The sequence below is a fragment of the Camellia sinensis genome, chromosome 5, assembly GCF_055761805.1.
Source record: "Camellia sinensis isolate YWXY chromosome 5, ASM5576180v1, whole genome shotgun sequence".
NCBI lineage: Eukaryota > Viridiplantae > Streptophyta > Magnoliopsida > Ericales > Theaceae > Camellia > Camellia sinensis.
In genome coordinates, this window is record NC_138965.1 from 203,402,645 (window position 1) to 203,546,823 (window position 144,179).

Consider the following 144,179-nt stretch of genomic DNA (forward strand, 5'->3'; position numbering starts at 1 on the left):
CTGCCCAAAACCCAACAACGGCCCGTGGGCGGGCCCGGCCCGGCCTGTTGACAATGTGAATGTTCACATTGACATGTTAACATTCACATTGATAAGAGTATAAAACTAGACAGCAGCCTAGGGCGGGCCCGGCCCGGCCCGACCCGTTGACAATGTGAATATTCACATTGACATATTAACATTCACATTAATTATAGCGATCCCGGTTGTCCATTTACTGTTCTGTTATACTCCGGACTCGGTTCCGTAAAGTTGGTAGTGGTATCTATCTTGTTGTCGTCCTTTAATTCCACTTGATTGAGTTTTAGGATGTTTTGAGCAGGGTTGTTACAGGTTGGTTAGGCCTTAGTTTCAATTCCTTGTTGTCTAGTTTTTAGGCGATCCGCTCGAGCGGGTCTTCTTGCGCTCGAGCAGGGATTACATACCTCCAGTATTTCGTGTTCCTGCAAAACTTCTGCAAATGTGATTTTTACGCTCGAGCGGTAGCGCTCGAGCGGGTTTGTTGGCGCTCGAGCGGGTAGTACTTTCTGGGTATAAGTTCTGGGAGGTGGAAATCTATACTCGAGCGGACTGGTTTTCGCGCTCGAGCGGAAGTGCTTTATTCTTGTGTCTTGGCGCTCGAGCGGGCCTTATTGCGCTCGAGCGTGTTCAGATTTTTGTTCTTGGCGCTCGAGCGTTGTGTTCTTCGCTCGAGCGGGTCATACGTATATGAGTTATCCGCTGGGTGATTTTAAATCATTTTTTGCTTTTCTTTCTCTCTCCTACTTTTTCTAAAAACCATTTTTGAGAGCCTTTCTCTCTAGAAACTCCCTTCTCTCTAGGGTTTGATCTAGTTAGAGTGTCCTCCTTCTCTTCGGCCTTTGTAAAGGTTGTGTTGATCATCGAGGGCGTCGTTTTGATTCGAAAATTTTGGTCTTTGGAGCACTTTGGTTTTGGTCTCTTCTCCATCCGAGCTCTAACTTCGAGGTAGGGATAACCTACTCCTTACTATGAGCTTTGTCTTTAAATTTTTGCATTTTGATATGTTGGGGGTTGTTGGGTAATTTCGAGAGAGTTTGGGCCTTTGTGTAATTTTACAAAAGTTGGGGTTTTTATTTATACAAAACCTAGATGCATATTTGGCATGGAAAAGTGAAATTCATGTTAAAACATTAATGAAAATGGAACCTAAGGGTTGTAATGTTAATTATGGAAAATGCCCTAATTACATTGGTTAATTAATTTGCATAATTAATTATGAGAAATTAGGAATTGATTTGGAAAGATACGGGATTAAAGGGTGTAGTTGGATTATTTATCACTCACCTAGTTGGAATATTGATTATATATCCATTGTTGCTGTAACGCCCTCAAAATAATAACAATAAACCCATCAGATAAGACATGCATTTACATTAAAACTAACTGCATTCCTTTCATTCATTAGAATTCCAAGACATAAGTATTACATGTTAACCTCATAACAAAATGCCCTATGGGCTTACAGCTTTCCAAGTTAACACTTGGTTACAACAAAGAGTTCTAACTCGTTTACACATTAAGCCCTTGGCTTGAAATCACATGTAATACATCAAAAGTAAAACGACAAAACTATGCCCGCCACTAGCCTCCCAGCTATGTCCTTGGAGGTGGCATGCTTCCTGTACCTGAAAATGATATTCCCATATAGGGTGAGCCACAGCCCAGCAGAAATACACTAAACCAACCATGGACAATGACTAAAACATTAGCAATTGATAGTTGGTCAACACTGTTACAATCACATAAATTATATATTTATGTCAACGACTGACAAGTCCCAATTACTTTTCATTTTCCCTTTTTCAACAGATAAGCATGCTAGCTCTATCATCATTTTCACAGATATGTATAAAAACTATATCTCACATTCAGATAAGCGTAAAAGCTATATCCACATTCTCAACAGATATGTATAACAACAATATCCACAGATAAGCATACAAGCTGTATCCACACTTCACAACAGATATGTATATCAACAATATCCACAGATAAGCATACAAGCTGTATCCACACTTCATACTTCACAAAGATAAGCATATGAGCTCTATCTTCACTTCTCTAGACAAGCATATGAGCTCTGTCTACGGAGTACATCCCCTATCTCCTCCAAATACCTATCCGGTTTAGAGGTCCATCCCCTATCTTCCCCTAAACCGCGGAGTACATCCCCTATCTCCTCCTCTACACATAACGTATATAAACACACTGGTTCTATATACAATCACACAATACAAACAATTAATGTATTCTAGCAACTGTCAAGTTCCATAACACATTCCATTGATTAGTTTCAGTTTGCCTAATCAACATACATTGTCTACAACAATCTCGACTATCCTCCACCGATAGCCCCAAGCAGTTATTTCTAAAACAGAAATTAAACGCGCAAATGGATATTCAATCAACATTTCATTTCCTCATTTCTCACCAATTAATTATCCCAATTAATTAAACAATGTAATTAGGCCATTTTCCATAACTACCATTTCAACCCTTAGGTCCCATTTTCATCAATGATTCAATAATCATTCCATTTTTCTATGCCAAACATGCATCTAGGTTTATTATGAATGAAACCCCAACTATTGTAAAATTACACAAAAGCCCCAAACCATTACAAGATTACCAAACCAAACCCAACATCTCAAAATACCAAAATTTAAAGACAAAACCCATAGAGAGGAGTAGGTTATCCCTACCTCAAATTCGGAGCCCCAAAGGAGATGAAGACCAAAACCAAAATGCTCCAAACCTCAAAATTTTCAGATCAAAAGGAAGCTCTCGACGATCAACACAACTTTTGTGAAGGCCAAAGGTGAGTAAATCACTCCTACTAGATCAAAACCTAGAGAGAAGGTAGAGTCTAGAGTGAGAGACTCAACAATGGTGTTTTTGGAAAAGTAAGAGAGAGAAGAGAAAGTAAAAAGTGATTTGAAAAGTCACAATTTCGGGACTTAAACCCAGTCTTCCGCTCGAGCGTAAAACACCCCGCTCGAGCGGCCACTCACAGACGTACGCTCGAGCGGCCAACCTCCCGCTCGAGCGCAGAATGCACTCGCTCAGCACTTTTGCAGAACCAGGCCTCCGCTCGAGCTCCCAACCTTACGCTCGAGCTCACAACACTGCACAACAAGATACTGGATGGATGTAATCTACGCTCGAGCGCCAACACCTCCGCTCGAGCGTACAGGCCAAAAATCTGGGCAACTAGTTTTGGTTTCTAAACTCAACCAACCTGTAACAAACCCGCTCAACACATCCTATAACTCAAATACAAAGTAGGAAAGGATGTAAACAAGATAATAAACAACTACCAACATCTACGGACACATGTCCGGATCACTATACAACAAGGGTAAACCCGGGATCGCTATAGTTGCATTTATTTTCTGTATAGAAATAACTACTTTGGGCTATCGGTGGATGATAGTCTTGATTGTTGTAGACAATGCATGATAATTAGGCAAACTGAAACTAATCACTGGAATGTGTCATTGAGTATGACGATTGAAAGAATACATTAAATTTATGTGTTGTGTGATGATGTGTATAATTATTGTTTATATGCATTGTGTTGTGTTGGAGGAGATAGGGGATGTACTCCACGGTTTAGGGGAAGATAGGGGATGGACCTCTAAACCTGATGTTATTGGGAAGAGATAGGGATGGACTCCATAGATAGAGCTCATATGCTTATCTAGTAATGTGTTGACAGAGCTCATATGCTTGTCTTTGGAAGTGTGATAGTGGTCTTATGCATATCTATGGAAGTGATGATATAGCTTGTATGCTTATCTGTTGGTGTGTGATATAGCTAGTATGCTTATCTATTATAAAATGAGAAAGTGCTTAATATGAGTTATTGCCTCATATGGGTTGTTTGGCCAGGTTCTGAGCCATGGTTATAAATTGAGAATTGAACAGAATTGAAAAATGGATTGTAACATGGACTTGTATGTCATGGAACTGTAAAGTGTGATAAGGGAAAATATCAGCGTTGGCCATCTATCAATTGCTAATCTTTTCGTCATCGTTCATATTTGGTTTAGTATATGTCTACTGGGCTGTGGCTCACCCTATATGGGAATATCATTTTCAGGAACAGGTAGCATGCCACCTCCAAGAACGTAGCTTGGGAGGCTAGAGGCGGGCGGACTTTTGTTGTTTTATTTCTTTGATGAATTACATGTATATTCAAGCCAAGGGCTTAATGTGTAAATGTGTTAGCACTCTTTTGTTGTAACCAAGTGTTAACTTGGAAAGCTGTAAGGCTCTAGGGCATTTGCTTTTGGTTGTTAACATGTAATACTTTTGGTAATGGAACTCTGATGAATAGAAGAAAGTGGAACTTTTATATATCAAAGCATGTCTATATTGATGGATTTAATGTTATTATTTTGAGGGCGTTACATTAATAGGAGTGTAAAATTGGCCCCCGTCCCGTGGCGGCGCGAAACCCGCCCGCGGTCCATGGGCGGCCCGGGGCGGGCCCGGTCCGGCCCGTTGACAATGTGAATATTCACATTGACATGTTAACATTCACATTGATAAGAGTATAAAATTGGCCCGCGGCCCATGGACGGCCAAAAGCCCGCCCGCTGCCCGGGACGGGCCCGGCCCGGCCCGTTGACAATGTGAATATTCACATTGACATGTTAACATTCACATTGATAAGAGTGTAAAATTGGCCCGCAACCCGTGGGCGGCCCGAAGCTCGACCGCAGCCCGAGGCGGGGCTTGGCCCGACCCGTGACAATGTGAATATTCACATTGACATGTTAACATGCACATTGATAGGAGTGTAAAATTAGCCCATGCCCCGTGGCTGCCCGAAACCCATCCACGACCCGTGGGCGGCCCGGGGCGGGCCCGGCCAGGCCTGTTGACAATGTGAATATTCACATTGACATGTTAACATTCACATTGATAAGAGTGTACAATTGGCCCGTGACCCGTGGGCAGCCCGAAGTCCGACCTTGGCCCAGGACGGGCCCGGCCCGTTGGCAATGTGAATATTCACATTGACATGTTAACATTCACATTAATAGGAGTGTAAAATTGGGCCGCAACATGTGGGCGGCCCGAAGCCCGATCGCAGCCCGATGCGGGCTTGGCCCGACCCGTAACAATGTGAATATTCACATTGACATGTTAACATTAACATTGATAGGAGTGTAAAACTTGTCCGCTGCCCGAAACTCGCCCGCGGCCCGGGGTAGGCCCAGACCCAAACCCGGGCCGCCCATGGGACGCGAGTCAATTTTACACTCTTATCAATGTGAATGTTAACATGTCAATATGAATATTCACATTGTCAACAGGCCGGGCCGGGCCCGCCTCGGGCCGCCCATGGGTCGTTGGCGTGTTTTGGGCAGCCACGGGGCATGGGCTAATGTTACACTCTTATCAATGTGAATATTAACATGTCAATGTGAATATTCACGTTGTCAACGGGCCGGGCCCGCGTCGGCCTGGGGCCGGGCTTCGGGCTGCCTACGGGTCACGGGCTAATTTTACACTCTTATCAATGTTAATGTTAATATGTCAATGTGAATATTCACATTGTCAACGAGCCGGGCCGGGCTCGCCTTGGGTAGCGGGCTGGCTTTGGGCCGCCCACGGGCCACGGGCCAATTTTACACTCCTATCAATGTGAATGTTAATATGTCAATGTGAATATTCACATTGTCAACGGGCCGGACCGGGCTCGTCCCGAGCCGCCCATGGGACGCGAGTCAATTTTACACTCTTATCAATGTGAATGTTAATATGTCAATGTGAATATTCACATTGTCAACAGGCTGGGTCGGGCCCACCCCGGGCCGCCCACGGGCCGTGGGCTAGTTTCAGGCAGCCACGGGGCGCGGGCTAATTTTATACTCTTATCAATGTGAATGTTAACATGTCAATGTGAATATTTGCATTATCAACGGGTCGGGCCGGGCCCGCCCAGGGCAGCCCACGAGCCGCAGGCGGGTTTCGGGCCGGCCACAGGTCGCGGACTAATTTTACACTCCTATCAATGTGAATGTTAACATGTCAATGTGAATATTCACATTGTCAACGGGCCGGGCCGGGCCCGCCCGGGCCCGGGCTTCGGGCTGCCCACGGGTCATGGGCCAATTTTACACTCTTGTCAATGTTAATGTTAATATGTCAATGTGAATATTCATATTGTGAACGGGCCGGCCCGGGCCCGCCCCGGGCGACGTGCTGGTTTCGGGCCGCCCACAGGCCGCAGGCCAATTTTACACTCCTATCAATGTGAATGTTAACTTGTCAATGTGAATATTCATATTATCAACGGGCCGGGTCGGGCCTATTTTTTTGGCTTGTGGGCCGGCCCGGCCCGACTCGAATTTTTCCAGGCACCCACGAGGATCGACATGAACCGGGCCCCTACACATTGACAATATAAACATTTATATTGATGATGTGAGCATTCACATTAAGGGTATTTTGGTAATTTTGTCACCCATAGAACTTATTGAAACATAAGAAAATAATGTGAACTAAATGGAACATAAGTAGATGAAAAGGGTATTTTGGTCTTCTTATCTCAAATTGGACCTAATGGAATAATCAAAAAGAATATGGATTTGATGGAATAAAGTTCTTAGAAAATGGATTTATCAAAAAAGCTCCCTAAATTATACTTTACCTCCTTTATATTTGTACACTTTTTCACTTTGGTCTTTAAAGTTTTTTTTTTTTTTTTTCATTTTAACCCTTCATGTTTCAATTTTTTCTTAATTTATTCATAAAATTAATTTTTGTTCGAAATTAGACAGAATAACGGTCACATAACATAGAAAAAGAAATTATTATATTGAGATTTAAGTTTATATCAGAAATGTGAGTTGTATATAATATAATATTTTTATGTCACATGATAGTTAATGTAATTTTGTTACATAAAAAAAGTTTGTAAGTTTATTTTATTATTATTTTTTAAATAAACTGCACTGTCATCCTTTGAAATTAAATAAATTCTATTGTTTTGACAAAGGTGTCGTTTGGGAAGAGCTCATTTGGGCTCTTTTGGCTCTTTGAGCCACAAAAGACAAAATAGGCTATTTGAGTCACAACAGACAAAACATCACATCCAACCAATAATCATTACACTCTTCTCTCACAAAAAAAGTCAAAAAAGCCAAAAAATCAAAAAGTTCTTCTCAAATCAAGCTTTTGAGCCCAAACTCAAATAGCCAAAAAAGTCAAAAAGTCAAAAAGCCAACCCACTTCCCAAACGGAGGCATAATTATACTGACTTAAAATTAAATAGACTAAAACTAATATAGGTAATGTGAAAATAGAAAGATAAATAACATAAAATACACATTTTCATGTAAAAAGATATAATAATATTATTTTTTAATTATTATGTAAATTAAAATTTTATGAACTATAGACTTGCAGTATTTTTAAAAAAATTTAAAAAATGTCAGGATAATCTATTTATTTATTTTTTAATTTATATATTTATTCCTTCAAACTTCTTTGCAGAATCCAATAGAAATGTTTAACAATAAGTACTCGATTGTCCAATCAATGTAAAGAGGCTGTGCCAAAAAAAACATCGAATACCCTGGCCATGTTTGAGAACTTTTTCTGATTCGTCGTGGTAGTTGTTGTTGTTGTTGTTGTTTTTTTCCTTCTATAAAAAAAATTCAGAATTTTCGATGTCCTATAAGAAATGTCTCATGCCTCGTTTTAATTAAAAAATTCATTTTTTTATTATTTTTGTTTTTATTGATTTTTTTAAAAAATTGTGTCAATTTTTTTTATTTTTATCTATCTAGTGTAGAAAAATCTAAAAAATAAAAAAATAACTGTTTTTTTTTTGTGTCTTTAATAGATTTTTTTTTTATTCGTCTAGTCAAGTAAAATTCAAAAATCATAAGTTTTTTGAAATTCTTTTAAAAAAGTGAAGTAAAAATAAATAAATAGAAAAAATCACTTAGTTGGCATAATGCTATTGTATTGGGATGGTATTATTTGAATTGTTTATCTTGTAAAATCCGTCAAATTGATTATTTAGGAAAAAAATTAAATTAATAATCAAGAATTGATAATAAACCATTTATTGACCTAATCATATGACTGCTGATATTAATCATACTTATCTACTTACATGACAAAATTGTTTATCTCGTAAAATCCGTATTTTTTTATTTTATTTTATTTTGTATAAGAGATCTATTTGATGAATTTCACCAAATAAACAATTTAAATCATTTATACTTATCTGGAAATCTAAAAATAATATATGCTTTAATACCTCCCACCCTGACCTGTTCAATCACAATTCAATAATTGCCAAAGCTTTAGAATGGCAACCTGTTTATTTATGATTATTATAGGTACCTTACGAACTACCTGGGACACCTACCGATTAACCATAGAAAAGCAAGTAAACGTGTTAATATTCTGGCCGACAAAAAGAACAACATAAAAGAAGGCCCCCCAAAATTTGACTCATGTTTTCTTATTTTTTTATTTTGTGTATTAACAATCTAACTTTTAAAATATGCTAGCCTTGACTGATATATACTACCTTTTTAATTTTTAATCAAGTTCCCCTAACAGGCAAAAGAAAAAAGAAAAAAGAAAAAAAAAACTCAAATAATCAAAATTATTTTATAGGGTCAAACTATATTTAACATAAATATTCACAATCAAGTCTTAAAGAGCACGCTTGTTTGATGAGATTCACCCAAGGAATAGAACCCCATGTCTGGAGTATAGAATAATCTATTATGGTTCATAAATTTTACACCGGACTATAGTCTATCCGGACTATCAATCCCAAATTTGTTGCATTATTTTGTCCCAAAAGGAAAGTGTGAGACACAAAACTTAAGATAACTCTTCTCATGAAATTAGAGAGTAAAAATACATTTTTGACCCTCTATGTTCCCTTTTTTTTTTTGGATAGTGGTGGCTGATTGTTTTAAGGTTTCTGTATGTATAAGTTAGTTTTGTATAACTTTTATATGTACTGTTTTTTGGTCTTGTTATATAATTACGTTTTTTCTATTCCTCAAAAAACAAAAAACACAAAACAGAAAAAGAAGTTAACTTCTTGTATTTTAAATTGTGTTGTGCCATTTTAAATTAGAAGATATTAGTGTTAGGTTTGCTTTGACATAATATTAGGGAGCTAATTTTTTTTATTTATTTATAAATTTGGTGCATTCATGGTATAATTATACTAAGGTCAAGTTTGGCTATCCTAAATAAGTACACACTTTTTATCTTTTTATCTTTTTCCCATCACATCATCTCTCTACTTTTCTGCACATATTTTCGTAAAAAGACAAAAAGTGCACTTATTTAGGTCATCCTAAACAATAACGTTTAAAAATCTCAACTAAGAATTTTTTTTAAAAAAAATGTAATTTTTATTGATATTCTATTTATTTAATTTTTTTTAAAGTTGTAGTTAAAAAATCAAATAAAATTTGTAACTCAAATTAGTATTCCTGTTATTTAGCAAAACAATTCAGAAGGATAAAGTAGTCTTTAAACATTTATCATTCTTCATAATAATTCAACCAAACATATGATTCATATGATTCAATAGAATAGTCATTTCTTGACATATAATCTCATGTCTAAATAAATATAAAATACATATTTTTTTTAATCAAACAGTTCGAAAAATATGTATTTCAAAATTAACCAATAGAGTACAATGTTAGTAAAGTAAATATAATAATAATATTAGAAATATCAAATAAACCACTGTATGAACTGTTGTCTCTTTGGATTTGAAACATCAGTAGATCTTACACTTTCTTGTGATCCGAGCCACTATTATAATGCTACGTGAAAAAAAAAATTACAAAAAAATTAATGTTATGATCTAAAATAACAAAAATATATATATAGAAAATCAATATACAATATATAATGATTTGTTGTGAAACACATATTAATAATTGGAAAATACTATAGATTTCAAATTATCTACCAAATTTTTTACTAAACTCTCACATGGGTGTATGACCCACACAAATGCACATGTGTGTGATTCTACACCTATATAAGAGTTTTGATAGAAAATTTAATAGATCTTTTGGAATCCTTAACGTAACTCTTAATAATTTTTTTATACCCCTAATAGCGTTTTATATTAATTGACCCACTAGTAATGTGAAAGCGGCAATAGCTTAGGTAGTATTGCTAGAGCCAGGACCGGCCTTGACCTAAGGTCACTTAGACTTGTGTCTTAGGCCTTAAAAATTTAGCTCAAAATAGGGTTCCAAACTTTAATAAAGTGCTATAGATTCAAATTATTTTTATTGTTTTAGAGTTAATTTAAAAGGCTCCAATATATTTTGTTAAGCCTATATTTATTTATAAGTATGATTTGACCCAATTAAAATTAAAATTAAAAAATATATATAAAGTATTGGTGAGGCATGGAGGAGGAATCCATCCAAAAAAAAAAAGAAAAATGATGCAGACCACTAATTAGTGGTTGCTCTAACCCACTGCCACATGTATTTTGTGTCTTAATTTTTTTTTTTTACTTTTCACATCATTAATAATGATGTTAATGAATAATGATGTTAATAATAGAAATTTAGTGCTATGTAGTATTGTTAAAAAAAAAAATCCAAGGTGAGAAAAACAATACATATTGAGTTGCTGTTGGTGGCCCACGGAGTAACGACTCTCTCTCTCTCTCTCTAACGAATTAACGAAAGCATACCATTGGCCTAAGCTAAGCTGCGGCGACTCAGCGAGCAGAGCATTCCGGGTGCGGCAACTCATTCTCTCTCTCTCAGACACTTCGGCGACTCACTTTCTCTCTCTCATTGTAAGTTCTAGTGGTGAGCAACGGATACACCGATTCGTCAAAACCGATCGAACCGAACCGATCCGTCGCATTTTGGACGGATGCGTGATGACGAGTGGACGGTTGCGGATTGATTTTCTCCAATCCGCCAATTTGGCGGACGGATGGCGGATTTGAGATTCCTTTGGCCGCAACCGAACCGCCTAACCGCGAGCACCCCTAATAATTTATAAGACTTTATGTTTTCAATTTATTTAAATATTTTGTTTGTATTTTCAATTGAAAAAGAGTTTAAATATTCTGTTGAAAAAAAGTTTTCAACTTGAATATATTTTTTGAATTGAAAAAAATAAACGTATTATTTATCTATATTTTTTTATTTTTAAATTTAACTCTAAAAATAATAAATAGAAAATATGATATATGCTAGTTGGTTTTTGTTTTCAAAACATATATATATATATATATATATAACAATACAGAGACATACAATCTCTACTACTGCCCTGTTCATGGTTTTGGTGGTTTGAATTGTTATTATATTTTAAGAACCAAAGATTGTAATACTTTATGTGGATGAATCATGCTGTGATTATAATATGTGGATGAGCTATGCAGTGATTGTGATATTCTAAAGTTTCAAACTTTATTTTTTTAGATGAGACATACAGTAATTGTAATAGTTTTTTAAGTCATTGACTGTATTACTTTCTCTTTTTCTTTTTTTTCTTTTTTTTGAGGAAGTGCACAAGTTGAATTATGTTAAAAATTTATAAAATCTTAAACCGCCAAACCGATTCGCATCCATCCGCCAAACCGCCAAACCGCTCAATCCACATCCGCCGGATTGGCGGACGGATGCGGATTGATTTTCTCCAATTCGCCAATTTGGCAGACAGATGGCGGATTGGAGGTTCCGTGGCCGCAACCGACCCGCGCCCACCCCTAGTAAGTTCCCTCTATATTTCTCTCTCCCTCAGATCAAATTTTATTAAATAAATTTGCCATAACTTTTTTCTATCTTCTTTCTTTATCAGATTTTAGTAGAATAATAAATTTGGCTTAATTTATTTTAACCTTCTCTATCTATCAAATTTTAGTGGAATAAATAATTTTATCCTAATTTTTTTTACCTAGGACTTTATCAATTTTAATTGAATAATTTTTCTCTAATTTTTTTATCCTAATTTTGTTTCATGAAATTGGTTTTTATAATTTCTTTGCTATTAGATATAAGATAATTAGTGGATTGTGATTTGTGGATTGAATTGTAATTATAGTCATGTTTCCTAGGAAGTATAGTTCTGAAAATAAAAAAAGAGAGAAGAAGTTGAAAATAAAATAATTAATTCAATCTCAATCGGGAGCACTTGATAAATATTTTGGTACAAAGAAACAAGTAGATATTTTGGATTCGGTTGATGAAAATTTGGTGATTGAAGAAACTAATTAATGTACAAATGACATTGATGATGAAGATTTGGTAATTGAAGAACCTGCTCAATGTGTGAATAATAATGAGGATGATGATTTGGTGATTGGAGAACCTAGTAAACATATGAATAAGAATGAGAATAAAGATTTGGGAAATATAAAATCTAATGAAAGTGAAGATGTCAATGTTGAATGTGGATCTCTAAACATTTATGACCCTAATAATTAGGACAAGATTGATCAAATTTAAGAAATTTATTAGTTGAAAGAGGTCCTATAAGAGGTAATGGTGTGAATTTTCCCCTAGATGACAAAGATAAACATTTTTCTTCTACATTTTACATATGACAATTACTAAATGGAGAGAAGCAGGATAGGAAGTGGCTAATACATTCAGATGCCTCAGACAAAGTTTTTTGCTTTTGTTGTGAGTTGTTTAAGGAGGATGGGAACAATATTCATTTGGCTACTGATGGATTGAAAGATTGAAAGAATCTGGAGAACAGGCTTAAAAGTCATAAAACTAGCAATGAGCACTTTATTTGCATGAGCAAATGAATTGAATTGGAAAGTAGATAAAAACATAATGAAACAATTGATAGAAGTGTTCAAGAACAAATCAACCAAAAGAGAGAACATTGGAGACAAGTGTTACTAAGGATAATTGCTATTGTCATCACTCTTACTAAAAATAATTTAGTTTTTTGTGAAGACAATGAGAAGATTTATCGAAAAAGAAATGGAGTATTTTAAGCTTAATTGAAATGCTTGCCCAATTTGATCTAGTAATGCAAGAGCACATTAAACGTATTAAAGACATGAAATTCATTACTATTATCTTGGTCACAAAATCCAAAATGAATTGATACAAATGTTAGCAAATGAGATCAAGAGTAAAATTGTGGCAAGAATCAAAGAAGCAAAATCTTTTTCAATTATTCTTGATTGTACTCCATATGTTAGTCATGAAGAACAAATGTTTCTTGTGATAAGATGTGTAGATGTTTCAACTAATTTGGTAAAGGTAAAAGAATTATTTTTAGAAGTTTTGAAAGTGGATGATTTATTGGGATTGAGACTTTTTAATGTACTTAATGTGGTATTGCACACATTCCAACTTGATATTGGTGATATAAGAGGGCAATGATATAATAATGGCTCTAATATGAAAGGGAGACACAAATGTGTACAAAAAAGAGTGCTTAAAATAAATCCAAGAACATTCTACAGGCTATGTGGGTGTCATAGTCTTAATCTTGCCCTTTGTGATATGACTACCTCTTGTTCCAAAGTTATCTATTTTCTTTAGAGTGGTACAATGCATATATGTGTTGTTTTCATCTTCTACAAAGAAGTGGAAAATTGTCAAAGACAATGTAAAAGGTCTGACACTTAAGCCATATTGTTTATTGAAAAGTATTTGGTAGATAAATCCTACCTTCGATCAACAATGTCAGAAGAAAGATTGAATGGATTAGCTATATTGTCTATTGAAAATGATTTGGTAGATAAATCAGATTATACAAACTTAATTAGTGATTTTGCAGCTGAAAATGCAAGAAGGGTAGTATTTAAGTGATAGTTGGTTCAATTGTAAACTGAATATTGCTAACTATAAAGCAACAAAACCAATTTTTAATATTTTTTAGTCATTGTACTGATTTCTTCATATCTTAATCTGTGAAAGTAAATTTTAGTTTATATTCAGGCAAGCCCGTACTCCCTTCTTCCAAGCTCCGCTTCTATTCGATCACCTGCGTACACAAAGGCGGTGAGCTACCCGGCGGTGTGTGGCCGGAAAACCCCTCCGACGGTTAAGTTAAAACACACACCAGGGGATAGATAGAGAGAAGGGAGAGAATTGTGTTTAGTGTTTATCTCACCAAAAATGTCCTGTGTCCAGCATGGGAGCGCAGACTTGCTTATATACCTTCTGCGCCCCAAATCTACTCCCAGTGATCTCTCGACACGTGATTTTGCTATCCCATCTGTCAGCACAAATCTTGCTGAGCATCACCTAACCCAATTGCCAGCCCACTCTACTAGGAGCTCGGCAGCCGGGCAACATTATCTCGGCTACCAATAGCCATACTCCACTTCAAGCCCAAGCGCACTTGACGGCTTAATGCTCCTCCAACCGGGCTCATTTCTAGCCGTGCTCGACTGCATTCCAACGAAGCCGAGATGGAGGTTGATCAACTTGGTCGTGCCGGGCTGAGGGCGCGTGTATTACAACCGAGCAACGCGCGAGCTGTGGAACCCTTACCTGACTAAACCTTAACCTGCCCGGTCTCCGTGCCAACGAAATCAGGTAGCTCAGTTCCACAAGGCCTTTGCCATTAACGAGCAAGATCACGGCCCAATCTCGGAGCCAAATACCTCGACCCAACCTCGTTCGGCCCAATCTGTCCGGCTAATTCCACATTCCCAAATTCAGATCATTAATCTCCCTCTCAATTGCCCCTTAATTCCGTCCGCTGAAGCGTGACTGGGATTACCTATTCCGACCGGGGTATCACCTCCTCGGTCCTCAATTTACTAATAAGCAACCGGGCTAGTCGACATGTATGAATTCAAACTTGTCCGATCTGACCTTCCTGGCTCTTCGGCTTGCTCGGTCGACGCCTCACCTGACCTTCTTGTCTCTTTGGCTTGCTCGGTCGACGCCTCACCTGACCTTCCTGTCTCTTCAATTCTGACGTTACCATCAATGGGACACGTGGTATTCTCCCGTTGGTCCTCGAGCAGCCAACCAGCCGTCGCATGAAATTCGAATTTGGGCGGCAATTGGGGCTATATACGTGCCCTGTCTCTCTCTGTTTCATTCTCATTGACCATCTTCCGTCTCAAGCGTCCTAGAGCTACTGCCCTTCTTCTCTCGCCATTCTTGAGCTCGTGCTCGAAGGAAAAGTCACTGCCCTTCATTAGTAAGTCCTTTAACTCCTCTTTTGTTGCTATCTTCTTTAATATTTCACACATTAGGGCACTAAAACATAGTTTCTAGGGCATTAGTCTTAAGAACCATCCCAAACCTCCCACTGTGAATGGTGTTCTTCATTTTTCCTGAAGAACACTGAAAATCTGGGGCGGACCGGGCTCCAGATCTCCATTTGATCCAAAAGGCCAATCTGACCGAGCAAATAACCTGTTTGTCCCAACCTTAGTGAAAACCGGGGTAGGCAAAGGGTTTGGTCGATCGACCGGGCTAATATCTGGTCCGCTTGAACGACCGGGCTCCTTGGCTAACCTTCACAACTGAGGTGGTTTGGCATAATCAATGACCGAGCTAAAGTCAAGCTTGTTTAGCGCGACCGCACTTCTTCTTACACTTGACAACCTTTTCCTGCAGAGTCCAAGGGGGCCCTTGACCATTTCTTAGGCTCTCAAAGACCAAGCAGCCAACAATCACCTGTCAGTGCCGAACCTCCTCAGTTAAGCTAATTTAGCCGATCGTTCATGGGGAAATTTCGATTTCTCATAGATACTTCGGCTGCCCTAGCTGCGTTCAGGGAGAAGTACGGCATCCCGGCCGATGTCCACTTTGGGCTTGCAGAAATTGAGACAACGCCTTAGGGCAGAGAGGAATGCCCCTTCACCGTGCTATCAATTGTCGAAGGAGGCTTTCGTTTCCCACTCAACCCATTAATCACTGAGTTCTTGCGCCGCACCGGGCTTGCACCCACTCAAGTGTCCACCAACACCTACCGAATAATAAACGGTGTGCACGAACTTAACAACCGGCTAGGCACAAACTTAGGCGTAGCCGAGATATTACGGCAGTACACTCTTGGACACACCGGCGATGGTCTCGCCTATTACCTTAAGATTGGGCCGGGCAAAGAAAAAATAGTGACCGGTACACCGGACAAGGACCTGCACAATGACGATTTCTTCTGGGTGACTGGTAATTATGAAACAGCCGAGGTACCGGTCTGGTTTATAAGCAAGAACTTCGGTTCCACATGTAAGCCGGTCTGCTTCTGCTCGGTCAATTATTCCTTTACATTATTTTGTACTTAACCATTTTTCTTGTTTCTCCTACAGCTATTCAAGCCTTGCAAGCCAACTACCAATACTCCAACGTTGAAGCCATCCGCACCGTGCTCCGTTACAACCACTGGGATTGCAACGAGTTGCTCGGCTACACGCCAACCTACAGATACTCGGCACCACGCCGGAGTAAAGTAACAGACTTTCTCCGCGCTCCATCACCTCCTCCAGACCCAACTTTGCCTGACGTCCCACTAATTCGGTTGATAGAAGCCGAGGAGATGGCAAAAAAAAACCGCATCAAAAATTTGCTCACAGCCACCTCAGCCGAGAGACGGAAGATGGTCAGTGGCCCCGTGGTCACCAGCCAATCAAGCGGCCCCGTGGTTGCCCTGGCATCTCCAGCCGCCGGGCAAACCAGACAGGAAGCCCGCCGGGCTGGCAAAAGGCCTCCCATAAACCCATCTGTCGAGCTGGTTGCCGAGCTGACAACCGAGCAACCTGCCGACACGGTCGACCCTGTTCTAGCGTGGCGGCCGCAACTGAAACACCGAGGCAAAGAGATCCCAGCAAATGCTTTGGTCAAAGGTGACAGTGAGCACTTGCTTGCCTTCGACCTCTCAAAGGCGCTGCTGCTGCCGAGCGACGTGGTTGGCAGCGACCACGTTCTTGACACCCGGCTGGTGAAATTAGCCGTGAAGTCTATGACCAGGGTAAGAATCTCAATCTTCTACTCCAATTTTTACATGTGTTTGCACAATTTCTTCTCTGATCGAATTCTGTTTTTGCAGGCCATCCAGAAGCAGCACTTGGTCATGGAACGCATCCATCGATTTTGGCAGAAGGCCAGTGATACCGCCAGCCAAGTCATGAGCCTCCAGACCGAGCTAGGCCGAGCAAAATCGTCACTCCAAGTCGCCAGTGCTGACAACAACAAGTTGCTCGGCCAGCTTAGCGAAGCCGAGCAAAAGAGAGACGCGCTCCAGGTCGAGCTAGACGGGATCAAAAAGTCTAGGGAGAAAGAACGTGAAGACGCCAATAACGCCGGTTTCAAAGAGGCAGAAGACAACTATAAAAAACAAGTCTTTGCCACCCAGGACATCTATTTCAAAGCTGGATGAAAGGTTGCCTGTCAACAGCTTGGTCAAGGTCCTGACACCGACGTGTTTGCCTCTCCACCGGCTGTCTTCTTATCGACCTATCTCATACCATACGCCAACGACGTCTTCAGCACGTTGCAGGCTAAGGCCGAGGAAGGACTTGAGGGAGAAGTCGAGACAGATACTGAAGGAGAGGACCAAACCGAGCAGGAGCAGACCGGCCAGACTGTTACCGGTGTCCAAGACCAGACAACACCGGTCAACTTGGAAGCTGATGAGGAATTCCCAGACCTTTCCCCCTTAGACTAGTTTTGCGTTTTCTCTCTTTTTTGTCTGCAAATGTAACCGGACTAAGTTCCCCATCTCTTGTATTTACTTTTTATCAATGAAAAGCTCCGATTTCATCAACTGTCTGCACGGGTTTTTTTTTTTTTTTCAACTCTACCTTTAGCAAAACATCTCGGTTTAAATTACAAAGTTGAACAAATCACCAACTTCATCAACCGGAATCACCATCACGGTTGGAAATCCCAAGCTGAACAAGTCATCAACTCTTCCAACCGGAATAACTCATGTCGGCTGGGATCTTCAAAGTTGCACAATTCTTCAACTCTTTCAACCGGAGTAAATCATCTAGGTTGGGAATCCTAAGTTGAACAAGTCATCAACTCTTCCAACCGGAATAAATCATCTCGGTTGGGAATCCTAAGTTGAACATGTCATCAACTCTTTCAACCGGAGTAAATCATCTCGGTTGGGAATCCTAAGTTGAACATGTCATCAACTCTTCCAACCGGAGTAAATCATCTCGGTTGGGAATCCTAAGTTGAACAAGTCATCAACTCTTTCAACCGGAATAAATCATCTCGGTTGGGCATTTAAAAAGCAAAGAACAAAATGCTAAAGGCAAAGAAGACACTTCTATATATTGACAAAAAGAATTACATTCTGAAGTGTAAGCCAAAAAATTCCTTTGCACAAAAAGAAGGCTAAAGCTAGAAATAATACAGTTTGAGGTTGGCCGCATTCCACGGCCGGGGTATTGTTCTACCATCCAGATCCTCCAAGTGGTATGCCTCCTTGCCCGCCAGACCGGTTATCTTGTAGGGTCCTTCCCAATTTGCCCCTAGCTTGCCTTCTCCTGGCACCAGGGTATTGCCCATGACCTTCCTCAAGACCCAATCACCAACTTTGAACGGTCTGGGGTGCACCGTCTTATTGTATTTCCTTGAAAGTTCTTGTTGATAGGCCGCCACGTGGATAAGAGCCTTTTCCCGTCGCTCTTCCACTAGATCCAGTTCCAGGGCGATGGCCTCGGCGTTCAACTCGGGCACAAAACTTTCGCTTCTGAGTGTGGGCATGCCAACTTCCAAAGGTATGACCGCCACCATGCCATAAGCCAAAGCAAATGGAGTTTCCCCGGTAGACCGCCGAGGGGTTGTTCGGTATGCCCAAAGGACGGTGGAGAGTTCCTCAGCCCACTTTCCCTTTGCTTTCTCCAGCCGCTTCTTCAAACCATCAAGTATGGTCTTGTTTGATGCCTCGGCTTGACCATTGGACTGCGGGTAAGCCGGAGTAGAGTTGTAAAATTCAATCTTTAAATCCTCACAAAATCTTCTGAAGAGGCGACCGTCAAACTGGGTGCCGTTATCAGAGATCAGAATTTTGGGGACGCCAAACTGCGTGACCAAATTCTGCCAGACAAAGCGCTTCACGTCTTTCTCCTTGATCGTTACCAAAGGCTCCACTTCAACTCATTTTGTGAAGTAGTTTGTGGCGGCGATGAAGAACTTCCGGTTGCCTGGTGCGGTGGGGAGCGGCCCCACTATATCTAGCCCCCACATCGCAAAGGGCCAAGGGCTGGTGAGGGGAAGAAGTTCCCTGGCCGGCTGGTGGATCTGGTGGGCAAACTTCTGGCACTTTTCACACTTGCGAACATATTTCTGTGCGTCGGCTTGCATGCATGGCCACCAGTAGCCTTGTGAAATAGCTCGGTAGGCCAAGAACCTGCCCCCTATGTGACTGCCACAGATGCCTTCGTGAATTTCGTACAAGAAAGTCTCCACGCTGCTTGGGTGCACACATTTTAGGTAGGGACCGGTGAAAGAATTTTTGTGTAAAGCACCAGATGGAGAGAGCCAAAACCGCTCCAACTTCACCTGCACTTTATGTGCTTCCTTTTTGTCGGTTGGAAGAGTCCGTTCTCTAAGAAACAGGGTGATAGGGTCCATCCAACAGGGACCTAGCTCGGCGCATAGTACTTCTGTCTGCCCGGCTTCCTCAATGCTAGGTCTCGGAAGGAATTTAATGAAAAGAGGGTTGGGAGATGCGCTATCGACCATGGAAGTAAGGCTTGCAACTCATTTGCTCGGCCATTTTCTTCTCGGCCAATCTGTTGGACCCTGATCGCTTGAAATCGCCTGATTTGGTCCCTAACCAGGACTTGGTACTTCGCCATTCTGTCATCCTTCACTTCGTAAACCCCAGAGACTTGGTTAACCACAAGCTGGGAGTCACTGTATACAATTAGCTCAGATGCTTGCATCTGAATCACGCTCTTGAGCCCGGCCAAAAGCGCCTCATACTCGGCCTCATTGTTGGATGCTAGGAAGCCAAGGGTAATAGAGTGTTCAATAGTCAGGCCATCCGGAGAGATAAGAACGATACCTAGCCCGGCGTCGTGACGGTTCGACGCTCCATCAACGAAAAGTTTCCACATCTCCTCGACAAAAAGCTTCTAACATTCTGAAGGGTCGTGAGAGTTTCGAAGGTTGATGAGATCACGGTTGTTCGGCTGCACATTCTGTGCAGACTGGTTCCACTTCAGCCCCCCTCGGTGATTCGGCACCGGACTCAGCAAGTTGATCTTCAATGCCTAAGTCCGTAGGCGAATCTCTAGATTGCAGTATTATGCCGGCCGCAGGCTTTGTGCTAAATGCTTCCATTTCTTTCCTCCTTTGTGATGCGGTACCGGACAGAGCAGGTTGGTCGGTGATACCCAATTCCGTCATCGCATCACCAGGCGGTGGATTTGTACAGACTGAGGGTGTTCCGGAGAGGCGTGCAAATTTCGCGTCGCCGACTCCACCAGGTTGTTGTGTCTCAGTTGTGCTTGGGTTCGCCTCATCATCTGCCGCGGCAATGTCGACCGGGCACACCGGATGAGTTCCAGGTGAGAATTCCGCAACGAAATCGGCCAAGGTCTGGGCTTTTATAGCAATGCGCGGCTGGAACTTAACATCAAATTGACCCAATTCGACCGCCCACTTGAGAATTCGGCCAGAGAAGTCTGCCCGTTCAAACAAGGCCTTAAGGGGAAACCCCGTCAGTACGATGATGGTATGGGCGTGGAAATAGTGCACCAACTTCCTTGAAGCCATCATCAATGCCAACGCAAGCTTTTCCAACGGCAAGTATCTCGACTCTGCCGGCAGCAAGGTTTTACTGACGTAGAAGATTGGGAGGTGCTTAATTCCTTCAGCTCGGACTAGCACCGCACTGACTGCATGCTGTGAGACGGCAAGGTAAAGATAGAGTTCCTCGCCTGGCTTCGGTGTAACCAATATTGGCGGAGAAGACAGATATTCCTTGAGCTCGGCCAAAGCCCGGTCACACTCGTCATCCCACGAGAACTTTGATTTCAATGCCTGAAAGAAAGGGCGGCAGCGATCTGATGACCGACTTATAAATCGATTAAGCGCGGCAGCCATTCCGGCCAGATGCTGCACGTCCTTAGCCGAGCTGGGCTGTTTCAACTCCTCCACGGCTCTGATCTGAGAGGGGTCTGCTTCTATGACTCAGTTCGTGACTAGGAATCCCAAAACATTTTCGAACCCCACACCAAAGGCGCACTTAGACGCATTCAAGCGTAGCTTGTGCTTTTTGAGAATGGCGAACATCTCGGCCAAGTCAGACAAGTGGTCTGCTTGATGCCGGCTTTTAACCACCATATCATCAATGTAAGCCTCCATTGTCCGGCCAAGCAACGGAGCAGACATCTTTGTCACCATCCTCTGAAAGGTTGCCCCGGTGTTCTTCAAACCAAAAGGCATAAGTCGGTAGCAGAAGAGTCCCCTTGGAGCCGTGAAGGAGCTGATCTCTCGGTCGGGCCCATGCATGGCAATCTGATGATAGCCGTGATAGGCATCCAAGAAGCTGAGCCTATTATGTCCAGCCGTCAAGTCCACGAGCTGGTCAATGCGGGGCAAAGGGAAGCTATCTTTCGGACAAGCTCGGTTGACTGTCTTGTAATCAACACAAACTCGCCACTTCCCATTCTTCTTGGGCACCACTACGGTGTTGGAAATCCACCGAGGGTAGTGCACTTCCTGAATTGCTCGTGCCTCGAGCAAGTTTTTCACTTCCTCCGTGACTACCTCGGCGTGATGCAGCGCTGACCTCCTTGTTCGCTGAATGACCGGCTTTGCTCTGGAGAAGACATTGAGGTGATGACAGATAAAACTTGGATCAAGGCCGGGCATGTCGTAAGGCGACCATGCGAAGACCTCGATGTTGGCCATCAAAAACTCCACCATTTCAGTCCTTTCTCGGGTAGTAAGGCTGGAGTCGAGCAGGAAGAACTTGTCTGGATGCTCTGTATCAATTTGCACTTCCACTAATTCCTCAACGGCTTTGTCCTCTGCCCTGGTGCCCATATCCTCAAGAACTCCCTAGTCTCCCGGTCCTTCTATTATTTGAACAAAGCCTTTGGCAGCCCGGCTCCCGTTGACTGCCACGAAGCACTGCTTTGACATGACTTGATCTCCCCAAATTTCTTCGATTGCCCCCACAGCCGAGGGGAATCTCATTACCTGATGGTAGGTCGACGCCACGGCATGCATCGCGTGAAGCCATCCCCTTCCAAGGATCAGGTTATAAGTGGATGGTACTTGCAGCACCCAAAACTCCACTTGCTTGACTACGGATCCCGCTTTGACTGGCAGGATAATCTTTCCCAAAGGCCACTCCAGTTGTGAGTTGAAACCGACCAGGGGCGAAGTTTCCGGAGCCAAGTCTGTATCACGGAGCTTGAGTTGCTTGAATGCATCGTAGTACATGATCTCGACCGAGCTTCCCTGATCGATCAAGATCCGTTTGACATCAAACTCCTTGACACGGAGCGTCACTACTAAGGCGTCGTTGTGCGGTGTCTGAATGCGCTCTAGATCCCTCGAGGAGAAACTGAGCATATCTCTTTCTTCGGTCTTCCCCCTCTTGATTGCAGGCTGAACCGACAAGACTTCCCTCATGTGTTTTGCCTTCTTTATCATACCCCGGAGCTCGCATACCCGCGCCGGTTCCATTATGCCGTGAATGACATTAACAACTCCTTGCGGGGGTGAATCACAATCATCCGGTCCCCGCAGATCAACCGGAGCTTGATTCGCCTTAACACTTCTATCGATGTAAAGGTCCAGGTGTTCGGCTGCGACTAACTCTTCCAAGTGTTTCCTCAAAGGCAAACAATCCTCTGTCCGGTGGCCGCGCTCCCGGTGAAACGTGCAGCGGTACCGCGGATTGAAGCCCTTCTGACCGTCGCCCAACTTAGCAGGAAATCGGACGTACTCCTCCTCACGGATTTCACTAAGTATGCGATAGATCGGAATTTTGAAGACCGTGGTAATGCCCGTCCTGGCCTTCAATCTTCTGTTTGCATCGGCCACATCATCCCAGGGGTAGTCGTCCCGGTCATTCCGACGTTCCCTATCCCGATTTTTGCGATTTGAGCCACGGTCCGATTCCTCAGTGCGGTCACTTGATCGGCTGGACTCTTGTCCAACTGTTCGCACTTTGCCAGCTGACCTCTTGTCTGTTGCCGCCGGAGTCGCCTTCGCGGTAGATGTTGACGCATCATCCTCTACTCGAATGTGCTCATTGATGCGCTGCATTAGCTGGCCCATGGACGTCGGTTGGTGCATGGTAAGTGAGTCCCGCAGTCTATGTCCGACCGGGAGGCCCCGTTTGTACTAAATGATTGCAAGGTTGACCGGGAAATCCAAGATCTCGTTGAAAGTCTCCCAATATCTGGAGTTGTATACCTTCAATGTATCGCTCGGCTCCATCTTGACACTCAGTAGGTGATCAACTTCTTTAGGTGTTTTAGTGTTGGTTTTGAAGCGCGTCACAAAGGCTTCGGCCAACTGATGCCATCTCTCAATACTCCCCTCCGGCAGCCGCTCGAACCATTTCAAGCCCAGCTCGCCCAAACTTGACGGAAAGATAAGGCACATAAGAGCATCATTCCGCCTATGTCCGGCCATGACCTATCGGAAGTGGCTTACATGCATGTAAGGATCGATCTTTCCATCGTAAAGCGTGAACTTTGGCTGGTGAAAGCCTGCCGGAAGCGGTGTTGTTTCTATTTCCAGGGAGAAAGGGGTGGCGCTCAACCTTGCCAAGTCGGAATCCACAAGGAGTGGCGCCGCTAGGCAAGGTGGAGGCATTTCGACCTCCTCGCTGGCGTGAACCCCGTAGGATAACCGCTGGAAAGCCGGTATCCTTTGTGCCTCCCGCCGACGAGCCCGTTCCTCCAAGACTGCCCGCAAATCTTCTGATCGAGCGGAATAGGTGTACCTCGACGTCGTCGCCGGATGTGAGGGCTGGTAAGTGCTATCTTGTGCGCTGGCCTTCTCTGCGCGCACATCGGAATCACCAACCTTGTAACTTCTGGTAATAGAGATGGACAGTGTGTGCCGTTGACTCTGACTACCTGAACGGCGGGGTTGGGTGCGTTCACTGTGGTCTCCCACTCTAGCTATACCCTTCCCTTTGACATGCCGCTTCAGCTCCTCCATCTCTGCCGCCATTCGCCGGATGACGACGTCCTGGTCCTTCAGCTTATTTTCCAGACGTCTGGCGTGTGAGTCTCTCTTCCGCCGGTGACCGTTTGGACTCCGTGAATGACCATGACTTCTTCCGCACTTATCTCGCGCGTCTCCCGGCTGTCCTCCTGGGAATGTCTCCAAGTCCCCCATCGGAGTAATGGTGGGGTGTCCCTCTCTCCGTCTGCCTGACTCTGGAGTGGCTCCATCGATGGCGGACAGCGGAATCTCTTCGTTGTTCGCTATAGAAAGCGATCGGATGAGCTTGGAAGACAAGGTTTTATCTGCAAAGATTCCCACAGACGACGCCAATTGTACGGGGAGCAAATATTCAAGCAAGCCCGTACTCCCTTCTTCCAAGCTCCGCTTCTATCCGATCACCTGCGTACACAAAGGCGGTGATCTACCCGGCGGTGTGTGGCCGGAAAACCCCTCCGACGGTCAAATTAGAACACACACCAGGGGATAGATAGAGAGAAGGAGGAGAATTGTGTTTAGTGTTTATCTCACCAAAAATATCATGTGTTCAGCATGAGGGCGTAGACTTGCTTATATACCTTCTGCGCCCCAAATCTACTCCCAGTGATCTCTCGACACGTGGTTCTGCTATCCCATCTGTCAGCACAAATCTTGCTGAGCATCACCTAACCCAATTGCTAGCCCACTCTACTGGGAGCTCGGTAGCCGGGCAACATTATCTCGGCTACCAATGCCCATACTCCACTTCAAGCCCAAGCGCACTTGACAGCTTAATGCTCCTCCAACCGGGCTCATTTCTAGCCGTGCTCGACTGCATTCCAACGAAGCCGAGATGGAGGTTGATCAACTTGGTCGTGCTGGGCTGAGGGCGCGTGTATTACAACCGAGCAACGCGCGAGCTGTGGAACCCTTACCTGACTGAACCTTAACCTGCCCGGTCTCCGCGCCAACGAAATCAGGTAGCTCGGTTCCACAAGGCCTTTGCCATTACCGAGCAAGATCACGGCCCAATCTCGGAGCCAAATACCTCACCCAACCTCGTTCGGCCCAATCTGTCCGGCTAATTCCACCTTCCCAAATTCAGATCATTAATCTCCCTCTCAAGTAGTATTTAAGTGATAGTTGGTTCAATTGTAAACTGAATATTGCTAACTATAGAGCAACAAAACCAATTTTTAATATTTTTTAGTCATTGTAGTGATTTCTTCATATCTTAATTTGTGAAAGTAAATTTTAGTTTATAATTTTAATGATTATATGTGCAAGTAAACTTAAATATTTTTTTTAATACTTATCATTTTATTTATAAATTTTTTTATTAAAAAAATATATATAAGAGGAGTCTCATTTTCATAATTCGCTTAGACCTCATAAATCTCAGAGCCAGGCCTGTGCCAGAGCACCCAATCTTTTTGGATTTACAATTTGATCTACAGTGGTGTAACAGTGATCTAATCCCATCAAAAAAAAAAAAAAAAAAAACATTGCCCTAATTTTTTAAGAAAAAAGAAATGAAAGGGTAAATTACACTGACACCCCCTAAAGTTTGATTTAATTACATATCACCCCGGATGTTCTAGGAATTGCATTTATACCCTTATGGTTAATAGTCTCATTTCACAAACTACCTCTTTGTATAGAAGATAACAACTTCTAATAGAAAAATAAAGAAAATTATATTGAAAAAAAAGTAAAGCAAAAGAAAGGAAAAAAAAATAGATGAAGTAAAACAAAGTAAGAAAAGAGATAGTGCATAAGTTCAATATCTTTATTCTGTCTAAATAATTACAATGACAGGGATGGTTAGTATAATTTTTCAAACATCAGAGAATATGTATTAAGGGGTTGTTTGGGATGACCTAAATAAGTGCACTTTTTGTCTTTTTACGAAAAGATGTGCAGAAAAGTAGAGAGGTGATGTGATGAAAAAAAGATAAAAAGATAAAAAGATGGATTATTTTGCAATTGCCAAACTTGGCCTAAATTCAAACCTCAGATGGTATAAGTGTAATTTACCCAAAATGAAAGGACTTTCTTTAGACTGGCTTTGGGTATTTTGAGAAGTAGGCTAAAATATGATTTTTTTTAAAAAAAATTTGTGAAAAAATATATTAAAAAAAAATAGAGAAATGAGATGACTAAAAAAAAGTCAAAAAATTAAAAAACTAATTTTTAACCGTATTTCTCCTTTGAAATGCACAATTACAATTACGTGAAAAGAAATGACACGGCAAATTTTTTTCACTGTTTATATAATTTTTTTGTGGAGATATCCTTTTTCTACAATTATTATTTCTATTCCAAATTTTTATAAATACATTTTAAAATTTTGTTTTCAATGTCTAAAATTAATATAACACAATTATCAGCCCAACCCAAAAAAGAATCTACAGTATATTTATCATAAAATGGAGTTACAAATATTGTCCATATGGACAAGTGTGAATTTCAAATTAAAGAATTTCTTCATTAAAGGATCATAATATTGAAATAACTTGATTATGATAATATTAAAACAGCTAAATATAAGTAGTGATGTGTTTTTAACATAACTCATCTTTACTGTTAAACTTATAAAATGGATGATTTGAATTATCATGTGGGTCTAAACTAAAGCCTTGAAAAAAAGAGAGAGAGAGAGAGATAAAATGGAACTATTTCGAATAAGGGAATAGTGATATAAAATGAAACTATTCTCGAATAAGGCATATTTTGAGAATTTTAAAATTTAATTAAGAAGTTAAAAAATTATTACAAAAAAAAATATTTTTTCTCTATTTTTTACACTTTTTTTTAATAAAAATTTTTAAAAACAAAAAAACAATTCACAAAACAACCTTCAATAAGTTATTTGGTGGTTTTGGGATACGGTCACGTAGTGTCTCAGGTGTACTGGGATTAATGGAGACAGTAAAACTTTCAATTTTGTGTTAGACAATTAAAAAACAAACAAGATAATTTATAATTAGTAAGAGACGTCGCCACATAATGCTTGGACTATGAAATAATTTTGGAGCATTTACACACAAGTTTTAATTTATGAATTTATATTTCATTAGGTCTTAAATAAGATTTTTTGAACCTTCAAGTTTCATTAAATTTTTAATAGTCAAAATTACCTTTCAAACAATAATTGTTCATCATTTATGATTATCTATAAAGGAACATGATAATTTGACATTTATTTTGATTTTGAAAACTTTAAAAATCAACTTTCAAATTGAAAAAATTAAAAACAAAAATTATGTGAAATTTTTTGAAAAAATTAAAAAAATTGAATTATTTTTTTATTTAAAACTGAAAATTTTGTGTCCATAAAAGAGTACGATAATGGAACATTGATGTGCAAAATTAAAAAAAAAAAAAAAACTTTAAAAATGAAAAAAATGGTAATGTTCTCAGTTTTAAAACAAGGGAAAAAACTATTTGGGAATTGGGTTGGTTTTTTGACTTTTTGGCTATTTTAGCCTGGGGCTAAAAACCTCGTTTGCAAAGTTTTTTTTTTTGTTGACTTTTTTGGCTTTTTTGTGAGAGAAATAACGTAATGATTATGGGTTTGATGTGATATTTTGTTTTATTAGGCTAAAAAACTTATTTTGTTTTTTGTAGCTATTTTAGCCCAAAAAAAACCTAACCCTCCATTCTCAAACGAGCCCTATTAATGTTCTAGTTGAATCAAACCAATAAATAGACGGACAAAAACGTTTAATCTCATGTTCTTTTTTTTTATTAATTAGTGAAATAATTTTTTGGAACATTACTATGCAAAATTGATAATGTTCTTAGTTTTAAAAATTTTAAAAAAAATGATAATATTCTCAATTTTATTACATAGGACTTATTAATTTTAAAAAAATTAAATAAGATCTAAACTATCATAACATTTATAAATATAACTTTTAAGTAATTAACTCAATAATTTTTCCTTCAAACGAGACTCCTTTAAGCCTCGTTTGAGAACATGTTATTTTAGTAACTTTTTGATTTTTTACGAAAAAATATGCAGAAACGTAGACAGAGTGATGTGACAATTTATAATGATTTTTTTGACTTTTTGACTAAAATACATAATTGACAAACGAGATCTTAATATCATTGACCATTCGTAGTCACTGTGAGATTGTGAAGTATAGTGCTCGTTTACATACTATATTTGGGTTAAAATAGTCAAAAAAATAAAATAAATTAAAAAATTAATAAAATAAAATGTTATATTTAAATCATAATCAATTTATTTTTTCTCTCACAAAAGTTAAAAAATTAAAAAATTTATTCTAAATGAGAAATAGTGAAAAAGTTAAACCATATCCCAAACAACTTTGCGGTCAATTTAGGCCTTTTTTTTTCTTTTTTTTTTCTTTTTGGTGGCAACTAAGGAAAAGGTTATTCATTTATGGGAAAATCGGTCTAAGGTCCCTATCCAACTTTTAGTAATAGATTAGGTCCACAATCTATTCTTTTGTAGTCTAAGGTCCTCCCTCACCCATACCCATATATAACACTCACTCTCTCATTCTCTCTCCTCTCTCTTTTTGCACCAAACAACCCCTCTCTCTCTCCTCTTCGTCCTCAACATTCTTCAGAGCTTCACCACCGCCCCAACATTATACACAGACTTTGAGATCAATTCATTCTCAATAATTATACACATACTTTGAGATCAAATGCATAGATAGAGAGAGAAAGAGAACACAGGTAATTGCTTCCTCCTTGTTCCAATACTCAGCATCCACCTTACACTTCTCAAAGAAATCAGCAACCTTGTTGCTCGATTCATCATCGTTGTTAGGATCGACATGGAAACCCGAGACCCCATCAACAATAATCTCTGCCGGTCCTCCTTGATTGGTCGCAAAAGTTGGTAATCCACAGTTCATAGCTTCAATAACTGTCAGACCAAAAGCCTCATAAAATGCAGGCTGCACAAAAGCCCCCTTTGTATCAGCAATACACCGATACAGCTCCCCATTGCGGTACCTATCAGTCTGAGCTGCTATCCATCTGATCTGACCCTTGAGTTGGTATTTTTCAATCAAAGTATGCATTTTATTTATTTCTGCAATTTCTTCCCTATCTTTCGATTTTGATGGATCAAAAAACCCTGCAACAACGACAAGATTCGCCAAGTTCCTAAGCCTTTTGTTCTTCCCATACCACTCAACCAATCCAGTAATGTTCTTCACCGTGTCAAGCCTTGCCATCGAAAAGATGATTGGTTTCTTCTTGTCTACCAGAAATCCTCTGTTCCAAACTCAGTTTCAGATTTAACACCAAAAGTTCATTAATTTTTTATTTTTTATTTTTTATTTTTTATTTTTTTAGGTATAAACGAGGGTTGGGATATGAGATGAGTGGAATGGATAGACTTACATGTGTTCGTTGTTATCCTTGTTAGCATAGAGTAGTTCTTCAATGGTAGGATGAAATGATGTGAATCGCTTGTTTTTCTCTGTGAAGGGAAAGTAGACTGCTTGTTCAGCCCCTGGGGCGGCAATGTTGAACTTTGGATCAAAGACGTTGATGCCTGAAACTACTCTGCAAAGGGCTGGCATTGTAAATGCCTGGTGGCTTTCATAAAGACTTTTGGTTGGTGACTTTTGGTGAAGTTACTGGACAGAGGCACACAAATTTCTCTGGATAGCTTCATATCTGCTTTTTTGTTTTTTTGTTCAATTTTCTCTGGTTTGATCAAAAACGCAAATTTTTTCTACACAATTTTCTCTGGATAGAGCGACACAAGGCCACACAAATTTTCTCTACACAAATTTTTTTTGGATAGAGCCATACAAAGTCACACAAATTTTCTCTAACACAATTTTCTCTGGATAGAGTCACACAAAGCCACACAAATTTTCTCTGGATAAAACCACACAAAGCCACACAAATTTTCTTTACACAATTTGCTGCCAATGTGAGTCACTAAAATCAGCATCTCCCTCAAACATTAAGGTGAAATCCACTTCTACAGTGAAGTAGAGGGACTAACCTACTATTTGTAGTTCTATTTAATGAGCCAACTATATTCTTAAGTTGATTCTTGTCTGCGTATAGCAACAGCAGGTATTGCATCTGGTCATGCCCAGAGAAATTCTTTGGGTTGAGAGAATTTCTCTGGCTTGGAATTTTCTCTGGATTGTGGAGTCTAGAGAAATTCTCTAGGTGGGAGAATCTCTGAAAATGTATGTCTGAGAATTTCTTTGGGTTTGGGGAGTTTAGAGAAACAGAATCCCTTTTCTTTCCCCCCCTCTTCACAACAGCTTCCTCCATACCTTCTCCATTTCCTTCCCTTTTCTCCCCTTCCACCTAATTGGCAGTCATAGTTATATATATATATATATATATATATACATATTCACAATTCCTAGAGAAATTTCAATTTTCTCTGGGTTGAATCCAGAGAAATTCAGAATTTCTCTGGATGAAATTTCTCTGGATCAATTTTCTCTGGACCAATTTTCTCTGGACTAATTTTCTTTGGACCAATTTTCTCTGGATCAACCTGAGGGACCTTAGACATTATGAAAATATTTGGTGTCCTTTATGCTAGAAAATGTTAACACCAGGGACCTTAAAAAAAAAACCCCTTGATTTATTTGGATCAAATTAATTCTTTATTTTGCTTACACATTTAAAAAAATTAAAAATTATTTTTTTCCTACTTCAAAAAATAGGCGTTGTTCAAAACCACAACACACAAGTGTAGTCAATTTTTTTTTTATTATTATATATTATTATCTTCAAAATATAAATAAAATAAGGGTAAATTATAAACACATCCCTTGATATTTACTTTAATTACAAATTACTCCCTGGGATTCTAGAAATTACATTATGTCTACTAAGGTTTCTAATTTTATAACAAATAGGTCTTTTTACTAATAAATCATCAAATTAATTAATAGTTTTTAATAATGTTAAAATTTTATTTCAATTAATAATTCAGATAATTTTATTATTGTATAAGTGAACAGTTAGAAATTTCAATTTTTCAATTAATTCTTTTAAATAAAAAATTCTGACAGGGAGATATTTGTAATTTTTCAAATCACAGAAGGCAATTTGTATTTTAAGAAAACCTTAGGAGGTGCATTTGTAATTTATTCAAAAAATAAAATGAGATACAAATTATTGCCTACCCCGTAGAGTAGGGAGTGGGGTCACTGCTGTGTCCCCTCCCTGTTGTGTTCCTGTTGTGCCGTAAAACGGCACAGTTTCATCTTCTATTTTTTTTCCCCCCCTTAAAATTTATGTTTTTTAGTTTAGGGTTTAGAGTTTAACTCTTAAATTTATTTTATTTTATTTTAGGGTTTAGGGATAAATTTTATTTTTTTTATTTTAGGGTTTAATTCTTAAAATTTATTTTTTTTATTTTAGAGTTTAGGGTTTTATTTTTTTATTTTTTACTTTAGGGTTTAGGATTTAGGGTTTAATTTTTAAAATTTATTTTTTTTCTTATTTTAGGGTTTAGGGTTTAGGGTTTAGGGTTTAGGATTTAATTCTTAAATTATTTATTTATTTATTTTAGAGTTTAAGGTTTAGGGTTTTGGTTTAATTTTTAAAATTTATTTATTTTTATTTTAGGGTTTAGGGTTTAATTCTGCAATTTATTTTTTTTATATTTTAGGATTTAGGGTTTAATTCTTAAAAAAAAATTATTTTTTTATTTTAGGGCTTAGGGTTTAAGATTTAAGATTTAATTTTTAAAATTTAAATTTTTTATTTTAAGATTTTGGGTTTAAGATTTAAATTTAATTCTTAAAACTTATTTTTTATTTTATTTTAGAATTTAGAATTTAAGATAAAGTATAATTTAACATGTCAAAAAAACATACTGAAAAGAAAAGAAAAAAGAAGTGGTGAAACTGTGCCGTAGAACGGCACAGTAGGAACACAGCAGGGAGGTGGCATGGCGGTGACCCCGCTCCCCGTGGGGTAAGTAAACAAACACGCTTTTTGACACTGGAAAACGGGACTCGTGTCGGGAGACATCGGTGCCAACTAGCCCTCTCTATAATTACTATATGAATATTATATTTGTGAATTATTTTTACAAATTAATTCCTTATTGAAGTTTTTATTTTTTATTTTTTATATTTGAAATGTGATTAATTAAAGATAAATAATAACAATTACTTTTAGAACATTATTTCATATTGAGATTTGTGAAAAAAAATATTTTCATATAATTGTATATTATTTATTACAAATGCTTTTATGTGTTATAAACAAATATTTTTGAGTAAATTATTTATAAGTCCTATTTGGAAGAGTTATACAAAATATGGTCTTATGAAAAAACTTATAACCTAATAAATCTTGTGATTTTCTTGTGAACACATCTATCCCCAGTCTTAATTAATTAATAACCTAATTAATGATAATATCATATATGAAAAATCTAAGAGAAAATTAGTCTAAGGTTCCTCTCCCATTTTTAGTAATGGAAGAGATCCACAAAATTATTTTTTGATGTCTAAGGTCCCTAAACATATATCAGAGAAATTTGACTCTCTCTCTCTCTCTCTCTCTCTCTCTCTCCTACATCAAACCAGTGTTTCGTCTATCTTCCATTGCTGCCGAGGATCACCATCGTTTGCACACCGCCCATCACAGCAACTCCGAACACACCGACACCGCAACCCAAGTCGTTGTTGGCTCACACCGACACCATACCAGCTGACCAATCAGCACCTGTAGACACCCCATTTTTTACCGACCTTAAGACTCAGACGTCACCGATTGAGCGCTTGGTGATGTTGCATATCGTGCTCGTTCAGAAGTCTCAGAGTCGCGGCCGTGAGCCCTGCCTCCGGACTTCTGAACCCTCTTCTGTGCCTTGCCTCGGTTTGCGAACCAGACTCGGTTTTCTCTGTTTCTTTTCCTGAGGGGAGGGAGAGGTCCCGTAGACCATCTCTCAGTGGCCGTGGGCTACATTTTGTGGCTGTAGGCCGTTTTGCCCATTTCGGAGCTCGGTTTCCGGTTTTTCGGGACCGTTGGCCGTGTGCCTCGGTTCGGGACCGCCTAACCATCTTTGTTTGCCCCGATTATTGGCATACTTCTTATTTACTCCCTTTTGAGGGACACTGAGGTCTGAGAGACCCACTTCGTGGTCGAACACCACTCCCGGTGCCTAACAGCCAGTTTTCAAGGCCTCGGGCTACGCGTTTCGGCCCCCGAACCTTCATTTTGCATCGGTTTGGGCTCATTTTTTGTGGAGACCTTATTTTCACTATTAGAAAGCTTGTATGAGGGTGGGAGGCCAGCAATGTTGCTGAAAAGCCAACTTCTTTTTGGTCAAAAGTGGTTCAGCATGAATCCGGGAAGGAGAAAAATCTGCGCGGCTTCACCGAAACGGGCGTAACTCTTTGCACAAGAGGAATTAAGATATGAGGCCACCACCATTGGAAAGCTTACCTCCGGGGCTTCATTTTTCACTCAAGAATCTCCCAAGTCCAAGTCCGGGGGGGAAAGATGTGGTTGGTTGAAGTCTAGTTGGACCGAATCTGCGCGGCTTCACGGAAAAGGGCATAACTTTTTCTACAGGAGGAATTTTAATGCAAGGTTTGCACCATTGGAAACCTAACGTCTGGGGCTTCATCCTAGGAGGTGGCCGGCCACTTTTTTCCCTTTGACCTAGCCGGCCGGCCACTTTTTCTGGCCGGCCGACCACTTACCTGGTGGTTGACCTTTTTCTCCCTTTTAAATTGGCTGGCCATGATCCTCTCAATTTGCACTTTACAGCTGTATGGCTGTTTCCCCTAGAAAATATCTTAATCCGGGGGATATTTTGTGGGGGGAAAGCCTTGGTCCTTTTTCCCCCACCCTTTCCTTCCATACTCCCTCTCTTTTGGTCCTTATAACCAGCAGGTGGCATTGGTATTGAGGGTTAGAAAATTTGCTCTTCAAGCTTGAATACAAGAATCCCTCTTCATCTCTCTCATTTCCTTGAAAAACTTCCAAGTCCTACACCACCATTCCTTCTACACCACCACCCCCCACCCTTCCATCCTCCATTCCAGAAGATTGAAGGTGTTCTCCAAGGCCTAAGGAGCCACAAACTCAAGCCAAGAGGCAAACAAAGTCAAGTCTTCAAGGGTAAGTTCACTTTCCCTTCTTTCTAGCTCATTTTTACAACATTTCTTAGCCTCTCTTTCTTGTATATTTGAGCTCCGACCAAAACTGAAAAGGTCATTTTTTTGAGCTCATTTTCTTGTTTCATTAAGGGCTCAACCCTGTTTGAGCCCCCCATCTTGCACTTGCTTCAATATCTCCCTTGAATGCCATTTTCTTGCATGCTTTGGAAACCCATTACGCTTCCATTTTTGGGCGTTTTACAGAACTAAAAATAGGCTTATTTTGAGCCCCTCTTCAACATTGAAGAAGGGCTCAACACTGTTTGGGACCTCCATGCTATACTTGCCTTTATATCCCCTCTTTGGTCCCCATTTTTGCATGTTTTGGTAGCCTATTATGCTTTGGTTTTTGGCCATTTTACAGAGCCATAAAAAGTCTTATTTTGACCTTCTTAACATGTTTCATTAAGGGCCTTTGGCTGTTTGATAAATATTTTGTACACTTTGTGTTATAGCCACTTTTGAGCCTCATTTTGCATTGCATTTCTAGCATGTTTGTATATTGTTTTGGTCATTTTACAGTTCTGTAAATATGCATATTTTTGGTCCCTCTTCAATGCTGTAGAAGGGAATTTTTCAGTTTGGGCTTTGCATATACCACTTACCTCTTTGGCCACCTTTTGGCCCATTTTCTTGCATAAGAGCTTAGCCATACCTATGTTTGTTTTTGAGGTTTTTATATTTCTGTAAATGTGCTTATTTTGGGCCCCTCTTCAATGTTGTTGAAGGGCCCTAACCTATTTGGAGTTAGCAGCTGTGAGTTGCTTCATAATCTCATGTTTAGGGCCATTTTTGCATGCCATTATTGCCCTATCTTTACTTGCTGTTTGGCCATGATTTGTACTGGAAAAATGCTTATTTTGGGGCTGTCTTGCTTCTGTATTTTCATTCCATGTACCAATTATGCATGTTTTGTATAGCTGTAGTTCATTCTATGCGCCTAATTTGCATTTCGGGAGAGATTCCATGCATCGGGTGTGTTTTCGCCTCATTTCGAGGCTGTTTTCCCCCACATTTCATTGCTGAAAATCCATTAGTATGTTTGCATATCATGTTTCCATGCCATTGCATTGCGTATGTCATCGTCTCGGTTTGCGTGCCCGTGTGCACGCATTTCGAGGCACTTCATTTTCATCCATTGGCCTCTTATGTGAGTGTGGTTGAGGCTCTCTCATGTTAGTATAAGTCCATGTTGCATTCTATATGCCATTTTCATGCATTTGCATTGCATATACCATTGCCTCGGTTTGCGTGCCCGCGTGCATGCATTTCGAGGCACTTCATTTTCATCTATCGGCCTCTTATGTGAGTGTGGCTGAGGCTCTCTCATGTTAGTATAAGTCCATGTTGCATTCTATATGCCATTTCCATGCCATTGCATTGCATATACCATTGCCTCGGTTTGCGTGCCCGTGTGCACGTATTTCGAGGCACTTCATTTTCATCCATCGACCTCTTATGTGAGTGTGGCTGAGGCTCTCTCATGTTAGTGTAAGCCCATATCATATTTCTCTATCATTTGCATTGCGTATGTCACTTTCTCAGTTTGCGTGCCCGTGTGCACGCATCTCGAGGCACCTCATTTTCACAGCATAGTGCATACTAGGTTGTATCTTAGATCGCATTCATGCATTTCCTCGGCTTGCGTGCCCGTGTGCACGCATTTCGAGGCATGTCATTCCATAGCATTGTGTATACTAGGATTATATCTTAGTTGTATTTCATGCATGTCATGCATATTGCATCGTGTTCGGGATAGGAGTTAGCCCGGGCACGGGAAACGAGGTGCATTTCGTACTCCGAGTGACGGAATGTGTCTCAATTCCCTAGTCACCGACACTTTGGATCATCCATGATGGAGTTAGGTTCTTGTTGTGTTTATACGTGCATCCATTCTATATTGAGTTGTGCAATTCGACTCCTCGGCCATCATACCTCGGTATGCGTGATTGGTAGCACGAGGATCGAGGCATGCATATATTTGTGAAAATACATTGCTATGCCCCTTTCCTGCTCTCTGTTGCAGCAAAATGAAGAATCAGCAACTTTTCGGAGCTTGGCGCGTTTTCCAAGGATAACTGCTAAACAGAGGCTAATTGGGGCATCCCGGTGGATTTTCGCGCAAGACAGCCTAAATGTACATCATCCATCAGAAGCAAGGTAGTCCCTGACTTGCATGCCAGTTTTATTTATTTTCTTAGTTAATTTGTTAATTAATTAGGAATTTGTATATTATTTGGACTGTAATATTGGGACTGTAATATTCTTTCATTCGGGACTGTATATTTATTCGAACCCTCTGCGCGAGGGCATAATTGTAATAAGTGTGCGTGTGTGTGTTGTATGTCTTCCAACCCCACGTCTTTCTCCCTTTTATTTACCTGCTTATGATGGTTAGATTAGGGCATGTTTAAATTAGCATACAGTATGACAGCATGTTTGCATCATTCATCTGTATTGCATGCACCGGGCTCGGCGCATCATACTAACTGCATTGTACTTTCAATTCCAAATTGAATACATGTTAGCTGTAGCATTCCATATGCCATCTTAGAATAGCCGAGCCTGCTATAGTTACATTTTGCATGTGTTGCATTAGGCATTTTTGTATACTTAGGATCATGCATGATTTCTAATGTAGTTTCTATTTTGGCTTGGAGTACTCGGTAAGTTCTATGCTTTAGCATCCTTCCATGCGTGTGAGTGACTGCCATGATAGCATGCTTGCCATGAGGCTAATTGCTTATGTGATATAACTGCCTGAGTGCCTGTGAGTGAAGGTTGGGTTACTTAGATTGGAATAATTCATCAACTGTTTGTTTTAAGCCCACTAGATAGTGGCAAAACCATCTTTTCTAAGCCCACCTGAGGGTGGCAAAATCTGCATTTTAAGCATACTTGCGAGTAACAAACCATTTTCAAACAAACAAACATGAAATGTTTTGTTCCAATTCAGGCGACTCAGTCTATACTTGTATGCTGTGCGCATCACGTAGTAACCTAGGCTAATAACCGGAATAAGAACATACAATGTTTTCAAAAATAGATATCATGGTTAGTAGAGGCCGGTCTCTGACCGGGCGAGCGAGGGTGCTCACGAAGTGACCTTCCCCAATCGTACCCAAGTTCCAGAGCCGAGGCAACTTTGGTGATGACGGACACGTGGCCTTAGGCAAACGAGTCAGGGTTTCCTAAATTTCCTAAAAATAAAATATTTAGGTGGCGACTCTGTATCTGGCAAAGCAGTCCATGTTTGGCACTTCTTTCAAAATCTGTTTTCTCAAAACGATTTGCCGGATTTGGACTCTTTGGTTCAGATTTAGAACCATGACAAATTTGAGAGTCCTGAGCTGTAGTGACCCCAAATGAACAGAACGGGGGCTCGTTCCTCCCGGGGCGTTCGGGGACGTCTACAGCACCGTCTTCGCCGACCTTTCAACATATATACCTATGTGTATGTATATAAGTATAGAAATTGTCCCTCACCTGGATGAAATTCGCGAAAATTTCAAAGCGAAGTTGGAGCATACCACCGAAAATTGAATCAATTTCACAAAAATGGTCTTTGAGATTGATGAATTATAGGAATAATATATATATATATATATAATTGTGTATATATGATGAATATGTGAAGATGAGGTAGTGATCAATAAGATGGATCAGGCTCAGTAAAGTGTGAAGGGTTTTGCTTTTCTCCACAACCAACAGTGCCTTCCAGTGGACACGCAATGCAAATCCTCTTGATCTTTTTCCTATGGCCTTTGAACTGTGGGTTCAAATACAAGTGCTAGAAATATGGAAAGGTTTGTCTAGGATTTTCTCTGGGTTGTGGAGTCCAAAGAAATTCTTTGAGTTGAGAGAATTTCTCTAGAAATATTTGTCTGGGAATTTTCTCTGGGTTATGAAGTCCAGAGAAATTCTCTAGGTGAGAGAATCTCTGGAAATGTTTGTCTGGGAATTTCTCTAAGATGATGAAGATACAATACTGTGCTTGAAAAGGGGAAAAGATGTGGTTTAACTTTGTACTTATCATCAATTAGCATAGTATTCTGTGGATGGAAATTATTTTTCACTTATTTTTCTTGGCAACCAAACAAACTTTATGCTTTATAGCTTACTTGAAATCCAAAGAAAATTTAGAGAAAATCCAGAGAAATTCTCTAAAAATCCAGAGAAAATCTCTAGATTGGAATCCAAAATTTCTCTGACCTTCATAGAATTTATGTTTAATTTTCTCTGTCATGTGTAATTTTGTCTGATTTGAACCCCTCTTCAAAGGAGATTTGGGTTTAGATAATGTGACCCATCCAATATACAGAGAAAATGAATATGAGTTCCTTACAGCTCAAGTTTATATCTCTCTCTCTCTCTCTCTCGCGCTACTTGATCTCTACGCCATCCCACTAATCATCAAGCAATTCGATTTCATCTCTTATTCTTTTCAGAGAAATTCTCATCCAGTTAAATTTCTCTGGAGAGAATTTCTCTGGAAAAGGCCAGAGAAATTCCCATAATTTGCTTGACACCAAGAGTGAAGGCAAGCAAAGCATGCTGCTCAGGCGTTTGACCATCCTTGGAAATACCGGCTTCAAAACTACCAGTGGTGGAGTTGATGAAATCACGATGGCCAGGAGCATCAATGACAATGCAGTAGTATTTGGTGGTCTGAAACTTCCACAAAACAATATCAATGTTCCCTGTTGAAAATATTTCTCCAGCTGCAAATCATGCATGGATATACTTTGCTTCAAGAAATGATGTTGAAAAGAGAAAACATGATGGGATGAAGCGCACAAACATGCCTGCAGAAGTATCCTTGATGTTGATACAATAGTTAAACATATTGCTATTAGGGGAAATAGAAGCAAATCAGTGTTGCTTGATGCTTGCATTCTTACCATGTTCACATTCGGAGGTCCAGAGAAATTCTGGGGAGAAATTTCTCTGGATGAGAATTTCTCTGGAGAGAAATTTCTCTGGGAAGTCCAGAGAAATTCTCTGGATGAAATTTCTCTAGATCAAATTGAGGGACCTTAGACATTATGAAAATATTTGGTGTCCTTTATACTATAAAATCTTAATACCAGTGACCTTAAAAAAAATTCCCAAAATCTAATACTATTATAGATTGTAATAATATTTTTATGGTTAGAAATTTAAAATTCAAAATAACTTAATTAATGGCAATACTATATATGAAAAATCTAATGTTACCATTGATTGTGATCATATTTATATGATTAAAAATTTGAAATTCAAAACGTAAATGTAACATGTAACATTCCAAACCCAATGTAACATTCCCAAACCTAACATGACATTCCCTTATGCTTCTGCAATTCAAAATTACTTGATTAATGGCAATACTATGTATAAGAAATCCAATGTTGCCATAAATTGTGATCATATCTATATGATTTGAAATTTGAAATTCAAAACATAAATGCAAGATGTAACATCCCAAATCTAAGGTGACATTCCTAAACATAACGTGACATTCCCAAATCCAATGTGACATTCTCATATGTTTTTCATCCCAAACCCAATGTAAATGTAATATGTAACATCTCAAACCCAACGTGACATTCCAATATTTTACCATTGAATTATGAAGAATGTAACCTCTTAAATGTAATATGTAACATCCCAACTCAACCTAACCCAACCCATCCCATGTATTGAACCACCATTACTCCTAATTCAGCGTAACTTCAACATTGAGCGATGAGATTCAATCCACATTCAATTACAAACCCAAATCCCGAATAATTTTGTGCCACATACTTTGAAATGTACGTAAACACTAATTACAACAGAGATACGATACACATTCAAACACATATAGAACCAAACAAACACACAAATGTCGTCTACTACATGGTGTATGTGGATAAACGTTACACACTAATTATAACATGCATCATAACACGATCATCCAAGTCCCAATGTACAATTGTCATCCTACAACGTGGTTCACATTCGACATCCAATTAACAACCAAAACCAAGTATCCTCAACCCAATCTTTAAACCCATACATACCACCCCACACATCGAACATATCAAAAAGTATCAACCATCACAATGTCAAATACACACATTCAATCAGAACATTGGACAAAGTGTGCCTATTAACGAGTGTAATAGATTGTCAATACCCTACTTCAACAAACAATAACACACTTCAAAAAAAAAAACATTTTCCCCTCAACCGATTGGAGTCGAAATCTATCGAAGGAATCAATACACAACCCTCAAACTTCATCATATCATTGACCATATCCACATCCATTTAAGCAACATTTTGAAAATGCACTGGAATCCCACGATCAAGGCGAAAAAACTTGCACGGTAGTTGTCGGTAGACACTACAAGAATTTACACATTTGGCGACCACTTTTGCTGACCAAAAAAATTTTGGTTGCGAAAAAATGACATTTGGCGATCAAATATTAATTAGTCGCGAATGATCATTATTTTTGGCGACCAAAAAAAGAGTTGGTCGCAGAAAGTGGTATGCTTTTGCCGACCAACTACAAATTTGGTCGCGGAAGGTCACATATTTTTTGGCGACCAAAAATTTGGTCGCCAAAAACTTATTTTCAGCAACCAAAAAAAATTAGTCGCCAAATTAGTACTTTTAGCAACTAATATTTTTGTCGCCGTTGATTGAGATTTGGCGACTAAAAAAGTTTGTCGGCGAAGGTACATTTTCTGCGACTAATATGGTCATTTGGTCGCCAAAAGTTTGGGAGGGAAATTTAATTTTTAGTAGGGGCGGGAATTGAAATTTTTTGGCAACAAATAAATTTGGTCGCTAATTTAAAAACGACGTCGTTTTGTACCATGAAATCAGAAAAAAATAAAAAAATAAATAAAAATCAAATCGGTGCTCTCTCTCTTTGTTTCTCGGTCCGCTCTCTCCCTCTCTGTGTTCTTTCTCTTAATCGGTGCCCACTCTCCACCAAATTGTCTCTGCTTCTCGAGACTGCTCCATCAAGCTGTGGAACACTTTGGGTGAGTGTAAGTACACGATTCGGGATGGTGTGCTTGTTTTTCTAAGCCTTTGTTGCCCAGAATTTGGCTCTTGCGCTCGAGCGGGCATTCTTGCGCTCGAGCGGGCTTCATAAATTTCGCTCCACGCTCGAGTAGGTATTCGGGTGCTTGAGCGGGGACTGTGTCTGCAAAAAATACTGGGAGAGCGTATTTCACGCTCGAGCGTAGGGTTTCACGCTCGAGTGGGAATCTGTGTCTTATGCTCGAGCGGACCACGTTTTATCAACTCGCGAAAGTGACATTTCAGATCATTTTTTGCAATCCTCTCTCTCTCTCTAAAAGTCTCCAAGATCCAGATCTAAAACCTCTCTCTCTAGAAACCATATTCTCTCTTTGATTTCTCCAAATCCATTGGGATTTTGGCCATAGTTCCTTCATCAAAGTTGTGTAACTTCTCGAGGACTTCGTTGTGTATGGTGGAGATCGAATTTCATCGTTGTTGATTTTGGGGGTTTTAACTCTTTTCTTCTTTAAACTTGAGGTAGGGATTTTTTACACTCTAATATGATTTTTAGCTTAGTTATTTGCTATAGTGTATAGATAATGAGATTGAGTTGTGGTTTGGACAAATCTAAGATTTGAGTATTATACGGAAAAGAGGGATTTTTGATGAAAGTGGCATAAATGGGTTTGAGGTTTGGATACAAGGTTGTATTGTGCCAAAATAGTTGTTTTTGGTATTTGGGTTGATATTTGCAAAAAGGAGGATTTTGCCCTAATTTGATTAAATCATTATTTTGCATAAATAAGTGGGATTAACATTGAAAATGTGAAATTGGAAGGTTATGGCCACAAATGATGATATTGGATATGTATTATCTCACCTATGGAAGTTTTGAATAAATTATCTATTTTGATATTGAACATTTCTTTTGAAATAATTGCATTGGGCTATTGGTGGAGGATAATTATGATTGTTGTAGAAATTACATGAGAATTAGGCGATTTAATGCTAATCCATTGTTGGTGTCATTGAATATGACCATGTTTTAAATACATTTTATATGTATATTTATTGGGAGGAGAAATGGAATGTACTCCATATGTGATTATATTTATAAATACATTGCATATGCATATATGTTTGAGAGGAGAAAGGGGATGGACTCCATTTAAAGCAAGTTGGCTGGAGTGTCCTAGGTGAAAGACCCAAAATTCTATATATAAATGGATGTCGATTCCTTTGGACGAAATATCCGTAAAATGACAGGTTTGAAGTGTTTATGTGTGTTTTGCATTGTTGAAAAACCATTGAGTTGTAGTCTCATTTTGGTTGTTGAAAGATAATGAATTTAACTCATGAATTGAGTAGCATATATGAACTGTAAATGAATTGAAGGAAAATGGAACGAGGTTAGGTCTTAGTGGCATAAGAATATGCAGGCCTTGTGGATGTTTTAGTATCGGTATTGTTTATGCACGTAGTATTTATACCTTTGCTAAACCTCATATATTGTGTTAGATTATTGTTACTGGGCTGTTGGCTCACCCTATACAGGAATACCATTTTCAAGTGCAGATGAGATGTTTCTTCCAAGACAATAGCATGGATAGACTTTCGGAAGGCAAGAGCTTCTTAATTATGTCTTGTTGTGTGCATGTTTGTTGTTTGTAAAGCCAAAGGCTTAAGATGTAATGAGTGAAACTCAATTTGTGTAACCAAGCAATGACTTGGAAAGATGTAAGCCAATATGACATTTAACTGGTTGTTAAACAGTAAACTCTGATTGATGAAAGTATGTTGTTTATCGTATTTATTCCGCATATGAGTTACCTTTATTGTATTATTTTGAGGGCATTACAGTTTTGAGAGATTTTCTCTGGTTTGGAGATAATTCTCTAGAACCAGAATTTCTCTATGAAGTTCAGAGAAATTCAGAGAAATTCTCTGGATCAATTTGAGGGACCTTAGACATTACAAAAATATTAAATGTCCTTTATGATATAAAATCTTAATACTAGGGGCTCTAAAAAAAATCCCCCATAAATTGATCATGTAATTACCAAAATCTGATAAACTTAACTTTTTACATAAATAATCCACTCGATAAATTTTATAATTTGAATGATTCAGATTATTGAAATAAACCCATAATAAGCCTACAATAATGCAAAATTACACCTTCCCGTTCAAAACATGGGGGGGAAGCCTATCTCTTCTAAAATTATATTAAAAGTAAAAATAATAATTTAATTAAAACTATTTTAAATTTTGTAAAAATTGTATTGTGTTTTATTATTTGATTGTGCTTTTTTTTTTTTTTTTTAGTATGGCCTTGTTTGTCAATTGACTAAAATAATTAAGAAGTCAAAAAATTATTATAAATTGTCACATCATTCTCTATTTTTTTTTAAAAAAAAACATATTTTCATAAAAAGTTAAAGATCAACTAAAATAATTAATTTCTAAATAAATATAATAATATTATGTGCAAAATAATATATATGTATACACAAAAATGTTTAATCTAAAGTAACAAAACGATTTATCGAGAGCAACAAATTAGTTTTTATACAATGTTTATTGTACACGTAATAATTTATATTATTGGCCAAGTAATGTGAAAGAGTCACCAATCACAAAAATAAATAAATAAAATAAAATAATGTGAAAAAAAGGCAAATAGCTTAGCTTAGGAGGTGTCGCCAGAGCGGCCAATCTTTCTTTCTTTATTTTTTCTACTTTGGTTGAAAGAAAAATCAAAAGAGATTAGACCGGCTTTGAAACGAACTAATCACAATTAAATTGAATTAATTATTTACTTAACGGTCACGGTCACGGTCACGGTCACTATCTTCTTTCATGGTCTTGTTTGGCCGACTCCAAACCAGGCCAACCACCTCCATCTACGTTGTGATTTTTTTTCTTTAAATGGAAAAAAAGTTATTCGGTTTAGTACTGTTTTTAAGAAATTTTTAATTTAAAATCCTTGATATTAGAATTTTATAAGATGAACAATATGTAATATTTTTATAATTGTTAGGATTGCTCAATATTTTCACAGGGAAATGTCTTTTTGTAAGAGAACTTTTAGCTCTTCAAAGATAAATTTCACTGAGAAATTTGTGAAATTTTTCTGTAACAAACTGAAATTTCTCTAATAATATTATTAAGAGACTTTAACTAATAAGAAAAAATATATTAGATCTCTCATACTACCCAAAGTTACAGAGGAATGTTTCACTAATTTTTTATATTTTTTTAATATTTATTTTTTGTATTTTTTTGTTAGTGATTCTTTTACATTTTAATTAATTAATTTTTATATGCACTTAATTTATATGCACTAAAAATAATATCATGAATGAATTAAAAAAAATTAAATACGAAAAAATATAAAAATATCTATTTTGTACGTACATTTAGATAATGTGATCTAAAAAATAAAAAATAAAATATTAAAAGAATTCGCCAAACAAAATTATTATTTTTTAAATCAAGCAAGGTGTCTTTTCATAAGTTTTATTAAGTGGTGATTTTATAAGGTAATGTTTTACAAATAAATTTTATATAAAAATTTCATAAGTTACTTATATTGATTCACTAAAACTAGATGCTCATGAATTTTGACAAATCAATTACCCAAAACTGTGGAGTGACTTACTTTACAAGTTCATATCTTAAATCTGAATTGTATGATAATAATTTTAAGCAAAATTTTGAGTAAAGTTTTTGAATAAGTAATGTTGCTCATTGATTTATTAAAATTCAAAAAGTCCAGCACTATGTTTGATAATAATAAAAATGCCATTCTCATATTATTTGTACAACTTTTTTGCATTTTTATCTCATATTAAGAAGCATCCTAATAAATTTTTAATTTTAAAAGTAATAGACGAACGATTCAAATACACCGTTCTGTGTATATTTTTATTTTTATGTTAACTTTCAAGTACTGATTGAACCTAATTATTTATAGGGTTTTTTTTTTTTTTTTTAAGGTCCTTGGTATTAAGATTTTATAGCATAAATGATATCTAATATTTTCATGATATCTAAGGTTCCTCAATCTGATCTAGAGAAATTTCATCCAGAGAAGGAATTTCTCTAGACTTGCTAGAGAAATTCTATCCAGAGAAATTCTGGACTAGAGAAATTCTATCCAACCCAGATAAATTTCTCTGACCTTCTCTTCTTTTTAGAGAAATTTTCCTTCTCTGGCCTTCCTTTCTCTCTGGAAAAATTTCCCTTCTCTAAGCCCAGAGAAATTCCCCCTCTCTAATCCTAGAGAAATTCTCCCTCTCTAAACCCAGAGAAATTCCCTCTCACAATCTTTTCTAGTTGAACAATCAATAACAATCTATCAAATAAGGAAAAGATTACGAAGTCCTTACCTTGGCCAAGAGTGAACTTAAATGGTGTTCCCCTATCACGACTCAAATCGAACTGAGTACCATCAAGTAAAGTCCTAGTGTAATTTTCTCTAGTATGTTTAATTTTATCTATCATGTGTAATTTTCTCTGGCATGTATAATTTTCTCTGGCATGTTGCTTCTTTGTTTTCTCTGGCTAGTTGTGTGATTTTCTTTGCCATGTGTAATTTTCTCTGCTAGATTATTTTTTTGATTTTCTCTGTCATCTTGCTTCTTTAATTTTCTCTGCCATGTTACTTCTTTAATTTTCTCTGCCATGTTGCTTCTTTAATTTCTCTACTAGGTTACTTCATTGATTTTCTCAGCTATGTTGCTTCTTTAATTTTCTCTGTCAGGTTGCTTCTCTGATTTTCTCTGCCATGCTGCTTCTTTAATTTTCTCTGTCAGGTTGCTTCTCTGATTTTCTCTGCCATGTTGCTTCTTTAATTTTCTCTACCAAGTTGCTTCTTTGATTTTCTTTACCATGCTATTTCTTTAATTTTCTCTACCAAGTTGCTTATTTGATTTTCTTTGCCATATTACTTCTTTAATTTTCTCTGCCAAGTTACTTTTTTTATTTTCTCTGCCATGTTGCTTCTTTGATTTTTTCTGCCATGTTGCTTCTTTAATTTTATCTTCCAAGTTACTTCTTTGATTTTCTATGCCATTGTGCTTCTTTAATTTTCTCTGTCAAGTTGCTTCTTTAATTTTCTCTGCCATGTTACTTCTTTAATTTTCTCTGCCATGTTGCTTCTTTAATTTCTCTACTAGGTTGCTTCATTGATTTTCTCAGCTATGTTGCTTCTTTAATTTTCTCTGCCAAGTTGCTTCTCTGATTTTCTCTGCCATGTTGCTTCTTTAATTTTCTCTGTCAGGTTGCTTCTCTGATTTTCTCTGCCATGTTGCTTCTTTAATTCTCTGCCATGTTGCTACTTTGATTTTCTTTGCCATGTTGCTTCTTTAATTTTCTCTGCCAAGTTGCTTCTTTGATTTTCTTTACCATGCTGTTTCTTTAATTTTCTCTACCAAGTTGCTTATTTGATTTTCTTTGCCATATTATTTCTTTAATTTTCTCTGCCAAGTTACTTTTTTGATTTTCTCTGCCATGTTGCTTCTTTGATTTTTTTCTGCCATGTTGCTTCTTTGATTTTTTTCTGCCATGTTGCTTCTTTAATTTTATCTTCCAAGTTACTTCTTTGATTTTCTATGCCATTGTGCTTCTTTAATTTTCTCTGTCAAGTTGCTTTTTTGATTTTCTCTACCATGTTACTTCTTTAATTTTCTCTGCCAAATTGCTTTTTTAATTTTCTCTGTCATGTTTCTTCTTTAATTTTCTTTGCTAGGTTGCTTATTCGATTTTTTCTACCATGTTGCTTCTTTAATTTTCTCTGTCAGATTGTTTCTTTGTTGCTTTTTTAATTTTCTCTGTTAGGTTGCTTCTTTGATTTTCTCTGCCATGCTGCTTTTTCAATTTTCTCTGCCAGGTTGCTTCTTTGATTTTCTCTGTCATGTTGCTTCTTTAATTCTCTCTGCCATGTTGCTTTTTTAATTTTTTCTGCTATGTTGCTTCTTTGATTTTCTCTACCATGTTGCTTTTTTAATTTTCTCTGTCAGATTGCTTCTTTGATTTTCTTTGCCATATTGCTTCTTTAATTTTATCTGCCATGCTGCTTCTTTGATTTTCTTTGGAGGTGCATTTGATCCAAAACAGACATACACAGACACACATCATAATTACATATGGCAGAGAAACACAATCACAGAGATACACAATGATGTTTTCAAATTCAACATCTACACTACCAATTAAGCTCATCACTTGCTTCCTGAATCATGATGCACAGGTGGTTGACTCATTTATTTGGCCAAACACAGCAAAACAAACAATTGAGTGACCAAGATAAACTTAGAATTGATGGGAAAAAAATATTTATTATTTTCAAATAAGCATAGTAGCTTAAGTTCAAATTAGAAAAATTCAACTTATGTGTATTATTTCCGATTATGTGTTTGTGCATATGCCTTAATTGCGTTCTTCAAAATAACATCTCTCACAAACCCACCAAAAAGCTACATTTTTAATCAACTCTCTGAAGCTTCACTATGATAACCAACACCTTGTCTCTCTATATCTATATATACATGTATATATCTTCGTGAATTTCTAGGGCTTGTTTGGCTACTGGTGTTGCTAATGGAAATTGATACTCAAAGCCTTTTGGACTACGATCTCAACTCCAAACCACCATTCACAAACGGCTCTGTTTCTGAGAAATGGTATCGTCTTTCACTTCCACCATTGGGTTGTCTTCTCGTCACAGTACGTTTCGATTCCGATATCGGTGAATTCGTATATGGATAAGGATGCTTTGAGCTTCGCTTGATGGAGGAGAGAGAGTTGGAGAAGAAGACGACGACGATGATGAACTCCGGTGGAATTTAGAGCGGCCATTGAATGGAGAAACAGGGAAGACAGAGAAAGAGAAAGAGGTTTGATTTGAGAGGTCAAATTGAGGGATCTTAAACATCATAAAATAATATTGTGGATCTTATACATTACTAAAAGTGAGAGAGAGACCTTAGACTAATTTTTCCTTATTTATATTATGAATGAAAATTATTATTCCACCATATTTTTTTTATAAATACATCTAAAATTTTGTTTTAGTTGTCTAAAATTAAATATAGGAACAATTGCATAAAAATATTATAAATTTAAAATAATTGCAAAGAGATGAAAAAGAGCATTTGGCTATGTGGATTGAGTTGGGTTGGGACTAAATTAATCCTTAGAAGACAAAATAGATTAAAAAATTAATAAAATAAAATATCACATTTTTCTTTTAAAAAAAATCAAAAAATTTTAAAAAATCAACCAAAACAAATTTTTTAATCTCAAGCTAAAAGTCCTAACTTCAAGAAACCAACTAATTTTTTTTTTTTTTCCCAATCCACAACAATCTAATAGGGGTATATTTCTTGTACTTCCATGGTTTTGAAAATATTTTGTGTTAATACCATTTTTTGCAATTATCTGTTAAATATAACAACAATTACCAACCCAGAAAAAAAAATAAAAAATAAAATTATAGAGTGTATTTATTTAAAAACCAAATGAAAGTAACAATTTTGAATTGTTCCCCAAAACTTTTGGTAAATAGTAACATTCGCCTCTTTATTCCTCCACTTTACACGAGAGAGAAAAAATTGACCTTTATATATACACATTGTGTAGACAGACACATTTTTTTATATTTGTGTACTCAACTCATTCAGATTCTCTTCACACAATCCCAAATCTTTGATCTTGCTATCACCTTTCTCAGTCTCTGCAATTCAACTCTCTCCAATTCAAATTCGGTAGACAAATTTCCTCTCTATTGTTTAATATAATTTTCAATTCCATTCGTCTCATGCAAATCTCTGTAATCCCTGGTTTTTCCATTTCAAGATTACTCTTTTGCTGATTCTTTCGATTCATTTGATGTAAATGCTTGTATTCAAATCTATTGGTTTTCTGGTTATACATGTATGCTTAAATCGATTTCTGAAACTGTTTTGTGTATATATATATATATATATGTATATGTATATGTACAGGCAATGGGATATATAGGGGCTCATGGTGTTGCTGCGCTGCATAGATACAAGTACAGTGGAGTGGATCATTCATATGTTGCGAAATATGTATTGCAACCCTTTTGGCGTCGATCTGTTAATTTTTTCCCACTTTGGATGCCGTAAGTATTCAATTTGTTCATCATTGTTTTTTTTAGGGTTTGAATTTGTGAATGTACTTGCGTTTTCATAAGAAAAACAAAGAATAAGAAAAGTATTGTCAAATTTTTTACCTGTCCATTATGCTTCAGTTGTGCAAAAATAAAAGAAAATCTGTAGTCTTACTGTAGTGATAATTCATTTTATTTTTTAAAATTTAATTTAATTTTTTGTAATTATCATCAAGTTTATTTTTAATTATTTGTGCTTGACCCATTTGTTGTAAGTGGGTGGCTTGAGGGGGTGTGGGGGGTGGATTTTCTTGCATGGGAGATGCTACTATGGGCACCCCTAAAAGGCTGGCATATGATATGTACTTCGTAATAAAGTCACAAAATTTTGTAACATAAACCATATAATGACATAATTGTTTTTTCACCCCAAAAGTATAACTTTTTGCTCACCCCAAAAAATTTGACTCATCTTAGGTTGCACATCAACTTTTACTACAAATTGGCACAACATAATACATACCACGAACATTTGTAACTTGATGATAATTACAAAAAATATGACTGTCACTTGAGGGTGCACACCATAAATTTGTCTTTCGTAACTTGGCATAACACATACCACAAACATTCGTAACTTTCACCACAAAAAAAATGTAACTTTATTACAATGTCCCTCTTTTTAGGGGGGTACACCGTAGACTTCCCCTTGATTCTTTCATAAAGAGTTGTCAACATAGCTTAGAATCTTGATATAGGCTGTTTAATGCATCTTGTTATAAGAAAACACAATGAAAAAGATAAAAAAGAAGATTTTGAATTTAGATAACTATTTTAATTTGAAGTGTGAAGTTTTCATCTACGTGGCATGATTCTGTTGCTTTACTTTTTAGACTTTATAGCTTGTATTACTAATTGAGGTTGTAACTATTGAACATAGGTCTGTTTTGTTCATAGAATGCTTCCTCACCAAAGCTGGTATAACAAATAATCCTACGGGTGATTCAAATATTTTGATTAGAAACTTCTTGTTGTACATGAATGGTCTTTAACGTAGCCAGTGTGACTTGTGGTTCTTCTTGCTTATCTCTTGTTAATGTTTATCAGTGTAAGACCTACAAGATTTCACTGAACATCACTAACTCTTCTTTTTGTTGTTTTGTTTTGCTTTGTTTTTTTTAAATCTTTTGGATGTGTGTGTTTGCACATGTGGATGCTTTCCCAGACCAAATATGGTATAATATCTATCTTATCCAGTGTTGATATGTAAATTTCAATTTAGGATGATTTTTTACTTGATTCTTTACTCATTGGTAATGCCACTGTTTTTTACAGATTACACTTACAGGATTCATGTTCTTGGTCATATCTGCATTGCTTGGTTATGTGAGTTATTTATTTATTTTTAATTCACTATGTATTAGCTCCTCATTACTACAGTCCTATTTTATCCATAACATCTCTGTCTTGTTTTGTTACTTTTTTATATATTTATATATAAATTCCTTTTTTCTCACTAGTATTGATTTGTTTTTCTAGTTCTTGTTAAGTTTTACTTTGTGTTGCTTGATTGATGAGAAAATTGTAAGTTCATTTTAAAGCTGATGTCATGTTGTTCCTCTTAATGGTAAGTTTTTTGTGGTCTGTATTTCCAAGATCCGTGGAAGACTAATTTTAATCTCCTTGTTATTGGACAAGAGGATTGTTGAACTAAAGGTCGTTATGTATATCAAATATTCCAAGAAAAGGGGGCTTATCAGAGAAATCAAAAGATCTCTGACCAACTTAGCAAATGCTTAATTATCAACTATTCATTAGCAATCATTCTTCCTTTCACCATTCAGTTCTATATAGCGCCACATTTTGGGTTGCGTTGTGGGCAATCATGCCTTTCCACTTGCTCTCACACTTCTTCTTTGCAGCCTTCCTCATTTCCTATGGCATCTTTAATTTGGATGAAGTGTCAAATTTTTTTCAATACTTCAGAGCTCCAATGCTAAAATTCTACTTGTTCATATGTTAACCAAAAATAAAAAAAGCAAATTCTCCAAGAAATGCATTAGACTAGATTTAGCTTTGTTATGGTAACCTAAAAGGCTGTACCCAATGCTCAAGGCTGCCGCTTCTAGTAGGGTTGGGAGAGGTAATAGGTAGGCAACCTTCTCCCACTTTTTATTTTATTTTATTTTTTTAATTGTTATTTTTTGTACTTTTTGTTATTGTGGAGAGCTTGATTCCTGTGAGTCGAACCTGCTCTGTAATACTGGGAGTGGAAGCTCATGTTCATGCTTTGATTATATTTCTTTTGTGGAAAATTCATTGGATTCACTACTAGTCTTTGTTTTGAATGGAAAATACACGTAATTAATTCTTTTTTTTTTTTTTTGGTTTTTAAAGTGGTCCTGAAAAGGGTTACGGAATTTTCTATAATTATTTTTTTGACAAATCGCGAAATGTTATATAATGAATAATTTGCATCATCATTGAAGAAGGTAACAATGGTAATACTGTTAAACTTCCAAAGGGATTAATTGGAATTTCTCATAATTGATGCAATATCTTTCTGGGTCATCTCTAGGATGTAGTGCTGATGTAGGTCACAGAACTGTGCTAATGGTAGTAATCGCATAAAATTTTGCATTTAGTATTAATGCCCTGAATCTTTAATAATTTTTCAGTACATGATTTCTGTAATTTCTTAAGTTGAGAAAGTATGTGTTTGTCAAGTAGTCACTTTGACTGATGACTGAGCTAATTTTCAGCTAAATATTTTTGGTAATCTGATAGAAAATCAAGTAGTTTTTTTTTTTTCCTTCCTGTGTTTGAATTTCAATGTAGTTCCAAAATATCTCAAGCCAAGTGGCATTTTTATGCATTTAAATGTGTTGCAGATATATTCACCTAAGTTGGATTCGCCTCCTCCTAGATGGGTTCATTTTGCCCACGGATTACTTCTCTTCTTATATCAGGTTTGCTTAAATTTTTCCCAGTCAGTGTATCTTATGCTTTGGTCCTGCTATGTGCTTGCAGTTTTTGTGCATGTTGGCTTGTCTTGACTACTTGGTTAGCTTCATGAATGAAATCCATTGGGTGCCCTCAGTCTTGTCTTATTTCATGTTTTTTTTTTTGGTGGGGGGGGGGGGGGGGGGGGGGTTTAAGAAAATTTCCTTCTATTTCATAGTATGACAACTGTAATGGCTGCTCTTTGGTCTCTATTGTGCTTTGTATTTAGTGCAGATAGAAATTGTACAGTTTCATGCTATTCATTGTATCATGATTATTGATTAGTATCCTTCAAGGATTTTTTACTTGGGAAGACAATACTGTGTTTATTGACTATAGTAGAAACCAGAAATTGAATAACACAAGGCATGTGACGACTTATGTGATTTTCATTTGATCCAAGATCGCTTTTAATCAATTTTTCCGTTTGTTTCATGGTTATTCTGTGTTAGAATTTACCATCACCTACCACCACTACCACCTCACCTACTCCACTAAACCTAACCCACTCTACCACTACCACCTACCACACTTCTCCTACTCTCCACCTACTCCCAAACACACTCCTATATAATAGGAATCTTTGTAATTGTAATAATACAACACATCAAGACATCAATCAATAATACATAAATTATTACATGGTATCAGAGCAAGGTTAAGAATTTAGTATTTTTCGCTTCACCGGCGGGCGGCAACCTCGCCTTGGCCGCCCGCCGGACCTCAACCTAGTCCGCTAGAATTGTCTACTACATACCTACCTCCTCATCATATCTTCATAACATCTCATTCTCTCTCGGCATCATAGTAGCCGTGATACTGCTCATACTTCTGGACAGCGGAGAGAACATCGTCTTTCTCGATCTTTCCGCCGACGCCGGTGGCGAGATCCAAGGCTCCGGCTTTCGACATCACTCTCCCCAAATAGTCCATAGCAGCTTCTCCACCGTCTCCATCTCTGCCTACGGCGACACCACTGGTATTCCCTCCTCTGTCTAAGCAAGCCCTCAACAGCACCGGCATCTCCTATATTAACAGCAAAACAAGGTCTCCACCGGAAAGATACTCCTAACAGCAGTGGAAAAAAGGTGTTTCCCTCAGCCAAACAAGGCTCAATAGCTGTGGTCCTCATCAAAATACGTGTAATTGCTACTCCTGAACTTGGTTTCCCTATCCTTGCTAACAAGCTTCTCAAATGCTTCCGGGCCATGTTCTTCTATGTACTTCTCAGCAGCAGTTAGAATGTCATCTGGCTTACTGAAGATGTCCTTCTTCCTTGGGACATACCAGACGTTAACAGTCTGCTGTGGGTTAAGAAAGAAAGGCCTCAAATAATGCTCATAAACATATGCAGCACCACTGATACTCTTTATGATGGTGGATATTTCAATGCCATTACAACACAGCACCTTGAAATTTATTTTATTTTATTTTCTTATCTCTCTTTCTGACCATTACAACACAGTACCAGCACACTTGTTCCCACCTTTCATCATGGTCTCCACTTTCTTTTCCTTTTTTTATATTTATTTTAATCCATCTTTTTGAAAACAAAACCAATATCACTTTTTTTAATTCCTTAATTTATTTTAATAACATGAGTGGCCTCTCTTTTCCACCATCTCCCTCTTTTTCTACACAATATTTTTGTACCACCGCCCACTCCATGATTTCTATATTAATATTAATATTATTATTATTATTATTATTATTATTTTCACCAAAAAAAAAAAAAAAAAAAATTCATTCCAGTTGATTTTTCTGCCTTACCACACCTACCATTCGAGTTTGCCAAACACACTTATTTTATTCATGTCAGGATCAACTCCGATCATAATTTTACACGAAAAAAAAACCACCATAACACACCCAACACCCACAGTGGGATTTTTCTTCTCTACTCTGCTGCAGATCTCTTCTTCTTTCCTCCGTCCTGGGCGGCCCTTGACGGTGTTGCCTCCGTGTTTCCCACTCCACTGGGCACGATCACTCCTCCCTGCTCCTCCACTGCAGCATACGGCGGACCTCCAAATCGGAACATCACAGTGGCCTTCCGCTTCAGCTCCTTATTTTCTGCTTTCAGCACACTTATCTCTGCTCGCGCATCCTTATACATGCGTTGGAGCAGAGCCAGTTGGGCATTTAAATGTTGCACCTCATTTGTCCTGCTCTGCAGCCGGTGCGACAGGTTTGTGACCGCAGTCATGGTTTCCACACATGACTTCAGAGTATACTGATTGGCCTCAATATCAGTTTGCACCGCCATTTTTTGCTCCACCGACCGCATCGGAAAGTTCAACGGAGCAAAACCAGAGGTGTTTGGTTGAGGTTCACTGGCCACCGCACCAGTTATTTCTCTTGTGGGCTCGTTCAGTTCTGGAAAGAGCGTGAGCAGACCACGGGAAGAGGAGGCCATGTTTTGGGTAGCTGGACGGGAAGAAGAGACCATGTTGCTGAGTGTTTCAGAGACGGGTTGGTTACAGCGTATTACAGAGTTTCTCTCTCAGGCAAGGCAGAGTTTTTCAGCAGTTTTAGCCGGTTTTCTGCCTCAGCCTCCGCATTGCTTTATATAGAACATGACGAAGAGGCCGACACGCGCACTGTCGATCACGTGCATCGCCGCGTGTCTGGCGCGCCTTTTGATGGCTCGTCTTTTGATGAATTGGGCACGCCTTTTGATGGCACACCTTTTGACAAAATTGGGCACACCTTTTGAGGGTGCAACTTTTTCAACGGTCCGACACGACCCCATAAACTGTCCCGACATTGATTCCGGTTAGCTCCTTTATGGGTCCGACAAGACTCTGTAAACTGTCCCGACATAGATTCCGGTTAGTTTCTACAAGGGTCCGACAAGACTCTGTAAACTGTCCCGACATTGATTCCGGTTAGTTTCTACAAGGGTCCAACAAGACTCCGTAAACTGTCACAACAACTGTCACAACATTGTCTGCTACAACGGTCCGACATGACCCCATAAACTGTCTTCTACATCGGTCTGACACCGCCATCCAGTGTCCTCTACACCGTTATGACACCACCATACAGTGTCCTCTACAACGTTATGACACCACCATACAGTGTCCTCTACAACGTTATGACACCACCATACAGTGTCTTCACCAACGGTCTGACACGACCATACAGTGTCTCCTATCATTTTTTTTTTTTTTTTTATGTATTTTCTTGTTTTGTTCCTCTCTTCAAACTCAAGTTGGTTAGTTTCTATCCTCCTTGAGTTTGCGGGGGGCTGTTAGAATTTACCATCACCTACCACCACTACCACCTCACCTACTCCACTAAACCTAACCCACTCTACCACTACCACCTACCACACTTCTCCTACTCTCCACCTACTCCCAAACACACTCCTATATAATAGGAATCTTTGTAATTGTAATAATACAACACATCAAGACATCAATCAATAATACATAAATTTTTACATTCTGGATACACAAAGCTTTAAGTTTCAATAAAAAGAAAAAAATGTAGCCAACTCTTATAAGAAATTGTTTGGGTGCCTATATATAGGGACACCAATTTGATCCTATAATCTAGTAACTTGCACAGACTATAGAGGGGAACTTATACATGGCTGTAGTTTGAATGGTTTACGATGTGCAGCAAGTGATTGTGTTTGTTGAAGAAACTTATACATGCAAAGGGATGGCAAGTTGACCCAATAGTCAGGGTAACCTTCCTAGATTTTAAATGTTCAATTGTAGTCATTGAATCTGTGACCTCTCGTGCTTGGTGAGTTATGGATGTCTGGAGGCAATAGTCAGGTGAAATACAGCTTTTTCCACTGGTTTTCGATTATGGGATATATTTAGAAGTTCTGTTAAATGACAATCAGGCTCTGCCTTGTCTATTTTCTTGGCCCTATTGTGCTTTGCCCTGTCTTCAGATTCTGATTTACATGCAGCTTTGAAAATTTTAAATTTGATGTGATGGTATTGAGGGGCCTCTTTGCACATACGTATATGTATTCACACATGTAGATACATATTCACATTCTAGCTGTATTAAGGCTGCTTGATTTGCAATACAATTCTATGCTAGAAAGAGTTAGAACATTATCACTTCTAACTGCTGTTGCTCAACTATAGAGGAGATTTTATAGGAATAAATATATTTTTGTGATGTCTGTATATATGACTAACTGTTGCTCATACACATTTTTAAGGTTGGGATAGAGAAAATAAACATTTGGCTGATGGTCTAACTCTTCATGGTGCCTATTTTATTGGACACATCTTCGCATTATTTCCTCCATTTCAGTAATCTCTGTTTTGTTCTTTAAACCCTTGCAAGACTTTTGATGCTGTTGATGGGAAGCAAGCAAGACGGACAAATTCATCAAGTCCATTGGGAGAGCTTTTTGATCATGGTAATTTTTTTTTCTCATCCAGTTTATCTTTATTTTGCATATGAGTGTAGGATATTGATTGAATATGTTTCTTGGCATTGTTAACTACTGCAGGATGTGATGCACTTGCCTGTGCGGTATGTACTACTGTTATTTATTTATCTTCAGGTAATCATGGCAAGTATAAGTCCTTCATGTTTTGTTAATGATGTTTATCAGTTTGAGGCCTTGGCCTTTGGGAGCACTGCTATGTGTGGAAGGACTACTTTCTGGTTTTGGGTGATTTCAGCAGTTCCATTTTATTGTGCAACATGGGAGCAGTAAGTGGTCCAACTAATACTGCTTCATTACATTTTGGCTTATCACATCTTTGATGATTCATTCTTGCACAGAAGTCATTTTGTTACCCGTCCATTTCTAAAGGAATTGCAAAGGAATATGGATTTTGTCTAATTGTCGGTTTTCAAATGATTTCTTAATACGTGAAAAGGTGAACATGTTTGCAGTATGAACAAGGTAATGTATTGTGTGCATTGCCTCTTGAGGGGCTATAAATGATTTGGTTCAGCAGTCATGTTCATTTAGATTGTTCTAGTATTTGATGATGATGGAAAATTTGCTTTATGGCATTGACGCTGTTGCTTTTGATTCAACTTATGATTATAACATTTTGCCTTCAGTTTATTGATTTCTTTCAATGGGAAGCCATTTATTTTATTGTTATTAATATTTTTTTCATTGTGTAGCTATTTCACCAATACCCTTATTTTGCCTGCAATAAATGGGCCTACGGAGGGTCTGATGCTGATATATCTGGTCCATTTCTTTACAGCTATAGTTGGTATGACCCTTTTGCATATATGTACATTGATAAGTAGCACTTTTACATATTTAAGGCATTCATTATAGACATAATATTTTAACCAATTAATAGTTCCTAAAAAACTCATTCATTGATTAGGTTTTTATTCTTTTAGCTGTATTTCACTATAATATTAATTTTATCTCTTTTTCAGGTGCTGAGTGGTGGGCTCAACAATTTGGAAAGTCTCTGCCATTTTTGAGTTGGGTTCCAGTGGTAAATGGTATGACTCATGGATAGAACAAGATGCCTAGAAACACCTAGGTGACTAAAAATTTACTCATTGATAGAACAGGATATTTTTAGGTGGGCTTTATATGGAGGGAAGTGTCGTCTTTGAATTTGCATGTTTGTCCTCTAGTCTTATAGCATGTTCCATCCTACTTGCTTCACAGACTTACTAGAAATATCAGATTGCAAAAAAGTTGTTGAACTTGTGTGTGTTATTTTTGAATTGAGATGGCTATGCCTTTCTCTGAAAGGTATTATTAAAATTTCTTCACAATGCAACTGAATCGATAACATGATCTGATTCCTTGTGCTTTGTTGGATCAATGAATCTAAGATTGCCCTATCATCGTGGTGCAGCTGCCTTTTGCATCTAGGATTTATGCACGCCTTTTATATACATTCTCAGCTGGCTAGGATGGCATACTGAAGTTTCATTCTTCTACATTACATACGTTCCTTTAAGTGTCTGTATCCTGTTTCTTGAGATGTCTGGTGTTTCAAACCTACAATCATTGAGATTCCAGAACTTCAGTTATTTAGCTTGATTACTGTTGTCTGGAGAAAAGGGTTGGACTGGTGTCTTCACGGTTCCTTACATATTGGTAGCTACTGGCGATTGGCATGCTTCTTGAAAAGAAAAGAAAAAAATTTCTAAGTTTGTCTTAACCATTGGTTCAATGGTTAAGACTTGGCCTAATGACCTTGAAGTTATGGGTTCAAGTCTTGGGATCACCACTTTGTACATTATGCCAAAGGTTAGGTGTATACTCAATCTTTCCCTTCCCAAACACACATTAATCTGTACTAATTGAGTGTTGTTGTTTGTCTTGATATCTTATCTTCCAAATTGTGATCTATTGCTCATTTTGTTTTATTTAATATTCGTGGCTCATTATCTCCTTTAAATTGGCAAATTCGTAATTCTTGATAGTTGTGCTTTTACATTATCATGTCTTTTTAGTCGTCTTTTTTAAGGAACCTTTTTTGTTATTTTGTTTTCAAAGCACATTTTTAGAAAATTGACTAGCTTTTATTTTATTATTTTCATTTTTTGTTTATCTATCTATTCTTTTGACTTCAGAAATCCCAACAAACAGAGCTATGCTGGTTCTAATGATAGCTTTGGCTGTTCTTCCAACGATCTCATTCAAGTAAATAGTTTTTCATATTCTTAATGGCAAAAATTTACATGCTCATCTTCTAAACTGTTCCTGTGTGATGATCAGATTGACCTTGCTTTACATGGTGTTCTGTTCTTGTGCAGTGTGTACAATGTTTATAAGGTTGTTCAGGCAAGGAAAGGAAGCATGCTACTGGCTTTGGCAATGGTAAACCTGTTACTACTCAATGCTTCATCTGTTTTTTCTTTTTATTTATTTTTCAAGTTGCTCAATGGATGTCGTCACTGTTTCTTGTCAGCTTTACCCATTTGCTGTGCTCTTGGTGGGAGTTGTGGTGTGGTATGTAACTATCTCGGCTATTTGTTTTTCACATGCTTAGCTTGAGGATCTTATTTGACCATATTTCTTTCATTCTGCTTCTTATGTCATGTGCAGGGATTATTTGTCTCCATATGATATAACTGGGAACTATCCACATTTGGTTATAGTGGGAACTGGACTCGCATTTGGGTTCCTTGTGGTGAGATATCTGTCTTGATCCAATCCTTAAAGCTTGATATCTTTTGTCAATTTTAAACATTTTGATCTCTATTGCTCTATATCTAATTCATGGAGATTATAGTTGATTCACATAAGGGAGGGTTACATGAGTAGTCAATCAACATTTTTTTGGACTCTAACCTCTGTTTTTATGCTTGGCATCCTGAGCTTTTTGCTATTCATACGAAATCTTTGATGTTTGTTTAAAGGTGAAGGAAATGAAGTACAATAAAATTAAATTGCACAAATACAATTGGGTTGGTTCCATTATGATTTTATATACATATGTAGCAATTGGCTCAAAGCAAAGTAATCCAAGAATTTGTAACTGAAGTGCATTGCACCACAATATTTGGGTCACTTTTTCCAACTATTGATTGGCATGTTAATAATGTTTTATAGTGTGCCTCTGTCTACTTATTTTTCATTGTCTTCCTGCTGCCTTTGACATCCAAATGGATGAAGTTTAATTTTCTGTACAAAAGATACTACATATAAGCATTTTTTAAAAAAAAAGCAAAGAAAAAATACTTCAGTGATTGCTAAAACTTTTGTTAGCATTTATATTTTCTTCTAACCTTGTCCTGTAGTTTGTTTATTGTGTTTGATTTGTTAAGTTTCATGTTTTCCCAGTTTGCTCGTGCAGATTTTGAAAATTCTCATTAAATTATATTCTTGTGTTAGCTAATTTGTTATCAAATTATTTCTAAAGGAAAGATTGTTTTTGCAGGGGAGGATGATTCTGGCTCACTTGTGTGATGAACCCAAGGGCTTAAAAACTAACATGTGCATGGTATGTTGCATCTTTTTTTTTTTTTCAGAGTTCTCTAATAAATTTAGGATTTTTTTTGTTCTCAAATCTTTTCTTTTGACAAAACTAGTAACATACATAATTTTCTGAAAGATCCTTGCTATTTTGAATTCGGCCATAGTTTTTAATAGTTTTCTTCTCGTCTCAAATTTCTTTCTTGATGGAGATTTAAAATATTTGCATTTCCCCCAGTAAACTCTGCAACATATGAGTGACAAGACTAAGAAACAAGTTTACCTTTGAGGTTTCCATTTTGAACCGTCTAATAACATCTTATTATCTTAAGGTTTACATTGATTTTGTTGATGACTTTTGTTGTGAATTTCTGCATTACACTTTGAAGTCCATGTTTTATCTTCCCTTGTTGGATGAAATCCCAAGATTTGCACACCTTTTGTGTTACTTTTGATATGAGTTTTTTTTACTTCTTTTGCAGTCTTTATTGTATCTTCCCTTCGCTATTGCAAATAGTCTCACTGCCTGGCTGAATGATGGGTATGTGATATCTTTATTTATCAGGTTAAGTTTAATGAATGCCAATGGGCTTGATCTATTCTAATAGAGAATTGGTAGTACACAGTACCTTTGGCTTGCCATTAGAGGTATTCTAGGATCAGGATTCTCTCACCACTCATGAAAATTTGTGCTTTGTGGCAGAATTCCTTTAGTTGATGAGAGATGGGTTCTTCTTTTGTATGTTGCGTACACAGGTATGTTGATTTTTTCCATCCTTTTTTTTTCCCTCCAGAATCCCATTATTCTGTGATTATGAAAGAAAAATCCTATTCTGTTCTCAGTACTATGCTTGCTATTACGTTCTATAAATTTTTTATTCTGTTCACAGGATTCTTTCTTTTGCCATGGTTGATGATCTTTCTTAATACAACTATATGCTCGATGTTATTTGTCATTTTTTGTGGCTGACAATTTTCTTTTGCTGGACTCAGTGGCACTCTATCTGCACTTTGCCACTACAGTCATTCACGAAATAACAGCAGCCCTTGGAATTTACTGTTTCAGGTGAGAAATGTGGAGTTTGACTTTGCAGTATTTGAATCGGACTATTGATCTGATCCATGCATACATGTCAGTCACCACTATTTAGGGTTTGGCTTGTGTGAGCATTGTATCATGTTTTAACGGACTATTTGCCTGATGTTAAGCGGAGTTGTCCAAATCTTGTGTTGCTTGTCGTCTGATATTTAGTAAGGGTTTTCAAATAAGGGCAAGCTGATTATATACAAAAACGTACATATATGTGGTCTAAGCTGTGTTACGTGGACTCTTCTATTTCCCTTAGTATACTCATATCCACTTGATATGACTAGCATAACGGTGCAGGATATGTGTCTTAACACACGTACCCAATTTCTACACTGATAGATTGTCTAATTTTATATGATATTTGAAGAAGACACTCACATTTGTTAGTAAAGAAACATGTTAACTTCTCACACGAATTAGAGGTATGCATTCCATATTTTTCCTAAATCCCATTTAATCTAAGAATATTATACAAAGTGCAATATATATTAATTGTTTAACATGTGTTCCGGTACTCGTACCCAACTTTTGGATGCATGTTCCAATATATTAAGATTTAGCTTTAGGAAAATCTGATGCTTGGACAAGCACCCACACCCAATCGTACCTAAGTCCATGTAACTGGGGTCTCAGTGTGATTGTGAAGTTTTTAAATTATTTTAGATAATATGCTTACGTAGTGTTTTATGTTATTTACTTGTTTGGTTCAATGTTCAAAAGCTTGTCCAAATACAAAGTCAATTCCCCAAGTGTGCTTGTTTGGAGTCCATTTGAGTGTTTATGTCTATCTCGGACTTAAATTTCTAACCATCAAGAGCTGTGTCTTTTAGTAATTTCCTTTAAACAAGATGTGTTGTTGGTCTCGCCTATCGGCTGGCATATCTAGATATATATATATATATATATATTTATTTATTTTGCAAGGGCATATCTAGATATAAACAGACCATGTATCATGCGTTCTGAGCTTCTAGTACTGGTTTATTTTTTTCTTGGAAGGCTGATTTTTAAATATGCTCTTTGCTTGTCAAATGTCAGGATTACAAGGAAAGAAGCTTGAGACGTGTTAAAGTTTGTATTCAGAGTATATCCACATACCAGGTTAATATTTTTCTATATCTCGATGTTGTATCTTCTTTATTTTCCTTCCTTGCCTAAAAAAATATTTTTCATTATTTTCTTCATTTCCAGCGGGCAAGTAGAAGCAATGCAGCAAATTCATGGTCTCTCTGCTTCAATTTTTGGCTGAATATAAATTAAAATGTTACAATTGGATTATATTTTCAAGGTCATTTTCACTGTTGTAATTCATCGTATGCCATTTTATACTAGATCTAGATCAGGCAATTGGGGATTCCGTTCTCCAAATTTTAGAATTGGAATTTATTATCCGGCTGGCTATGCAATTGTTTCTGTTTATGGGAGAGAGAGAGAGATTCACATGCTGTCAAATGTAATGTGAGACAGTTTTGAAACTCGATAGTAGCTTTATTTATGTTTGATGAATGCGGCTAATGCAGCAAACTGAGTTGTTATAGTAATATATTTTTTTTAAAATGTGTTCTCAAAAAAGTATTTAGGAAAGCAATTTTTGTTCGCAAACTCTTCCTCACGGTGTCTGAACAATTAGTTTCCTTACTGTGTCCAAATTCATTCTAAAAAATTGGATGCATACCCTATTTTGGGAGAGATGTCTTTTTTCGAAAATTGATACTAACTTTTAGGGACAATATTAGGAAAATAGAGAACTTTTTTTTTTTTTTTTTTGGGATCAATTGAAAGGATTTTTTGATCAATCCAAAGATTGTTTGGATTCTCATTTGTAACGTGGATTATTCAGATCTTTTCTTTCTTCAAATGGAATGGATAGGGATGGAATCGGATTGATTCTCGAAATGCCAGTTTAGATATTTTTCCCCAATCTTCCCTTGCACCCCAAGGCTATATTTGCTTGGATGGATATAAGTTTGGAATTGGATTAATAGTCTAATAAAATTATTAATTCGATATTTGGTTAAACAATTGAAGTAAGGATTAACAATCTATTTGGATATAGTATTTTACATATAATGGACTATTTAATCTCGCAGAGGGAGTAAGATATAAATTGAATGATTAAGTCAAAGTCTGGATTATTAGTCTTTCTTTATAATTTTAACTCAGTCTAAACATAAGATATGATACACAATCTAAAGGGATTCGTAATTCTAAGACTATTAGTTATAAGGCCTCGTTTGGCAAGAGGCTATTTTAGCCAATTAGTCAAAAAGTTACTAAATTAGCCAAAAAGTCAACAACCCATACCAAAAAGTCAAAGATTCTCTTTTCTCTCTACTTTTTGCACATCTTTTCGTAATTAGTTAAAAAGTCATCCCAAACATACAAGTTTTTTTTACCTACCTTTTTAGCCAAATAGCCAAAAAGTTACTAAATTAGCCTGTTCTCAAACGAGGCCTAAGAATACTAATCCAATCCAATCTAATTCGTCCAAACAAACATGACCCAAGTTGTTTGCCAATCCTACCGGGCTATCCTTTCCCTCGAAATCTTAGCCGCCACAAGCACCCCCAATACACAACTTCTATTGTGACTTCACACTCCCTACTCTGATGGAGTTGAATTTTTTTTCAACGCAAATGAATAAAATGAAGGTTTTGACAGTTTTTACTTATAACTTGCAGCAAGCCTGTTTCATAACAATAGAGCGGGGCGTGTGCTGGTGAGGTCGGGGAGGGGGAGGAGTTTGGGTGGCTGCGATGGGTGGAGTTTTTGGGGAAGGGGTTGCAGGATAGGAAGGGGAGGGGAGGGGCTGGGGTGGCAGGAAGCAATGAAAAGGGGCTGTATTCGTCCACTAGTGGTATTTCTGTTAGTTTCATCCATTAAACTATATTTGTCTGAGTTGGCAAGCTATTAAATCATGTCAAAGATTATTACTTTTATTTATATAAAAAAACAAGTTTTTTCTTTAGTAAACATGTAATAGAATTGACAACATTATCAAATTTAACTTTTAAGAGACGGTGAGTGTAGGCTAACAATAAGTGAGCTCACAAAAAACAAAAGAAAAAGAAAAAAAAAGACCGGAAGGTTGCTTTGAGCACACTGGTTCTTCTTGATTGTTGATTCCAAAACTTTATGTTGAATGAAAGATAGGTTAGGTGTTCATGTGATCAAGTTTTTGTAGATGTAGAAATTTAGTTAGTTCACTTCACATAAACATGGGTGTTCCATGTGATTCACGTGTTGTGCAACGTATGGAATATAAGGGGGACCATTTTCTGTACTTACACTATTGTAGCCACTTTAAATCAAACGTATCTCTATGAGTCCGCATTTTGAGGTGGGTAGGCACCATGCTTTTAGTAGGGCGGGGCTTCCCTTTGATCCAAATTTAGATTGGAAGGTATTGTCCGAACTTATAGAACTCATCACGGTCTCATTTTGATAATTTAAACTAATTTATTTTAATAGAGTTTTATGTGTATCATTCATAAAAAAAAAAAAAATTAGGTCGATCTAGGAGTGTAAAAATGGCCCGTTAGTCCAAAGCCCGCCCACGGCCTGCCCAGGCTCGAGCCCAGATTGAACCCCCGAGCTTGGACCTAGACCGTGTGTTTTTGGGTTCGACCTAGCCTGTGAGCTCCACCCAAGTCCCAGCCCGCTAGCTTGCTCTAAGCTTGCTAGCTCCCTACCCTACCTCTTCCCCTTTAGGTTAGGTTAAGCAATTTATATTCTTCAGTAATAATAACAACAACAATGTGTTGATTAACTTCAGCCAAAAAAGAGGAATAGGGAAGAAGGAAGCACAACCCTGATTGTTTCAAGATAAAAGATTATTAATGGATTAAAATACCTTTTAAATGAAGAACAAAGATTTGACCTTCAAGGACATTTTTGTCCATTCACATTCCCCCTCAAAATAATAGGGTCACCTTAAATCACGGGATAATTTTATTTGTCCACCACAAAAAATTCAATATACTTTTATTCATGTTGATGGAATATAAATTTTTGAAACAAAAAATAGTTGTACGGACACAAACAATTGAACAAAATGCATATGTGAGCAACTCAATTTTATGAAGAATTTTATGTCTAAACAATACAAATATATTGAAATTTTATGCGATGTATAAATAGAATTTTTCTAAAACAAGAGTTCAATGTGTTATGTATATTGATTTGGAAAATGTTTGGTAGTTTAAAATTTTGTGACTCAAATAATTTAAATCTGTCAAAATGACATTGTTTTACATTCAAAACAACATCGTTTTAAGTAATTTAAACTATTTGAACCATTTAAGTTATAAAATTTTGAGTTACTTATTATTAGGGGTGTTTGGGAAGAGATGGTTTAGGCTAATGTAGCCTCAAAAATAAAAATAGCCTAAAAAGCCTCTAATCAAAAGGTTTTCAAAAAAAAAAAAAAAAAAAGAAAAGAAAAATGTGGCCGGCTGTGGCTGTCACTGTGACAGTGGGTGGCTGTCACAGTGACAGGTAGTAGAATTACACTTTTACCCCTATTGGTTTATTTTGAAAACTGTGAGAATAGGGATAAAATTGTCATTTTAATTACAAACATCATTTCAACACATTTTTCAATACACTAACTCAAATAAAAATCTATCTCATCTTCTCAAACATAAAAATTAAAATAACTAAAAAGCTAAAAAATCTCTAAAATAACTACTTTCCAAACGATGCCATTGCTGATATTGATTTTTGTGTCCTCGCCCAAAAAGACTTTTGAGTTGATAGTTAGAGCATCCAGGCTGGCTGGAGAAACAAAAAGCCAGCAACCAAATCAGTACAAAAAAAAATGCTGCAAAAAGGACAAGTAGTGAACAAATGGGACAAGTTGGTTGGGGGTAATTACAATGATTTAAATAAGTATATATTTTAATTTTTTATAAAAAAATATATAAAAAAATAAAAGATGATATGATTAAAATAAGTACACTTATATTGTTTATGTCACACACCTTGATGGCTTTAGAGTACTGTCATGTATATTTTAATTTGAATATGATTCATTTATATAATTTGATATATGTTTCAATTTTTTTTAAATATTTAATGAATTAAACAGTTAGGCTGTGTTTGGTTTGATTATCAAACCATGATTGCACATTAATAATCAACTCTTTGTTTGATTACAGTTTTGAAACTATAATTCCAAATCAATTTCAAAACACATTTTGAAAACATGTTTGGTAAACATTTTCAAAATAGGTTTGAACACATTTAAAATTTAATTCAATTTTTTTTTCAAAACTCATAACTAAACAAATTTTCTATTTTCAAATCATAATTCAAAAATTCAAAAATTTAAAATATATCTTCATACTCAAATCATAATTCTAAATACATACCAAACGCTACCTTAAATTTCTTTAGATCAATCAAACTAGATCTTTTTTTTTTTTATATTTTTAATAACATATTTAGGAAAACTCTATATAATGGTAAATCATAATTTAAAAAACAAATAATAATAAAACGTATAAAAATTATTGAAAAATGAAATAAGTACAGCAAAATTTTCAATGGTGACCCAACCATGGCAAGCCCAAGGTTTAAATATATATATATATATATATATATATTTTTTTTTGCTGTGGGTTTAAAAGGCATTAAACCCCAAACATTTTGATATGTGATAAAGCTTTTTATATCTTCCTATAACCACGATATATAATTGAAATTTTACACATTAAAGTGTTGTCCACAATAGTGTGTTCGGCCAATTTAGAAGTGTAGTTGTGTAAGAGTGAACCAAATTAATGGCATACATGAACTATGTGGATATTTTGATCTGTTCAAATCGATTAAATTGAATTGATCCATTACATTTTGGATAGATACGTAATGATGAGCGAACAGTTGCATATTAATTTTTTTCAATTCCACTAGTTTTGGACGGATGACGGATTTGAGGTTTCTTTGGCTGCAATCAAAAAGCCAAATCGCGAGCACCCTTAGTAATTTGTAAAATTTTATATTTTTAATTTCTTTAGATATTCTGTTTGTGTTCTCAATTGAAAAAGAGTTTAGATATTCAGTTGTGTTTTCAATTTGAAAATCCTTTTATAAAATGACAAGTGTTGATATTTTATATTTTTATGTGAAAAATATAAGGCTTAATTTTGTCATTTTTAAAAAATCAAATTAAATAGTTTTTGAATAAAAAAAAATAATGAAATAGTTTTGATAATGTATGATTTTCTTATATGTATTTATTATTGGTATTTGACAATTTACTTAATAATCTTTTGATTATGTTGAGTTTGATTTATTATTCAAAAAAAAAAATGTTGACAAATTGTTGTGTTATATTCAAAATTTGTAAAAGTTTAAACCGTCAAACTGATTCGCATTCATCTGTCAATCCGCTCAATTTGCATCCCCCAATCTGACAGACAGATGGGGATTGATTTTTTTTAATCCACCAATTTGACAAACAGATGACGAATTGAAAGTTCTTTGACCGCAACCAAACCGCTATCACCCCGCTGTCCAATGCCATGCATCGAAATGAAGTTTGATAGCATCCACACAGTGATCATTCCTTATATATATATATATATATATATATGAGACTTTAATGAACACGATGTAAGATCTATCATTAAGTGGTGTTTTGAGAAATTAGTAAAAAATTGATTTTTGACTTTTTTTAGTTAAAAACATTGACTTTTTAGATTATGATTTGGATAAAAAATCTCACCAAGGATTCTCTAGAGTGAAATTTTCCTAAAGTTTCCTAGAGTACTACATTGTGTGGTTGAGATTTACTGGCAAGTCACATCAGAAAAATTGATGTGACTTGCCAGTAAATCTCAACCACACAATGTAACACTCTAGAAAACTTTAGAGAAAAATCACTCTAGAGGATCCTTACTCAAAAAATCTAACTTTTTTAACTAAAAAAAAGTTAAAAGCTAGCTTGCCAAAGCAAGCCTAAGTCCTTTGAATAGTTCACTGAATTTTTCCCTGTCAATAAATAAATTCTTTCTTTACCAATTCTTCCTTGGCTCCTCACATCGCAATCTCATGAAGGGTAGGCATGACTTTATGTTAAATTATGTTTTTGAAGGAATTTATTTTATTTTATTTATTTATTTTTTATGAATTATTTTTCTTGAGATCAAAATGGATAGGTGTTTTTTTTTTTAATCGGCAAAGAAAAATTTTATTAAAAATATGAAATTAAAGATATAAGAAGGTGAAGTGCCCTGAGAGAGCTTCGAAGAGTGAACGTCTCTTCTAATACTGCAACTTGCACCTACACAACCAATCTCTCGGTCTCACATTTTTTAAATTTGGAAGCTAGAAAACGACAAAAAAAAAAAAAAAAAACCAAAGAAGATCTTGGCTATCCACTGAGTTTCTAAAATAGATAGGTGTTGGCAATAGAAAATGCATGTTAGTAATTAACTGGGACTAACTCAGTTAAGAGTATTCTTGCACTTAGGTAAGGTGTTCAAATCTCTTATCACACGTGTAGTGTGAAAATAAGAATAACAAAATAATCAGCATCGAGTGACTTTTTTGAAATTTGTTGATTCTTTAGCAGAGTGCGAGAGACAAGGGTATAGATAACTTTGTTGATTCCAAATCATACCAAAGATATTAGAAGGAACTTCTATGATATTTTTATTGATAAGTCCAATTTAGAAGTGTTTTAATCCAAGAAGTCCATGAAGGAATTTTTTAACCCATTTAGTCCCATGTATGTATAGTTTTATTCCATAAAGTCCATTTTCTTGATTTACACTATTTTCTTGGACACTTATGCCCTTATATTTAATTTTGATACCCTTATAAATATTTTTTCAACGATTAGCAATTTAATGATGTGAACATTCATATTTTAAAATTCACATTTGTAGGAATGTAAATTGGCCCGTGGGCGGCCCGAAACGCGCCCGCGAGCCAGGGTAGGCCCGGCCCGTTGACAATGTGAATATTCACATTGACATGTTAAAATTCACATTAATAGGAGTGTAAAATTGGCCCCCGTCCCGTGGCGGCGCGAAACCCGCCCGCGGCCCATGGGCGGCCCGGGCGCGGGCCCGATCCGGCCCGTTGACAATGTGAATATTCACATTAACATGTTAACATTCACATTGATAAGAGTATAAAATTGGGCCGCGGCCCATGGGCGGCCAAAAGCCCGCCGGCAGCCCGGGGCGGGCCCGACCCGGCCCGTTGACAATGTGAATATTCACATTGACATGTTAACATTCACATTGATAGGAGTATAAAATTAGTCCGTGCCTCGTAGCTGCCCGAAACCCGCCCACGGCCCGTGGGCGGGCCCGGCCCGGCCTGTTGACAATGTGAATGTTCACATTGACATGTTAACATTCACATTGATAAAAGTATAAAACTAGACAGCAGCCCAGGGCGGGCTCGACTCGGCCCGGCCCGGCCTGGCCCGTTGACAATGTGAATATTCACATTGACATGTTAACATTCACATTAATAGGAGTGTAAAATTGGCCCCCGTCTCGTGGCGGCGCAAAACCCACCCGCGGCTCATGGGCGTCCTGGGGCGGGCCTGGTCCAGCCCGTTGACAATCTGAATATTCACATTGACATGTTAACATTCACATTGATAAGAGTATAAAATTGGCCCGCGGCCCATGGACGGCCAAAAGTTCGCCCGCTGCCCAGGGCGGGCCCGGCCCGGCCCGTTGACAATGTGAATATTCACATTGACATGTTAACATTCACATTGATAAGAGTGTAAAATTGACCCACAGCCCGTGGGCGGCCCGAAACCTGACCGCAGCCCGAGGCGGGCTTGGCCCGACTTGTGACAATGTAAATATTCACATTGACATGTTAACATGCACATTGATAGGAGTGTAAAATTAGCCCGCGCCCCGTGGCTACCCGAAACCCGTCCACGGCCCATGGGCAGCCCGGGGCAGGCTCGGCCCAGCCTGTTGACAATGTGAATATTCACATTGACATGTTAACATTCACATTGATAAGAGTGTACAATTGGCCCGTGACCTGTGGGCAGCTTGAAGCCCGTCCTCGGGCCAGGGCGGGCCCGGCCCGTTGGCAATGTAAATATTCACGTTGACATGTTAACATTCACATTGCTAGGAGTGTAAAATTGGCCCGCAGCCCGTGGGCGGCCCGAAGCCCGATCGCAGCCTGAGGCGAGCTTGGCCCGACCCGTGACAATGTGAATATTCACATTGACATGTTAATATTAACATTGATAGGAGTGTAAAACTTGTCCGCTGCCTGAAGCTCGCCCGCGGCCCGGGGTAGGCCCGGACCCAAACCCGGGCCACCCTGGGCCGCCCACGGACTTCGGGCCGCCCATGGGACGCGAGTCAATTTTACACTCTTATCAATGTGAATGTTAACATTGACATGTTAACATTCACATTGTCAACAGGCCGGGCCGGGCCCACCTCGGGCCGTCCACGGGCCGTGGGCGTGTTTCGGGCAGCCACGGGACACGGGCTAATGTTACACTCTTATCAATGTGAATGTTAACATGTCAATGTGAATATTCACGTTGTCAACAGGCCGGGCTCGCGTCGGCCCGGAGCCGGGCTTCGGGTTGCCCACGGGTCACAGGCTAATTTTACACTCTTATCAATATTAATGTTAATATGTCAATGTGAATATTCACATTGTCAACGAGTCGGGCCGGGCCCGCCCTGGGCAGCGGGCGGGCTTCGAGTCGCCCACGGGCCGCGGGCCAATTTTACACTCCTATCAATGTGAATGTTAATATGTCAATGTAAATATTCACATTGTCAACGGGCCGGACTGGGCTCGCCCCGGGCTGCCCATGGAACGTGAGTCAATTTTACACTCTTATCAATGTGAATATTAATATGTCAATGTGAATATTCACATTGTCAACAGGCCGGGTCGGGCCCGTCCCGGGCCGCCCACGGGCCGTGGGCTAGTTTCGGGCAGCCACGGGGCGCGGGCTAATTTTATACTCTTATCAATGTGAATGTGAATGTTAACATGTCAATATGAATATTTGCATTATCAACGGGTCGGGCCGGGCCCGTCCAGGGCAGCCCACGAGCCGCAGGCGGGTTTCGGGCCGGCCACAGGCCGCGGGCTAATTTTACACTCCTATTAATGTGAATGTTAACATGTCAATGTGAATATTCACATTGTCAACGGGCTGGGTCGGGCCCACCCCGACCTAGGTCCGGGCCCGGGCTTCGGGCTGCCCACGGGTCATGGGCCAATTTTACACTCTTGTCAATGTTAATATGTCAATGTGAATATTCATATTGTGAACGGGCCGGTCCGGGCCCGCCCCGGGCGACGGGCTAGTTTCGGGCCGCCCACGAGCCGTAGGCCAATTTTACACTCTTTTCAATGTGAATGTTAACTTGTCAATGTGAATATTCATATTATCAACGGGCTGGGTCGGGCCTATTTTTTTGGCTTGTGGGTCGGCCCGGCCCGACTCGAATTTTTCCGGACACCCACGAGGATCGACATGAGCCGGGCCCCTACACATTGACGATATAAACATTTATATTGACGGTGTGAACATTCACATTAAGGGTATTTTGGTAATTATGTCACCCATAGGACTTATTGAAATATAAAAAAATAATGTGAACTAAATGGAACATAAGTAGATGAAAAGGGTATTTTGGTCTTCTTATCTCAAATTGGACTTAATGGAATAGTCAAAAAGAATATGGGTTGGATGGAATAAAGCTCTTAGAAAATGGATTTATCAAAAAAACTCCCTATTTTTTAAATCTCCAAATTTGAAATTTCATAAGACTTAGAAATTCATATTTTTAATCAAAAAAAGTCCATCCCAAAAGAAAATGACAAACTCTGCTAATCACTACAACATATAAGGTCAAAATTTTTTTTTTCTCTCAAAATGAAAATTTTGTTATAAAAAATATTAAGAGATTAATTCTAGTTATCACGTGGGTCACCAAGAAAAAGCCATTTGAAAAAATATAAAGGGATGTTTAGCGACAAATTTTAAAATATTACTATGTAAGAATTTTTCCTAAATATGGTTTAATGTGGCTTATGCATGATTATATTAGATTCATCTTATTCAGTAACAAATATGTATATCAATTAGATGGTGACTAATCATTGATGAATGCACCTATATATACATAATCTATAGAAGACTAATGAAAATAATGTCAATGCAGTGAATGTGATAGATTCATTATAAATGAATCTTAGAGATGCATTATGTATCTATTATGAATATATAAGATAAATTAATCTATCTAATGAATTCATTAATATAGAAGATGCATTATGTATCATGAATGTATAAGATACATTAATCTATTTAATGAAGTTCATTGAATGAATGGATTTTTTGATGAGAAGAATACTAGCATAAATAGTGTAAGGTCCCAAACCATACTCTCCATCACAAAAACTCAAGTTGTCACCACAAAAAGGCTCCCATCGCCTAGAGAGAGAGAAGTGGTTTGAAGATCTTAGACAAGTAAAGAACTTAAAGATCAAGGTATTCCATTCAAGGTTTCTCTTTCTTACAAGAGGAATTCATACTATCATGGATCAAGGTATATATTCACTTATTTTATATAGTAGAAATTCATATAGTTTTTATGTATAGAATTGAATCTTTAATGATTTTTAGTTTATGTTTCGCAAAGTTTTCTATCAATTGGTATCAAAGCATGGTTCTCAATTCTGATGCATGAAATGTATAAGTATGAATTTCATTTTATGATGATGTTTTGTGTAACAAGTGCAAAACCTTGATTTACACTTGTCCAATTTTATTTTTATTTTTGGCCAATCTTTTATTCTATTGATATTAAAATAAAAATTGAAAATTATTGAACAAATGGTAATTAAGATAATGTCTTATGCACTTATAATGTTTTGTTACACACCTTATGAGTTGAAACATTGTTGATCAGCCCAACGGAGGTTCAACACTATGTATGTTTGAACAACCGAGATGATTAGTATAATAAATATAGCAATAAGTTTTTCTGCCCAACGGTGATAAACTTCTCACGTGCTTTAGTTAATAAAATAAAATAAGAGACATTGAGTTTTTCTGCCCAACGGTGATAAATTCATTACGGTCTTAATGATTATTTTATTTTATTTTATGTTGTTTATTTTTATTAGTCATCTCATTTACTTTTATGAATTGTTAAAATATATTGTTATTCGGCCCAACGAAAGGATAATTTGATTTCGTATCTAACTAATTATGTTTATAGTTAGATATATTTAACTTGTGGTGTTATTTTTATGACATGTGAAAAGTAGTTTTCTTGATTATATTATTTAATGGATATTATGTGTTTGTAGCATTGAATCCTACTGCAATTAATAGTTACTTGTCTGGTATTAAAGCTTTGAGTGAAACTAATTTTAAGAAATGGAAGGAACAAATTGGAATTATTTTGGGAATTATGGATTTAGACTATGCATTAAGAGAGCCAGCTTCTACAAAGCCTAATTATACAAGTTCTAAGGAACACATGGCTTTATATGAAGAATGGGAACGCTCTAATCGCTTAAGTCTAATGATTATGAAAGGCTCAATTACGCCTGCAATTCAAAGAGCAATCCCTATTTCTGAAAGTGCAGTGAGCTATATGAAATCTATTGAAGAACAATTCATTAGAACTTTCAAATCCCTTGCTAGTACTCTCATGATTAAAATGATGACAATGAAATATGATGGCTTGAGTGGTGTTCGTGAACATATCTTAAAGATGAATGGCATGGCCTCTCAATTAAAGGGAATGGACATGGAAATTTCTGAAGGTTTTCTTGTTCATTTCATTATGACTTCTCTTCCTGCGCAATTTGGTCCTTTTAAGATCAATTATAATATGCAGAAAGATAAGTGGAAGATGAGTGAGTTAATTGCCATGTGTGTTTAAGAAGAAGAGAGGCTTAAAGCTGAAAAGCCTGATATGGCTCACCTTACTCCTTGGGTCCAACCAAAAGGATTTTCAAGAAAGGCAAAAGTAAGAAGAAAAAGAATGCAAATGATGAAACTCATAAGGCTAATGAAGAAAATAAGATTCGATGTCATTTCTGTCGAAAGAAAGGTCACATAAGAAAAAACTGTTCAGGTTTTAAAAGTTGGTTGGACAAGAAAGGTAACGCTCAATGCTTTGTGTCTTATGAATCCTATTTGGTAGATGTTCCACCAAATTCTTGGTGGATTGACACTGGTACAAGTATTCACATAACAAATTCCATGCAGGGATACCTTACAAGTCGGAAACTAAATAAAGGAGAATGAACCATTACGGTTGGGAATGGAATAGAAGTGGACGCTGGGGCTATTGGCACCCTCCGTCTAATTTTGGACTCTGGTTTCATTTTAGATTTAGTAAACACAGTTTATGTTCCTGTTTTTACTAGAAACCTAATTTCTGTTTCATAACTTGATTCCTGTGATTATGAATTTAAGTTTGGAAATAATAGAGTCTCTTCATTCCACAATTGTCATATGATTGGTTATGGTGTTTTATATGGTAATCTTTATTCATCGAATTTAGATTCCACTTATGCATAATCCCTTTTATCCTTTAATGTAAACGACTTGGTAAATAAAAAGAGAAAGTGAGTGAATGAAAATTCATCCATGTTGTGGCATAAGCGCTTGGGCCACATATCAAGAGAAAGGATGGAACGTCTTATTAAAGACGGAATTTTAAGTTCACTTGATTTTTCTGATTTTAGTACTTGTGTGAATTGCATTAAAGGAAAATACACAAAGATAAAGAAAAATGGTGCTACTAGGACTACTGAATTATTAGACACAATTTATACTGATATATGTAGTCCCTTTACTGTTCCAACTATTTCTGGACATAAATATTTTATTACTTTTATTGATGACTTTTTTAGATATACTTATGTGTATCTTATTCGTGAAAAATCAGAAGCACTGGATATGTTCAAACTCTATTAAGTTGAAGTTGAAAATCAACTTGGCAGACGGATTTAAATTGTAAGATCTGATAGAGGTGGTCAATATTATGGTAGATTCACTGAGTCGGATCAAAATCCAAGTGTTTTTGCTTTATTTTTGGTTGAGAATGATATTGTTGCTAACTACACAATGCCTGGTATACCTGAGCAAAATGGTGTAGCTGAGCGACAAAACCGTACTCTTTTGGACATGATGAGAAGCATGATGAGTAACTCTTCTTTGCCAGATTACTTGTGGGGTGAAGCTTTAAAAATTGTTGTACATGTTCTTAATAGGGTTCCTAGTAAGGCTGTGCCTGTAACTCCTTATGAGTTGTGGGTTGGTAGGAAACCTAATGTGAATTATTTACATGTATGGGGTTGTCCTGCTGAAGCAAAAATTTTCAACCCACAAATAAAAAAATTAGACCCTAGAACTATAAGTTGTTATTTCATTGGATATCCTGAGAGATCAAAGGATTTTAGATTCTATTGTCCCACTCATAGCATAAGAATTTTTGAAACTAGAAATGCTGTTTTCTTAGATAATGAAAACATTAGTGGGAGTATGAATCTCAAAAATATTTCTTTGGAGGAAAATCGTGCTTTTACGCCTTCCATGATTATCCAAGAAATTGAAGTACCTGAACCTATTGGTACACAAGAGATTTCTCACATTGAAAAAGAAGTTGTCCCAGTTGCAGAACAACCTTTACGCAGATCATAAAGAGAAAAGAAACCAACCATATCAGATGACAATGAGGTTTACCTAAATGAGTGTGATATAGGCTTGGAGAACGATCCTGTTTCTTATGCCCAAGCCATGAAAAATGGAAATGCAACTCAATGGTTAAATGCCGTGAAAGATGAGTTAAAATCCAAAAAAGACAACAATGTTTGAGATCTTGTAGCATTGCCTAAGGGAGCCAAAATTGTTGGATGCAAATGGGTTTTTAAAATCAAGTGTGATCCTAAAGGCAATGTCGAAAGATACAAGGCTAGATTAGTTGCTGAAGGATACACTCAAAAAGAAAGAATAGACTATAAGGAAACTTATTCTCTTGTTTCTAATAAAGATTCCTTGAGAATAGTCATGGCTTTAGTAGCTCATTATGATTCAAAGTTACATCAAATGGATGTTAAAATATTTTTTTTAAATGGTGACTTGCATGAAGTGGTCTACATGGACCAACCTGAAGGTTTTCAGGATGAAAGCAAGGAAAATATGGTTTGTAGGCTTAAGAAGTCCATATATGGTCTAAAGTAGGCATCTCGACAATGGTATCTTAAATTTCATGAAGTTCTCACCAAATTTGATTTTAAGGATAATGTGGTTGATCAATGTGTTTACCTTAAAATCAGTGGGAGCAATATTTGCATTATAGTTTTGTATGTTGATGATATATTGCTTGCTAGCAATAATTTGAGAATGATACATGAGACAAAGAAATTCCTTACGAGAAATTTTGAAATGAAAGATCTTGGTGAAGCCTTTTTTGTCATTGGGATAGAAATTCACCAAGATAGGTCTCGTGGTATTTTAGGATTGTCCCAAAGAGCCTATATCGAAAAGGTTCTTAAAAGGTTCAACATGCAAAACTGTTCAAATAGTGTTGCCCCTATAGTTAAACGTAATAAAATTAGTGAATTTCAATATCCCAAAAATAATTTAGAAAGAGAACAAATGAAAGAAATTCCTTATGCCTCTGTAGTTGGGAACATTATGTATGCTCAAGTTTGTACACGTCTTGACATAGCATTTGTAGTTGGTATGCTTGGTCGATACCAAAGCAATCTCGGACTTGATCATTGGAAAACAGTTAAGAAAATGTTGCGATATTTACAAGGCACTAAGGATTACATGCTCACTTATCAAAGAACAGACAGTTTTGAAGTAGTTGGTTATTCAGATGCTGATTATGTTGGATGTAAAGACACTCGAAAATCCACTTCTGGGTACATTTTTATGCTTGTTAATGGACCCATTTCATGGAAGAGTCATAAGCAGTCTCTGACAGCCTCTTCCACTATGGAGGCAGAGTTCATAGCATGTCATGAAGCTACATGTTATGCAGTATGGCTAAAGAATTTCATATCTGGATTACAACTTGTCGATTTAATTTCGAAGCCCTTACAGATTTACTGTGATAATGATGCTGCTGTGCGGTTCTCCAATAATAACAAAACTTCAGTATCTAGTTGTTAAAGAAAGGGTTCTGAATCAGAATGTTTTCATCTCTCATATTGGTACTACACTCATGTTAGCAGATCCTTTAACTAAAGGTCTCACACCTAAGCTCTTTCAAGAACATGTTGAGCGCATGGGCTTAGTAGAAAGTTTATCATGTTTAGACTTGAAATGAATGTATTATGTTCGTGATAAATATTATGTTATAATCATCTTATGTTAGTAATGATTATGTTTGTTGTTTTCATTCTTCATACTTGTGCACAATTTAGAAGAAGATATAAACAACGGGACCGTTATATATGAATTAGCATTAATCACTTAGCATTAATCATCATTATGTTGCTAATGTCATCTCTGTGATTTAAGATTCACTTATTCATGTTGATGAAAAATATTAACACTATAACCATTGTACAGTCTTGATCAATGTGTAAATCACTGACTACAATGATTTGGTGCTAATAATTTCATTGAACATAATTTAATGGTGGTGGTGCAATATTTTAGTGGGAGAACGTTGGCCATATTATGATAATCTAGTGACGTAATATAATTATGCAAGCCAAGTGGGAGATTGTAAGAATTTTTCCTAAATATGGCTTAATGTGGCTTATACTAGATTCATCTCATTAAGTAACATATATGTACATCAATTAGATGGTGACTAATCATTGATGAATGCACCTATATATACATAATGTATAGAAGACTAATGGAGATAATGTCAATGCATTGAATGTGATAGATTCATTATGAATGAATCTTAGAGATGCATTATGTATCTATTATGAATATATAAGATACATTAATCTATCTAATGAATTCATTAATATAGAAGATGCATTATGTATCATGAATGTATAAGATACATTAATCTATTTAATGAACTTCATTGAATGGATGTATTTTTTAGTATAAGGTCCCAAACCATACTCTCCATCACAAAAACTCAAGTTGTCACCATAAGAAGGCTCCTATCCCCTAGAGAGAGAGAAATGGTTTAAAGATCTTAGACAAGTAAAGAACTGAAAGATCAAGGTCTTCCATTCAAGGTTTCTCTTTCTTACAAGAGGATTTCATACTATCCTGGATCAATGTATGAATTCACTTATTTTGTATAGTATAAATTCATATAATTTTTATGTATAGAATTGAATCTTTAATGATTTTTAGTTTATGTTCCGCAAAGTTTTCTATCATACTATACTTTAAAGGGCAAATAAATTTTATACCAAAAAGGTTTACTTTTTTAGAGTAAAATTTTGGTCTAAAATATTTAATTTCGTTGTTTAAAATACAACAATATTCTTAGTAACTAAAATATTGTGATCCTAAAAAGTAATCTTTTTTTTCTTTAAGCATTTTTAAAATCTTAATTTATTATAGTGAATTACAATGCATGATGATAATCTCAGAATATTATTATTTACGATTTGATAGGGTATTAAATTCATATGATACCATTTTCTTCAATGACTTTATCAGTGATGATCATGACTGGTCATGAGTTTTTGAGTAACTTCTCATTTCGTTTTATGAAGTATCAAGTTCGTGATCAAAGTTTAGAGTTGACTATCAAGACGAGTCAGAGTCAATTGAGTAAGAATTTTTGACAGGTAAAAAAGTGCCCTCATATCACTTGATGGGGGTGCCCAATCTTTCAGAAGCTATTTACTCAAAAAAGAATGCCAGAAAATAATTCAAAATTATAAATTTAAGGTGTATATTTAAATTAATTACTTGTTGCGAATCCTTATCATTAATGAATCCTGACTTTAAATTGTAAATTGTGGGCAGTTTTTAGTTTTATTTGCTATATATGGAATAAGGAAAATGATTTACAAAAGCTCACTCTTGAAATTGCAAACAAAAGGAAAATATTATAAGTGCTGCTATTAGTATTTTATCAATTATTTTAGATTTTCAATTTTTTTGAACTTTCATTTATAAATTTTAAAATCCTTAAAATTTCTTTTTTCTCCCAAATAATATCAAAATTATCCATGTAAAAATATTATACCCATTCAATTGAATGCACAACTAAAAAAAGTCTCTCTCCCAAAAACCCTAACAATACCCATGAAGGTGATTATTACTCCATCTCTATATATTTGTTCATAACCTGAAAAAATAAATGTAAGATTTTTTGTTGTTGATTCAAAATTCCCCTTTTGTGGGTTTTGCGATCTCCACGAGTTTCGATTTGTGATCTCTTAGGTGAGTTTTTTTGAATTCTCTTGACAGTTTCAATTCTTATTCCTTATCTTACTTGGATTTTGCGATTTTAAAGTTTGAAAAAAGCTTATTAATAATATTCGGTTATCTGTTCGTAAACAAATATGAAATGTTCGATTACTTATTCCTGAACAAATAAACAATATTCAGGCTTGTGTTTTCAAAATTCAGTCATATGTTCGGGAGTTCAGTCCTGAAATGATGAATAGTTTTTATTATTTTTGTTATTTTTTCAAGAAGTTTACCGTTATAAAGCCAACTCTTTTAAGTTAAGAACACCATCAAAGTTATGAACTTCCTCTGAGTTGTTGTTGTTATACTTCTCTCATCTCATGGAGTTGTGCTTGTCGAAAAAACTTCCACTCATTGTGATTGCTGGAGAAGTGTAGGTAATTAAATAGTTGCCACTGTTATCGCTAAAATATTACCGCCAAAGGGTTTTCGAGATTTTGAGAGTGAGTATGTTTTAAAGGTGGAATTTAGGAAAGATAGATAGGTGGTGAAGGAGGTGAGTGTTTTTACAAACCCTAACTTATAATGTAGTGGGTGTGTAGACTTAATTGTGAGATGGGGTCTCTCAAAATTATTAATATCCTTTTTAGTAATTTTATTTGAGGTTATTATTGTAATAAAAAAAAGCTAAAAAATGTGGGGTCAAAAATAATTAATGAGATGCTAATAGGAGCACTCAAAATTATATGTAGAAAGAAAAGTTTATTTTAAAGTGTTTTAAAAAGATAGTAAAAAGTTACTTTTTGATTTTTAACTAAGCTTTTTGGCTTTTTCATAAAATCATTTGAAAAGTTGGTAAAAAATTACTTTTTGATTTTTTTACTTAATATTTGTTTATGTTGTCATGTCATCATACCTTAATGTTAATTAATCAAAATACCCCTATCCAATCAAAATACCCCTTATTTTCCACATATGGAGGTAAGTTTCGTAGTTTCTCTTTTGACTTATAACCACACATCCCAAATCAATTTATGGGCAAAAAAGCTGCTTATAACCACAATCACAAACGTCCAAACACAGCTTCTAACCACTCTCCCAAAGCAAGCCTTTATCCCATTAATTTGAGTAGAGATTTGAAATAGTAAAAAAAAAAATGAGAGTAAAATATAAATTAATTTTTTTCATTTTTTTTGGTTTTAAAATTTCCCTCAAATTCATAATTCAAACAAATTTCTCCTCTCCATTCCTAAGCCATCTCGAACAAAGCGGAAGACATAAAAGTTTTTTGGTTTTTGTAATTATTATTTTTAAAATTGACAAAATAGTTGTCAAAACAATAGAAAAAATTGACACTGTTCACATAGACTTGTAAGTCCAACCCTATGTTCCATTTAAACATGTGTCCCTCTATAGTTTGGAGACTTACAGGTGCGGTAGCTAAATACTTGTTTTCAGAATCAAACCAATACAAGCCAAGGCTTTTATTTGAAAACTACGGCCTCGTTTGGGACTAATCGGTTTAGTTAAAGAGTTATTAAACTAGTCGGTTTAGTTAAAAAGTTATTAAAAAAGTTAAAAGGTCAATAATTCATATCAAAAAGTCAAAAATTTTATTTTTTCTCTATTTTTTACACATCTTTTTTTGTAAAAAGTCAAAAAGTCATCCCAAACATATTAGTTTTTTTTAACTCATATTTTAGTCAAATAATCAAAAAATTACTAAATTAGCCTGTTCCCAAACGAGGCCTACATTAAGAGTTTCAACTTACAAACACACAAACCCCTACAAAGTTTCGTATAAAAAAATTCCTATAAATTGAACATCATTGCATTAAACTTTGATTCTATACAACTTCATAGTTCACCAAATTTCTTCTCTCTTTCTCCTCTCCATTCCTATGGATGCAGCAACTACAAGAATCAACAATGTTCTTTCTCTCTACTCCAGCAGAAAATCTTTCTCTAGCAGTTTTTTGATCCAACAAAGATTCCCAAAACCAAACACCAGAATTGGCATTCTCTTCCCCATCAAATGCTCCACAAAACCAGGCATCGACAGCGATAATGCCACAAGCAAGAATAATTCTTCTATTGAGCTGAATTCAAAACCAACAGCTCAAAGACAAGCAAGTACTACTCTTCCAAATGAAGCACTTTCTTCTAAAATTTCAGAAGGTTTGGTTCTTGATTTGGGTCCCAAAAACTCGTGGGACAATGCAGAGATTGGATCACCGGTGGTGAAAAGATTCATTGGCGATGACGAAGAGAGGTGGTACATGTGGTACCATGGAAGATCTGATGATGAAATGATCAGTACTTCTTCATCATCAGATTATATTGGATTAGCAGTGTCAAGCAACGGAATTCATTGGTCAAGAGGAGAAGGACCGGTTCGCTCAAGCGGTGATGTGGGTTTGGTAATGGGTTCTAGACAGGATTGGTGGGCTTTTGACAAAGACAGTGTTAGGCCATCTGAGTTGGTGATAATGTCTAGCCCTATGTACAGTGCTGTTTACTGGCTTTACTACACTGGATTTAGCTCTGATGAAGTGGAGGTAGATCTCTCAGAATCTTCAAGAACCAAGCTAAAAAACCCAGTAAGGTTTTACAAACAAGAAAATCAAGAAAGTGGCAAGATTTTCAAGTCTCTACCAGGCTTAGCTTGCAGTCAAGATGGGAGGCACTGGGCTGGAATTGAAGGAGAGCATCATAGTGGAGCCTTGTTTGATGTGGGTTCTGAAAAAGATTGGGATTCATTGTTCATTGCATCACCAAAAGTGGTCATGCATGACAATGGAGATTTGAGGATGTACTATCACTCCTTTGTCATTGAAAATAGGTGCTATGCAATTGGAGTTGCTAGGTCAAGAGATGGGATTAGGTGGGTGAAGCTAGGGAAGGTTCTAGAAGGAGGACAAAGTGGTGGTTTTGATGAACTTGGGGCCATGAATGCACATGTTGTGAGAAACCCTAGAGATGGGACTTACTTGATGGCATATGAAGGTGTTGATGCAAATGGAGGAAGGAGCATTGGTTTGGCAGCATCGGAAGACGGGTTGAAGAATTGGGTGAGGATTCAAGATGAGGCTGTTTTGAGGCCATCAGAGGAAGATTATGGGTGGGATAGTAAGGGAGTGGGATCGCCATGTTTGGTTCAGATGGACGGTAATGCAAGTGAATGGAGGTTGTACTACAGAGGCATTGGTCAAGGTGGGAAAACTGGAATTGGAATGGCAGCTTCAGAAGGAAGTGAAATTAAGGTTTTCAAAAGATGGGAAGGGTTTCATTGATTGTTAGATGGATATATGCAAGTCATAGTGTGTGTTTGTCAATAGTTTTTAATACTCAAATTTGATCTAAAATAATTTTGTGTCAATGTCAGGCTAGTTTGATATCTACATAACTCTAATTAGTCTATGAATCGGATTATTTAAGCTAAATATCAGTTTGAACACTACACGGAAATATGGGATTAGGTGGCGTTTTTTTAATGGCGTTTTTTAAAACGCCATTGTTTCTAATATTTAACGACGTTTTATAAACGTCTTATTTTTCTGTAATTAAAATGGCGCCGTTTCAAGAATCAAAGATGTTTTTAAACGCCTTGGAATGGTTTTTGCCCAGCACCCTCCTTCTCTCCTATTTCACCTTTATTTTGAATCTGATAAGCAAGTATAAGCAAAAATCTCACTCTTGCGCTCTCACTCTCCCTTTAGCGCTCTCTCTCTCTCTCGCCCTCTCTGCGCTATCTAAGATCTTTCAAAATCGAAATCAGAGCCATTTCGAAGTTCTCTCTCAAAATCGATTCAGATCGATGATTCATCAGAGCCATTTCGAAGTTCTCTCTCAAAATCGATTTAGATCGGTGAATCGATTCAAATCGGTGAGCTACTCTCTCTCCCCTCTCTCTCTCTCTCTCTCTCTCTCTCTGTGCTGTCTAAACCCTAGTTATCTCTGTCAGTTCAGCTCTGTGATTCAGAAATTCAGCTCGGTCTCAGCGAAACAGATCGGTGATTCATCAAAGCCATTTCAAAGTTCTCTCTCGAAATCGAAATCAAAATCGAATTTCATCTCAGCGATTCAGATCAGTGAGCTCCATTGTTTCTGTCTCTCTCTCTCTCTCAAGCTGAACTCATATTGTGCTTGATTTGTGTATGTCATAACTTTGATTTATAGCTTGCTCTGCACCCTTTGATTTCAATTTTACTCACAATTCACTTGAATTTGTTGTTGCTTTGATTTTACAAGCTGATTTGTTGTACATTTTGCATGTATAAACTATAGAGTTGTTCATCATCATCATCATCATCATCATCCCTTTATTTCATCGATCCCAAATCATGTTACAGAAGCCAAGTATGTGTTTGGCTCTCAGGTTGATTCTCCCTGGATTTTGTGGTGAATTTAATAATTACAGTAATGCCATCTTGAGAAAGTTTGCTGTTAGATGGCATGGCATAGGTGATATGTTCCACAGAACCATGTTGAATGACCGGTCCACATGTAGGATTGCCGTCATTTTTTGTTCATTTTACATGAATTGTTGGCAAATAGTTGATTAGATTAGCACAGGTAACTAGGTGGTCAATTAAAAATGATCAATAGGTGAGTGTCCAATGTCCGTTTTTGGGTTTATTGGTTAGAGCATCTCCAAAAAAGAAGGCAAAGGGGCTACATAAGGTATTTTTACTAGTGAAGTTGATTTCTCTTCCTCTAATACGTTCTACATCACAGGAGGTATTTTGTCCATTTTCATTTTTGCTCTTGACATCTAGCTAGCCTCCATTCCTAGGCAAAAAGTTTTTTTTGCCGAGGTTTCCATCTCTGCTTGTTCCCTCAATTTTTATTACATCTCTGTTTGTTTTAACTCATTGTTATTTTTAAAAATATGATTGTGTAAAAATATTATTTTAAAAAATAATTTAATTATATATTAAAAAATATTTGTAAATGTCATGTCAACACTAGGTGTACAAACAACATATCAAAAAAAGATTATATTTTTTTTTATTTATATTGTAGTATTCTTTTAAAACTCAGTTTGATTTTTTTTTCTTTCCGTTTTTGAACAAAAATGAAGTTAGTGTTAAGTGACTTTGATTGATTAGCTAAAATAGAGAGTATGGTTGAAGTGTATATTAGCTAAACTTGTTAGACAAAATAAAGATTGTATTTTTCTATGCATTCTTAGAAGATATTTTGCCTAACAGTGTTGGAGTTGCTCTTAGAGATGGGGTGATTAATACCCAGACCACACTAGCTAAAGCTGATTTGTGCTTTTTTCATTTATCTGATGACATTAATCTGTACACATGTTATCTATATGTGTAATTATCTATTCAAATTTTCTATTAATTGTATATTACTTATCTATTTAATATCACCTATATGTTTACTTCACTGTTGCTAATGCCTTTTTCAATTTTGATAGTTTTTCAAAACATATCCTTATCATAAAAAAGAAAAAAGAAAAATTAATCTTGGATAACACATGACCATATAAGAATAGACATTTTACTAATTAACCCTTTAATTAATTTCTAATTTTATAATGTCATGATAGATTAATTCGGCAATTGATAGAGGCCCTAGGATATCCATTGATTCAATGAAGGGATAAGATGTGTAAAAAAATAATTTGATGTTTATGCTACATGATTAAACCATTCCTTCCAAAAATATATATAATTATGTATAAAATATAGTTTGAGAGAGTGTAGGACACAATTAACTTCATTTGGAGGGTTATTTGATCCAAAATAAATAAATAAATAATTAAATAATCATCTAGCTAGCATGTGAAAGAATTGTCTTGCATGTAACTTTATCTTGATTTGTAGTATTATATGGTGAAGTCTGGTTAGTTGACATGACATTTACAAATAATGAGTTAATTTGCTTAGTTGTTTATTTTATTTACTTAACTTGTTCGCATATTTAATTGCTTAATTATTTAATTTTCTTATTTATCTTAAGATTTTGGTTGTCTTTCATTTATAGGAGACAAAAAAGAACAATGGGGTTCCTGCTAGTCGGTCACAGGTGTGGATGGCCGCATACATGAAAGATGGGACGTCAAATAGTGATTCAGTTAATGAGGTTATGGTATGTGATACTACTTTATCTTTGAACTTTTAATATGATTTATATTTATATTGGAGGCTAATTATTGAATTCAAACTTGCAGACTCAAATGAATGAGTTAACAGAGCACATGGAGGGATCTTCTACTGACCCTGTAGCATTACAGGAGCAAATCTTCACACAAGTTATGGGCCCAGAGCGACCTGGCCGTGTTCGGACGTTTGGATTGAGACCGTCACCCACTGATGTTTTTGGAGGTGGATATAGGTGGTCACAAGAGCAGAATCGTTTCTTCCAAATTCAAGTTCAGGAACAAGTTCAAGAGCAACTTCAACGGTATCAAATGCAGTTCGAGTCGAAGATGAATGAAGTAGTGGAGAAACAAATTTAGGCTTTTTCAGTTACGAATTCAGTTTTTGGAATCTCAATTGCAAGCTGCAGGCGTGCCCGTTGATCCAGTTGTTGCACCATCAAACCCATTAGGTATTTTAATTATTTTTACTAGTTATTACTTTAAATTGCCTAGAGCTAATATAAAACTTAAGCTTCTTATTGAATGATAGGTTGTGGATTCACTTAGTAGTCATCCCACTATTTGGCCAATGTCACATCAACAACAATCTCATGCATTTTCATTCCAAGAGGTGAGCAATCATTTAATCAAAACTTTTTTGACAATTACCATATCTTATTAATTACAATACTTGTTCTTATTAAATATAGGTTCGCTTTTCAAAGAAAGAGAAGAAGAAGAAGAATAAGAAGAAGAAGAAGAAGAACTAACAAGGTAAAAGTACTAACATCACTAGTTTTTAATTTCTCACTTTTCTAAATCTATTAAGACATTTGCTTAATGTTTAATAGTGAGTCAATTCAACAAATAAAAGAATAGATAACATGTAGAAAAGAGAGATGTGAAGTACTGGTTTTGTCATTGATGGAGTACTCCTTAGAAGTGATTAACATGTAGAGAAATAAACAATATCAAATCAAATATATATATATTTCTGAGTGCAGATTGCACAAGCTCTGTGATCACTTTGATGCTTTAATATGCAGATTGCAAAGCGGTCCAGAGCCTCCCCATTAGGACTAACTATTATACTGGTCCATGGAAGAATTCTTGCTGCTCACCAATCAAATGGCATAAAGTAGGTGAGTTGGTGAGGTATGTGCAATCTTAAGTGTGTGCACAAGCTGCCATAGGAAATCTTAGTTGGTGTAGATTCTTAGTTAATTTTATAGTAAAATGTGATGGATATGAGACATTAATGTAAGATTCTGCCACTAATGAAAGATTTTTAGCAGTACTTGGAAGCTTATTCCTTACCCCCTAATAACTAACTGGGTCTGCATTATGTATATATCTCCCATCAGTTGCATGCATGTGCATGATATGTATTCAAAGCTACTAAGCATGCCAAAGCTCTATGTGTGCCACGTGTTACTTTGTGGGAGAGAGAATCACAGGGGTAGTCATCATGTGCACATTATGCATCCCATGATTATATTTCCACGTGTTCTTATGTATGTATATCTCTTTATATATTATATGGAAAAGAAAAGTCTAGGACTCAGATTTTGGGTCTCAAGAATGATAGTCTAGCTTGGATATTGAAAGTGTGAGTTGTGGGACCTATGTGTAGAATGAATCTGAATTACATATTAATATTTTTGAATAATTTCCTAATAAAATTTATGAGTTTATAGTGTTACTGTATGTATGTGAATGTAGGAGTGATAGAAGAATATGAGAACACATGATTTGATATCATAATAGATCAGAATAACTATACTCATTTGTCTTCAAGAGTTAGTAGTCTCATTTGTTTTATTTATTGCTTTTCCTATGGTTTTTTTATTTATTTAATTTTTTGAGTTTGGATCTAATGTTGGAAGTTGTTCCAGGTGTTGTTTTGAGCTCTTTTTGGGTTTATCCTCTAATGTAGAGGTTGCTTTCATGAATCTCCATGTTGAGTGGAGCTATGGGTTATGTGAAGACTTCTGTTCGTCTTGATGGTATGTTCTTAAAATACTTGAACTCGTCATTGGGGGCCTTCCATTTGTCTGTACGTATAACAACTTAACAAGCAAAATCATTTGGTTGGAATCACTAAATATTATCTTTTAGCGAGGGTTTTCCTCATCTTTTCTTTTGTAAAGTTGCATATTGTATGATTCTACCTGTGGTTTAAGTTCATGAAAGCACTACTATTCTGATCAAGAAAATTATGTGAACTTTAAACTAGTTCTTGTAATTCTTCATCCCTTTCTTAGGAGTATATTGTTAAATTGTCAAATTTTGTACTCTGTTTTGGTAGTTGAAATTATCAAGGCACATATTCATTTTATGGAGTATGCATGCCTTTAGAGGCACTAAGCTTTTGGACAAAACAGCATCTGATTGTTCTCAACCTCTGGCAGCTTTCATAGGAAATGTTATATGTTGCCCTCAGCTCAGTAGTTTACTCCATATATTCCAGGGATACTATAGCACCAGTTCTGATAAATTGGTTTTATAAAATGTGACTGCTAATTAATGTGTGAATTATTCCCAAGCAGCTTAAAAAGCTTATAGTTTATGTTCATAAGAAGAAATATGTGAAGACAAAGAGCGTGAGAAACCAAGACAAGATTAATGGAAGCTTTAAGATTGGCTTCACTTGCCCTTTAATAACTGTTGTGCCAAATTGCAATCTATATCAAGTTCATTTGTATTAGGTGTAAATTCTTCAATTTGTGTTTATTTTGATGAATCTGATTGCAGTTTATGTTCTAATGCAAGCATGTAGACTAGTGATGACTACAACTTCTATGCTAAAACATGATTTTTGGATATATGTTAGTTTGTGGTTAATGTTAAAACATGATTTTTGGATTTTGGATATGTTATTTTGTGGGTAATGATGATTGGATATTAATTGAATGAGAAACTGAATTAATGCTTCATTTGTTATTTGAATGGGAGTTATTATTTTATATCTTAGTTTTATTACATGTATTTGAATGGGAGTTGGATATTAATTGAATGCGAAATTGAATTAATGTTTCATTTGTTATTTCAATGGGAGTTATTATTTTGTATGTTAGTTATTTTATATTTATTACAAATGGGAGTTGGATATTAATTGAATAAGAAACTGAATTAATGCTTAATTTGTTATTTGAATGAGAGTTAATACTCTATATGTCAATATTATTACAGGTATTTTTTTAATTCAATCAAATAAAATTAGCACAATTTCAAAAAAAAAAGGGGGGGGATATGACGGCGTTTCTACAAACGCCTCCTAAACCCTAAATACTAACGGTCATATTTTTTAAAACAGATAAGACGACATTTCGAAAACGTCGCTAAATATCGTTGGTGACGCCAGCGGGTATGTTGTAGGACATTTGGCGGCGTTTTAAATACTAATTTCACGGCGTTTTTAAAACGTCACAAAGCTATAGCGACGGTTGCATCTTCGACGTTTGGTACTAAACGCCACAAAATGAATTAGTGGCGTTTTTGATAGTTATAGCGGCGTTTTTTAAACGCCACTAAAAGTCCAATTTCTAGCAGTGGAAGTTGATTGATGTACAATGTAAGTATTGATTTGACAGTGCTAGGGCATGTAGCACAAAGTAATTAGTGCTTAATGCGTCAATCAATTTTAAGCCTATATATTATTTTTGTTTTTTTTTTATCAGTAAAAGAAAACTTTATTGATGAACCACATATAGAATACATATGATAGACAACATCAATAAAGAGGAGCTTGGAGCTAAATAAAGCTCCAACCTCCTGGTTGGAGAAAGACCAACACAACAACAACAAAAAAAAAAACAAAGAACAACAGCCACCTAATTGACAGCAACCACCTCATCCGAGCATGACACACCAGATCAATTTACACCCATCAATCACAAAGAAAATCAGACCAGATCAAATCACATCCTTCCAGCATAGAGTAACCATTTGACAGCAGCATATCCACTAGAATAGCAGCACCAGCTCTAACAGATAGAGCAGATAAATAGCAGATAAATAGCAGGAGCAGAGCAATTTACACACCCTTTCAGATGTTATCCAAAATCACTGGAGCAGAGCAAAACCAGAGCTGGGCAGCCACAAAATAGGACCAGCTTCTCACAATGAAGCAAACAGGACAAACAGAGGCATAAGCAGAACAGAAAATTGACCAGAGCACAAATATGACCAGCTTCAAAAGACTGAATAGTCAAATATGACCATGACTGAACAGCCACCAACAGCAAAGCAAAACAGACCAGATTCAAACTGAAGAAGAGAAATACAACCCATAGAGCTTTCCTAAATTGCAGAAGAGAAATTCAACCCATATACCAGAAACATAACAGTCTAAGAGATCAGTGTAGCAGATCAGACTACAGATAGAAAGCAACAGAATGGCTTCAACAGATCAGTATGGCAGATAGGAAGCAACTGGAAAGAGCGTAACATCACTAAAAACAACACCCAAATAGAACAAGCAGAACTAACAGATACATCACCCAAGCATAAGCAGCAAAGATATAAACTCAATAGCAACAAATAATTTGCCTCCAATTAAGAACAACATCAACCATTGAGAAAGGAAAGTCCTTGAGAGAGTTTTTAAGCCAGAAAGCTAATCTGAACTTAATGAGATCCCACAGTTTATCTGGGTTTGGACTAGCATTGGTGAAGACACACTCATTTCTATGCTTCCAGAGTGACCATAGAACTACAAGTGGAATAACTCTCCAAAATTTCCTGACCACCGAATCTGGGATGCACCATTGAAGCCTCCATTCAAACAACACATGAGACCAGATAGACCAAGAGAATGGGCAATGAAGTAAAATATGTTGAGCAGATTCAGGGGCAGAATTGCAGAAAGAACAGCAGGTGGATGTAGAGGGACCAAGGATGCCGAGGTTTTGTAAGAAAACAACAGTTTTGATTCTATTTTTCTAGGCCAGCCACCCAAAGAAATGGACTTTAGGAGGTAAAATGTTACTCCAAATAAATTTGCTAATACTAAGATTGGGCCCATGAAGAGAAGAGCTGAAGGAATATGGAGAAGACACTGAGAAAGAGCATGAACCTGCGAAAGTGGAAGACCAAGCCAAACTATCAGCACTAGCTGGGTTCAGAGAAGGAGCAGAGGATAACAAAGCTATTAATCTCATTTCATTAGCCAGCTCCCAAGCATACAATACTCTTCTATAAAGGAAGTGCCAATCAGAGTAGCCTATTTTCCTAGCAAAAATTTGGTGGAGAGAACCATTCTTTTCTGTAGAAAGATTGAATAGGGAGGGGAACTCCTCCTTGAGACAAGAAACACCACACCACTTATCATGCCAAAACTTGATTTTGCTGCCATCCCCAACCTTAATATTGCAGTTTTCCAGGAAGAAGTTGAAGATGTTACTATTCTGAATCCCAATGAAGGAGATATCCTTCCACACCCTAGAGTGTTTATAAGAGGAAGTAACAGGAGGATGTCAACTATGTGCTTCAATTTTGTATTTGCTGCAGACGATATTCCTCCATAATGCATTTATTTGATTCCCAAATTTCCACCACCATTTGAGAAGCAGGCTTATATTATTTTTGTTGCTCATAAGGGAAATGAAAAATGGGAAAATAGACACAAACCTAACCCTAGTTACTCAAAAAGATGGTTATTTAAGCTAAAATCAACTTAAAATTGACAGAGGTATAAGTACTAATTTGATAGTGTTAGAGTGCCCTCATAGCACAAACTAATTTCACATTTTTCAGTCAACTTCAAGCCTACCTTATTTTTGTTGCTCAAAAGGGACATGAAAAATTGGAAAAATTAAAACTCAATGCTGGAGAACATAAAATGTTTAATTTGATCTTATATATATATCAAGCAAAAGAATGACTAAATTCAAGCAATTCTACCATATGTTTTCATTACTACCCATACCTGCAGTGCATGGATGAGTCTAAAATTATTCCCAGACAGAATTTTTATGCATATAACCTTATCCAGGGATATGCATATTCTCCTACATGCCTGGCTTCTTGTTGATCTCAAATTGCATGCATGCCAGTACTGTTATATATAGGAACCAGAATAGACAAAATAAATTAGATAAGGACTTTGGAAAAGGATTTCTATACAATAGTACTTTCATGGTAGAAGCATATATATTTGATAATATGCTCTATATCAGACAAGAGAATATTCAGTTGTATTTTTATACATTGGTTAATTATAATTTAATTAGGTTATTAAAATACGTGTTTTATGTTATTTTGATTGTTAATATTTTAATTGTGTCAATTTTATTTCCAAAGTATTGAATGTGTGTTAAAGTGCTCACCAATTGATGCCGTCAATCAAAATCATTGGTGTTTTTCGGAATAAAAAATAATATTGTTGGTGCTAAAATTTATCTTCTCTATCAAATAAGCATAACAAATACAGAGAATTGATCCAGTGGATGCTAGGAGTGAGAACCACGAGTTTATAATAGGAGGTGGATCCCAGAATGTAGAGCAAGTGGCAGGTGAAATAAAGAAGCAGATGTAGCAGATATAATTTTTCTGTCGATTCATCTGGTAATGCAGTAGGATGTGGCCAAACGTGGCCCAAGTGTCAAGCCACGAAGTTAGGCAGGTAAGTAATGCAAGATATGTGTCTTGTTCGCAAAAGAAAGAGAATGCTGCAGCAGAGAAGCAGTTACCAACGGTTGTGGAGGTCATGGGCAGTTATACGAGGAGTGGAGGTAACTTGCTCCATGATGGGACACGTGGCAACAAAGAAGTAGCAAGGCCAACAGTATAAAGGCTGGAAATTCGAAGAAAAGAGGACATTCAATCAAATTCACAACCCATGCGAAATTAGGAGTAATTTAACTTAGTTAGCAATAGTTTTTGTACGTAGGAGTATTTCTGTTTGTAATTCAGCCTCTGTGACCAAGTTTTCTCCTGTGGATTGTTATGTACGCTGGACTTGTAATTTAATTCTTGTGATTAAGTGGCAAGTTTACTTGTTCTTCAATCAAATTCCAATGTATTCTCACTTGTTTCTTCGCATTACAACCTCCAAAGAAGTTCTTGAAACTGTCAAGGTATTAGACATTCAAACTATAATTGTTTGATCTTTTGTTATTTGTGAAATTTTGGTTGATCTATCAAATCTCCTCTATCGATTTGATCCAAACCAGATTTTTTCTAATAAATTTTGGCACGCCCGGTGGGACCTGTCTAATTTGGAGTGATGGCTAAGAAGAAACAGCACGAAGTCTTGGAAGACCTTGAGAAAAGGGTTGAAGATGAAGAAGAGTTGAATGGTGGGCTCAAAGGAGTACAAGACAACTTAGCTGATAGCCATTCAGTGGCCAGGTAGGAAATAGGTCAAGGAAATGGCCCAAATGTGGCCAGAACTAGCCAATCTAGTTGTCCTTCTGTTGATTCAAGAAGGGTTCTTCTGCTGCACACTCAGCAAGCAATTTGCTCCATGTCTATATATGAGAACCAAGTGATGATAGATGATTTGCTGGCTCTGTTTGAGAAGGCCAACGTCAAGCCTAGCCAATCAAGAAGGGTTGGGGATGAGACTCAGGTAAAAACACAATTCATACCTCTTGTGGCCCCTCAACAACATGAAAATGTGAATGAACCTGTATCATTTTATAGACCTCCCACATTCCAAGAAAGATATGAGGAAGGTGTGACTATAAATCCTATGTTTGAGAGGGAGTACCCCACAAACTTAGTGTTTAATCATAACTTGAATAATATGGGAATGAGACCTGGGGGGCAACCAAGGTCACACATGTATGGTACTCATGCATTTGATGGGCCTGTAACAGGTTATCAAGTTATGACAGAACAGAGAAATAGACCAATTAATCAAGTAAGGCCTCAGAATATACGAGACTATGTCATACATCAACCATATTATGAACCTAACATGATTCATCCAAGGCCTAGAGGGCTTGGTCCCCCATTTTCCTTACTTCCAACTAGAAGTCCAAGGAGGAGGACAACAACAACAATACTTAGACCCCCGAGTTAATAATATGTAGCAAATAATGAACATTATACAGGAAATGTATGGCCCAGGCTTGAGAATGCTAGATAGGCCAATGCTTAGGAGTCTTTACCCTCTATGGGTAAAAATAACCCCCATTCCAAGGAATTATAGGATTCCTGAGTTTACTTTATTTATAGGGGAAGAAAGACAATCAACTATAGAGCATGTAGGCAGGTGTATACTCCAGTGTGGAGAACCTAGCTATGATGACAATTTAAAATTAAACCTTTTTTCCCATTCTCTGTCAAAAGTGGCATTTACGTGGTTTATTAACTAGCCAAAAAATTCTGTTCATACTTGGCAAGAAATGAAGAGTCAATTTCATGCCCAATTCTTTAGAACTGAGCCTGAAGTGACAATGGTGGATTTGTCAAAATTTAAACAAAGGCAAGAAGAAAGTGCAGAACAGTATATCGACAGGTTTAAGAAGGAAAAAAACAGATGTCATGTGTACATGCTTGAAATAAAAGTTATAAGACTAGCCCAGAATGGTTTAGATTTTGAACTTAGGAAAAAGTTTGAAGGTATGATGTTTAGAGACCTATTTGAGTTGTCTTCAATGACAACTAGTTATGAGGCCATTCTTAGAGAAGAGCAGCAAAGAAATACAGCCTCAATAGGGACTTAATATTAAGAGGTTGAGTTTGACATGGATATCGATATAGATGTGGCTCAAGTAATAGGTAAAAAGCTTGTAGTTTATGAAACACTGAGGAAAGTTGACAAGTCTATGAACATGCCAGCAACACAACCAGCCAAAAAGAATGTGGCTGTGTCGCATAGGTAGTACTATTTTCACTTATCAAAAGCAGATGCATTATTTGATGAGTTATTAGCAAATAAGCTTTTAACTTTGACTCTTAGCCACAACATTCCCAAAGAAAGGTACAGGGTTGGCAAGGAATATTGTAAATGGCATAATTCTTTCAGGCATTCCACTAATAATTGTGTCACATTTCGAAATTGTGTGCATGACTTAATTCAAAAAGGAATGTTGAAATATGCTGAAAAAGATAAAGGAGTTATGGCAATCAACAATGATCTATTCCCAAACATGGTGGAGATTAACATGGTATCAACTGACTTCCAGTCAACTGGTCAAAAAAAGAAGGACAAAAAATCCCAAGGCTCTCTTGGTAGAATTAGAGAAGCTCCACAAAGAGAGGATGAAGAAGATGGAAAAAGAAGCAAAAGGAAAAAAGGTTCATGAAGAACCTAGTGAGAGGTTCATTTTTTTCAATGTGGTACTGAGAAAGAAAAGGCCAAGGCCATTGTGATTGATGGTATTCAAAAAATTGGAAAGAATGTTAGCATGAGGTTTAACACTATGGGTAGTGGTGATCTACAGATTTTCGACAATGATTGTTTGTTCTATGATGGGACAGACCCAGGCATATTTGGTATTGTAGAGAATTGTGGTAAGGATGATGCTCCATTTTTGTTCTAAGGAGCTCCTGTTCATCTATGCTTTGGTGGATCAAGTAATGTAAGGGCTATGCATATACAAAATAAGGGTTCTAAGCCCTATAGAAACCCAAGGGTTTTGACTAGGCTATTTAGTGGCCATCAACAGATTAGAAGGCCATATGGAGAGCAGCAACAATTTGTGAGATCATTTGGGGGATTTCATTAGCAACATTATGGCCCAAGAGTAAGACCAGAAATGCCACTAGTTCAGCCAAGGATGGTAAAGCTTTCAATACCATCTCATCTAGGATGGCAATGAGTGTCTCATGCAAAGTTCCAAATGACTGGTTGGAGACTAATGGGAGAAACAAGAATTCAGGAAAGGAGGGAACAAAGAAATTTTCATGCCATAATGTCTACAGCTGCAGGGGATAAGCCAACTGGAAGGTAAGATTTAGTATGGACTAGAGAGGGATTGGTTCCTGCTGTTGGAGGAAATGAAGTGAAGGGTTCAACTTCTAGAGCCCATCAAATACAACCAGTTCAAATTCTGAAAAGGAAAATAGAGCTAGAAAAGGCAGATCACAGACCTATTGAGAAGCTTTCTGAGAAGGCTTTGTTGAGGCAGAAATTGAAAAAGCTGGAGAAAGATTTAGGGTGTGTTTGGTTTGGTTTTGAGAGAGTAGTTTTTAAAAATTGTTTTGGGGAGAGAGTTTAGAAATTTTTTTGGTTTGTTTGGTTGTGTATTTTGAAAATAGTTTTGGAGTTTGGAATGATTTGATATTTTATTGTAATTGAGTAGATGTGTGTGAGAGAAAAGTGATTGAGAAGGAGAGAAGAGAGAGAAAAAGTGATTGATTGATGTGTAAGAGAGAGAAAGTGATTTTGGAAAAATTACAAACCAAACAAGTTTTTTTTAAAAAATTTTCCAAAATCATTCTACAAAGCCAAACCAAACATACCCTTAATGTCAGATGAAGATGACAACAATGAAAAATATGTAATAATGCAAGGGGTTTAGGACCAAGGGATGGCTATTGATGACATGAATAATAACGAAGAAGTTAAAGAAGATGAAGTCAAATCAGATAGTTCTGGTGGTGGCTTTGGAGAGAAGTTGGCTGCCATTTATTTTGGTTCGTTACCTCCATCTAAGAAGTGCAACATGATTATGGCCATTCCTCAGAGGTTTCAGGCTAAGCCAAATCAACTAGATGAATTGGCAAGTGATGTTGAAGATTTGACTGAACCAGCAGTTCAGATAGTAGTAATTGAGACACAAACCAAGCCACTGAGGTCAATTGAGGTGGTTAGGTCTGTCAATGGAGAAAAGGTTGTGCTGTAAAAACCAGAAGACAAGCTCATCAGGCATCTAAGGCCTTTATATATTAGAGCTTATTTAGATGGGGTGTCAGTGGAAAATGTGTTAGTTGATAATGGAGCCATTATCAACATTCTTTCTTCTAGGACACTGAAAGTTATTGGGAAATTTGTCGATGACTTGATTCTTACTGATGTGAACATAAGTAATTTTGTTGGTGGATCATCTGAGGCTAGATGAGTAAGGCTAAACAACTTCAGGTTGGTTCCAGGTCCATAGGAACAACTTTCTTTGTAATAGACTCCACTTCTAACTACAATGTGCTATTAGGTAGAGATTGGATACACCGTAATGGTTGCGTATCCTCTTCTCTGCACCAGACATTGATCTTCTTATCTAGTGGTGGTAAAGGAGGGATGGAATTTTACTGGGCAGATGCAAATTCTTTTGTTGTTGATATTAATAACATAGAAGCTGTGCTGTATGATGAGGATTTGGGTCCAATTGTGATTGATGAAGAAGAAGTTAAGTCCCATGGGAAAAGTTTGACAAGTGAGGAGTTCAAAACCTTTGTTGAAGAAGGTTTTAAACAGATAGGCCAGAAATTGGCTAAGCCAAGCTTGATGCAGAAGCAGAAAAAGGTTTGTGATAGAAGAGATTGCTGAAGATCAAGAGTAGTGCAAGTACAAGTGACAGAAGAAGACAAGCTGGATGAGATAGCTAATGTAATTAGATCTACTTTTTCTAGGCTTTGTTATTTTCTCTTAGAAAGTAAGTTTAGCCCTAAGTGTTTGCCGAATTGTTCTTGGGCAGAATGTGTTATCGACAGTAGCCCTCTGAGTTATAAAGAGGTGCAACTGGAACATCTAAAGGTTGCTCTTGCCAAGCTTGATGACCTCAAGGCAGATGTGCAGGATCCTTTGGAAGAATATAACTTAAGGAGTGAGGCCTGTAAGAGCCCCATCTATGTAAATGCTAACCTATCTAATGAATGTAAGAGCAAACTAGTTGATTTTCTTTCTGAGTATGTGGATTGCTTTGTATGGAACTATGAAGAAATGCCTGGATTAGATAGAATATTGGTAGAGCATAGGCTCTCAATTAAAGGAAATTTCTTTCCCTATAAACAGCCCCCAAGAAGGATGACCAATGAAGTCACCTTATTGGTTAAAAAGGAAATTGAAAGATTACTCAGAGTAGGTTTTATTAGAACAATCAAATATGTTGAGTGGCTGTCTAATATTGTCCCTGTTATGAAGAAAAATGGTAAGTTAAGAGTGTGTATAGACTTTAGAAACCTAAATCTAGCAACTCCCAAGGATGAATACCCTATGCCAATGGCTAACTTGTTAGTAGATTCAGTAGCCAAGAGCAAGATTTTGTCCTTTATGGATGGTCATGCTGGGTATAATTAGATTTTTATTAACCTAGAGGATACACACAAAACAACATTTAGGTGTCCTGGTGCTTTAGGGACATTTGAATGGGTAGTCATGCCTTTTGGATTAAAAAATGCAGGAGCAACATACCAGAGGGCAATGAATTTTATTTTCCATGATTTGATTGGAAAATACTTAGAAGTCTATATAGAAGATGTAGCCATCAAATCTGACAATTTTGATGAACATTTGGAACATTTGGAGCAGACATTTCAAAGAATGAAGATCTATAAACTTAAAATGAACCCCTTAAAGTGTGCATTTGGGGTATATGCTGGAAATTTTCTGGGCTTCTTAGTACACTACAAAGGGATGGAAGTGGATACTAATAAGGCTAGAGTAATTTTGGAGGCAAAACCCCCAACCAACAAAAAAGAGCTGCAAAGTTTTCTTGGAAAAGTAAATTTTTTAAGGAGATTCATAGCTTATTTGGCTAAGAAAAATTTAGCATTCTCTTCTTTGGTGAAAATCAAGTCAGATCATGAGTTTAAGTAGGAGGCATGCCATCAAGAAGCTTTTGATTTACTCGAAAGTTACTTGGCAAACCCTCTAATGCTTATGCCCCCAATGGCAGGAAAGCCTCTGAAGTTGTATATCTCAGCTTCTAACCTGTCGATTGGTTGTTTATTGGCTCAAGAAAATGATATGGGTCATGAACAAGCCATTTACTACCTTAGTAGAAGGTTAAATGATGCTGAGACTAGGTATAACTCTATCGAAAAGCTATGTTTGGCCCTTTATTTTGCAGCCATTAAACTGAGGCATTATATGTTTCCCACAGAAGTGTTTGTGATAGCACAAACATATGTTATTAAGTACATGTTGTCTAAAACAATCTTGAGAGGAAGACAAGGAAAGTGGATTTTAGCATTAATTGAATATTGCCTTAAGTATGTGCCACAAAAAGCAGTCAAAGGACAAGCCTTGGTTGATTTTTTGACAGAACACCCTTGAACATTTGTTGATTTAGATTTATATGAAATCAATACGGTGGAGAGTGAACCTTGGAAGTTGATGTTTGATGGTTCAAAGACAGATGAAGAAGTGGGAGCATGTATTGTGTTGATTGCACCAAATAAGCAAATGTCCCAATTTGCATATCAGTTAGAAGCACAACATATTCAGTCTTGTAATCAAGCTGAGTATGAAGCTCTAATAATTGGCCTAGAGTTGGTCATAGAGTTCAAAATTAGAAGTCTTCAAGTTTTTGGGATTCACAGTTGGTCATTAAACAAGTTTTGGGAGAATTCAAGTGTGTAAATGGTGCTTTGGAGGAGTATCTAACTGAGGTTAAATGGTTAATCAACTTCTTTGACTATGTCACATTCACACACATATATAGATTAGAGAATAAAAAGGCCAATAAGATGGCTCAAGCAGCTTCTGGTTTAAAAATCCCTAAAGGAGCTCAGGAAATGGTGATTCGAATTAAGAGAAGAAACTTTTCTGCACTTAAGAGTAGGTGTAGAAATTCTTTGCCTATTCTTACTTTAGATGTGATAGAGGAAGATTGGAGATTCCTTTTAATAAAGTGTACAGGGGCAAATATTTGGTACCGTCTGTATTCCTTGCGTCCAAGCTCCACTTCAATTCAATTAACCTGCGAGCACAATGGCGGTGAGCTACCTGGCGGTGTGTTGCCAGAAAACCACTCTGACGGTCAAGTTAACACACACTCAGAGATAGAGAGAGAGAGAGAGGAAGAGAGTTTCTCTCACCAGATGAAGTTCCATCCCTCAGTATGGGGGCGCAGTCACGCTTATATGCCTTCTGCGCGTGCCTCTGCGTCCATTTGCCTTTTGACGCGTGGACCTGCTCTCCTACCCCGCTTTCCCATGTGTCAGCGCAAATACAACTAAACACCACCTAACCAAACCGCCAAACAACGTTGGAGCGAACGGACAGCCCAGCGCCGCCCCCTCTTCCTACGACCGCACTACTTCCGAGACATGCAATGCTCTAAACCGAGCTCTGTTATGACCGAGCTTGGCCACCTTCCGTTATGACATGCAATACTTCCACTTCGGCTTAGCCGCCCTCCGCTATGACCAAGCTCTTGCTCGGTTTAATTGGTTTGTGGAGGATCTGACCCACCTAACTCAATGAGAAAACAAAGTGAACCGGGCCTGCAGTCTGAAATTACCCCGGCCAAATTGGACCTGCGCCTTAACCGTGCACACTACCACCGGATTAGCCCAACCCAGCTCGGTCCAAAGTTGTCTGGTCCAATTTTCCCGGCTATTACCATGGCCCAAAGCCAGATTATGAAATCTCTCTCTCAATTGCCTCTTAATTCCGTCCGCATTTGCGTGACCAGAATTACATTGCAAGGCTGGGCTAGACATTTTGCTTGGTCGTTCACTTTGCTCGCTTAGAAACTTCAATGTTGGCAGGTAAAGTCAGATCGGCAACTTGTATCTTGGCGAGCAAAATCAGCTCGATAAGGAACTTCAAGGTTGGCGAGCAAGGTCCACTCCGTGACTTTCTTCTTGGCGAGCAAGATTAGCTCGGCAAGGGACTCCAAGGTCAGCGAGCAAGGTCCGTTCCGTGACTTTCTTCTTGGCGAGCAAGATTAGCTCGGCAAGGAACTCAAAGGTCGGCGAGCAAGGTCAGCTTGGCGACTTGCTTCTTGGCGAGCAAGATCAGCTCGGCAAGGAACTCAAAGGCCGGCGAGCAAGGTTAGCTCGGCGACTTGCTTCTTGGCGAGCAAGATCAGCTCGGCAAGGAACTCAAAGGGCGGCGGGCAAGGTCCACTCCGCGACTTGCTTCTTGGCGAGCAAGATCAGGTCGGCAAGGAACTCCAAGGTTGGTGAGCAAGGTCAGCTCGACGACTTTCTTCTTGGCGAGCAAGATCGGCTCGGCAAGGAACTCTAAGGTCGGTGAGCAAGGTCAGCTCGGCGACTTTCTTCTTGGCGAGCAAAATCGGCTCGGCAAGGAACTCCAAGGTCGCGAGCAAGGTCTGCTCGGCGACTTGCTTCTTGGCGAGCAAGATCAGCTTGGCAATAAACTCCATGGTCAACGAGCAAGGTCAGCTCGGCGACTTGCTTCTTGGTGAGCAAGATCATCTCGGCAAGGAACTCAAAGGTCGGCGAGCAAGATCAGCTCGGCGACTTGCTTCTTGGCGAGCAAGATCAGCTTGGCAAGGAACTCAAAGGTCGGCGAGCAAAGTCTGCTCGACGACTTGTTTCTTGGCGAGCAAGATCAGCTTGGCAAGGAACTCAAAGGTCGGCGAGCAAGGTCAGCTCGGCGACTTGCTTCTTGGCGAGCAAGATTAGCTCGGAAATGAACTCTAAGGTCGGCGAGCAAGGTTAGCTCCGTGACTTGCTTCTTGGCGAGCAAGATTAGCTCGGCAAGGAACTCAAAGGTCGGCGGGCAAGGTCCGCTTCGCGACTTTCTTCTTGGCGAGCAAGATCAGCTCGGCAAGGAACTCCATGGTCGACAAGCAAGGTCTGCTCGGCGACTTCTTCTTGGCGAGCAAGATCAGCTCGGCAAGGAACTCTAAGGTCAGCGAGCAAGGTAAACTCAGCGACTTTCTTCTTGGCGAGCAAGATCAGCTCGGCAAGGAACTCCAAGGTCGGAGAGCAAGGTTAGCTCGGCGACTTGTTTCTTGGCGAGCAAGATCAGCTCGGCAAGGAACTCAAAGGTCGGCAGGCAAGGTCCACTCCGCGACTTGCTTCTTGGTGAGCAAGGTCAGCTCGGCAAGGAACTCCAAGGTCGGCGAGCAAGATTAGCTCGGCAAGGAACTCCAAAGTCGCGAGCAAGGTCCGCTCGGCGACTTGCTTTTTGGCGAGCAAAATCAGCTCGGCAAGGAATTCTAAAGTTGATTAAAACCATCAACAAACCTTTTGCTGAGTAAAATTCATCTGACAAGGAATTTCAGAGTTGATAAAATCATCAACAAACCTCTTGCCGAACAAAAGCCGTCCGACAAAGAATTCCAAAGTTAATCAAAACCATCAACAAACCTCTTGCCGAGCAAAATTCACCCTGCAAGGAATTTTGATCTTTCCATCAAAATGATTTGTAGTTTCCCCTTGGACCGCACTAAATCCGCTTGGCGTTGCAAAAATACAACAATTCTCAAGAAAATGGTCTACTTGTTTCATTGTGCTAATGGCAAAAAGGGTTACAAAAATAGAACTAAGAAGAAAACTTTAGATTAACAGAGTTCGATGTTCTGAAAATGGATCGGCCATTTACATTCAGCGAGTTTTATGCCATTTTTCCTCGACCTTATTATAGACGTCTTCCAAAAACCGAACTCTCTATATCTCTTCTATGGTGGTTTGCATGGCCATCATCTTGTCCGACTGCGTGAACCCTTCGCACTACTCTCTTATTCTCTACTACCGGGCTTATTGTCACGGTAGCTGCGGCTGCATCGTTTTCGACTCGGATGTGCTCATTAATGTGTTGCATGGACAATTCCATGGTTGACGGTTGATTCATTGTGAGCGAGTCTCTCAGTCGATGTCTAACTGGAAGACCGCGCTTATACTGAGTGATTGCAAGGTTAGTCGGGCAATCACGGATCTCATTGAAAGTCTCCCAATACTTAGTGTTATACGCCTTTAAAGAGTCGCCTAGCTCCATCTTTACTCTTAAGAGATGGTCAATTTCCTTGGGCATTTTGGCATTTGTCTTAAATTTGGTGACAAATGCCTCTGCCAACTGTTGCCACCCCTCAATGCTCTCATTCGGCAGGCTCTCGAACCATTTTAGGCCCAACTCGCCGAAACTCGATGGAAAAACAAGGCACATGAGCGCATCGTTTCGCCTGTGCCCAGCCATAACTTGCCGAAAGTGGCTTACGTGGATATATGGATCAATCTTTTCGTCATAGAGCGTGAACTTTGGTTGATGGAACCCAGGGGGGAGCGATGTGTTCTCGATCTCTACGGAAAAAGGGATGGTACATAGCCTTGCCAACTCTCTGTCTGGTGGCGCGCGTGCCTCCAAGCATGGTTGTGGCATGGCAACCTTTTCACTGGCTCACCCTCTAGGGACCAACTGCTGCAGTGCAAGCACCCTCTGCGCCTTCTACCGGCGAGTGCGCTCCTCTCACATCCCTTAAGTCTTTCGAACGGTTGGAGCGAGAATACCTCGACGCCGTCATCGGGCGTGAGGGGTGGTAATTGCTGTCCTGCGTGCGAGATATCGTCGCCGGTGCTATGTAGTCTCCAGCTCTGAAGCTTCTCGTGATAGAGAGTGAAGGGGTGCGACGTCTATTAAGACTACCAGAACGACGGGAATGGGCATGCTCACTGTGGTTTCCTACTCCAATAATGCCCTTTCCCTTCATCTGGTGTCTCATGGCCTCCATCTCCGTCGCCATTTTCTTGATGATGGTATCTTGGTCTCTCAACTTGTCTTCCAAGTGTTGAGTATGTGAATCTCGCCGTCGGCGAGGCTTTTTTGGAATGACAGAGCGCCCAAAACTCCTTGCGCGCTTGTTTTGCGCATCCCTGGGAAGTCCTTGTGTGGAGGTCTCCAAATCAGCCATCGTCGGAATGGCGGACAGGCTATCTCTGAGACAAACGGACTCTGGCGTGATGTTGTCGATGGCGAGTAACGAAATGTCGTCGTGGTTCGCCATAAAAGATGACCGGAGAAGCTTGGAGGACAAGGTTTTGTCTGTCGAATTCTCACAGACGGCGCCAATTGTATGCGGGGCAAATATTCGGTACCGCCCGTATTCCTTGCGTCGAAGCTCCGCTTCGATTTAATTAACCTGCGAGAATAACGGCTGTGAGCTACCCGGCGGTGTGTTGCCGAAAAACCCCTCCGATGGTCAAGTTAGCACACACTCAGAGATAGAGAGAGAGAGGAAGAGAGTTTCTCTCACCAGATGAAGTTCTATCCCTCAGTATGGGGGTGCAGTCATGCTTATATGCCTTCTGCGCGTGCCTCTGCGTCCATTTTCCTTTTGACGCGTGGACCTGCTCTCCTACCCCACTTTCCCACGTGTCAGCGCAAATACAGCTAAACACCACCTAACCAAACCGCCAAACAACGTTGGTGCGAACGGACAGTCCGGCGCCGCCCCTTCTTCCTATGACCGCACTACTTCCGAGTCATGCAATGCTCTGAACCAAGCTCTGTTATGATCGAGCTTGGCCACCCTCCGTTATGACATGCAATACTTTCATTTCGGTTTAGCCACCTTTCGCTCCTACTCGGTTTGATTGGTCTGTGGAGGATCTGATCCACCTAACACAATGAGCAAATAAAGTGAACAGGGCCCGCAGTCCGAAACTACCCCGGCCAAATCGGACCTACGCCTTAACCGTGCACACTACCACCGGATTAGCCCAACCCAGCTCGGCCTAAACTTGCCTTGCCCAATTTGCCCGGCTATTACCATGGCCCAAAGCCAGATTATGAAATTTCCCTCTCATAAAGTACTTGTTGAATCCTAGTGAAGAGAGTAATAGGCAAGTAAGATATCAAGCCCTAAATTATGTTATCATGGGAGATTATTTATTTAGAAAAGCTCATGATTGTTTGACCTTACTTTGTATCGGTAAGTTAGACCAAATGAAAGCCATGGCTGAAGCACATAAAGACATATGTGGGGCCCATCAGACTGGTGATAAGATGAGATGGTTGATTAACAGGTATGGCTATTTTAGACATCTATTAGAAAAGATTACCAGAAACATGACAATATTCAAAGAGTTCCAACCATAAGTCTTCATTCAGTGCTAAAAGCTTGGCCTTTCAGAGGATGAGCCATGGACTTGATAGGGGAAATTTTTCCAACCTCTTCAAAAACACATTCTTATTTGCTAGTAGCCACTAATTACTTCACCAATTGGGTAGAACCAGTACCTTTAAAAGTGGTAACACAGACTCAAGTCATTGAATTCTTAAAGAAGAATGTGATCCATAGGTTTGGTTTACCCCAATCCATAATTGTCGATCAAGGCACAGTGTTCAATGGGGATAAGGTTAAAGGGTTTTCCATAGAATATGACATTCAAATATTGAATTCCTCACCCTATTATGCTTAAACAAATGGGCAAGCTGAGGCAACAAACAAGATTGTCAAAAACACTTTGGAAAGGATGATTAAAGACAATTCTAGGGATTGGCATAATCTCCCATCACAAGTGCTTTGGGCTTATAGAAACTCAAAAAGAAATAGCACATGAACAACTCCATATGAGTTGGTGTATGGGCATGATGCTGTGCTGTCCATAGAAGTAACAGTGAGATCCAATCGACTGGTAAGACATTTGAATATTCCTATGGATGAATATGTAGAAGCCATGTCGATTGAGTTACAAGACTTAGAGGAAAAAAGAATTATGGCCTTTAATCACTTGATAGCTCAGAAAAAGAAAGTTGAGAGAAGCTATAATAAAAAAGTGAAAAGTAAAGTGTTTTCTGAAGGAGAGTTGGTATGGAAAACCATCTTACCAGAATATGGCAAGTGGTCTCCAAACTGGGAAGGTCCATTTAAAATATATAAGGTTTTTAGAGGAGGAGCTTATCATCTTACTTCTTTGGAAGGTGAGCCACATAGGAGAGTTACTAATGGTAAATACCTAAAGAAATACTATCTAACTATGTGGGAATGCATGAAAGTCATAAAACCATAAGAAAGCGTGTAGACGTGCCCGAACGCCACGGCTCCCGTGCGCGAAATTGGTGCGAAAATCCGTTTTGTTCATTAGGCTTACTACTACAGTTCGGACTCAAATGTTATGGTTCTGAATCTAATCTCACAAAGTGCAATGCAAGACCGATAAATCACCAAAGAGTCCAAATCTGGCAAATCGTTTTGGAAAATTGATTTTTATAAAGAAGTGCCAAACATGGACTGCTTTGCCAGATATAGAGCCGCCACCTAAATATTTTGTTTTGGGAGAATTTAGGAAACCCTGACTCGTGCCAAAGGCCACGTGTCCGTCATCACCAAAGTTGGCTCGGTTCGGGAACTTGGGTACGAGAGGGGAAGGTCATGCAATGAGTACCCCCGCTCGCCCGATCAAAGATCGGTCTGTACTAAGCATGATATTTCGTTTTTGAAAACACATGTGTTTTTATTCCGATTAATTAGCTAACCTTACTACGTGATGCGCACAACAAACAAGTATAGTCTAGATCGCCTAATTTGGAACAAAACATTGCATATTTGTTTGAAAATGGTTTGAAGTTTGCTACTCGCAAGTAGGCTAAATCAGGGATTTGATGAATTGTTCCAATTCAATTAATCCAACCTTCACCCATAGGCATTCAGGCAGTTATATCATTTAAGCAAATAGCCTCATGGTAAGCATGCTATCATGTCAATCAATAACACACATGCAGTATGCTAAAGCATAAAAGCTTACCTAGTACTCCGAGCCAAAATAATAGCTAGTTAGTAATCAATGCATGATCCTAGCTATGTTAAGATGGCTAATGCAACACATGCAAAATGCAACTAGAAATAGGGTCGGCTATTCTAAGGTGGCATATGAGATGCAACTTGATAATCATGTATTCAAATCGGTATTGAAATACAATGCAGTTTGTATGATGCGCCGAGCCCGGTGCATGTAAGACAGATGAATGTATGCAAACATGCAAAACATAAGGATGTAAATTGAAATATGCCCTAAAACTAACCACTGAAAACAGATAAGTAAAAGGGAGAAAGAAATGGGAGTTGGAAGACATGCATTGCACGCACGCACGCTTATTACAAAATTCGCCCTCTCCACGGAGGGTCCGAATGAATAATACAAATTGACTAATTAACTAACTAGCAAGCTAATTAATTATTACATAACCGAATGAATAACTAGTTACAACTAATTATTACAAAACTTAATTAATTAACAAATTAATTAATTAATTACAAATTCGAATACTAACTAACAAGTAAGCATTAAAATATGTAAACAATGCTGTTCCAGCGCTGGTTGAAGGAGAAGAGGATGCATGCTCGGTTGCCGTTTTGAAAAGCTCTCCGGTTGCTCTTAAAAGGCTCTATTTGCAAGGTGTCCTTGAGAACTAGCTGCTGGATCTCACCAAAACAGTGTTGAGGAGTGCACCAGTGGCCTGCCGGCCATGAGGAGCTTCTGTTGACCCCCCTGTCGACCAAGAGCAGGTACTGCCGGCTAAGAATGAAGGACTGGCGGCCAACAACAAGAGGGTGCCGGCCATTAGTGTGCTATGATACCAAGTTGCAGCAGAGCACAAAATAGAGAAAATGGAGGGTCTCCCAAGGATATGTATGCACTATGTCACTCCATATCACCTCAAAACATCAAGGGAGAGGCATAATCGGATCCAAGACCATCAATCACGCATCTCGATGCATGATGGCCAAAGATCCAACACGTGCAAATTAATGTAAAATGAATGCACAAGAAACACATAAATGCCTAGAACTCTATCATGCATCGTCAAGAGCTTCGGTGACCGAGAATCGAGGCACGTTTCATCACTTGAAGTATGAAACATCCCTCGTTTCTCATGCTCGGATTAATACTTAATCCAAACAACAATGCAACACAAGCATGGCAAACATGCAATATGACTTAAGCATGCAAACATGTAACTACATGGCATACTCAATGCTATGAACTACATGGCATGCACAATGCGATGTAAGATAAGCATACTCAATGTTCAATGGCATGCATATTCAATGTAAAGCAACTTAAGATTCTAAATATAATGTAATGCATGCATGCACAATGCAATGAAACAAGGGCAGCTTATCAATGCTATGGACATGCATACTCAATGCAAAGCAAAATAAGCATACAAGCAACATGCAAGTGAACATGCCAAATGGACTTAAACCAAAAGGGGTAGACCTCAGTCATGCCCAAATCAGTGGCCATTAGTGCTAAAATAAAGGCATAAAACATAAAGCATGCATGCACAATGCATTGGCCAACCAAGGAGGCCTAAGAGTACAACTCTCAAGAGTGCTCAAGGAGTGACAAACATGTAAGAGTAACAACACCAAATGCACTGAAATGAGGTACTAAATGGTGCCAAACCATTCAATCAATCATGAGTATAGCATGCAAAGGTCCTAAAGCGTGAAAGCTAATAAAGAGGACTGTAAAGGAGGCGTGCAATACATGGCAAGCATGTATGAACCAACCATGGATAGAGCTGAGATAGGTCAAGACAATGACCGAAACATGCTAAGGTGGAGGCTCAAAGACCTAGGCATGCAAGCATACAAGCTAAGCCAAAAACTAGACAACAATGCACAACACTCAAAGACACTTAAAACATGAATGAAGTGGGAACATGGCATTGCTATAAGCTCTGAAATGTCATGTTAGATGATGCCAAATCATGTATACAACGCAAATGAAGCATGCTATGGTGCTCAAAGCTTGGAGCAAGCATAAGCACTTGTGCTACGAGTATACAAAACATGAAGTATATGGCTAAGGCAACCCAAAACAGTCCTAGAACATGTCAAAATGAGTCCAAAACATGCATGGAAGTACGCCAAAACATGCTAACGTGAAGGGCATAAGACATGGTGCATACAAGGCAAATAAGGTGGATTACACCACACCTATTAAGACCAAGCATGGGATGACTTAACCAACAAAAATCAGGGTTATATCATGGCAAAATAACCCCAAATAAGCACTGAAATGATGGCTTGCAAGCTAAGGCATGAAGGCATACACAATGATTCATGTTAATGCATAAAGGGGAAAATCCTCCAACGCATTGAATGAGTGACAAATGTGAATACATGGACATGAAACATGAACTGAAATCACATTATGAATGATGCCAAATCATTGAAATACTCCAAGTAATGCATGCTAGAAGACTCAATACACAAAGCTAACAAGCTAGATTGAACCAAGGCTATACAAAGCAAGTCATGCATGACTAAGATAACATAAATCAGACCTTAAATATGCTAAAACATGAACAAAGTCCTCTCAGAGCTAAGCCAAAAGTATGCTAAAATGACATGTCAAAGCATGATGCATGTTAGGCTATTTTATGGAAATGCACTACAAGTGCATGGAGCATGCAAGGAGCTATTAAACCAAACCCTAACAGAGGTATGACATGGTAAAACAACACCAAGAACATGCTGAAATGGACTCAAATCAAGGTAGAATGACATGTTACTTCATGAAGGACACAAGACTAGTTTTTGTAATTTACATTACAAGTGCATTAGGCATGCATGGAGTGACAAAACCAAGCAAAAACGGTGGCATGCCACAGCAAAATAACCACAAATACATCCTAAGATATGGCCAACATAAACTTAACAAACATGCTCACACATGAGGCATTCAAAACAAGTAAATAAGACACAAGGAGAGGGGATGACCCTCTCCTATTTAAGACTCCAAAACCACTTTTCCACCACTAAAAATCCCCTAGATTTCAGTGGTAGAAAGGTCATGCAAAGGTTACAACAAGAGCCTAAAGGGATGGCTCAAAATAAGGCCTAACAAGGCCTAAGAGGGGGGTAGATCACCCTAAACGAAAAAGTGACCTTAAACAAACTTTTTAAGCATGCAAAAAGAAAACTTTTTCCTGTAGAAAGCTAAGCTTAAAACAGCATGGAAGAAGGGATAAAAGCTTAAGAAATAATGGGGGTTTTAAGGGATAGAAACTCACCCTTGAAGACCTTCTTTAAAACTGCAACTCCAGCAAGCTTTTCAAGCTCAAATCAACCCAAGAACACCAAAAACAACTTCAAGAAGCCTCAGCAACACAATCAAGGTGTTTGAGTGTGTGTTTGTGTGTTAAACTAAGACAAAGCTTCACTTTTGAAGCACAAAACAAGAACAAAGGGAGATATAGATACAAAGCTATATTTATAACTCTCAACCGATTTTTTTGAACCTCTAAAATGAAGGAGGAGCCTCTCCTTATATAGAAGAAAGGCAATGGAAAGCTTGTTAAACAAGCTTGAAAAGGGCTTCATCCCTCCATAGTGTATGGAGGAGGGATGAGTGAAAACCAGCTGGCTCAAAAGATCTGGAGTGAAATCTGCTGAGACAAAGTGTTTTGCCGGCCATCAATTGTGGCCGGCAGTGCCTCATTAATGGCCAGCAGGCTTCATCAATAGCAAGCAGGGGCAAAAACATGGCCGGCAGGGCCAAAAGGTGGTCGGCATTGCCTCATAAGAAGCAAGCAGAAAGGGCCAACACATGGTCCAAAAATGGGGTAGAAAGGATACAGGGTTTGAAAAGCTCAAACCTGTGACGTTCTGTTGCGAAGGTCGAGTACTCGACGAGCAATCGAACTTGTGGCTGGATGTACCTGCAAGCACAACCAAGTCTTGAGGACGGTCAAAAATGGGGTGTCTACAAAGAGCACGTGTAATAAGCCAAGAGAAGCCAAAGTAAATATGATAAGTCTTTCATTTAAAAATTGTGTCAAGAGTACAATCAACATAATTACATTTGGCTTAATCTTTTTGAAATTACATGGAAAGTCTACTCCAGGCTTGAAGGGTAGTTTGGTGCCTAGTTTTATTCTGCCTAAGTCTGGCTTGAGCCTATTTAATGGCAAGTGGGCCACCTTCTGCTTGAACAAGAAGAGTTGGAATTTGTTGAGCAAGGTTGGCTTGTTCTTGTTCAACAACAACTTTCTGAGCCCTCACAAGTGCTAGCTGAGCTTCCAGTTGGGCCTTTTTTACTGTGAGGTTGGCAAGTTGAATGATGATGGCCTGTGATCTGTTGGAGGCCTCAGTCAGAGCAGTGATTGCCTTTTTCATTTGATCCATTTGAGTTTCAGTAGTTTTTGGCTCAGAGTGAAATTGATTGATAGCTACCAAGTATTGTGGAAGTTCTGAAAGAAAGTTCTGGAAAACTTGCACTTGGTCTGGGTCAAAGAGTTGAGGCACTAAAGGTGCAATGGCTTTCAAGTAGTTAGTCAAGATTATGGTATGAGAAAGAGCTAGATATCCAAGGGTTGGTTGAGTAAGTTGAAGAATTGATCCACTAAGTTTTGGTCTTCACCAGTCAGTTGTTTTACTCTTTTTTCGACAGAAAGATTGGCAACCGTTTCTTGTACAGGAGAAATGCTAATAAGTCAGTCATTAATTGTGGGAGGAGAGACAACTGCGGGCTGTGACAGTAATAAAGTGAATTTAGCAATTGGTGTAAATTTAAAAGAACAAAAAGTAACATACAATGTAAAATAGAAAGTAGTTTGAGGTGTTATTACTTCTGTCGAAGGTATGGTGACAGCTCTAATGTGGGAAGGGATGGAGACAATCAAGGCCTCCTTTGAAGGATTTTGGGTTAGTGTGGTTTGCACCTCTATTTCAGTGGTCAATAATATCTAAGAAGATATAGTGGTCTTGTAAGATAGTATAAAGAGAGATTATTAGGCAATATGAAAAAATAAAGTGTATATTTGTGAGAAAATATTACCTGTATTGGTAATGACTGAGTAGTGGAAGTATTGGTGGCTAGAACATCTGGATTTGGCTCTTTGATAGAACCATGAATGTGAGAAGGTTGAGCCCCTATCTCTTGACTCATAGGAATTTCAGTATGGACTGGTAAGGGGACATCTACTGTTGAAGGTGGATGGAATGAAGGTGCTTGGATAGAGGTAATGGAGGAGTGAATAGGTTGTGTAAGCACCTCATGAGGAGTTCTCATGTCACTGGAAGTTGATTCATTGTCCAATACCTTAGTGTTAGCTCTGTCAGCTTCATTTCCTTGGTTGTAAAATAAAACATGATTGTCTTGATGAATGTTATCATTTTGTTCATAGACAGGGTCATAGTTAGGGGAACTTCTGTCAACAGAAGCTATATAGCTGTCAGGGTTGTCGGTTAAGTCAATAAGAGTCTCTTTGATATGGCCCAAGTCAGCTAGAGTTTTTTTGGTACGCCAAGGGTTTTTGATTCTTCTAAGGAGGAAGATGATACTCTAGGAAAATTAATGACTTTATTTGTCCCATCACCTCTCTAAGAAGGAAGGCCCTTAAGTCTCCTAAAGCTATTCCCTGGGGAATATTAGACAGAATTTGGGCTAGTTCATGGGCCAATTCTCTTAGGCCTGCTCTCTCTTGACCAAATTGTTCTTCATGATAGGGATGTTGGTGTTCTGAGTTTGGTTGAGGAGAGGGAAACTTGGTTTGGACTTCAAACATAGAAGGGGGATTGATCTGAGTCTTAGGCAACTCTTTATTCTCAGGCAAAGAAGGGAGTAGATTGGTTTGGGTTTCAAGCAACTCCTCATGAGAAGAAGGAGATGTAGCTGGAGAGAGAAGTCTTCTCTTCTTGTATGTCTGAAAGTATATCTGAAAGAGAGAAAGGAATGTGGAAAAGAGTGTTAGTACATTAAACATAATGTATAGTGGTTTGGCAAAAGCTTGAGTGAAAGTTATACCATTGTAGGAAGAGAATAAGAACTACTAGAAGAGGAAGAGACTGGTGCAGCAAGAGCAGTGGTTTGAGGAAGAACTGGTTGTTCTTGTTTTCTTTTTGACCTCTTCTCAAGGGCTGTACTTCCCTCTAATCGTGGCTGAGAGGACATAACTTCCTGAATTTCCTCATGTCTATTCTTAGTCCTCCTTTCAATATCAACACCTTGATTGTAAGGTGTGAACCCTTCACAGCTAGTGGTGTTCAAAGGATTGCCTTTGGGTTTCTTTGGTGGGTTCATTGGAGCCTTGCCTTTGTCTCTAGGGAATAAAATAGCCTGGGTAGGCATATCTATGGCCAAAGGAGCGGCCTTGATAGGAGACTTGGCTGCATAAGAAATGTGGCAAGTCAGTACCATTACACACCCAAGGAAAGCAATTTTAATAACGTGTATAAGTAAAAGAGAGCACAAGTGTTTACCAATGCTCCTTTCCACCCATTTCCTGTTGTCAGGATGCACATTTTAGAGGCAGACTTAAACTTCTTTGTCAAAAATTAATGCACTAATGAGAAGCCACCATTCTTTGAATCTTGTAGTGAGGTAAGGTGTGGTGTTGCAGTAGTAGAAGCTAAATTGATCAAATAATTTTTGATTCTCAGCTAAGAGAGCTTTCCACATCTGAATGGTCTTTAGATTAAAGTTTGACCCCAACTTGTTCATGAATTGTGGGGTGGAAATAGGGGCAAGATACAACTTGATATGAACCCATTTGCCTAGCCCATTGGCAAGGGTTGTAGCTCTCAAAGCTACAGTTTGAGAGTCTACTAGTGGAGATAGACCCTCCCACTAGAATGTATCTAGAAGTAAGGATTTGAGCCCAAAAGTTTTTTTTGTTTTTGTCTCTAATCATCATCTAGGGTATGGGGCACAACATTAATATATGTGAGTCTGGATGAAGTAAAATGGAAATGTCGGAAGGGGATAAAAAGTTGAGAATCCCTGCCAATAGGTAGTTTATAGAGAGTGGTGAACACCTTAGTGAAGGAATTAGAGGTAGCTGGTCTAAAAGAAATGAAAAATTCAATATAGCTTTCATAGGGAGAAAGGTATGGAGTTTGAGTGGTGGGCTTGATTTCAGGGAAATAGGCATAAAGCCAGGCTTGGAAAATCCAGAAGGGACCACCACAATTATGATCAATCTCCTTATCAACTAAAGAAAAAAAAGGCTTCTGTACAGAGAGCCTAACAGGAAAGGAGCAAAGGCCAGTTCTATGCCCTCTTGAATACAGGTAGCAAGGGCTAAGTATTCTTTATTAATTTTAAAACCTGGGACACATAAGAAATGTTGAGACAGCTACAATAAGTAAAAAGCTGTTCTTTCTTTATGTATGGGTTCAAGTCCAAACTTTTCATACTTGGTCTGGAATTTCCATAACTAAGCTCAGTGTCAAGTTTGATAGGTGTCTGTGGAGTAAAAAGTGCACTGATGTGTTGGCCAAAAGTAGGGAGGCCAGTTAAATAAACAATGTCAAGAATGGTGAGAGAGATCATACCCAACCTTAGAATGAGGGAATTACATTATGAGGACCAAAAGCAAGCAGCAGCACTGATGGCCCATTTGTCCATATCTAAGGCAAAGGTTGACAGCCTAATGGCATCATAAATGCCTAAAGCCCTCCAGAGATCAATATCATACACCATCATTCGCTGGACTCATAGCCTCCAGTCAGGGTTAGGTTTTTGCCATGAGCGTAGAGGGTTAGGGCTTGAGTCCCAATGGTGCCAGGCCAGCTTAGCTTTATTAAAGAGCATCATTTCGGTGTCTGCGATAGGATAATATAGTGAGTAAGTCCATCAGGAATGGTTGCAGTGAAAGTAGGGCCCAATTCTCCTTGTGTAGAACTATCACAGCGTGGAATCATGCAGCTGTTGAAGATGTGTTGACGGAGTAGCTACTGGAACTCAGTTGGGAAACATTGCATAGGTAACGTTTCTGCTTGTTTCTTTCCTTTGATTTGAGTGCCATTGGAGTGTAGAAGAAAAAGAGGGGTTTCGAAGCAGAAGGGTTGAAGAAACAAAGAACAGAGTAAAACAGAGGGAATGAGAGTATTGAAGTGATGGTTTGAATTTTGGCGTTCAAATAGTTTATAGTAGGCCCTCCTGATTGAGTTTGGTCTTATTATTGACAATTGGGCTTAACGATTGGGCCTATTTAATTAATGTTTTGGATCAATTTTAACATCTGGGTGTTATTATAAGTATCTGGGCTTTAATACGTGGGTTTGTTTTTATAACCCTTGTAACAACTTGAAAATTTAAGTTGTCCCTTAAATTTTATATTCATATTATTTAAATAAAAAAAATCTTAAATATTTCGTAAAAGTAAAATAAAATAAATTAAAATAAAATATTTGATTTTATAATTATATATGCTAAGATATAATTTAATTTGACATTAATTTATTAAAAGTGTGATTAATATATTATTTGGAGCTAAAACAAAACAACTATGGTTAAATGAGGCCAAGAAGGAATATAAGGAGATGCATGCATGTTGGCTGGAAGCTTGCGGAATAGCCACCTGGACGCGGGGTCCCTGCTGTGGGTTGCCCCTGCTGTGCTTGCTGTCCCTATAACAACATTGTTTAATCTTCTTCTTCTTCTTCTTCTTCTTTCTCTTTTTTTTTTTTTTTTTTTTTTTCATGTTCTGACTTTATTTTTTTGACATGATAAATTATATTTTGTTCTAAATCTTAAACCCTAAAATAAAAATAAATAAATTTTAAGAATTAAACCCCAAACCCTAAACTCTAAAATAATAATAAAAAATTTATCCCTAAACCCTAAAATAAAATAAAAAATAAAATTTAAGAATTAAACCCTAAACCCTAAACCTTAAACCATAAAATAAAAATAAAAAAATTTTATCCCTAAACCCTAAAATAAAAAAAAAATTAAGAATTAAACCCTAAATCCTAAACCCTAAAATAAAAAAATAAATTTTATACCTAAATCATAAAATAAAATAAAAATAAATTTTAAGAACTAATATTTCAGAGTTTAGAATTTAGGGTTTAGTTCTTAAAATTTATTTTTATTTTATTTTATGATTTAGGTATAAAATTTATTTTTTTATTTTAGGGTTTAGGATTTAGTGTTTAGGATTTAGGGTTTAATTCTTAATTTTTTTTTTATTTTAGGGTTTAGGGATAAAAATTTTTTATTTTATTTTAGGGTTTAGGTTTTAGGGTTTAATTTTTAAAATTTATTTTTTATTTTAGGGTTTAAGATCTATGGTTTAGGATTTAATTCTTAAATTTTTTATTTTTATTTTATGGTTTAAGGTTTAGGGTTTAGGGTTTAATTCTTAAATTTTATTTTTTATTTTATTTTAGGGTTTAGGGATAAATTTTTTATTATTATTTTAGAGTTTAGGGTTTGGGGTTTAATTCTTAAAATTATTTATTTTTATTTTAGGATTTAAGATTTAGAATAAAATGTAATTTATCATGCCAAAAAAATAAAGTCAGAACATGAAAAAAAAAAAAAAAAGAAGAAGAAGAAGAAGATTAAACAATGTTGTTATGGGGACCGCAAGCACAGCAGGGGCAACCCACAGCAGGGACCCCGCCTCCCACCTGGACGCGGGGTCCCTGCTGTGGGTTGCCCCTGCTGTGCTTGCTGTCCCTATAACAACATTGTTTAATCCCACCTGGGAAGGTTAATCTATAGGAGAGATGAATCATCTAGTAGATGCAATTAGTAAGGGGGTGACTCATCACCTTTAGCTCAGGTATAAAAACGGGGTGCCTAGAAGCCAAAGAACCAAAAAGAAAAAGAAAAAGAAAAGAAAAGAAAAGAAAAGAAAAGAAAAGAGAAAGAAAAAAAAATTAGAGAAGAGGGAAATTAGTAAAAGATTGAGTAAAGAAAGGAGCCTCGGAAAGCCAGAAAAAATAGAAAGGAATAGTAGAAATTAATATTAAGGTGAGTTATATTATACCTTGAATTATCATAATATATTTTACGTATATTTTGAGTTACCATAGTTTATTTTATGTAAATTATGTTTTATAAATTATATTAGCATTTTTAATTTATGAACCTTATTTTATATAATAAGGAAAACCCATGGATATAACTGTTATTAAAATGTGTTTTGAGTAATTATTTTATAAGTACCACCACGGAGGTCGCATGCCTTGAGGGATTTAAATAACCATTGACCCTCTGACTAGTCACTTTGTGACTCTCTGTCTGTCATGGATCTACTGACTCTCTGAATTCTGGTGTGAAGCAAAGTGCTATACGGAGCTAAGTGCTACACTATTGTGTGAGCCACCTCTAGAGTTCGTACGAGCCACCTCTTGAGTCCATACATCTGTTCTGTTCCGTTCTGATTTCTGGTGTGGAGCAAAGTGCTGTACGGAGCTAAGTGCTATATTATGGTGGGAGCCACCACTAGAGTTCGCACGTGCCACCTCTTGAATCCATACATATGTTCTGTTCCGTTTTGTACCATGGTTATGATTGTTTTGTTTATATGATTTTTGTATTATATGTCAAATGATCTCTGTATTATATACTCTGTATCAAGTTTTGTTTAGCCAATAATTATCCATGGTGAATTTTATGCCCTTATGCTCTTAGCATAATATTTCTCACTCTGAAATGTGCTTATAGCTGTTTATCAATTTTCAAGAAAGAATGCAATTCAGAAATAGCTTTTGGAGAGTCTTAAACATGGGGCTGCGGAATAGACACACACAACATTTTTATAGTATTTATAATTCTATTCTTCATATGTAAATATCGGTCTTTTTGGTCAATAAATTTTGCTATAAAAATAGAAGCTCCAATGATTATTTTGGTACCCTCACTTAAATATTTTTTCCACTCGCGTTTAGTAATTTGTTTAAGAATGGGTCGGAGGTAACTTCAGTTACTGGCCATTACGATGCTTAACCTTTGGGTACGGGAAGCGAGTCGTGACAAGCCTAAATGAACTACCCAAAAAAATATAAGTGTCCAAGCCTTATTTTGTTCTTTCTGACATTCACTAAAAACAAAAACATTTTTTGTCTTGAATGAGGGGGCATTGTTGGCACTAAAATTTATCTTCTCTGTCGAATAAGCATAACGAATACAAAGAATTGATCCAGTGGATGTTAGGAGTGAGAACGACGAGTTTACAATAAGAGGTGGATCTAAGAATGTAGAGCAAGTGGCAGGTGAAATAAAGAAGCAAATGTAGCAGATACAATTTTTCTGTCGATTCATCTGGTAATGTAGTAGGATGTGGCCAAACGTTGCCCAGGTGTCAAGCCACGAAGTTAGGTAGGTAAGTAATGTAGGATACGTGTCTTATTCGCAAAAGAAAGAGAATGTTGCAGTAGAGAAGTAGTTACCAACGGTTATGGAGGTCATGGGCAATTATACAAGGAGTGGAGGTAACTTGCTCCATGATGGGACACGTGGTAACAAAGAAGTAGCAAGGCTAGTAGCATAAAGGCTGGAAATTCAAAGAAAATAGGACCTTCAATCAAATTCACAATCCATGTAAAATTAGGAGTAATTTAACTTAGTTAGAATAGTTTTTGTACTTAGGAGTATTTCTGTTTGTAATTCAGCCTCCGTGGCCAAGTTTTCTTTTGTCGATTGTTATGTACATTGGACTTGTAATTTAATTCTTGTGATTAAGTGGCAAGTTTACTTGTTCTTCAATCGAATTCCAGTGTGTTCTCACTTGTTTCTTCGCATTACAACTTCCAAAGAAGACCTTGAAATTGTTTAAGGCATAGGACATTCAAACCACAATTGTTTCATTTGTTGTTGTTTGTGAAATTTTGGTTGATCTATCAAATCTCCTCTGTCAATTTGACCAAAACCAAATTTTTGCTAATAAATACCTTAGCCAAAAAAAAAAAAAAAGGTTAATTATACTTTCCATCCCTAAAAATGTGTGTTTTGTTTTAAAATATTCTAACTCTGTCAATGAATATTGACATCATCAATAAGGATCACTTTAACACACATTTAATATTGTAAGAACAACATTGATACAATTAAAATATTATAAATCAATGATGTTTCAAAATACCCTAACCGTGATTATGAATATTTACTACATCATTGATTAGGACCACTTTAACACACATTTAATATTTTAAGAATGAAATTGACATAACGAAATATTATGAATCAAAATTATACAAAATGCATATTTTGGGGACAAAAAATGAAATTCTATTTTTATATTCTTTATAAGTTAATGTACAAGTTAATCTTATTTTATCATAAGCTTATAAGAAAAACAAATCATATCATTGGAGTGAGGCTATAGTAAGGCTACAAGCCTACGTTGGATTGGTTTAGTCCAGTGTGTGAATTGAAAACAAGCCCAACCCCATTAAAAAAAAATATGAAGGGTGAATTGGAAAATTGTCAAAGTGTCATAGGTGAGTCAAGAAAACACCAAAGTTTTCATTTCTTACATAATGGACATTAGTTTTGATAAAAAAATATATATATAAAATTATATTACTAATTCATATGAATGTACTAATCAGAACAAAAAATGCATTCCCAGTATAATGAAATTCTCACAATTTTTTTTTTTGTTCAAAAGATAAAAACAATTTTGAATACATGCTTTGGAACTTGTTAATTTAAAAAATAAAACAAATAAAATGGTAAGGTTATTTTTTGAAATCAAGATTAAAACATTCTGTTATTCAATTCAAATGGACTCATTTATGACATAGTCCAATGACTGGCCCAACTAACGCTGGTACAATGTTCATGAACATTGGCCCAACTGGCCCAAGCATGTCATATTTTGATACTTAGGATGAGCATATTGAATACTCAAAAATAAGTAGATTTTATTATAAGGTTATTTTATAGGTGAATTTGTAATGAAAATGTAAATCGTTGGTCCATCCAATCCAACCACTCTTCAATATTTAACGTTATCTCAACTAATTAAATACACAGAGTATAAATAGACTCAGTCTAGCCAAAAACTATGTAAATCTTATAGGTGAATTTCCTTTTAGTTTAAAGCCCTGCAAAAAACAAAGATACATAATATTTTGAGAAATGTATCAGACCCCACTAGGGGTGACCCCAAGATCTTAGTGGGATCTGATTGGTTAAAAATATTTATTTATTTATTTATTATTATTATTTTTTGAAATCTTACAAATACAATCCACGTAAAGCTGGGGATGCTGGAGGCCACCGCCACTGGGATCCCAGCACGATTGTAATATTTTACCCTTGTGGCCAATTGATGGATGTCCTCTTTGAGACCTTGGAGCCAACAAAAACCAAAGATAAATAGTAGGATAGTTGTTCATGGTGATTGATTGGTCAATGTTTTTAGTGTCCTTATATATGTCGGTTCTTGATACAAATTTTTTAAATAAAATTTATCTTTAAAAATCAACTCGTAAGAAAATGATGTTTAAAAAATAATTAATTAAGCTAGTCCAATTTATTGATACGGTGAATTATTAATAAAGGATAATTGTGATATGATGTGGTGAAATAAAAAATTGTAATTAACATCAAATTGAAAGAGCAATAAACATTAACATGTGTCGTGCAAAAAAAACAAATTAATCCATTGGACAAGTTAACAGAGACTTACATCAATTAAATTATTATTATTTTTTATTTATCAGATCATGTATTACTAATTTGCACCGTTTAATAGTAAAATCTTTGTGCTCTTTATCCTCGCCGTCGCTCCTAAAATCAATTAATATTAAGAAAGATTTTAGCTTTTTAATTTTAAAGTCCTGTGCAATCGACTGCTAAGTGTCATTCTCGAGTATTATTAGTCCTTGGACCCTTCACGTAGGTCTCTACAAATAGGGGTGTAATTTTGGCTTGCGGCCGAGGCCTTGGACTAGGGCTTGGGCCATCGTTTTGAAGCTCGGCCCGGTCCATGGGCCCACTTAAGGCCCGGCCAAAAGCCCACCCCTAGGCCCGGCTCGTCCGGCCCACCCGAGGCCCAGTGTTATTTTTAATGAAAAATAATAAAATTTTGGTAGAAAAAATTTAAAAAAATAAAGAAATTTATTTAGGCCCACCCAAAGCTCGAGCCCAAGCCCAAACCGAGGAGCCCGGCCCACTGGCTTGTCCATAGCCCGAATACCCCTGGGCCTAGTTTTTTGGCTCGTGACCCGGCCCGGCCCGCTTTTTTAACGAGAGCTCGCAAGGCCCGACATGATCCCGGACCGGGTCAAAATTACACCCTTATCTATAAAGCTTCAATTGTTTGGTCCCATACTCTAGCAAGTATGTACTTTGTGTACTTTTATGTTGGTAGAAAGTACGTACTTTATGTATTTTTATTTAAAAAAATGTTATGAACTCATTCTTAGCCATTCATAATTTACTTAAAATATGCTTCTGTAGTTAAAATTAAATTAATAAATTGTGAGATTTATGAGTCGGGGTGAAGCATTAATAAATATTTAAATATGAACTTATGAATTGTTTAGTTTTTTATTTTTTCTTATTAACTTAAAGGTTCTAATAAAATGAAAATTACACAAAAGAGTAGTCACTTAGGTATTTGGGTTTAGTTTTTTAAAAATAAAAGTGTTTATCTAAATGTAAAATTATACATTTGGACAATCCATATTATAGAGGTTTTGAGTTTTATCTCTTCATGGAACAAATCTCACATTACGAACAAAAACGTAATACTCTAATAACGTAACACGTTAATGTAATACATTAAAAAATTTATTGGTGTACTTTTTCCAAGCATAACAGCGTAACACTCTAAAAAAACTCCTTAGTGTATTTTTTCCAAACGTAACAATGTAATACTTCAAAAAAAGTTCTTAGTATATTTTTCTTAAACATAACATTCCAATGTAGCACACAAAAAATATTCCTTAGTGTATTTTTCTTAAACGTAGCACTCCAATCAATGTAATCCCAAATGTAATACTCTAATGTAACACAAAAAAAAAATACTAAAAAATCATTTAATGTACTTTTTCTAAATGTAACACTCACAGTTTGAAAATTATATATTTACCTAAAACTTATTAACGAGTTTTTGTATTATTTTTGGAATGGTTTGAAGAATTCCACATCTTTTTTTTGGAGTATTATATTAGAATGTTACGTTTGGGAACACTAAGGAATTTTTTTATGTGTTACATTGGAGTGTTATACTCAGAAATTTTTTTAGAGTGTTATATTGTAGTGTTACGTTTGAGAAAAATGTATTAACGATTTTTTTTTAAGTGTTGCATTGGAGTGTTATATTGGAGTGTTACAGTTTAAAATTATACATTTGTCCAAAACTTACTAAGCAAGTTTTGTACTCCTTTTAAAATGTTTGAAGAATCTCACATCCTTTTGAAATTTTTGAAAGATCCCATACTTCAAGTCATTTTTATACTCATTTTGAAATATTTTCTAAATAAAAAAGATTCTCATATAAAAATTAATTCCAAATTTAATTCTCATAGATTATGTACATTATATTTCTAGCACAAAAGAAAAAAGAAAATGAAACATAATAGAAATAAGAGTCTAATTGTAAATTCGATTTCTAAATAATATATTAAATCTACATTTCTAAAATCAATGAGACTAATTGATATATAAGAAAATCCTTGAAGCTGAGGCGTGGTTTGGCAAGTGGGTTTGGATAGGTTTGGGGTTATTTTAGCTATAAAAAATAAAATAGACTATTTTAGCCATAACAAACAAAATATCACATCCAACCCATAATCATTACACTTTTCTCTAAAAAAAAAGTCAAAAAAATCAAAAAGCCAAAAATTCATTCCCAAACCAAGCTTTTTAGCCTAGGCTAAAATAATCAAAAGAGCTAAAAAGTCAAAAAGTCAACCCACTTCCCAAATGGATCAAAATTCCACAAGATAGGATTTATAGGTAAATTTTCTTATAAAATGATTTTGAACCACTAATTTTTTTATTAGACAAATTATAAATTTATAAATCTAAATTTGTAGTGTTGTTTTTAAAATAATGCTATATGTACTAATTGATATACTAATTAGTATATTAATAAATGATGTCACACAATTTTAAAGATTTTAAAATTTTGTACCGGATGAAATTATAATTTTAAAATAATAATATTATAATTATATTAATACATTAATTAATATATCAATAGATATATGTACCACTCCCACCTATTGTTTTATTTAAGCACCCGAACCACATTTACTGTGATCTTTATGTTTTTTTTCACCTTTAATTTCCCCCAACAACTTTCCAATATGGGTGGGTACCTTATTTTTTTTTGAAAAATGCTTGGGAGCACTAATTAGTGCTCCCACTAATTAGGTGGCAGTGGGTCCCGTCATTAATGATGTGATGTTTTGGTCTTAGAATTGTATTTTTTTTTATTTTTTTAATGCATTAGTGCTATTAGTGGTGATGTTTTTAGTGGGATGAATCATTGTTGTTTTTTTTTTTACTGCCAGTGCAGATGTATACAGTAACTGCAATTCTTGTTACCGTTGTGCCCATGAAACGCGTGCATACAATATTACAGTACATATTTAGAATTTTATTATGAAAGAGAAATTTATTATTAATTTATAAGATATTTTTATATTACAATAATTTTTATTATTTTGAATATTTGATTCCACAAATTTTAATTTTTATATTTAAGATATTTAATAGAAAATTTATTCTTATAAATATTTTTGAACCCTTAGCAATTGATTATGTGAATATTCACATTAAATAAATTTGACAGTATAAATATTTACATCATAAAACATTTACACTGTCAATGTGAACATTGATGTGCATTTCACCCAATTATTATTAGGTGTATTTTAGTAACTATGTTACCTATATGATTTATTAAAACGTTAGAAAATAATTGTAAGAATTTTTCCTAAATATGACTTAACGTGGCTTATGCATGATTATATTAGATTCATTTCATTAAGTAAGATACATGTACATCAATTAGATGATGACTAATTATTGATGAATGCACCTATATATACATAATGTATAGAAGACTAATGAAGATAGTGTCAATGCATTGAATGTGATAGATTCATTATGAATGAATCTTGGAGATGCATTATGTATCTATTATGAATGTAGAAGATATATTAATCTATTTAATGAAGTTCATTGAATGAATGGATTCTTTGATGAGAAGAATACTAGTATAAATAATGTAATGTCCCAAACCACACTCTCCATCACAAAACTCAAGTTGTCACCACAAGAAGGCTCTCATCGCCTAGAAAGAGAGAGAGATAAGTGGTTTGAAGATCTTAGACACGTAAAGAACTTGAAGATCAAGGTTTCTCTTTTTTAAAAGAGGATTTCATACTATCATAGATCAAGATATGTATACACTTATTTTGTACAATAGAACTTCATATAGTTTTTATGTATAGAATTGAATCCTTAATGGTTTTTAGTTTATGTTCCGCAAAGTTTTCTATCAATTGGTATTAGAGCAAGGTTCTCAATTCTGATACATGAAACGTATAAGTATGAATTTCATTTTATGATAATGTTTTGTGTAACAAGTGCATAACCTTGATTTACACTTGTCCAATTTTATTTTATTTTTGGCCAATCTTTTATTCTATTGATATTAAAATAAAAATTAAAAATTATTGAACAAGTGGTAATTAAGATAATGTCTTATGCACTTATAATGTTTTGTTACACACCTTATGAGTTAAAACATTGTTGATTAGCTCAACGGAAGTTCAATACTATGTATGTTTGAACAATCGAGATGATTAGTATAATAAATATAGCAATAAGGTTTTCTGCCCAACGGTGATAAACTTCTCGCGTGCTTTAGTTAATAGAATAAAATAAGAGACATTGAGTTTTTCTGTCCCACGGTGATAAACTCGTTATGGTCTTAATGATTATTTTATTTTATTTTATGTTGTTTATTTTTATTAGTCATCTCATTTACTTTTATGAATTGCTAAAATATATTGTTATTCGGCCCAACGGAAGGATAACTTGATTTTATATCTAACTAATTATGTTTTCTAATTAGATATATTTAATTTGTATTGTTATTTTTATGATATGTGAAAAGTAGTTTTCGTGATTATATTATGTAATGGATATTATGTGTTTGCAACATTAAATCCTACTGCAATTAATAGTTACTTGTCTGGTATTGAAACTTTGAGTGGAACTAATTTTAAAAAATAGAAGGAATAAATTGGAATTGTTTTGGGTATTATGGATTTAGATTATGCATTAAGAGAGCCAGCTCTTACAAAGCCTATGATACAAGATCTAAGGAATACTTGGTTTTATATGAAAAATGGGAATGCTCTAATCGCTTAAGTCTAATGATTATGAAAGACTCAATTACGCCTGGAATTCAAGAAGCAATCCTTGTTTCTGAAAGTGTAGTGAGCTATATGAAATATATTGAAGAACAATTCATTGGAGCTTCCAAATCCCTTCCTAGTACTCTTATGATTAAAATGATGACAATGGAATATGATGGTTTGAGTGGTGTTCGTGAACATATCGTAAAGATGAATGACATGGTCTCTCAATTAAAGGAAATGGATATGGAAATTTCTGAAGGTTTTGTTGTTCATTTCATTATGACTTCTCTTCCTGCGCAATTTGGTCTTTTCAAGATCAATTATAATACGCAGAAAGATAAGTGGAAGATGAGCGAATTAATTTCCATGTGTGTTCAAGAAGAAGAGAGACTTAAAGCTGAAAAGCCTGATATGACTCATCTTACCACCTTGGGTCTAACCAAAAAGATTTTCAAGAAAGGCAAAAGTAAGAAGAAAAAGAATGCAAATAATGAAACTCACAAGACTAATGAAAAAATAAGATTCGATGCCATTTTTGTTGAAAGAAAGGTCACATAAGAAAAGACTGTCCAGGTTTTAAAAGTTGATTGGACAAGAAAAGTAACACTCAATACTTTGTGTCTTATGAATCCTTTTTGGTAGATGTTCCACCAAATTCTTGGTGGATTGACACTGGTATAAGTATTCACATAACAAATTCCATGCAGGGATACCTTACATGTCAGAAACTAAATAAAAGAGAACGAACCATTACAGTTGAGAATGGAATAGAAGTGGACGTTGAGGCTATTGGCACCCTCCCTCTAATTTTAGACTCTGGTTTCATTTTAGATTTAGTAAACACACTTTATGTTCCTATTTTTACTAGAAACCTAATTTTTGTTTCATAACTTGATTCCTGTGGTTTTGAATTTAAGTTTGAAAATAATAGAGTCTCTTTATTTCACAATTCTCATATGATTGGTTCTGGTATTTTATATGGTAATCTTTATTCATTGAATTTAGATTCCACTTATGCACAATCTCTTTTATCCTTTCATGTAAACGATTTGGTAAATAAAAAGAGAAAATGAGTGAATGAAAGTTCATCCATGTTGTGGCATAAGCGCTTGGGCCACATATCAAGAGAAATGATGGAACGTTTTATTAAAAACGGAATTTTAAGTTCATTTGATTTTTCTGATTTTAGTACTTGTATGAATTACATTAAAGGAAAATACACAAAGACAAAGAAAAAAAGTGCTACTAGGACTATTGAATCATTAGACACAATTCATACTGATATATGTAGTCCTTTTACTGTTCTAACTATTTCTGGACATAAATATTTTATTACTTTTATTGATGACTTTTCTAGGTATACTTGTGTGTATTTTATTCGTGAAAAATCAGAAGCACTGGATATGTTCAAACTCTATAAAGCTAAAGTTGAAAATCAACTTAGTAGACGGATTAAAAGTGTAAGATCTGATAGAAGCGGTGACTATTATGGTAGATTCATTGCGTCGGATCAAAATCTAAGTGATTTTGCATTATTTTTAGCTGAGAATGATATTATTGCTAACTACACAATGCCCAGTACACCTGAGCAAAATGGTGTAGCTGAGCGACGAAACTGTACTCTTTTGGACATGATGAGAAGTATGATGAGTAACTGTTCTTTGCCAGATTACTTGTGGGGCAAAACTTTAAAAACTGCTATACATGCTCTTAAGAGGGTTCCTAGTAAAGCTATGCCTGTAACTCCTTATGAGTTATGGGTTGGTAGGAAGCCTAATTTGAATTATTTACATGTATAGTGTTGTCCTGCTGAAGCAAAAATTTGCAACCCACAAATAAAGAAATTAGACCCTAGAACTATAAGATGTTTTTTCATTGGATATCCTGAGAGATCAAAGTAGCACAAGAATTGTTGAAACTAGAAATGATGTGTTCTTAGAGGATGAAAACATTAGTGGGAGTATGAATCTCAAAAATGTTTCTTTGGAGGAAAATCGTGCTTTTACGCCTTTTTCGATTATCCAAGAAAATGTTGTACCTGAACCTATTGGTACTCAAGAGATTTCTCAAATTGAAAAAGAAGTTGTCCCAGTTGCAGAACAACTTTTATGCAGATCATAAAGAGAAAAGAAACCAGTCATATCAGATGACTATGAGGTTTACCTAAATGAGTGTGTGATGGGTCGTTACACACACCAAAAATAAATCACTAAACTACACCAAATTCTTTTAGAATAATGGCAAATCCAGGTATCGATCCACAGGGACAAATGTGAAATGAGATTAATTCAATCGCTAAATTCCTAAATTAATTTTGATTAAAAAGATAAGATTGATTTATTGCTAAACAACAATTAAATGAAGTTGAAAAATTATATTGACAATTAAAATTAGGGTTTGAGATATTAATTTTCTGGAAAAATCCTACGGCAGAGAATTCACCATTAACCACATGAATGAGACTTAACATTGGCCAACAATCGCGATTCTGTTTGAATTACCCAATATTTCACAACTACAAGTTTGAAATATTTATCAAGAGGATTGTCGCATCCAACGTACAGGTAAGAATCATCCCGAGTAGTATGAGTCATTTGCTCTAAACTATAGTAGCAACACGACCTGTCTTTCATAGTATGACTCGTCTCGTACTTTGAATACAAACACAAAGAAAACTAATATCTAGAAAGCATTAAACAATCATAGAGAGTAAAATGCTTGAAGAGATGAAAGAAACAAATATTAAAAACTTCTAAATCATCCATACATCCATTCAAACCAATTCACAATTAAAGCTAATGCAAAATCCTATTACATGGCTAGGGTTTCATCAAAACCCTGAAAAGATGACTAGCCACTCATGGAGGAGTGGGAAGAGGAAGCAGATGAGGAAGAAACCCCCATAGAAGTGTCCTTCAAGCTTTAAGAGAAAATCACCTCTTTAGAACCCTAGCCCCCATTTTCTCTAAATTAATTTTCGAACCCTATGTTTGGCTATTTTTCTTTCTTTTAATCTCAGCAAAACAGATCAAAAATTTTGTACACGCGTCCCTAGGTGGGCCGCACGTGCGGTGGTCTAGTTGGCTCGGATTCTTCACTTCTCGCATGAGAGATCTGCTTTCGTGCCTTTTTTGATTGAATTTTCATATTTCCTGCCAAATCTGTACAAGTGTACGAAACACATCATCTCCATCAAATAAGCAAAATTGAAAGACTAAAAATGTAACTTAAGTGGCCTCAATGTGGTACCTTTCAGCCTGTGTCAGTGTGATATAGGCTTGGAGAACGATCTTGTTTCTTATGCCCAAACCATGAAAAATGGAAATGCAACTCAATGGTTAAATGCCATGAAAGATAAGTTAAAATCCATGAAAGACGAGTTAAAATCCATGAAAGACAATAATGTCCTGGATCTTGTAGAATTGTCTAAGGGAGCCAAAACTGTTGGATGCAAATGAATTTTTAAAACCAAGTGTGATCCTAAAGGCAATGTCAAAAGATACAATGCCAGATTAGTTGCTAAAGGATGCACTTAAAGAGAAGGAATAGACTATAAGGAAACTTATTCTCCTGTTTCTAATAAGGATTCCTTGAAAATAGTTATGGCCTTAGTAGCTCATTATGATTTAGAGTTATATCAAATGGACGTTAAAACAACCTTTTTAAATGGTAACTTGCATGAAGTGGTCTACATGGACCAACCTGAAGGTTTTCAAGATGAAAGCAAGGAAAATATGGTTTGTAGGTTTAAGAAGTCCATATATGGTTTAAAGCAGGCATCTCGACAATGGTATCTTAAATTTCATGAAATTATCACCAAATTTGATTTTAAGGATAATGTGGTTGATCAATATGTCTACCTTAAAATCAGTAGGAGCAATATCTGCATTATAGTTTTGTATGTTGATGATATATTGTTTGCTAGCAATAATTTGGGAATGATACATGATACAAAGAAATTCTTTACGAGAAATTTTGAAATGAAAGATCTTGGTGAGACCTCTTTTGTCATTAGGATAAAAATTCACCGAGATAGGTCTCGTGGTATTTTAGAATTGTCCCAAAGAGCCTATATTGAAAAGGTTCTTAAGAGGTTCAACATGCAGAACTGTTCAAGTAGTGTTGCCCCTATAGTTAAGGGTGATAAATTTAGTGAATTTCAGTCTTCTAGAAATAATTTAGAAAGAGAACAAATGAAAGAAATTCCTTATGCCTCTACAGTTGGGAGCATTATGTATGCTCAATTTTGTACACGTTCTGATTAGGAATGGCAACGGGCCGGGGCGAGGCCGGGGATCACCCTCCCCGTCCCCGATCCCCGATGGCCCAAACTTCCCCGTCCCCGGCCCCGGCCCCGATCCCCGACGGGGAACCAATCACAGTCCCCATCCTCGTCCCTAACGGGGATCGGGTTTCCCCGACCCCGAAATTCCCCGATCCTCATCAACAGATCAAAAAACAACATCACTACCATCAGATCAAAAAATCAATAACAGATAAAAAAAATAATAATAACAGATTTGTTTTGTTATGGTATTTCATACAAACCCTCTACACAAAAAAAATTCGTTCAAAAAAAATAAAAAAATTCACACAAATCTGTTACAGAGATCTGTATTCGGTCAAAAAAAAAAAATTGCATACACAAACAGATCTGTATTCGTTCAAAAAAAATTAAAAAAAAAATTGTATACATACATACGCATACAAACCCTATACACATGTTAATGGTATTTCCAAACCCTCTACACAAAACCAAACCCTAGGGCATGAGGCTGAGGTTTGGCTTGGTTAATGGTATTTCATACAAACCCTCTGTGTCGGTGGAGGACGATCGAGGGAGGAGGACGACGGATGAGGACGATCGGCGGAGGAGCACGACGAAGGAGGACGATCGGCGGAGGAAGACGACAGAGGAGGACGATCGGCGTTGGAGGAGGACGAACGGCAGAGGAGGACGACGGAGGAGGCAATCAGCATCACGGAGAGGTGCGAGAGTGAGAGTAGAAGAGAGAGCGAGAGAGAGAGAGAGAGAGAGGGGAGAGAGAGAGACGAAGATAAAAGGGAGGAGAAGAGGCTGCGGTTTGGTTCAACCAAACCAAACCCTACATATGTTATTTATATATATATATATATATAAGGGCAAAACAGTAATTTTATATCGGGGAAAACGGGGCGGGGATCGGGGCCGGGGTCAGGGCGGGGCCGGGGCTGAAACATGTATCCCCGTCCCCGGCCCGTATATCATCGGGGATTTAATTTTTAATACCACCCCGGCCCGTCGGGGGTATTTTTCGGGGAATCACCACTCAATTCGGGGTCGGGGTTCGGGTCCCCGTCGGGCCGGGTTCCAATTGCCATCTCTAGTTCTGATATAGCATTTGTAGTTGGTATGCTTGGTCGATACCAAAGCAATCCCGGACTTGATCATTGGAAAGCAGTTAAGAAAGTGTTGCGATATTTACAAGGCACTAAGGATTACATGCTCATTTATCAAAGAATAGACAGCCTTGAAGTAATTGGTTATTCAGATGCTAATTATGCTGGATGTAAAGACACTCGAAAGTCCACTTCTAGGTACATTTTTATGCTTGCTAATGGACCTATTTCATGGAAGAGTCATAAGCAGTCTCTGACAGCCTCTTCCACTATGGAGGTAGAGTTCATAGCATGTTATGAAGCCACATGTCATACAATATGGCTAAAGAATTTCATATCTAAATTACAACTTGTCAATTCAATTTCGAGGCCCTTACAGATTTATTGTGATAATGATGCTGCTGTTTGGTTCGCCAATAATAACAAAACTTCAGGAGGATCAAAGCATATTGATATCAAGTATCTAGTTGTTAAAGAAAGGGTTCTGAATCAGACTGTTTTCATCTCTCATATTGGCACTACACTCATGTTGGCAGATCATTTAACTAAAGGTCTCGCACTTAAGCTCTTTCAAGAACATGTTGTGCACATGGGCTTAGTAGAAAGTTTATCATGCTTAGATTTGAAATGAGTGTATGATAATTGTTATGTTATAATCATCTTATGTTAGTAATGATTATGTTTGTTGTTTTCATTCTTCATACTTGTGCACAATTTAGAAGAAAATATAAACAACGGGACTGTTATAGATGAATTACCATTAATCACCATTATGTTGCTAATGTCATCTCTGTGATTTAAGATTCACTTTTTCATATTGATGGAAAATATTAACACTATAACCATTGTACAGTCTTGATCAATGTGTAAATCACTGACTACAATGATTTGGTGCTAATAATTTCATTGAACATAGTCTAATGGTGATGGTGCAATCTTCTAGTGGGAGAACGTTGGCCATATTATGATAATCTAGTGACGTAATATAATCATGCAAGCCAAGTGGGAGATTCACTACAACAAAATGGTTCTTTAATGACAAAATAACTTCGTCTCCAATAGTGAAATTTTCGTCACCAAATTGATCTGTGACGAAATAATTTCGTCACAACGTTCGTTATCAATTCGTCGTCACTAAAAGTACTTGATGACGAAAATTTATTTTGTCACCTATTATTGGTATTTGGTGACAAAATATTTCGTCACTAAATGTTAAATATTTTGTCACCTATAATGTTCATTTCGTTACTAGAATTAAATAAAATTTTATTATATTTGTTTTGGGTGACAAAATATTTCGTCATTAAAAATAGTGATAGAATTTTTAGTGACGAAAATATCGTCACCAAAAGATGGAAAAAAAAGACCCTTCAGTGACGAAAGCTTTTGTCAACAAATATTTTAATTTAGTGATGAAATAGTGAATGTGTGACGAAATTATTTGTTGGGATTAAAAAGTTTTAGTGTCAATTTTTTTTCGTCGCCAATAATAAATAAATTTTAAAAATTGGGGGAGGATTATATTTGCAATTTATATATTTTTTTCAATAAACAATACCTGTACATTTTAATAATCTATTAAATAAAATATCTAATACAAATTAATATAAAATTAAACTATTCATTATCATAAAACAACCCAAGCAAAATACATATCTCATAGTATCAAGAAATTAATAAATAACATCCAAACTATAACATCTATTCTGGTAAAATCAAAAACTACAACACAATCAAAATAACTTATGCATTTTAATAACCTGCTGAATATAATACCCATTACAAATCATTACAAAAACCTGTTCATTTGGTAATCTCAACAAAAGCCTGTTCTTTTAATCTATTCAATAAAAAATCAACAAAAAGATAAAATTCATCACAATATAATCATAACCCACAACAACATAGTCAAAATAAATGTTTGGTAATATCAACAAAAAGTACAACTACACTGTGATGGATGTGTCTGGTAATATCAACAAAAAAACTCTTGCTATGCAGGTTACCATATTCGTTCATCTCCAATCTACCATTTAAAAAAGAAGAAGAAAAAAAACGACAACACCAACAAAAGGTTAAGGTAACAATTCACTAAATATGTTAATATGCAACCTAGAAGAGAGAGAATAAAAATTTCAAAGTAAATTTGAAACCAAATTTTACCGTGCTTTGTTTCCTCTCTGACTTTTGAAACCTTGCAATTTGATCATTTTGCTGTGCTATTTGCATGTTCATCAGGTGGAGAACTGTCAGCAGTATCCTAAAAAATGGAATAAAGTAGAAATTAACATAGCAAGTTTTAAAATAGGAGAAAACTTTATCACAGTCAATGAAAATATGAATCTAATAATACATGGTTCCGCAATAAGGGTTTCATAATTCACTAGCTTAGTTTAACAACCATGGAATAAATGTAAAAATGCCAGTGTTAAACACAAAGTACCTTGGAACATTTAGAAGTGAATTTGAATGAATATGACACTAGAACTTTTCTAGTGTCAAAAGGCAATAGTGTACCTTGGAGCTGAATTATCATATATAAAACGATGAAAAAAAAAAAAGTGCATGACAAAAAAGAACAAGGAAACCTAACTTTCTCATCAAAAGAAGTATCTTCACCAAAATCAATAAAGTTTTTATGTTTGTCATTACCAAAATAATACAGAAAGGGTAATTACAGCTTCACATCACATAAAAAAATAAATAAGAAAAAGAAATGCATACAACATATTATGACAAGTAGTAAAAGATTAAGGGCCCATTTGGGATGGTGATTTTTTTGGTTAAAATAGCCAAAAAGTCAAAACACCCAATCAAAAAGTCAACTAAAATAGTCACTTCCCAAATGAGCACTAAATATCCTTCATTTAGGATCTACAGTTATCTGCTGCATTCAAAGCTTAAATCCTATGATAGCTTATGTTGAAACCACGAAATCGGTAAGCTTCCAAATCTGGACATACTATTGATATGGTGCCATTTTTCATATATGTAATTAGTCTAAGGCATTGTTTGATCCAATGCAAATTGAGAATCAAGGGCATTTACGGCAGCTCCCTGCTTATATATATATATATATATATATAATAAATAAATAGAAAATAACCATCTTAATTTTGTTTTTATTTCCTCCAAATATGCACCTTCTGGTTGTCAAAGTTGTGTGTGGTGGAATACTAGGGTGGTCTTGTTTTGCAGAATGCATTCCTTAAGACCAAAGCCTTAATTGGAAATTGGCTGGAGAAATTCACTAGAGACTATAGTGAAACAGTTCCCCTTGCCACTTTCCATAGCAAGAAAAGTCCACAAAAAAAAAAAAAAAAAAGATGTTGGGATGCAAACCAACATGTGCACATTGAGATGAGCCAAAAAAAAAAAAAAAAAAAAAGCTCCCTACCAAATGACTCAAATCTCCCATAGAACTTAAAAAAGAACATTAGGAATTCCTCATCTCCAAAACCAAAATGTATATATATACACAAATAAATATAAGTAATATGCAATTATTCTTTCCACTAAGTTTAACAAGTAATCCTCAAAGGGCACCGTCATCGAAGCCTGTCTATATATGTTGCTCACAGAACCCATATGCCAATATCCCATCATATCAAGAGCTTAGGCATGATCTAACAAATTCCAAAAATATAAAATAACAAGCACAGTGAACACAATCCACCTCAAATGCGTATTCAAAGTAAAATTGCAGAAGAAATGCCTTTCACTCCCTTCCATAACAATATATATTGGAGCTTCAGAAGATAATTTTTCCAGAAGAAAATCACGTCCAAGAAATTTCTGTTGATAATAGTAAGATATGGCAAATATGATCAAGACTTGCAGGAATCAGAAATCTCAAGAGATGGTTGCTACATACATACTAATTATATAACTTGGGTTTTTTGTTTGTTTAAATCAGATCTATGAACATATGAGACACCAGAACAAAAGGTGACCATGGAATGTGCCCAGCCCATGAAACTAGACCTTCACTTTGGTCTTGGTCCTCTTCAGGACTGACAAAGCATTGGCTCAGAACCATCGATGCAAAGCTGCAATTTATATTTGAATTAATAAACATGGATGCAGCAGTGGGATGGCAATGGGTCGGGGTTTTTAATGTGTCACACGCAATTTCTTGATTTTAAACTCAACTATTTTGGTGATACAATTCTATATTTTACTAAAATTCTGACAGTTTTGACCTTTTTACCCCTATCATTTACCCTGCCCCATCAATGTTCTCACAAACCTTTTTTTAATTAAAATCGGGTTGGGTGATTTTGCCATCCAGTGGCATGTTCCATGACCTATTGAGCATCCTCTATGAATCCAAAAATATGAATGTGGTTGTAGATAAAGAAGTAGCTATTTTTTGTCCTTTAAATGAAAACATGAAATTTTCTTCAAGCCAATTTCGTTAAATCATACCTCTCCAATAGATAAAGCATGAATTTTAGTCTTAGAGTCAACTTGTTGCTCGACCCAGACAAAGATGTCTGAGTGACAATCCAGGACGAATATATTTTCAGCCATCAAATCGTCTTGGTTGAAGTTGTATATCTCAGTCACCTGCAGCAACAACTCAATTCAAATTCATGGAGCAGAGAATCAGCAGAACAACAGGTATTAGATGCAGCATGCAGGTGAGCAACAATATTTCTCACATCTTTCATTCCATATTACATTCTGATAAAACAATGCACGTTCAATACACAAGAATGTATTATTACTAATATAAAACTCATGCCATGACTGAGAAGTGAGAATTTGTTTAGAATGACACTTGATTGCTTTTATTACGGAAGACCAAAAACGGAAAAAGAAACAGGACTTGGAAATGATAGGCTTTTTATTTTTGATTTTTAAAAACGAAATTTCATAATGTCCTGTTGCAAATACAATCTTGACCTAGCAAGGGAAAATTTCATAATTTCATAATTGACAACCTTGGTTAGAAGAAGATGATCTTGAAAGGCATTTTTAGTAAAATTGCATAGAAGGCCTTTGAAGGTAGACAAGTCAAAACACCATGTAAATCACTATGGATAGAAACCTAGTACACCACATAAAGGATATGTGCCAGGCATATATAGTAATGAAGGTCTAGCAGAAAAGATCATACAAAAGAATTACTAAACTTCAATATATATAGAAGAAAGAAAATACAATATTTAAGAAATCAAATTATTATAATTGCGATACATATACGAAATTACGAAATGACTAATACAATGGAACTCCATCAAGGAAAATGAAAATCTTGGTCAAACTTGGTGTGATTCTGTTTGGACCCCTTGAGGAGAAAAGGGCCATGATTGGAGCAAGTTTTTTGCTTCAGTTCTATAATTGTAGCCGTTATAAGACCTCGTGGATCACTGTTATGTAATGGAACCAATAAGAAAACAAAAGGAGTAAGTTGAAATATATGCACAGGAACAAAGATGACAAAGAAAGAGAGAGAGAAAGAGATACCTTGTCAAATTCATATAGGCAAAAACAGCAAGACCATCTATGTAATTGGCATTGGTTGCTGGAAGTAGATGGGCATCAGAAGTGATCTCATTACCAATTTTCTGATTGTTGCATAGGAAACAAAACATTAGGAAACATTTAAATACTTGGGTAATTCCAATGTGAATCCTATATGTTTAATTTCAATGCCATCATTAGGAAACATAACATTCAAATAGAAGGGGGCTCTGTCAAATTTATATAGTTTTCCAACAATTATATACTTGGGTATGTACTGAAAGCCATAAAACTTCAATTTCAAATTTAAGGGTAGTCTAAGAGTAAACTTTTTGTACCATGACTTTTTGGTTCCTTCAGATACTCACAGTCCATAAATCTTTATGCTTCCAAGATTGTTTTTAATTTACTAAATTGATGGGCCATAATTAGTGCAAATTTCAATTGTAAGTCATTCAAAACATAAGAGACAATCATTATGGCACCTAGTTTCATATTTTGAATTGAATTAAATACACAGAGTGAAGGCCACAAGGAAAATAATATGATGAGTGAACGAGAGAGAAAGAGAGGTAAAGATCAACAAAATGCAAATAAAGAAATATGTAAATGAACGCATCGAACATTTAGCATTTTTAACATATGAAACACTTCAAAATAAGTGAAATGAAATCAAAATGACTTTTGTGATATAGAACAAAGAAGGGGCTGAGATCTGAGAGATCGAAAATTATAGTTAGGGTTTGAAATTGGGAGAGAAGGGGCAGAGATATATATATATAGAGAGAGCAAAAATCAAGGGCTAGTTTCAACAAAAATCGAAAATCAAGGGTCGATTTCAACAAAAATCGAATTAGCAAAATAGTAGAAGAATAAAAGAAGACAAGAGAAGAAGAAAATAGAAGAGAAGAAAATACCTCAGTCGCCGCTGTTGCTCGCTGATTGCTGCCATTGCCGTCGCTTGCCGATCGTTGCCGCTGGTCACTCTCGGCTGGTCGAACGGGTGCTGGGCAATCAAGGATATGTAGAAGACTAGGGTTAGGGCTTGAAGAGAGAGAGAGGGAGAGAGGATTGAGAGATATGTTTGGAATCTCAATACTAAAATAAAATAAATGATTTGTTTCTTTGTGGGGCGTGGGCTGCTGAAATAAATAAATAAATAAATAAATTACTTCACATTCACACATTTTTTTTTATCACACATTGAATTAAAAGTGGGATGGTTTTAAATTTTTAGGTGTGACCTATATGTATTATTGTAGTATTGGTGGAATATTAGCAGATTAATTTTTTGCAACGGTTTGAAAGGTCATCGCAAATTAACAAAAAAGAAAAAAATAGGATGAGGCTTTAGGACTGAAGTGTATTGTTGGGCTCGTGGGGGCCCATAATGGATTCCGTTTTGATAATTTGAACCATTTAATTTGTAAAATTCGTCGAGTAATATATACCTATAAAATATCACGTTGATCGTATATCGATAGTTATGTGATCAAATCAGTTTTGTAGTGAAAGACTGTCGGTGGTGAGCCGATCGGCACACCGACAATGTGTGTGAATCGATGAAATGTTAGCAGCGGCGGTGAGGAAACTTAGTCCTGTGAATGAGTATAAGGTGTGTGTGTGTGTGTATGTGTGTGAAATTAGGTTTGATGGAGAAATTATTGTGTGTGTGTGTGTATGTGTGTATGTAAGGTGTGTGTATATAACCAAGCATTTTTTTTTTTAAAGAAGAATAGATCTGCTTCCATAGGCGCCGATATATTTTCATTTCCCTCTAAAATAGTTAGCAATAAATCATTTATTGGTGACAAAATTATTTATTCACCAAAGATAAAAATATTGGCCACAAAAATAGTTTTGTCACTAAATGATATTAAAATACTAAAAATTATTTGTGACAAAAATATATTCGTCATTAATAATTTTATAATTGGTGACCAATTGTTTCGTCACCAAAAGTCTCAAAATTTTGATACCCTCCGAAAAAATAACGGGAAAATCTTCGGTGACAAAAAAATTATAAATAATGACGAAAAATAATTTCGTTACCTAATTTTTTTATTATGTATTTAGATTGGTGACGAAATTTTATTTTTGTCTCTAAAAGTGGTACATTTGGAGATGAAATATTATTTTCGTCATTAAAAGATACGTATTTTGTGACAAAATTTATTTTCGTCATTAGTTTTCGTCTCTAAAGACTACTTTTGTTGTAGTGATTGTAAGAATTTTTTTTTCTAAATATGGCTTAATGTGGCTTATGCATGATTATACTAGATTCATCTCATCAAACAAGATACATGTACATCAATTAGGTGATGACTAATTATTGATGAATGCACCTATATATACATAATGTATAGAAGACTAATTGAGAAAGTGTCAATGCATTGAATGTGATAGATTCATTATGAATGAATCTTGGAGATGCATTATGTATCTATTATGAATATAGAAGATACATTAATTTATCTAATGAGTTCTTTAATATAGAAGATGCATTATGTATCATGAATGTAAAAGATACATTAATCTATTTAATAAAGTTCATTGAATGAATGGATTATTTGATGGGAAGAATAGTAATATAAATAGTGTAAGGTCCCAAACCACACTCTCCATCACAAAACTGAAGTTGTCACCACAAGAAGGCTCCCATCGCCTAGAGAGAGAGAGAGAGAGAGAGAGAGAGAAGTGGTTTGAAGATCTTAAACAAGTAAAGAACTTGAAGATCAATGTCTTCTACTCAATGTTTCTTTTTTTTAAAAGAGGATTTCATACTATCATGTATCAAGGTATGTATACAGTTATTTTGTACAGTAAAAAATAATATAATTTTCATGTATAGAATTGAATCTTTAATTGTTTTTAGTTTATGTTCCGCAAAAATTTTTATCAAGTAATTCGAATTAAGTGAAACATAAATAAATGTGAAAGAATTTATGAATAAATGTTCCTTATAAAAAATATTAATATATTATTCAAATTTATTCGGTACATATCGTATTTTTTCATTTATGATAATTTTATTGATAAGAATAATTGTTCAATAGTTTCAAATTATGTCACATTATTTATGTGAGGTGATTATTTAGTAATTTGAGAATATTATGTAACGTTGTTCTCGTATCGAATGATATAATAAAAGATTTTACGGATGAGACAATACTATTTTTCTTTGTCAAATAATTGAAAGATAAAAAATGACTTATCTAAGTATATTTTGTGACTCTCCGCTGTAACTTTAACTCTGTTTTTTTTTTGGTCAGTAGATAGGAAAGTAATAACAATCATGAAAAATATTTGTATAATCAAACAGACCACTAGCTCACAATAACTAAAAAGTCTAAAACCAATAACTAAACTCACCAAGCCCAACAATTAATTCATTAAGCCTAAACCCAACAACAACATACAATCAACTCTCATAATATAGTAGAAATAAATCACCACACTACAAAGAGTATCAAACTATTCTTCATAAGATTTGATTCTGAGACCTCACCCTATAAAGAGTGGTTCTTGTTTTTACTGGTGAGACAATGGTAATTACTTTTCGTTAGATAATTTTTATTTATTACTATTTTTTAAGTGGAATTAATAACACTAGTAATTATCTTAATAATAACCTAAATGATTCATTATTGCAATTGATACATTGCAAATTACATATTTATTACTTCACTAAACCTCTAAAGCACTAGACTTTTTGTTATCACAAACCCTAGAATTTAAAACACTGGCGAACCAGACGGCGAACAATTAACCACACTCAATATGCTGTTCCAGTAATTCTTATTCTCTTCAAAATCAACGCTGTAACAACTCCCTCCAACATTCTCGGAGTTGACAATCTCGTTGGAATTCTCAAGCAATAGATCAGTAAGCCCGTCCATGAAATTGGGAATAAGTATATTCGCATTATTTGCATTCTTCAAAGTCTCTGCAATATAAACATCGTCGTTTGAATACCCAACCATGTCATGAAACTCCATTGCAGCACTGTCGATTCTCTCTTTCATCTCCGTGAAATTGTTCGATTTGTTCACCAATTGTTCAATTACTGCTACCGAATTGTTCCCAAACAATCCAGCGTTAATGATCGGAAATGGGTTTTCCCCGAATTTCAACGTCGATGTCGGCGACTCAAGGGCGGCGAAGATGTTGCCGGCGATGGCGTTGTCTTTCGGGGTCTTTAGCCACGACCCTTTCCAGGCCGTTAGTACGTCGAGACATAGTGGCGGCGGTGGTGGCAGAGGAGCTAGGTGGTGGTGGTGGTGGTGGTGATGAGGTGGTGCGGCGGCGGAGGAGCTGTGGAAAGGATTGATGACGTGGAGCTTGGACTCTCGGACAAGTCTAGCTTCGGCTTCGAGCCGAGCGCTTTCCCATTGAGCCATGTGGCTGAGGTTGGCGGCGTCCTTTAGCTGGCCTGGGCCGAGAGCTTCGCTTTTAGGCTTGTGAGTCACTGGATCGATACCCATCTTGGTTAGCCTTTTTTTGAGGTGTGTGTTCCAATAGTTTTTGATCTCGTTGTCTGTTCTTTTCGGCAAATATGTTGCTATAGCTGACCACCTATATCAAAAAATTTAAAAATCTAAGTGTCAAAAGAAAAAAAAATAAAAAATAAAAAATAAAAAAAATTGTTCATTATATAATATTTTGTAAACTTCAAATTTTGAATAATTTTTTTGAGTAAATTAGCAGTGTCAAAAAAAAAATGTGCCGAAAAAAGAATTGTCGCTCACATTCATTTAGATATGGTTTTATCACAATTTGAATTTATTATATCTATTCATTGATTTTCATGTTTACTTTGTTTTTTTTTTTTTGGTATAGTTTTTTGCATGCAATGGTGTTCTACATTAATTATATGCAGTATTATATTATAATTAATCTCTCTCAACTTAACTATTAGTGAATACTATCATACATCTTTTTCTATAAATTTTTACATTTTGACTCTCACAACTAAGAAAATACATCATTTTAGAAGATATTTGTAAATTTTTTATAATTGAGTAAGTGAAAATATACAAATTGAAAGTTGAGAAAAGTAAGAAATTATTATATAAAGTCTACTAAAACCACTATTCAATGTTGCTTGAGCACATATTTCTATAAGGAAAATCAACGACATAAAACAACATACTCACTCCTATAGATGATGGAAAAGTCTGGACCAGACATATTGACCTAAATTTTTTTTTTGAATAAGTAGTTGTGTAGTAAAAATTAAATTTGTATAATGGAGAGTTCATGTGTAGAATAAATTTAAATTACAAAATCATAATTTTGAGTAATTAAGTCTGAATTTATAATGTTAACAATAGGTGATCCAAGAGTACTGATTGATGGATATTCTCGAAGAGTGGTCACATGATATTTTATGATATTAGGATTGGTAAAGAATGTAAAGTATTATAATTTTATATTAGGTGATTAAAAAATATGAGAAAATATGATAAATGATAATTAATAAAAAAATATAAACACATAATATTCCAAGAATCCCTAATAATTTCCCCTTATTTACGCCTAGCTAACTAGTACAACAATATGAAGATTTTCGATTATTGAAATTACTGAGGTGAAAAAATATGATTTTGGTAAAAAAAAATTCACTATTCGTAGTACTGCAGATTACCCCTATTACAAGGTGATACCATATGTGATATTTTATGATATTTTCACTATAAATGATAATTTCGCTATAATTCCTAAAAATTTTATGATATTTTATTCACCCAAAAAAAGAGGTGATACCGTATGTGCGGACTTTTCTAGGGTTAGCATTGATATTAGTTGAAATGATTTAGCTTGGTTTGGCAAACTTGTGAGGTTAAATAATCAGAAAAAGATAAAAAAAAAAATGTTAAAAAGTTAATAAAAAATTTGTCATTTCAAAATTAAAAAGTTCAAAATGTCAAAAAAGCTAAACAAACAAAATAATTTTAGGTTAAAAAAATCAAAAAAATCAAAAAATTAACTAAAAAAGTCATTACCAAATGATCCCTTAACTTGTCTCTGGTTAGAAGTTGAACTAGATTAAACAGTTGAAATTAAACAGTTGAGATGTTGTAAGAGTCATTAAATAGAAGGTTCTTACATGTAAAAGTTTATGAAAATATGATCCAGTTAAATTTGTTCAAATACTCCACCGATAAGAGTCTTTCATTTAATAATCCTTATTGATCAAAATTTCTGTTTAATGATTCTAGCCGGTCAAACCTCAACGGTCTGATCCGAAATTTCAACAAGCAATTCCCTAGTTGAAAATATGTTGCAACCTCTCGTGTGCTCAAATGTTTCTCAGGTTAACACATGCACTAGAAGCTTAAATAAATGGTGAAAAGCTTAGGGAGGCAGGGCAAATTAATTCTTAGATCAGTAATGCTGACAAACTGAAAACTCCTGGAATTAATCATGAACTCATGATTTAATTAGATAAAAATAAATAAAATTAAGAGTTGGATTTATCTTTCGACCTGTTTCCAAGCAGAGCATGGAGTTGGATGATGGTCTGTTCTTCCTGCAAACTAAACTTGCCTCGCTTGATATCAGGTCTGAGATAGTTTGTCCACCTCAGTCTACAGCTCTTCCCACATCTCTGCAGCCCTACATAGCATAGGTATCTATCTCATCATTTTGCAGTTATGGACATGTTTGATGCATCTTATTGTAATTTAAAAATTGATAATTAGTTTTTTGGATAATTAATTTTTTTTCATTATTCAAGTTATTTTTGTTTAATAAATTATAAGTAAAAAATTGCATTAAACAATTTGAAATATTACCAGAATAAAGAAGAAAGAGGAAGTTATAAGTAAGTTACACCAAACAACTCATATATATCATTAGATATCGAACAATATTAACCGATATTTCAGTAAATATGAATATATGAAGTTCGAAATCGTATTACTATCGTATCGATTGATATTTGAAACCCTCATGCATAAATGTTACCAGCTTTGGCAGGCAAGGCACGCCAGCTTCCATGACCATGGTCTTCAATGTAGGCCAAAAGTTTCTGGTCTTCTTCAGGTGTCCATGGACCTTTCTTCAACCCCACCTTCTCACAGCATGGTGACCTCCCCATTTTAGACCAATCACCAGGTGTATCACTAGCTTGAAGCCTTTAAGCTATCTTCTACTATAGCTACCTTGCCTAGAAAGCATAGACACCCCTTTTTGACATGCAGAGAGAGAGAGAGAGAGAGAGAGAGAGAGAGAGAGAGAGAGAGTATATTGTGTTTGGAGTAAGAAAACGATGGGAGAGTGTAGTGATGAGGTTAGTTCCTAGAAAGGGAAGTTCACAATTTATAAGGATGAAGAATTAATTATGTGGGGTAAAGTTTTAGTGATATCACTCAAATTTGTGATTTTTTTTTTTGGGGAAAATATCACATAAGTGGAAATTTTTAAAAAAATAATTACAAATCAATAAGAAACTTTATAAATATTAATAATTAAAATTGTAATTTTTTTTATTAATGTAATTTTTTTTTTTAATATCACTGGGGTGTTATTACTTTTTCTTTCTTTTCTTTTCTTTTTTTTTTTTTTATAAAAAAATCTTATTTTGAAAAATGGGCATCTACCATTTGAGAAAAAATGATATATGTAAACCTTAACAATTTTATCACTAAACACAAAAGAATGGCAGGAAAGGTAGGGGCTTCCCTCTAGTAATGGATTGGAGGGTCCAGTTGAGGCATGCGTGCCTTTTATTTTTATTTTTATTATTATTATTTTTTAAGATTTAAATTGTTTATTTTATCCAGTTTAAAGAAAATAAATAAATAAATTGTTTATTTTATAAATTTTGCTAAATATAATAATCATACAAAAAAATTAAGTAAATCGAATATTGATAGCCACTTAATTAGATAACACTTGTTTGCGAAATTTCTTTTGGCAAAATTTTAATATAGTTGTTGGCAATGGTAGAAGATTGCAATTCTGGGTAGATAGATGGTTTAACAATCAAAGTTTGAGTGTGAAATTTCCCAGATCATTCAATTTGTCAGTTGATAAGGATGGCATTTTGTTTGATTTTTTCCATAGAAGGGGAGTGGATAGTGATTGGAAACTTGCATTTAGAAGGCCTCTTTTTGCTTGGGAAGAGGAGGAGGTGCAAAAACTTAATGACTTGTTGCAGAATGCACCTAATCTAAATGAAGGGATTGAAGACTCTTGTTCTTGGTTAGCTCATTCTTCTGGAACTTTTACTGAGGTATCCAAATGTCTTCATTGCCAACAAGTTAAAGCCGAACATCAACGACCCGTAGGCTTATTACAGCCCTTACCAATACCGAAATGGAAGTGGGAGCATATCACCATGGATTTTATAGTGGGATTGCCTCGCTCCAGTAAAGGTATGGACTCGATTTGGGTTATTATTGATAGACTGACTAAATCTGCTCACTTCTTACCTGTTAAGACAATTTATAATGCGGACAAATTGGCTATACTCTATACTGGTGAAATTGTGAGACTGGATGGAGTGCCTGTGTCCATTGTTTCTGACAGGGACTCGAAGTCTACATCGAGGTTTTGGCAAAGCCTACAGACTGCACTGGG

The 144,179-nt window shown here is 36.5% G+C and overlaps 4 protein-coding genes and 1 pseudogene across 10 annotated transcripts; 2 read left to right on the forward strand and 3 right to left on the reverse strand.

Moving 5' to 3' along the window:
* Nucleotides 1-28,789: 28,789 nt before the first annotated feature.
* LOC114299181 (sucrose synthase 6 pseudogene) lies at nt 28,790-29,749 on the reverse strand (annotated as a pseudogene). The gene is made up of 2 exons (XR_014331231.1): nt 29,526-29,749; nt 28,790-29,396 (listed from the first exon to the last, which is right to left on the reverse strand). The product of XR_014331231.1 is annotated as a sucrose synthase 6 pseudogene (transcript).
* A 19,078-nt stretch (nt 29,750-48,827) lies between these two features.
* LOC114292684 (choline/ethanolaminephosphotransferase 1) lies at nt 48,828-62,661 on the forward strand. The gene is made up of 20 exons (XM_028236697.2): nt 48,828-49,059; nt 49,300-49,439; nt 50,653-50,662; nt 50,763-50,813; nt 52,319-52,396; nt 56,748-56,823; nt 56,917-56,939; nt 57,022-57,122; nt 57,549-57,643; nt 57,819-57,887; nt 58,977-59,046; nt 59,160-59,223; nt 59,315-59,355; nt 59,452-59,536; nt 60,287-60,349; nt 60,804-60,862; nt 61,025-61,077; nt 61,315-61,387; nt 62,450-62,512; nt 62,603-62,661. The coding sequence occupies exons 2-19, from the start codon at nt 49,303-49,305 to the stop codon at nt 62,469-62,471; spliced, it is 1,170 nt and encodes a 389-aa protein (XP_028092498.2). The 5' UTR covers nt 48,828-49,059; nt 49,300-49,302; the 3' UTR covers nt 62,472-62,512; nt 62,603-62,661.
* Nucleotides 62,662-81,535: 18,874 nt separating this feature from the next.
* On the forward strand, nt 81,536-89,192 carry LOC114292703 (uncharacterized). Of its 6 annotated transcripts, XM_082871249.1 has the most exons (8): nt 81,536-83,017; nt 85,758-85,862; nt 85,945-86,324; nt 86,405-86,485; nt 86,565-86,628; nt 86,901-86,996; nt 87,750-87,860; nt 89,171-89,192. In XM_082871249.1, exons 1-3 carry the CDS (start codon nt 81,656-81,658, stop codon nt 86,230-86,232), a joined length of 1,755 nt encoding a protein of 584 aa, XP_082727375.1. In that variant the 5' UTR covers nt 81,536-81,655; the 3' UTR covers nt 86,233-86,324; nt 86,405-86,485; nt 86,565-86,628; nt 86,901-86,996; nt 87,750-87,860; nt 89,171-89,192. The 6 variants fall into 6 exon arrangements, with proteins under 6 accessions (XP_082727375.1, XP_082727372.1, XP_082727377.1 ...); XM_082871246.1 differs by lacking the exon at nt 89,171-89,192 and having other exon boundaries at nt 87,750-88,358; XM_082871251.1 differs by lacking the exon at nt 89,171-89,192 and having other exon boundaries at nt 86,425-86,485; nt 87,750-88,358.
* A 13,112-nt stretch (nt 89,193-102,304) lies between these two features.
* Nucleotides 102,305-103,042, reverse strand: LOC145792033 (uncharacterized). Its single transcript, XM_082872513.1, has one exon. The coding sequence runs from the start codon at nt 103,040-103,042 to the stop codon at nt 102,305-102,307; it is 738 nt and encodes a 245-aa protein (XP_082728639.1).
* Nucleotides 103,043-138,956: 35,914 nt separating this feature from the next.
* Nucleotides 138,957-142,953, reverse strand: LOC114312365 (transcription factor MYB16). Its single transcript, XM_028258600.2, has 3 exons — nt 142,563-142,953; nt 142,082-142,211; nt 138,957-140,168 (listed from the first exon to the last, which is right to left on the reverse strand). The coding sequence occupies exons 1-3, from the start codon at nt 142,693-142,695 to the stop codon at nt 139,328-139,330; spliced, it is 1,104 nt and encodes a 367-aa protein (XP_028114401.1). The 5' UTR covers nt 142,696-142,953; the 3' UTR covers nt 138,957-139,327.
* Nucleotides 142,954-144,179: the final 1,226 nt, after the last annotated feature.

Bases quoted from the DNA above. Each gene is read 5' to 3' on its own strand.
- LOC114292684 (XM_028236697.2), top strand. From the start codon at position 49,303: ATGGGATATATAGGGGCTCATGGTGTTGCTGCGCTGCATAGATACAAG. The intron at 50,814-52,318 runs GTGAGTTATTTA...AATGTGTTGCAG, and splicing joins TATCTGCATTGCTTGGTTAT to ATATATTCACCTAAGTTGGA. The intron at 57,888-58,976 runs GTATGACTCATG...TTTTGACTTCAG, and splicing joins TTGGGTTCCAGTGGTAAATG to AAATCCCAACAAACAGAGCT.
- LOC114292703 (XM_082871249.1), top strand. From the start codon at position 81,656: ATGGATGCAGCAACTACAAGAATCAACAATGTTCTTTCTCTCTACTCC. The intron at 83,018-85,757 runs GTTTTCAAAAGA...TTTCATTTATAG, and splicing joins CAGAAGGAAGTGAAATTAAG to GAGACAAAAAAGAACAATGG. The intron at 85,863-85,944 runs GTATGTGATACT...TCAAACTTGCAG, and splicing joins ATTCAGTTAATGAGGTTATG to ACTCAAATGAATGAGTTAAC.
- LOC145792033 (XM_082872513.1), bottom strand. From the start codon at position 103,042: ATGCCACAACCATGCTTGGAGGCACGCGCGCCACCAGACAGAGAGTTG.
- LOC114312365 (XM_028258600.2), bottom strand. From the start codon at position 142,695: ATGGGGAGGTCACCATGCTGTGAGAAGGTGGGGTTGAAGAAAGGTCCA. The intron at 142,212-142,562 runs GTAACATTTATG...TATGCTATGTAG, and splicing joins TGCCTTGCCTGCCAAAGCTG to GGCTGCAGAGATGTGGGAAG. The intron at 140,169-142,081 runs GTCGAAAGATAA...TTTTTGATATAG, and splicing joins CATGCTCTGCTTGGAAACAG to GTGGTCAGCTATAGCAACAT.